The sequence below is a fragment of the Lampetra planeri genome, chromosome 7, assembly GCF_965212315.1.
Source record: "Lampetra planeri chromosome 7, kcLamPlan1.2.h2, whole genome shotgun sequence".
Lineage (NCBI taxonomy): Eukaryota > Metazoa > Chordata > Hyperoartia > Petromyzontiformes > Petromyzontidae > Lampetra > Lampetra planeri.
Genome location: NC_136113.1, coordinates 15415729 through 15559907, shown reverse-complemented (window position 1 = coordinate 15559907; position 144179 = coordinate 15415729). Strand labels below are relative to the sequence as shown.

Genomic DNA, 144179 nt, shown 5'->3' with positions numbered 1-144179 from the left:
GTAACGCCGGCGCTGTGACGCAAGCAATTGCCGGGCTGCGTTTTTATTTCGTAATACAAAACTGCAGGAAACCATTTCCCTCGAGACTTTGTGGAATTGAACACAAAAAAAAAACCCACAGCTTTGGCAGCCGGTTAATTTGTTGTCATAGGCAGCCAACGGGCTCTGCAGAAGTGCTGACACGGCCGTTAATTACAAATCTGTTAATTGTGCCGTCCGATTTTTGCAGGTGCATACCAGCTGTGTGATGATTTGTCGGCTTTTGAGCCCCGTGCGGGGTCACAGCTTCTCCTCTGTCGTTACAAAAATAAATGTCATTTTACAAAGCAATTAAGGAATATGTCTTGGAGGATTTAAAAAAATATATATAACCGATAGTCTTCTTGGTTCTTTCGGTAAAGTCACGTAGAATGGAAACAATAAAAATAATAAAATAAAACATAATAAAATAATTCTCACGACGTTTCGGCCACAACGCAAGCAGCCGTCATCAGGTGAAGACCAGGTCTGTCGGGGAGACAGCGTCACGAAAGCTTTAAATCGAAATATAACCGATAGTGTTTGGGCAATGTGTTTATTCTGCTGTCGCATCGCATTCTTAGACTTTGCTCGGAAAATTCTATCGAGTTGTATGCATTCCAAGACCGTGGCATTTTGCACTGTTCATGGCCCAAGATACACACTGTCCATACATTGCTTGTCAACAGCAAATACTATAAAGTACAGTTCATGCCTTTGCAAATTAGAATAATACAGCTCACATACTCACGTATAAAGGTGACGTTACACACTTGTTCGTTGTTTTTGTGTGTTTAGTTTGTTGTGCGCACCTCCGATTCACACGATGAGCACGGTTGGCCATGTACGGTGCGAACGAAGTTCAAGGTGCGAACGAAGTTCAACATACATACCTTTATAACAGGTAAATGCCCTGCAAATGCTCGCTCGTGCCACTGGTGGTGGAATGGCCTCCACTAGAGGGTGTCCTAAAGAGCCCCTCTCAGGGGTATTTGGCCTTCTCTTCCACTTTACCCCATCACACGCGACCTGCTGATCAACTGACTGCCCCTACCACCCTCCACCTATCCTCATCCACAACTTCACGCGTGTCCCCCTCTCATCCACGCTGCACCCATCAGACACGCTCACTCGCCATCACACTCCACGTTACTCTGCCTTACCTACCCCTGCAGCATCAGCTCAATTACCAGCCCCTGTCCCTCCATTCATTCCATCGCCTTCCTCACTGAACGCCGTAGGATTTCATCTTAAAGCGCCCTGGGAAGGGCTCTGTATAAATGCGAAATAGAATAGAATGCATATTGCTGGGTGGACAGAGGGGGGTGGGGGGGCTGAAGTCCAGGGGCATGCAACTCTAGAAGTCCTCACCAGAACGTAGTGGACGACATCGTGAACCACGGCAACTCAGCGGAGGCATGGAAGACATCTACTCTGCTTGCTCGAGAGGTTGCTTTGTTTATCTCACCGGGACGCGGACCTCTGAGTTGCCATACAAAGCCATAGTCGATATGTAGCAACACGGGTCCAGCGCAAGAAATAATGAATGCAGGTAAGTGCCTGTCCGTATCTCTGCAGAATGTATCCCACTTCACTACAATAATAATACTTTCATTTTATATCGGGTCATTAATGCTAATAGCATCGCACAATACTGTACATTAATTATATGTATACGGGACCAAATCCCATACACAGCCACTACTGCAAAGCAAAATCCAAAATGAATAAACGCATTTAGAAATGGCACCGAAACCAAAAAGCACGAACGACAACAACGACTAAAGTTATCACAGCAAAATAATTAAAAAAACCTTACCCAGCTGTAAAAGGGTAACGAGTCCAGAATATTAATATTCCATATGAGTCCAAAAGGTCACATCCCAGACAAATCCAGGGAGGTTGAGTGAACTAAAACGTAACTATCCATAATAAAGGTGTTTGGGTTAGATCGCGTACATATAAAACACATACATAATAATGGTCGCGAAAGCCGAAGTTGGTAAACTAAAACATCGCCAGCACCCCGCAACTTTGACAAACGTGCGAGGCATGTCTCCAACCGTGCAGCCATGGAGGCTGCAATCATCGTGATGAACAACAGAAAAGTGCTGATAACGATCCAGAAGGGCAAGGTCGAGATTCATCCCCCGAACAATGGGCCGCTAAGAGTCCACTTAAGTAAGACCAGGGGGGAAAGTGATTCGAGAAAAAGAAACACACACTCCACAAACACAACATAATGATTTAGTGAATCTTTGAATAGTCCACATATGAGCTTGTCCCCTCTTCATGGGACCTCCCCTGCCAGTAAATACAAATATAAGAAAAGGTTTGATCCTTTTCTGGCAATAAAACAGTTGTGTTAAGATTTTAAAACACCAAACAGAAAGCCTTTTGCAAGGAATCATGTCTACATTGACCACACGTACTTGTGGTGAACATGCAAATAAATAAAACACGTGCTCTGGTAGTATATGATGCATTGTCTTTGAAACTGATTGGCCCACACCAGAGAGAAGCAGTTTCAAAGACAATGCGTATGGTTTGCATGATCACCACGAGTACTGTTCTAAGTATATCATCGCTTGAAATGAAGAAGGATTCAATTGTAAAAGTTCAGGCTTTTGAGAGCAGCAGGTGACTCAACGTTTGGTGAAAATCACGTGGTAAAAGTGAACAGCAAGTCTAGATTTGAAGTGTTCCTAACTGCAGGGATCCATACTCTTTGGTTATTTTTGGTAAAGTCACGTAGGTAGAAAATAAAATGTCTTAATTTGGCGAGCGCATCACTACTGACGATGCGCTCCCCAAATTTCACCAGGCTCACTGTTCATGAACTCTTGGAAGTGCTTGCACAAAGGATAGTAACATCTCATCCTGTGCTCTTGGAATCTGATTATGAACAGCAAGTCCCTTTAAATAGTAATAACAATGAGAGCCAGTGGACAAACATTTTTAAAATAATTAAAACATAATAAAACAATTCTCACGACGTTTCGGCCACAACGCAAGCAGCCGTCCTCAGGCGAAGAATGAAACACCCCAAGCTTGGAGCGTATATTTAAGCTGGGTTAGAGGGGGGGGAGAGGTGGGAAGAAGAGCGCCTAAACAAAATAATTTGCATATCAAGAGGAATTCAGCATATGGAAAATGCGTAGGAGGTGGGCGGGGGGGGTTCCAAATCAATACTATGCCCGTGCATTATGCAGGATTAGCAGCATCAAAGGGGGGGGGGAAGGGGGGGAGCATTAACAAAGGAAAGGAATGTTAATAGTATGTAGCTGTAGTTACTAAACAACCACGTAAAAAACTACAGTATAAACTGCATAACAAACTAAAGTATAAACTACATAGCATCATCAGTAAAATTTACTATACTCTACAATAAGCTGAGTTACTAACAGTGACTTTACCGAAAGAACCAAGAAGATGAATCCCTGCAGTCACGAAAGCTTTAAATCGAAATTTTTAAAATAGTTGTTCTCCCCGACTGGGAATTGGACCCCGGTCTCCCGCGTGACAGGCGGGGATACTAACCACTATACCATCGAGGATTCGCTCAGAATGCGGCTGATTCTAGATTGACTGAAATTTTAACAAGTACAGTATGTGTGTGTTAAGGCAGACATGATTCCGGCTCGCTGACAGAAGGTCGTGGGGTCAGAGCCAGATGTTTGTCGGGCAAGCACACACGTGCACACACACACACTCGTACTCGCAGGCACCTTCCTATTAGCACGGTTGGCTACGTACGATGCGAAAATAGAAGTTTAAAATACATACAGGCGATATTCACACGGCTGTATTCGTGGTGCCTGACTACATACATAGTTAATGTCTACGACGACGAATTGTTAGGTTTGAAAAGTTTTAGGGTAGTTTTTGTTTACAACTGGACTTCTACCGCATTTAATTTAGACATTTTGTGAAAGCATTGCGGGAGTATTTGCTCGCACAACCTATGTCTTCTGTTTTGATACGTTCTGCCCGCTGTGACTATCGCGTCGAAGGCTGATACGTCACCACATCTCGTGGGTAGGTGGAGAGGTGGTGCAGTGGTTAGCGCCCTGCGCTGGGAACCTGGCGAACAACGTCTCCTGAAGCCCGCTGAGTGACATTTGAGTCGAGTCCACGGGTCTACTAACCAATCCGTACTGACCAGCGTGGTGAAGTATGGTTAACCAACCCCCCCACCTCCCCCCAACCGATGCTGTGTGTGGATACCTTCATTCAGCAGTGGATTTACCAAGGGCTTTATCAAGAGTTAAACGATGATTCTTTCGTACCTCTGGATGTTGGGTCTGCAGTGCACTGTGCTGTCATCACGAGTTGACAAAGGCCACCCTTGAGGCCCGATTTTGTCCGTCAATCCATCATCGATATTTGGCGCAAATGCGCGAAAACAAACCGTACCAAAGGAGAACATTGGGCGTTTTCTCTTTTTTTACGGGCGAAATGAAGTAAATTGCGATTCGTATGACTGTAAATGCAGGATGTTGCCACCGTGTAATGGTTAGCACGCTGGGCTAGCAATCTCAGTCGCCGATTTGTGTTCCCGGCAGTTGAAACAACTACCAATTTTCTTAGATCTCCCCACGCCTCTGTCCATCCATCAGCGTGAAAGGGGGACACCACATATTCTTTGGGCCTTTCGGTAAAGTCACGTAGATAGGTTCAAATGATACTCAATAAAAATGAAATGAACAAAACACTACGACGTTTCGGTCACAACACAAGCGATCGTCATCAGGAGGAAAAGAGGAACAACACAGTTCGTTGATTGTCCGTTTTTGCGCGTGGTGGAGTGAAGTGTGAGTATTCTCACGATTTAATCCCACGTTGGTATTTGTGTTCTATGGACTCGCACAGAGATAGAGAGGCACGTTTAGGGTACCCACGCGCTCGCACAAAAACCCCAAACGCACGTGGACAACATTGACCGATTCCATCTGCAGATCGCATATGCTTCACTACAGCGTGCATTTTCACGCGACATAAATCCAACTCGCATTACATGGAATGTGAATATCCAAATAGGCGCTTGTGTGGGTTTATAAATGTGCTCGCTTGAATACAAATGCGCAAACCCGTGCTTGTGGAAGGAATGTACAGATAAGGGTGCAAAATGCTTCCGTCTAATGCGGACAATCCCAGTAATGCGTTCATACGCCAATTGAATTAACATGCAGGCAATGAAGGGGCTATGATCATCATTGTATTAGTCAGACACTTTCATTGTACTGCACTCATTTCACTCATCAGCTTTGAATAACCAACAATAGTTTATACTGGTAGGAACCTCCTGGTTACACCAGCCCACAGGGGATTATTGTGTCCGTCCGTCCGTCGTGAAGGGAGGGGCTGGGTGGGGAGGGGAGGGTGGGGAGGGGCTGGGTGGGAAGGGTGGGGCTGCGTGGGGAAGGGCTGGGAGGGGAGGGTGGGGAGGGGCTGGGTGGAGAGGGGCTGGGTGGGGAGGGTGGAGAGGGGCTGGGTGGGGAGGGTGGGGCTGGGTGGGGGGTGGGAGGGGTGGGCTGGATGGGGAGGGGCTGGTCACCCCGTGGTGCCCTTATAAAACTCAACGTTTAACCTACTCACACCGACTTGTGCCCGCCCTCACAGTCGGGAATATTTGCGGAATACACCACGCCGCCGTTGACCCTGGTCATTCACCGAGCAACCCAACGTTCCTACCAACTCCCTCCGCAGGAATGTGTTATCTGACCAAACATTCTCAACGGAGCTTAATTTCAGAGAGCATTGTGATCTCCGGAATTATTTGGTACCGTGGCGAGGGATAACACTCTGTTCCGGCAAAAAAATATTTATATTCCATAAAACACAGTGACGTATCTTTGGACAAGAAAAAGATCAGTGAACGAGGGAGCTGGGTGGCTCTGAGCTTAGAGCGCCGAGCCAGCACTGTAGAAAGCCTGGGTTCGAATCTGGGCAGCTGCTTGCGAAAAATAAAGACCAGGTTGTCGAGTGTATGTATGTTGAACTTCTTTAGGACTGTATGTAACCAAACGTGCTAATCGGAGGTGCGGAGAGAAGGACAACAGACTAACACACAAAAAGCACTTCTTAAAGAAATGCGTTGTCAAGCTAGATTTTTTAAAGTGCATAGCTCCAGTAGCTTCTTGATATCGGAAGAGCTTTCCAGATAGCCGCAGGAGCGCATCTGAAAGAAGTGTGATTTGATAGTTTCTGCCCTCTCAATAACGCACGCAACAATAACATCCCATCAATTACATTGGTTTTTTCACCACAATATGGCAAAATTCTAACGACGAGATGAAAAATGTGGGTTTCGCTGTCAAGAGGCGAACGAGAACACGGAGGGTGGCGGAAGTGCTCACTCGCAGGGTGCATAAGAAGTCACTTCAAGAGCTTTCAGAAGTAGTTTTGTGACATCTCCTTCCACGGGCTGTTCTCTAACGCAGGGCGATGTGCTACTCTCGTGAGAGTTCTTAAATGGACTGTTCGTCTCGTGACGGCCGATGGCACAGGTAAAGTAGAAAGGTCATTATGTCATGATCATGCACGCAGTAAGCCGAGCAGGGTGGCCCAGCGGCAGTGGGCGACTTGCAATGGGAAGGTTGCAAGTTCAACTCCTGGTTGGGGTTGACTTGGCCCATCATCCCTCCAGGGGTGATGTAACAAGTACCACTTTGTGGGGTAGTCAGCAGTGGTGGGACTTTGGATTATGACACATCCCTTGCCTTATGAATGAGGAATTTCCAGCACTGGCTTAGGACTGTCAGTCGATGACATGAGCACTGACTTCGCGTGCTGTGCCCTGCCCAAGTGCATTTTTCGTAACAGTCAATGTTGTGTTTCACAGTCTATTTGTGTCCTCTTTTTCTGTCTCCGAGTGTAAGTCCAAACGTACAGCTCATTCAGCTTTCATTCCACCTTACTTGTCAACGCCCATGTTTCTGATGCACACGCCACCGTGCCAGGTTAGCTAGCCTACATTTGAGGAAGGTCTAGGATAGAGGGAAGTAAGGAGTTAACGGGGAGCGTTAGCTGGAGAACACTTCCTCCAAATAGACCGGGTGAAGAGGCCGATAGCTCTGCGAGTGTTAGAGTCGCTACTCTGCTGTATTGAATGTATTTGTAATAAATACGTGTTGCCTCCATCAACTTCTCCTGCGTCACATAAGCTCATTGCACTATGACCGCAGACATTCTCGACAAATGTGTTGCATCAGGAATGGACCGTTTCGTCATTCTATAAGTGCGACGTGGAACGTCGGACATCGAAATCGCATCGCGTTGTGCGCACCCGAAACACGTCAGAGGAGCAATTGTATTATTACAGCCGATGCTGTAAAACCTGTAGGAGTCGCTGGGACATCCATCTCAATCCATTTCACAGTCGACGCTCAGCGCGGCCACATTCGTCGTAATAAATGGGGGGGGGGGGGGGGGGTGATTGTGTTCTTCGGAAGAAGACAAAACACGGATGGGAAATGACTCTCCGATGTCCTTTCAGCTTTGTGCCGCGCGTTTCTCGGCATGACACACGTGGTGTTTAGATCCGCGGGTTTTCAGCTTTATCCCTCAGCTATTTCATCGGACAGCTGTACAGCGCACCGGTGAGCACCTACGCAAGTAAACTAAGCAAATGTAAGTCGCCGTATTGCCAAGGAGGAATTCGAATAACAATCTCGCCTGGTATACAGGAGGGCGTGGTTTCGATCCAGACCCTAACGCCCAGAGGTGGGACAAAGTCATTGTTATGCAAGTCCAAGTCGAGTCGCAAGTCATCAAATTCATGACTCGAGTCTGACTCGAGTCCAAGTCACATGACTCGAGTCCACATCTCATAGGTGGGACAAAGTCATTGTTATGCAAGTCCAAGTCGATTCGCAAGTCATCAAATTCATGACTCGAGTCTGACTCGAGTCCAAGTCACATGACTCGAGTCCACATCTCAGAGGTGGGACAAAGTCATTGTTATGCAAGTCCAAGTCGAGTCGCAAGTCATCAAATTCATGACTCGAGTCTGACTCGAGTCCAAGTCACATGACTCGAGTCCACATCTCATAGGTGGGACAAAGTCATTGTTATGCAAGTCCAAGTCGAGTCGCAAGTCATCAAATTCATGACTCGAGTCTGACTCGAGTCCAAGTCACATGACTCGAGTCCACATCTCATAGATGGGACAAAGTCATTGTTATGCAAGTCCAAGTCGAGTCGCAAGTCATCAAATTCATGACTCGAGTCTGACTCGAGTCCAAGTCACATGACTCGAGTCCACATCTCATAGGTGGGACAAAGTCATTGTTATGCAAGTCCAAGTCGAGTCGCAAGTCATCAAATTCATGACTCGAGTCTGACTCGAGTCCAAGTCACATGACTCGAGTCCACATCTCATAGGTGGGACAAAGTCATTGTTATGCAAGTCCAAGTCGAGTCGCAAGTCATCAAATTCATGACTCGAGTCTGACTCGAGTCCAAGTCACATGACTCGAGTCCACACCTCTGCTAACGCCTGCTGTATATTTGGAGTTTGCGTGTCACTCTCCCCGTGGTCGCGTGGACATTTCTCCCGGTCGTCCGGTTTTCCCCTCCACATCCATAAACATGCGTTTGGAGTAGAGTATTTGGCTGCTCTAAATTTCCGCGTGATAAGCCATTTCGGTGAGCTTCTGAAAAAGAGTGATATTGCTCAGTGGGCCTTACCTGGTGAACAATTAAAATATGTATAGTTTCGTAATGGCCTTTAGCAGGATTCCGGTGAAGTGAGTATATGAAATCTGTTTTAGTAAACACATTAACGAATGTTGCACATTTATATTATTAAAACAAATCTGCACCTTAATGCGTGTATATATCAACGTGGCAAAGCTGCGAGAGAATTTTTTTTAGTAAATTAATATAAATGTGTATTTGTTAGGGTGTAGATATTTCTCTACGGAAGCTTTGCTTAAGAGATTCGTCGGATTCTAGATTTGAAGCTTTCGTGACTGCAAGGATTCATACTCTTTGTTTTTTTCGGTAAAGTCACGTAGGTAAAACAATCAATAAAATAAAATGTAGTTGTTTTCATTTATTTTATTTTATTGATTGTTTTACCTCCGTGACTTTACCGAAAAAAAACAAAGAGTATTCGTCGGATTATTTGGCCGCTACAGATGAGTGGTTTGGTGAAAGAAAAAAGAACATCACTCTGATGCAATGTGGAGAGCAACATAATGAGACGCAAACATCGCGTGCACTGCTGCACATTTGCCCAAGTGCTCACAAAATTACGCAAGTAATTGAGTGGTCATTTTGTCACAGCCACTGCTCCATCAAGGCGTGTCCACTCTGCCGTGGTGGGGAGTGTGTTTTTTTTTTAAAACTCTACTTTACCACTTTACCACAGTGCGGATTGGCAAAGTATGTTGTGTTGTTGTTATGTTGTTGTTATGTTCTTGCATTAAAAATAATTATCAACCCGCCGCTGATGTGGCTGGGAATTGAACTCGGCTCATAGTGCAGTGTGCTGAATGGAATATTAAAACTGTTTTCGTCCAATTGCACTCAAATGGATGAATTGAAATGGTGAAATTACAGGCTGGTAAAGGAATTATATTTAAGTGGGAGGTATTTAAATCTTTTACCTTTCCGAACATTTCTAGCAACCGATAAATGTTATCTGTGTTGTCTGTTCAGCTGCACTCTTGCCATCATTTATATGATCATGAAATGTAAAAATGTTATCCGTAATTACATTAATATTAAGATGTCTTTTTTACATGTAGACTCTTACAAACAAATGTATGATTTATAATACTTCTGACAAATACCTGATGATGCTGGTTATAATTACCAGCGCAACGTCTGCACCCAACTGTTGGAGATTGTAAGATCGCTCGCCAACATGACCATTGTTGAACATGTGTTGAACTTCTTTTGCACCGTACGTAGCCAACCGTGCTAATCGGACGTGCGGGCGAAGGACAACAAACCAAACACAAAAAGCAGTTCTAAAGAAATTCGATTTCAATCTAGATTTACTAGTGCATCGCTCCAGTGGCTTCCTAATATCGGAAGGGAAGAGCGTTCCAGACGGCCGCAGAAGCGCATCTGAAAGCGCCACGCGATGCGCTGACCACCGTCTTTGACCGATGGCCGAGCCAGGAGCCGCTGCTGTTAAGATGACCGGAGCTTGCCTGATGGTTGATGGTTTATGCTCAAGCGGTAGTACATTCTGAGCACGTCCGTTGGCTGAAAACTTTATTAATTGGCTGCATCGGGTGGAGGAGGGTTTACAACACACACACACACAGACGTTACTTACACGATCTGACCCCAAAATCAATTGTGAACGCAGATTACGGGGTTAATGTGAGTTGCATTTCAGGTTTTCTTTTGTTAATGGAGAGGTAAATGCTTTATTTTCCCACACAAAAACACCGCTGCGCTTGGATAAGAAGCGCATTAGTGGTTGTGATGGCAAAATCTGTCATTGTTATTGAAGATGGGACCTCAGACCCACGCTCTGAACGAGGTAATACGCTGCAGCTGTGCATCATGGACGAGATAAAAAACAAATTAAACCACCGTTACCAAAGTATAACCGGGGAGGGACTCACCTTCACACACAGAGACGGAATAGCGACAATTACATGTGCATCTCACGTAAGATAGATATTTATTTTGAAACTAAAACATGTTCGTGCGAAGCTCTGTTGCTGGATACATTGTGTGTGCGCGCACATATACAGCGAGACAAAGGGCAAAGAAGGACAGGGCATAATCAGGCTCTTGTGTAAACATAATAACATAAGAGGTGCCATTCACATCTCTTCTGAAACATCTTGCCAAATGTGAGCTGTCCCGGTCGCACTTATCATATGCAGCTGCAGCCGCTGCTGCTGCTGCTAAACACCGCAGTCATCTCCTCAAAACGCAGCCAGCCAGCCAGCCCCAGCCGGCAGGCAGCAGCAGCAATAACTCTGTGCAAATCGCACGTCACCCATACCACGACCCGAGTACACACGGGAGCCAGCGAAAGGATTACATCGGGGCTGAACCCGCACGCAAAGCCGTGCCTGCAAAATCCGTGAAAGCAGTAAGTAAACAACAACAGCAACAACAACAGCAGCAGCAACAAAAAAACCCAGACAATGTGTCCATCTGCATCGTATTCAATTGCGTTCTTAATTGACCGACTATCCATTGCTTTGTAAGCAGCCGTTGCCTGCAGCCTGCAAACCCGCGCATCCTGCTGCCCGCTGCCCGGTGTCTCCGCTGAGTTCCCGCACCTCCGTTTAGCACGCTCGGCTACGTACGGTGCGAAAGAAGTTCAGCCATACACCGTTGACGGTGCAACGAGGCCGCTACAGAGCCATGACAAGCGGCGGCAGCTTGAGGCGCTACGAACCTGGCGAACCGAGTTCGATTCCCGCTCACGGCCAACACCAGTGACGATTACATGAACCGGTGCTGGAGCACCCCTAGGTCGACTCAGCCTCAAATGAGTACCCGGTGCGGTGTGTAGTAAACATCGCCGCTGGGGGGACAAAGCAGGAGGTCCAGCCTGGTGCGGGCCGTCCATAAATGACGTCACGCGATTTTGGACGATTTTTGACCCCCCCCCCTCGTCACACGGCGTCACAAAAAGTCAGACCCCCCCTCAAATATGACGTCACATAGCTCTGCCCACCCCAAAAAAAAAACATGTTTCAAATCGCTTTAAACTATTGTCATTGTAGTGCGTATTTAATGTGGCGTTGCACTCTGATGTTGTAGGAGAAAACATTTCTTAAAAAGTCGATTTAATGAAGTAGAACGTGTTGTCTATATTTATTTAAAGTTGCGCATTTTGATGTGACGTCACATTTCTCAACCCCCCTTCCTCGTCACACATCGTCACAAATGTCTGACCCCCCCCCCTAGGTGCGTGAGGTCATTTATGGACGGCCCCTGATGTGCATTGCGGGGGGGGGTTTAGAGCTGACTGTGCCTATGACCCGTCATCAGCGGTGTCAAGATCGGCCTCTTCTTTGGCCGCGGAGGTTCGTGAAGGACGCGACGGGGCGCTTGGAGGCGAGTCGCACTCCGGCAACAACGGAGGGCGCAGGAATCGACGCTCACGACAACGAGCGGAAGACGGGAGCGCGTCGACGCGGGAACGTAGAATCACAGTACAACACAGAACGCTGCTGATGAGCGCGGAGCGCAAGCCACCGTTGCGGGCATTGCCACGGTGATCGTCATTTCAAAGCAATCGATTCAGGTGGGGAGCATCGGTGGGGAGGCGTTGCAGCTGCCCGTAACGTAGCCCCGCAGGAGCGCACAAGTACTCGTGTTGTGGATGGTCGCCCAATGCTGAGCAGCATCCAAGGGCTTCAGTGCAGCGTTGCATCTTCGCGCTCTGACGAGATGGGGCGCTCGCCAGGGTGACTCGATCGTGGGCAGGAGCAGCATTGTCTGGCGAATACCAACCAGTCACATGGGGATTGGATGGCAAGTTTTCTCTGAGAGGGTGGAAACGGATAATACAGGTAGGAACAACAGGTTCCACACTGCCCACCAGGGATTATTTGTCTGTCTGTCGTGCATATCCGGAATTCCGCCCACCCATGCCCCTCCCCACCGAACACCGAGCTACGCCGCGATTGGTTGACGATGTCGGGGAGGGTGGGGGGGAAGGGTCAACACGCCCACTCATCCAACTGCCCCCCCCCCACCTGAACGCCGCGCTGTCCAACCAAGTTCGTACCTGCCCACTCCGAAGGAACGTGTTTAATGAGCGTTATTCCCGTATCAGCCGTCTCTTCACGGGAAAAAAAGAAAGTGACGAAAGTGCAGTGTTCATTTTACACATTCCCATCAGCCACTCGGCCTTTTGGGAGGGCATCATCTCAGCAGCGCCGGCTGACGTCTGCTTTCGTCACTGGTGGGAGCCCTACATTTTTTTTTTAAAACAGCACCCCTGAACGACCGCTTCCCACCACATCCATCCATAAATACCCTTTCCCATGAGATTTTGAACCGCGTCCATAGAGTATAAATACGTGTTTCTTAACTCCAATGTAAAAAAAAAAGATTAAAGCGCAGCCCCTGAAATGTCACACTCTCGCCACCACTGCCGTAAGGTGCCTCCACGAGAGATGTCGTTTGGCCGGCCTACTCTTCCACGCCGAGCAGACGTCTCGAGAGGGATGGGAGAGTGTCCACACTTCACCCCACCTGCCGATCGGCTGACCGTGGTGCACTGTCACTTCTCTCCGAGAGCCCCCCCACCCAACCCCCCCCCACCACCGCCCTCTTCACAAACCCTGCCGCGTCGATCTCGGGGATTCTTTTCACGGAATCTCTGCCCCCCCCCCCCGCACTTTTTCTTCTGTGATCGGTGCTCTGTACCGGACTCGCGTTGAGTTGAAATAAAACAAAATGCGCAAACTTCACCCTTAGTACAGAACATCGCGTATCCGACAATGATATTAAAGGAAACTATTTTTTGGTATTTTGCCAGGTAAGGCCCACTGAGCTATCTCGGTCTTTTTCAGACGCGACCTTGTTATCGAAAATGATAGCTCAACGAAGCGGCTTAGACATCGTGCGGACATTCACAGCCGCCCAATACTCCCATAAAAACATTTTGTGGAGGGAAAAACCGGAGGACCCGGAGAACATTCCACGCGACCACGGGCAGAGAGAGAGAGAGAACATGCTCTCCGCCATCGCCAACGAACCCCCACACGCAACGCAGAATCTGTACGTGACGTGACTCTCGCTTCCCAGAGACGATGACATCTTCGATTTTTTTCCTCTCTCTCTCTCACTCGCACGAAATGCGTTCACGAATCACGCGCACGCCCGCCCGCTTCGATAGCGCAGTCAAGCGTCTAACCCCGTTGTGCGGAAGCAGCGTGCGCGTTTCTTTGCTTTGTCCCCGGTGACGAATTCGTCGCGTCTGTGCGGCGAAGCCGTCGCTGTCTGAAGGCGGTCCACGCGTTCCCCTCGGGCCGTTCCGCTTGCAGCCGAGTCCCCGTAGAGACGGACATGCTGCGTGCTGTTGTTGTTGTTGTGTAGAGGCGTATCCATTCGTTACCATCAAGGTGTTTTCAATTATGAGACTTGCACTATCGATTGAGTTGGTGATGACGTTATTTTTGGGATTCATTGCCCGCTTTATTGGCAAAACCGCAACTCTTTATCTGGGTGTGCACGCACACGACACCTGCCATACAATCACCCAGAATGCACCCTCGCTCGTCACATATAAAGGCCAAGCAGGCTTGAGCCTGGACCGTGCTTAACGACGTACGATCGCCATCCACACGTGTCGAAAGCAAGATAACAATAGACTCTACCCTACTCTACACTCTTTGGTTATTTCGGTAAAGTCACGTCGTTAGAAATAAAATCAAACAAATCACGACGTTTCGATCGCAACACAAGCGGTCGTCATCAGTCACGAAAGCTTCAAATCGACATTGAGGAGGTGTTAAGATGTTCAAACATCAAATAGATGCTCATTGCGAGGCATCAAGTCTGCATTAACCACACATATTCGTGGCAAAACCTGCAAATAAATATACGCTGATAATATACGCATTGTTCTTTTTTAACTGATCGGCCTCCACCACCTGTGTTAGAGCAGAGCGAACAGCACGAAGGTAATGCAAGTAGCAAAGCATGAACACCATTGGAACCTCATTTGCCAGTAGCAAAATATGATAATTGGGTTTTACCCTTTTATCTGGCAACAAAACTGACACCTTTTTTTTACAAGGAGTCATGTTTGCATAGACCACAATACCTGCAGTCAGAATGCAAACAAAAAACATAACTCTGATAATGTATGCACTGTCCTTGAAATTCATTTGAAAGCTGTCTCGGGTATGCACCAATCAATTTCAAGGACAGTGCATACATGATCAGAGTTATGTTTTTTGTTTGCATTCTGACTGCCGGTATTGTGGTCTATGCAAACATGACTCCTTGTAAAAAAATGTGTCAGTTTTGTTGCCAGATAAAAGGGTAAAAAAACAATTATCAAAGCATGAACAGTTTAGGATTCAAGAGCCGAATGGCTCACAGGGCTATACCTAATAAATGAACTTGAACTTGAGGTTTGAGCAGTTACGATCTAAGAGATCTATGTGGGCTGCTGTGGGCTACTGTGGGCCCACTCAGTGGGCAGTGAGAGTGCAATGCAGACAACTCCACTAGCGCGCACTGACCCACTCGTGGTGAAGTAGGGTCAACCAGCCCCCGCGACTCGCATGGCGTGGGCAGGCCACCGTCCAACAGTGGCCTGACAACCCCAGCCCCGCACCAGTGCGTGTAGATACGCTTGGGTGCCATTCTAAAGCCCTCCACTTGCACACATTTGGCATTTGTTCCACGCGACGTGTTCTTGTAGTGGCCTTTTTGTTTCTCTAGGCCCTGCAAAAGACTCCACTTTTTTTTCTGCTGTTGCTTTGCATGGGTCTACAATCGAGCTTTTTATTCTCCGCAAAGAGATGCGGGCCCCCATGCTGGCGAATAAATGGAGCGATTTGGTGTGCAAGCGAAGAAAGGGGCCTTTGCTTGGGAGAGAGGGGGGGGGGGGGCTCATTGCGCGCGATGTGCACCGCGCTCACCAACAGACGCGAGCTCCCCCTGAACATCGCCTCCAAGCGACTTGACGGCGAACAATTATCGCGTGGCCATTAAAGAGTGACGGGTCAGAGACAGGGTCCGAGAACGAATGACATGGGGTGGGGGGGGGGGTCACGTCAACCTGGCGGTAGGCTTGCTTGCGAACCATATTTTAATTTGCTTTAAATACCCGTGTACGGAAGCGTATGCTTGTTCTGGCCAGGCGAACAACTGGAATGAGTGATTTCAGCTGCACGTTAAAAGTTCGGCGCTTCCACGTAACGCCGCATTACCAACGCTGTTGCCGCGCACGTTAAATAGCAACTTGCATCTCGTTGGCATTCTTTGAAGCTACGACGAGAACATTGTGCCGGAGAGGCCACGTCAAAAGCAAGACCTTTCTCAAACGCCCACGTAAAAAGAAAGCACCAACAATAGGGACACTTTTTTCCCCAACAAAAGCTTCCACTGTCTTCATGCAGCGTTCCGGTTTTTTTCCCTGTAAAGTCCGTGGCATTTTTTTTATTCCGTCTTTTGTCTCCATATCCTGCACTTCCGTAAGTTACAAATTCCATGCTGTGTGTGTGTGTGTGCTGTTGTATGTGCTGCAAATAGCGGCCATCAATCAGCGCGCCTGTGTCCCCAGTGAATGCAGTGCGTCTAACACTTTTGCAGCCTGCCCATCTCTGTACGTTTGCTCTAACCAAGACCTGCACAGTGCTCGCAATTATCCATCATATTGCTATATTCTCCCCGCCTTTACCAAGCTGCACTCAGCAATATGATGCACGGGGGGGGGGGGGGGGTGGGGGAACTCTCTCTCGGGACCGACCTCCGATTAGCACCCTTGGCTAGACACTGTGCGAAAGAAGTTCAACATACACACATACATCCATAGGCGGAATGAGATGATTACATTTTCAGTTTAAATCGATTCACCCATGTGTTGTCGGGTACGCATTACTCATGATCCTCCGTGATAATGGGTGAGTCTTGTTGTAGGTGTGTGTGTGTAGATAGGATGCATGCTGGTATTGTATTTTTTAATTCAGATCACACAGCTTTGTAATTGCGAATATCACTTTTAATGATTCGATTCAGTATTTTGAATTCATAAGGCGTGACAATAAAAACATTTCAAATGTTTTTTTTTCTCCAACGTGTTATGAATAAGAAAAAGGAAGGTATTACTACTTTTGCTGCAAATAAAGGTTGCCTCTGAATATGTTCTTATGAATGTTTAATTCTTTCATACTGTTTAAAGAGCACCCCATTGCTAAAGCTAGAACGAGTTGTGTTCTCGTAATTGTCAATTTCACATTTTTATTTGGTTCAGCATTCCCAACGAGCTTTCCGGGTGGCCCAGAGGTCAGCGCGCCACCAGTGGTTGAACTGGGCTCCTCAACTGTGCAGTGAGTTGATGCCAGGTCATCAATGAGTGTCGTGCACTCTATGTAGCTCTTTTTCAGAAGTGGCAGATCAATCACTCCGAACCTGACTAAAGCTACATTTCTGAGAATTTAAACAATGCTCCCATACTTGGCCCTGCCCATAGGAATATGGAATTTCCACAAAACGTTTGGGGTTGCCAACCTAGATGAGCACTCTGCGATTCTTCGTCGGTGAAACTTTGACTCATGACTTTAAAAATCAATGTTCAAAACCCACTTTGACATTTTACATTTCACGAAACTGCTTACAGATGGATGCACGCACTAACTTTTAAGTGATCGCTCCACACCCCATGTGCATATAGATATACTAAAGTGCGCGTTTAACATTTACTGTGCAATCTCAAGAATCCTTCACCGTGCATTCTCTTCAATTATTAATGAGCAAGTCGGGTTTGTGGATGACGGCTCGCGATTGGATTCGGAGGGCAGCAGCAAACGACATCATCGAACTTTGGAGGATGAGAGAGACACGGACACGCTCATCTCCCGCAGCATTCAAAGTGGCCACGTTGTCAAGATCACAGGCAATGCTCCCGATCTCGACAGACCGTGAAAGCTAAGCAGGTTGGAGCCTGGCTTTTACTTGAAATGGGCGACCACAGTCCATGTCGGGTTGTCATAGCCGGCCGGTTTTTTGTGTGTGCTGTGATCCTATGCTCCCTGTCTTGGCAAGCCCCGCACTGACCGGCGTGATGAAGTATGGCCCTCGTCCATGAGCCGGTTGGCAAGAGGGCTGCACGTGCGTCGACTGCACGATGGTCACATGATCTGTCAGCGGGAAGGAAGCGATGGCCCAGTGTTGTGGCGTCGCCCATCGGCAGCGGTTGCGATGGCCCCTTGGTGTTGACCTCTCGTGTCCAAAATCACGGTGACGTTCATTTCAACGTCTATTTATATTCTCGGGGGAGCGGTGACGCAGCGGTTAGCGCGTTGCACTAGGAACATGTTGACCGCGTGTCAATCCTTGGACACGGTTGACATCAGTGGCGAATGACCTCTGCGAATCCGTTTCGGAAATAGCCTTTACCAACCCGCATTGACCAGCTTGGTGAAACTTGGCTAAATAGCTCCCACGGCTGACATGGTGGTACTGGGGAGGCCCTCATTCGGCAGTAAATTAAAATTTAAGGGCTGTAAATTATGATTATTGTTACTATGACGACCAGTCTAATCATTGTGACAATCGTGGCATTAGAGGCTATGTTGAAAAATAAATTATTGAGTAGCTTTATTTTACCGCGTGAGAACTCATGGAGACTTCAAGTGTCTTTTGCGAGGGAGACTCGAATCTAGCAGTGATAGTAATACACGTAGGCTTTCACGACCAATATCATCCATAATATAGGACTAACCCGAACAACCTTTATTGTGGGTGATAGTGCCGTGCAATATGAGCTTCACATGCAAAGCGAAGCCAAAGCAGCTGACAAGTAAAGTTGCAGTCGCTTGCTCGCGCAAGTGCTGCCCTGCAGAACCCCTCTCGAGGATGTTTTGGGAATGTTTGGCCTACTCTTCCACGTTGTCCAAACGTCTTGGAGGAGGTGGGAGTAACCACACTTGACCCCACTGCGGGGGGCCTTTGCATTGCAAATCCACGGCAGAATACAGTGCGCTCCCTACCCATGGCACCACGGCAGAATCTCAAGGCAACGCCAGAAAGAGACAGGCAATTGCACAACAAAGGGGCCGTCCATAAATGACGTCACGCGATTTTGGACAATTTTTGACCCCCCCCCTCGTCACACATCGTCACAAATGTCTGACCCCCCCTCCCCTAGGTCCGTGATGTCATTTATGGACGGCCCCAAAGTGAAACAGACGTAAGTCTCCAAACATATCAAGTGGGCCTTTGCACTGCACCGAGATCGCAGTCCTAAGCAAGTCGCCTGCGCACCGGACGACTTTCGTTTGCTTTTGGCAAAGAGCCAAAAGTTAAATTTGCGGTGCAGGATTTCAACGCTTTGCGCCGCTCGCTCGCTACGGCCGCTGCGAAGCTCTCCGGCTTTCTCGCCGGGTTCGTACCGATGACGCCCGACGTTCAGTTCGGCTCGCGAAAGAGGCTCCCGGCACGCGGAGCGAAACGCCGGGCGTCATCGTGGCCGAGCAAGGCCGCGCGGTGCCCGCTACGACTCCAGAGAGCTGGCGGAGGTGACGCGGCGCGGGACCAATGCTCGCGCGCGCAGCGGAGGCCACTCCGAATCCGACCCCAGCGAATGGTCGGTTGCCAGGGTTGTAACTCAACCCTCCTCATTAACCACCCGATGGGTTGTCGTCAGTGACGTAGTAGATTTCGATTTATAGCTTTCGTGACTGCAGGGATTCATCTTCTTGGTTCTTTCGGTAAAGTCACTTAGAAGGGACAGACCTGGTCTTCACCTGAGGACGGCTGCTTGCGTTGTGGCCGAAACGTCGTGAGAATTATTTTATTATGTTTTATTTTTATTATTTTATTACTTCCCTTCTACGTGACTTTACCGAAAGAACCAAGAAGACGTAGTAGATATTGAGGTATGCAGGCGGTGCAACTGCGCCTGGGGCAAGTGACGGGGGTGGGTGAGTGGGGGGTGGGGGTGGCAGGCACGCGACAACCACGCTACGTTGCTTCACGTGGTTGTAATTCGAATTACGTGTAACATGTGTGTGTGTGTGTTATTTGGGGTGAATGTAGCAGCCGCAAGTGGCTGCAGTGGGGCTACGTGAACAGATGACGTAGACAAGATTTACAAATACTCTACAACAAGATCAATCGAATCTCACACACGGGAATCGATGCGTGCATCGCGAGCTAATGAAGCGATGTGAATCGATGAATAGAGATGCATGATCGTTACTCTTTCTGCTCCAATGCTTCCTGGGGGCAACTTGATGCGTAACGATGGGACATCATCAGGCCCTAACAGCTTTCCAACACTCCCCACACGAGCAGGAGTTTCAGAGTGCATTCATTTATCCGGGTGGAGTGATATTCGGTGGAATATTTACGCGTGTGATAGAGTTGACTCACCGATGTCGTCTATCACACTGGGCCGAGGCCAGTAGCCCGATGGGTCATCGCATGGGTGGAGAGGCGCTTTTCATTAAACTGCGGAATGCGTCTTTGCCGGGAGAGGGAAACAACAACAAACATCATCATCATCATCATCCACGCGAATGACGCCGGCCAACAAAAACAACCGAACACACGGATTCACTGATGCATGTGGGGGGGGGGGGGGGTCCCGGTTCTGCTGCTGTTCAGCTCTCCGATGCGTGTCCGGCTCCTACCGCGTGTTGTTCGGCCACGATGGTGTCCGACGTTTCGCTTCGCGTGCTGGGAGCTTCTTCGGGGGGGGGGGGGGGACGGAGGGAACCAAACGTTTGGCGTCGTGCAGGAGTGTGTGGTCGACGGAATGCGTAATACACTCTCATTTGTTTTGTGTTTTTACGCGGAGAAACAAATGTGGGAATGAAGTGTATTTTCTGCTTCAACTATTTCACTATGTTATATTCATTATTTTACCAGGTAAGGCCCACTGAGATATACAGCATAGCTCTTATTCAGAATCGGCATGGTTATCACAAATGATAGCTCACCGAAGTGGCTTATCACGTGGATATGTACAGTATAGCAGACAAATACCCTAAACACGTGTTTATACATGTGGAGGGGACACTGGAGGACCTGGAGACAAATCCACGCGACCACGGGGAGAGACGTATACAGGCGTCAGGGACGGAGTCGAACCCACGACCTCCTGTATACCAGGCGAGGTAGTTAACATCTCCTAGCCACCGTGGTACTTATTTACGTTCTCGTTGCATAAGAGTTGGTGTATCTCACAAACGTCGTGAGACTCAATTCATGTAAGTGCAGAGTAGGTGCCATACCCTGGCTCGCCAGTATAAGGCAGCACTGCAAGTGGAGTAATCTCCATTTGTTTCCATCTGTACGGGGATAGATTGCTGTCTCGTTTTGGCGCGTGTGTGTTTCCTCCGGGTGCTTCGGTTTCATCCCTCACGTGCAATAAACACAACGCATCATTGATTGGCTGGAATCATATTAAAATTCAAACCCGATGTAGGACACCCCTGAAAATGAGTTACAGGATTCAGTATGGTTTTCTTGGAGACATTAATAATATTTTGATGTTCACTCACAACCAGTGCTTTGCCTTGACTGCAGCGGATAAAGTCCTCACTGCCAGGGCCGATTCAGCAATCGGTGACCGAGTCAAATAATAATTACCGGTTATCGTTCGACGTTCCCCGATACAAAAAAAAACATCCACAGTGCATTGTACCCTCGCTGCAGAGGGCCCAACAAATGCACACATCCCTGTCTCGACATGGCCATCCCTCAACAAGAATCCCCACGTCCCTTCCCACCTCTCCACCCCCTGCGATTGCACGGCGGATAATGGGCTCGGCTGTCTAGACGGGTGGATGGAATGTTGCGGATTGAGATGGGTACACTCAACGTCCACTCCCGTTCTCCACCCTCTCCCCAACCCTCCTCCCAAAATCGTTGTTGCCGACTAAACCTATCTCTGTCGTGGGGAACTGTCAGACGAATGGCTTCATTAAAACTGTTAGAGAAAAGTGGGACCAAGACAGGACGCGTTGCTGTAAGGGATTGCTGGGAGGGGGATGGTGAGGGATAATAACGGAGTGGCCGGGGTTATTACATCGAGGGCACGTCGACAGAGGAGACGGAGCGATTAAATCAGCTCGTGTGCAGGCGCTCGGTAGATTATTATTCGGGTTATTACATTTGAAGGAACGCGTGCATGCTGAACTTCTTTCGCACCGTACGTAGCCAACCGTGCTAATCGGAGGAGGTGCGGAGCAAGGACAACGAACTGAATTGTTATCGTGAGAATTGGCGACGGCGTGCGGAAGCCTTCATCCAGCAGATCATGGCTGATCACGATGATGAGGTGGTGGAGCGGTGGCGCAGCGGTTAGCGCACCGAGCGACGACCTCCATCGCTATTCCCGGCCACGGCGAGCATCAGTGTCGAGAGGCTTCCGTGCCACCACTCACGGGCCTCGCGTTCTCCTTCACCGACACGTGAAGTACGGTCAAATAAAAAACTCGCACGAACGGCGCGGCGTCATAAAGTCTTCCTAAATATATGTTTAAATCCGGCAGTGGATTGTCCATGCAATGACTACCGATCTCCGCTCGCTGCAGTCAAAGAGTCTTCGCGTGACGAGAAGCTCGTTCGATGCGCGCCGCCACCCTGCGCCCCCCACCCCCAAACTTTCTGTTGTGATCAACATTTTTCATTTGCGCCCCCAGATGATAGGATAGCAACGTCGCACAATAATCGATGAAGCAACGCCGAGCGCGGCTCAATACGGCACTAAATGGGCTCGGATGGCTGATTTGGACCGAAGGAGAAAAACAAAAAAATGCTAATATTCAGCGGTATGCATTCAATAGGCGATGCTATTGAGCGACACGCATAGATGCAGCAGCAGCAGCATCGGCAGTGTTTGGCCGGCTAAATATATCCTCGTCCCTATTCAAGCAACACGGCCGACGACTTTAATTAAATATCGGGCGCTGACGACCGCCGAGGAGGAATGCGCATTGCACTGTATGCGCCGCGAGGCGGTGGCGCTGGTTGGGCGGTGGTGCGTGAGGAGTTCTTCACTGGCCCAGCTGGACAGATGAGGATAACCTCCCGGGCAGGGGCGAGACTTGAAGACCGATCCGAGACGACAACGTGATTTCAATGTGACCCCTGCAGCCATTGGTGGCCGCTACGTGCAAGGATTCACACCGATAAACAACAACACAAACTATTATCACATTCCGAAATCGGATCACATCCCCGTAACCGTGACGATCAGTGCATTGTGTAAGTTGTGGCATCGTGGGCCATTAATCAACTTACAAATCTCCTCCCACCCCCCCACCACCCCCCCCACCACCACCTATCACCTCTCTCCACCGCACTTCGTCTTTGCCCCTGCGCCTTATTAGGCCCCATACGCGCCCGTGCGCTCCGGTGCAGTTGCACCGCCTGCGCACCGGGTAGAGTGCAAGCGCTGACAGGCGCCTCTCTCCTCGCGCGCCTCTCGCAAGACACGGGGCACCAGCGGCAGGGGAGCGAGCGTGGGGCGGGCAAGGGGTGCCTTGGCCTCGCCCCTGGTGGCCAGAGCCACGAGTGCCCCCTCCCATCCTTCACAAGCACCATGGAATATATGTTCACAACAACGGTATAAAAAGACAAGAACACGTACGGCACGATGCGATGAGGCAAGAGAACCCGCGACATATAACAGGCTACGGTGCGCATCCCCTGAGCTGATAATGTAGTTCCGCTACAGATTGAACACATTCGTCAATAACACCTTGGCCATCGAAGTGAAACTTTTTTTCTTTATATATACCAGGCGACGTTTCTGGCAATCACTCTGCTTGCTCCGACGAAGGTGTTGAGATTGTGTCCTTCGCGCTCATGCACCACTGCCAACGCAGCATCAAAACGAGAGCATGGTAACAGCGACAAGAGCGTTCAACGGAGTTGACCTCCGGTCCCGAGCGTCGACGCAACCGCGCGGTGCCGCCCGCTTCGGTGCGCTCGTCCTCGTCACGTGACGACGAGGTCACGTGACGAGGTGCGACACCGAACAAATCAAGAGAATGGCTCGATCTTCGAGGGCTTGTTTAAATGAACGTGGCAATTAATGACAGCCGGCGAGGCGCAAGAGACCGCGCGTGATGAGACTCGGGAGTGCTTTGATAGCCCCTGTGCTTGTGCATTATATATATGATATAGAGACGTGCGTGGGAGCTGACTTCGCTCGATTTTGATTTGCTTTAGCGTCAGACTCTTCCTAAGGGTTAGTTCAAGAATAATAATAAAAAAATGTGAGCAGAAATATGAGGTCACATTTGTAAGAGCACTCTCCAAAAATGTTTGGGGGCCCAAAAAAACGTGAAAGTTTGATTGTCGGATTTTGTTCCCGTTATAAAGCAGAGCCTCGGATTTATTATTTGTGCCAAATTTAAACTTTCTCTGAGAACTTTCCTTTCTCGACGACAACATGATTAAATATTACAGAACGCTCACCACTCGCTCACTCTCGACTGGCTAGAAATGCACACACACACAAGGTTCTAGATAGAGGGTGGTAGACTCCATCACACCCCACCCCCGCAAAGAGAGAGAGAGAGACCTCTCCTGGGCCTGAAACTTAGCTGGGAAAATGAGCAGAGCTGCGTTGAGCCAGAGAGCGGCAAACAGTTGCCCCTGGCGCCGCTTCTGTACGCAACGAAATGGGCTGGGCGTACAGAGGAAACCATGAATCACTCGAAAATGTATGGGAATGTCTTGAATTTCCCTTGGGAAATGTAAACTCGCTTACATAACCGCGCGCGCGCGGCGCGACTGTTTTGTAGATAAACTTGGGATTTAAGCGGTCAGCAGAACTCCGTGCGCTTGTGACCTCTGCATGGCTCTGCCTGCAGCTCTTCACAGCGGCGATCGTGGGCTTCGCGAAACTTAAGCCGGGGGGGGGGGGGGCGTTTGACGTTGGCTGAAACTCCACGCATCGCGGTTTTTCGTTGCCCCCCCCCCCTTCCCCCTTCGTCTAAACGCTGCCTCGACTCCCCCCCCCCCCAGCCGCCGAAGCGACGGCGAAGCGGCGGTGACGCAGAAGGAGATCGCCGTCGAACCGTCGGCTTGGAGCAAAGAGGCCGCGGTGGAGCGGGCGACCTTTGGCGGAGGGACGCGGGGCCCGACGCGGCCCCGCTGAACACGCCGGACGAGCGCCGCGGTGGCCGTGCGCTAAATGCGCCGCATTAACGACGTCAATTAGTTCTGTCCCAGCGGTGCGTGCGGGGCATCGCAGTAGTTAGGAGGAGGGGTGTTGGGGGGTGGTGGTGGGAGTATTTACAGAGGGCAGGATATTGTCCTGGCAGGGGTACGGAGTCGGGGGTAGGTGGGGGGTCGGCAGCTCGCCGAGCTATAAACTGGGCAGGATGTGGGGGCATGTTCGCACGCCGACGTAGAACTCCGCTCGGAACTCTCCAGCGCCTGCGGACACTCACTCGCGGTTTCGTCGATTACGAGAGAGGGGAGCAAGAGCGCGCGGGGTGACCCGGGATACTAGGGCACATCTCATCGGGGGTGGAGTACACCTGGGCCTTGCTGTGGTAGTGGGGAGAGAGGGGGTGGGGATAGCATCGTCGCCGTGATGAAGGTCCCGAGAGCGGCGTGCTGGCTCGTGCTGCTGCTGCACGGGGCACTGCTGCTCCTCGGCACGGGGTGTCGCGGGTCGGAGCCCGCGGAGACGCTCTGCGCGGGGGACGCGTGCTACGCGCTGCAGTTCGGCAAGAGAGACTTCGACGAGGCCCAGGAGTTCTGCGAGGGCAAGGGGGGCAGCTTGACCACGGCGAGGAGCCCGGAGGAGGCCGCGATGCTGGAAACTCTCATCTCGAGCTTCGAGGCGAAGAGACCGACGCCTTCGCCGCAGGGAAAGAAGACGCCCAAAACCAAGGTGTGGATGGGACTGCGCAGGAGGAGGCGGCAGTGCGTCGCGCCCAAGAAGGCGCTGCGAGGCTTCTCGTGGGTGAACGGCGACGACGCGGGGAGCTACTCCAACTGGGGCAAGGAGCCGGTGGAGTCGTGCACGGCAGAGCGGTGCGTGGTGCTCTCCTACCGCTTCTACGTCGTGCGCAAAACCGGCGAGGTCGACCTCAAGTGGGAGGAAGGCAACTGCAACGCGCAGACCGAGTTCATCTGCAAGTACACGTACGCGCACATGTGCCCGCGGCTGGCGCTGCAGGGGCCCGGGCACGCCGTCTACACGACGCCCTTCGGGGCCACCAGCTCGCAGCACTTTCTGGTGCCGGAGGGCTCCACGGCCGAGGTCTACTGCGACCACACGGAGCCAGGCAGCAGCGCGGCCTCGCGCTCCGTGTCCACGTGCGAGAGTCACGGATGGTCGACGCCAAGCGTGTCGTGTCCTCCGCCGGCGGAGCAGTCCGCGGGGTGTGGAGCCAACAACGGCGGCTGCGACCACATCTGCAGACCGGGGTCACACGGAGACGGCGGCGGGGGTCACCGCTGCCAGTGCATCCCTGGCTTCAACCTCGGCCCGGACGGGCGCACCTGCGTGTCCCCAGCCGTAGCCACGGACCCGTGCCTGTCGAGCCCGTGCTCGCACGAGTGCGTGCCCGGCGGGCCCGGGGAGGGCTACGCGTGCGCGTGCCCGCCGGGGTACGAACTCGACTCGGGGTCACGCGCGTGCGTCGACGTGGACGAGTGCTCCCCGGAGCGGCCGTGGTCTCCGTGCGAGATGCTGTGCGCCAACACGCCGGGCTCGTTCGAGTGCTCGTGCGTGGAGGGCTTCGTGGTGGACCCGGACAACGCGCGCGGCTGCGTGCTCAGAGACGCGTGCAGCCTGCGCAACTGCGAGCACGGCTGCGAGACGGGCGACGTCGCGGGCGACGCGGAGTGCCGCTGTGACCCCGGCTACGAGCTGGACGAGGACGGGGAGAGCTGCCGCGACGTGGACGAGTGCGAGCTCGGCCTCTGCGACCAGCTGTGCGAGAACGCGCCGGCTGGCAACTTCACCTGCGGCTGCAGCCAGGGATACTTCCTGGGCGAGGACGGCAGCAGCTGCTTCCTGGCCACGGAGAGCGCGGACTACGACCAGATGATCAAAGACTTGGGCAGACTCTACGAGGACCGTTCGGAGGCGGCGGTCGTCGGAGGCGCCGCGACTTTCGCGCCGGGGTCGCTTTCAACGACGTGGGGCGACGAGCGACCGCGCTCCGTCGCGAGCCTGGACACCGCCTCCTCGGCTACGCCACCGACAACTTCCCGCTCGCGTGTCGGCGTCCTGGGGCAGAGAGAAGAGGGCGACGCGTCGAGCGGGCACGGCGTCGCGGACAGCACGTGGCTGACCGTGGCGACGGTGGTGGCGGTCGTGTTCATCCTGCTGGCGGTGATCATCTCGATTTTGGCCGCGTGCCGCCACCGCTACCACCTCCGCCGCCGCCAACGCGAGCAGGAGCAGAGCAAGCAGTCGGTGGACGAGCTCTGGATGGCGGTGCCCGATTCCGTCCGGTCGACGCCGGTCGCGTCGGCCGCGTCGGCGGGGCCAGCGAGCAGCCCGACGCGCGTCAGAGACTCCGAGAACGGGGCGCGGGCTTCGAGTCAGGCGGACGATCAGAGCCGGGGGGGCCGTGAGCTGGCTGGGCAGCGAGAGCCAGGTGACCTCTCGCTCTTCGAGGTCAATGGGGGCAGCGGCCACGTCGGCCACGCCACTAACGCCCTCTCCGACATCCTGAACGAGGACGGCGGAGGCGAAGTTATTGTCGTCGATTAGAGGTTTACACTCGCGTCGGTAAATGCACGCGTCCGTGTCGTCCGTAACGAAACAAAACAAGACCACGTTTTATTTGCAGGCAGCAGATGTGGGTCATATATACAAGGGGCTTAATTCAGTCGGAGTTGTCCAAGGTTGAGCTCCGGAAAATACAACCCTATTCACTCCTGCCCTCCTCTCCGGGGGCGGGGGGGGGGTGCTGGAAACATGTTCAGTGACAAATTAAGCCCTGGTCACACAAATGTGTGTGTATGTGCTTGTGTACGCTCGCACAGGACAACACTTGTAGAATGCAGTGTGTGTACAAAGTACGAGAGTCGGTGTGTTTGCGCGCGTTACCTCGCGGTTTGAATGTAAAGCTGATGGCGCCGTTGAACACGTGCGCGGCTCACGTTATACAATAAACACACGCGAGCCCCGTGTCTCAGCGCTGATAACACTCGTCAAATAGGCGCTTCTCTCCCTCTCTCTCTCTCACCTCCCCCCACCGCCGATCGCCCACTATGTAGTCATCGTTGTGTGTAAACAAATGTTTAAGCGCCGGTGTTCAAGTCTAATGTCGTAGCGCATGCATTTTTAAAATCGCGTTCATCTCGTTTTAAGCGGACAAGCAAAGCCTTCACTGGACTGTAAAAGCGAACAGCAAGGTACGACCAAATCACGATACACGCGCCCGATGTTGTCAAACATCAGAAGCTAAGCCGGCGTTGGACCTGGTTAGGACGAGGATGGGAGCTCCGGGAGCGAAGTGTGGTGGGTTTTTCTCCGTGAGCCAAACAAAGAATGAACATCATTGGCCGAACGCTGGAGCGCTGGTCAAGACGGAAGGTCAAGATGCAAGCCCGCAAAGTGCCCTTCTCGTGTCACCGCGAGCAGGAAGGGGCAGAGGTGATTTAAAAAAAAAACACTTTACTGGCCCCAAGAGACTCGGCGAGGCTTCTCCGGTAAATAAATGAATCAACAACATTATCATTAAACTGCGTACATTATAAAAGCCGACACTACAAATGTATTTACGTATGGAAGCTCCGCGCATACACGTGCTGTATGTAAAATGAATGTCCCTTTATTGCCGCGTCAACGGCTGCACACAGACTCTGACACAAGAGCAGTCACATGCACTGGATATTCGTGTAAAAAACAAAGCTTTCTAGCTCATCGGGATTTCTCCAGTATAAATATTCTTATTCTAGTCCTAACGACCCCACACGTGGTCAACATTTGGGCTGAGTTTCTCACTCGATATTAAAAAAAAACACTGTTAGGCAGTCGTGCAATGTGGGGGGCGGCGTAAGGCACTATCACTCAAAGTAAAATGTCCACCTATCTATAATAATAAAAAAAAACAGTCCTGTATTATTTGACAACTACATGCCTACAATCGTATGAACAGGTTTGACAAAATAAAATATGTATATATATATGCAGGTTTCTGCAAAAATATTTCGGGTGCCAAAACACTAATTTGCGCAATAGCATTCCAGACTGATGTGCCCGAGTACTGCTTCGTGCTAATATAAATAGATGCTCGAACGCGTTAAAATTTCCATCTAATTTGCATATGAATGGTGGGGGGAGGTGTGGGAGTTAACGTGGGACAATGGGAAAACGTTCTGCCATTGGTTCAGCAAGGGGCGGGGGGAGGGAAGAGGGGGGGCTGCCTGCAGTTGACACACAGGTTTGAGTATTACAAACGCCACGACCATAATTGACCTCGCCACGAGAATGTGGAAAGTCCAGCACCTGGCCGCTCCAGGCACCGGATAACGAAAGTTGCCACTGCTTCAGGCTCGGTGTGGACATGGAAACGTTGAGCTGACTTCAAGAATAAATTTCACCAAACATCCCAACCGATAAGGACCTAAATTAGGGAGGTAATTATTAATATATACAAGCTACAATGTAAAGGCGCAGCCCTGCAACTGCCTGCTGAAGCCACTACCAGCGGAAGGGCCTCTAACGACAGGTAGCTCTGAAGAGATCAAAATAACATACGATGTACGAAATAACATACGATGTTATTTTGATCTCCTCTTCCACACTGACCTGACGTCTATGGAAGAGGTGGGGGTGCCCACACTTTACCCCACCAACTGCCGATAGACTAAAGCGGTGGTGTTCATCCATCCTCCTGCTGGGGCGTACAGGCGCGATGGGAGGAGTGGGGAGGAATTTAAGACATTTGCCAATGGGTTCAACTGCCGCGCAGAGAGATGAAATCCGAATCGGACCCGCACCCTGTGGATGGCAAGCTCAGTGTAAAATATAAGCAAAATATGTTTTATTTTACCAGGTAAGACCCACTAAGTTATATAGCTCTTTTTCAGAAGCGATCTGGCCATAAATGATATCTCAACGAAGTGGCTCAGCACGTGGAAATGTAAAGCCGCGTAATGCTCGAAACGCATGTTGAGTATAAATCTGGGGTGAAAAACCGGAGGACCCAGAGAAAAATCTCAAAATATAGAGGTGTCAGGGTCGGGATCGAACCCACAACCTCCTGTATATCAGGCGAGGTAGTTAACATCTCCTAGCCACCGTAGCAATGCCGCAGCATCCTTGTTGTTACGCACAGCCCTGCAAGTACTGTACACGGTGTCCTCCAGCCATGCGATGGATGGAGGTCCCATAGGTGGCTGTGGCTGCACACCCTCTCCGCCCCCCACACACAAATCCAAACACCGCCCCCCTTCCTGCTCGCCTCCGTGAGCTTTTGCCATCAGTATTCATCTCGCACTGGAGCTCACGTGCAGCGAGCGAAACGCCGGTCCCTGCAGCCGCCTCTTGGCACGAGTAACCGGGGGGGGGGGGGGGGGAGTAATGGACAAAAAAAATCCCAACGAGTCCATCTCTCCGATGTACAATCCGTGTCCGTCCACACAGGCTTGAGCGGCCTTCCCGGACCAGAGCTCTTCAGCACATTCAAGCAAGTTCAAGTTCAAGTTCATTCATTAGGTATAGCCTTGTGAGCCATTCGGCTCTTGAATCGGGTGCAACCGCAACAAACAAAAAACAAAAACATGAACAAAAAACATCTTAAAGTGAATATGTAACCAAGTGCAAACAGAAAATCCAAGAAAAGACAGCAAAATATTGCAAGCCGCGCGGTGCCCGTGTCACGCGGCTATGGGGCCGTCCATAAATGACGTCACGCGATTTTTGACGATTTTTGACCCCCCCTCCTCTTCACACGGCGTCACAAAAAGTCAGACCCCCCCTCAAATATGACGTCACAAAGCTCTGCCGCCCCCCCACAAATAAAACATGCTTCAAATCGCTTTAAACTATTGTTATTGTAGTGCTTATTTAATGTGGTGCTGCATTCTGATGTTGTAGGAGAAAACATTTATTAAAAAGTCTATTTAATTAAGTAGAACGTGTTGTCTATATTTATTTAAAGTTGCGCATTTTGATGTGACGTCACATTTCTCAAACCCCGCCCCCCCCTCGTCACACATCGTCACAAATGTCTGACCCTCCCCGCCCCCCCTCCTAAGTGCGTGACGTCATTTATGGACGGCCCCTATTGAGGCCTCGCCCGGTGTGCAGGAGCTTCCTGGGTTTCCAGCACACTCCTGACGCCTGTGTGGTAGGAGTTTTAATGTCTCGCTACCCCCACCCCGTCCCCGTGGTCGCGTGGATCTTTCTCCTCCGCTTTTTGCCCTCCACATTTACAATCGCCACGCGTTGAGAGAGTGTGTTCGCTATAGATTGCCACAAAAAAACACTTGTCGAGCCGTCATGTGGTTGCCAGGTCGCTTCTGAAAAAAATAGCTGCCAAGTTTAGTGCGTGTTACCTGCGCAACATAAAAAGTAATAGTTGAAGTTACGGGATTCCTGATTTTTTCCAGTTGGAAACACGTGTTTTGTGGCGTATGTATTGTCACTCTGGACCGGTTTCGCTCTTCTCGGCCACATCAGCAGCAGTCAGGGCCTGGTAAGAAGCTGTGGCCGAGTTGACCGATGTTGTCATACGTTCGGTGTACATTGAATCGCAGTGATACTGCACTCAACTCATTGTGCAGTGGCGTCAGATTGGTAAAGGTGCAGCTCTTGCAATCGCTTTGCTCACGTTCCGTTCGCTGCTGGCCGAGTGACCCTCCGCCAGAGAGCTCCTCTGGGGGGGGGGGGGTATTTATTGAGCTACTCCACGCTGAGAAGATGTCTTGGAAGAGGCGGGTAGTGGTCACACTTTGCCCCACTACACGCCGACCTGCCCAGCGACTTCGGCCTACACATTTATTCTGCCTGGGTGGACAGCGGCATTTAAAAACATTAAAATGTGCCCAATGTTTTAACTTCAGTGCCGGGAGATCGAACCGGCGACGTCTTCATTGAAAATCCAGCGCTTGCAAAGGCTCACGACACCTCCATGGCACGTCCGGTGTATGTGGAGACAACGCGCGCGCGTGTGTGTATGTGTGTGCATCTGCGTGTGTGCATCTGCGTGTGTGCATCTGCGTGTGTGCATCTGCGTGTGTGTATCTGCGTGTGTGTATCTGCGTGTGTGCATCTGTGTGTGTATCTGTGTGTGTATCTGTGTGTGTATCTGTGTGTGTGTGTATCTGCGTGTGTGTATCTGTGTGTGTATCTGTGTGTGTATCTGTGTGTGTATCTGTATGTGTGTGCATCTGCGTGTGTGTATCTGCGTGTGTGCATCTGCGTGTGTGTATCTGCGTGTGTGCATCTGCGTGTGTGTATCTGTGTGTGTATCTGTGTGTGTATCTGTGTGTGTGTGTATCTGCGTGTGTGTATCTGCGTGTGTGCATCTGCGTGTGTGCATCTGCGTGTGTGCATCTGCGTGTGTGCATCTGCGTGTGTGCATCTGCGTGTGTGTATCTGCGTGTGTGCATCTGCGTGTGTGTATCTGCGTGTGTGTATCTGCGTGTGTGCATCTGCGTGTGTGTATCTGCGTGTGTGTATCTGCGTGTGTGCATCTGCGTGTGTGCATCTGCGTGTGTGCATCTGCGTGTGTGTATCTGTGTGTGTGTGCATCTGCGTGTGTGTATCTGCGTGTGTGTATCTGCGTGTGTGCATCTGCGTGTGTGCATCTGCGTGTGTGTATCTGTGTGTGTGTGCATCTGCGTGTGTGTATCTGCGTGTGTGTATCTGCGTGTGTGCATCTGCGTGTGTGCATCTGCGTGTGTGTATCTGCGTGTGTGTATCTGCGTGTGTGTATCTGCGTGTGTGCATCTGCGTGTGTGTATCTGCGTGTGTGCATCTGCGTGTGTGCATCTGCGTGTGTGCATCTGCGTGTGTGCATCTGCGTGTGTGCATCTGCGTGTGTGCATCTGCGTGTGTGCATCTGCGTGTGTGTATCTGCGTGTGTGCATCTGCGTGTGTGTATCTGCGTGTGTGCATCTGCGTGTGTGCATCTGCGTGTGTGCATCTGCGTGTGTGTATCTGCGTGTGTGCATCTGCGTGTGTGCATCTGCGTGTGTGTATCTGCGTGTGTGTATCTGCGTGTGTGTATCTGCGTGTGTGCATCTGCGTGTGTGCATCTGCGTGTGTGTGTGTGGTGGGGAGCGATAGCGAAGCGGTTAGCGCGCTGCGCTATGAGCCCGGCGACCCGAGTTCGATTCCCGCTCAAGGCCAACACCGGTGACGATTATCTGAACCGGTCCCGGGCCTCCCCTCTAGGTCGCCTCAGCCTCAAAATCAGTACCTGGTGCGGTGTGTACACATCGCCACTCGGGAGACAAAGACGGCCGGGCGTAGTGCTGGCCACCCACCCCCTCGTGGGCCGTGCTGGTCTTCATCGGTGCTGCTCGCGAACAGCACTTGCGCCCCTACAGTCTCTCTTCAAGGTTAAGCGGGGGATACTTATTTTGTGCGCGGCAATAATGGACCAAATCACTGCAGAATGTCACGCGGCTTTTTGTTTTGGGGCCTGGCAAAGTGCTCCGTGTGTGTGCGCTACCATCCACGCGTACACCGGACTGGTGCTGTCCGCTTGTGGAGCGATGCCTGTTGTTGTACGGAACTTCTATGCCCCCCCCCCGCCCCCAGCGTCTAAATTATCCCGCCCGCGGCACCAACACTCGGGCATTTCAGCCGCGTGGAGGTATTTTTCAATTAACGCCGCAGCATTTCATCTCGCGGCGCTTTCTGGAGGCAGCGTGCGTGTTTGCGTTGGTGCTGTTATGGGGGGGGGGGGTGGGGGTCGGCGTGTCTTATGAAGTGGGCAGATAGCGGGGGAGGAAGAGCAGTAATGGGGGGGGGGGGGCAATGAATCGCAAGAGCCGTCACCTGCACCCTAAGCGTGCCCCGCACAGACCTCCCCCGCTCTCAACAACAACAAAGGAAATGCACCGAGTGGTCCCAGTGTTAGAGACGCATCCAACAGCGCGAATCCGGCCGTGGCGGTGCCGCCTTCTTCTCTTTGTCGAAGGCGGCTCTGCAGCACCAAGGGCACGCGCGCTCGCCGTTGTTCCCGGAATGACATTAGCACCACGCCGCATCCATCTCGCCCAGGGGTCGGCAATCTGCGGGCTCCGGAGCGGCATGTGGCTCTTTAGAAGGACTGCTTCGTGACCCTTATTTGTCAAGGAGGACGACGACAACAACAACAGCCGCCATTCGCCACCAAGAGGCGGTGACTTCCCCACGGCGCTCGTGCCAGGCTAGGTGCACGTTAAGGCCACGTGAAGCGTCGCACGCCCGCTGACAGGTCACGGGACAGACCCAGCAGGTGCCGTGGGTTGACCGACTGAGATGATTGGCCGATGCACTACCTGTGTCCTCTACTGTGCCAATTTGCTGTGTTTAAGTCACCCGGCGCTCAGCTCGTTGTTGTGAGCGTCGCTCCTCTGCCCTGCGTTGTTGTTGGAGAGCGACTGCCTTCAACTGCGCAGTAGCGTCCTTCACGAGCCTCCTCCACAGAGGCCGATTTTGACACCGCTCGTACCAGTCATAGGCGAGTCCACTCCGTTTCACATCCTCTTGTGCCACATCACTCCATATCTTATCTAGCCCGTGCCGCGCCAGTTTAGCCCCCTCTATATGGCCGAATAAAAAGCTGTTTAGGCACGCGGTGGCTGGGCATGCGGGTTACATGACCTAACACCAACGCAGCCTTGCCTGCAGGAGGAGCTCACCGATGGGACTTTGTCCAGATTTTTCAAAGATTTGTGAGCTCCTCACACAATCCAGCCTGGTTAAACCCAGGATGGATCGTAGGCAGGTCAGCCTAAATGTTTCTAGCTGGCGAAGATATTTCATTAGGGGGGGGGGTCCACGTTTCGCAAGCATAGAAAGGGGAGGGCATTCCCGGAAGCTTCGTGTGGAGTAACAGACCAGGTAGCTTTCACACAGATGTACGTCAAGGACAGCCTTAACGGACTGTAAGGGCAAATGTTAGAGTACCTATGAAGGCTGGAATGGCACACGAGGGGATGGGTGGCCAGCACCACGCCCGATCGCATGTCTCCCTAGTAGCAATGTTTACACACCGCACTAGGGACTCACGAGGCTGAGTCGACCTAGGGGAGACCCAGGACCAGTTCAGATAATCGTCACTGGTCTTGGCCGTGAGCAGGAATCGAACTCCGGTCTCCAGGTTCGTAGCGCAGAGCGCTGACGACTACACTACCGCTCCCCACGTCAAGCACAGCCTCGTATTCGCATGCATTGTGAAGGGGTCTTGAAATATATGTTTTACAGAATTCGAAAAACCCCCCGGCTCTTCTTGTTATTTGGGTTGCTCGCCCTTGATCTAGCCTTACACATCTTCTTAGTTCTTTCGGTAAAGTCACGTAGAAGGGAAGTAATACAATAATAAAAATAAAACATAATAAAACAATTTATTTTTATTTTTATTATTTTATTACTTCCCTTCTACGTGACTTTACCGAAAGAACCAAGAAGATGAATCCCTGCAGTCACGAAAGCTTTAAATCGAAATTTAGCCTTACACAGTTGTTATTTTATTTGCGAATACTATTATAGCAATATAGGGTAACAATAATATCAGATTGTTTATTATGGAGGGGTAGCTTATGTGCTCTCGATAGCGCCTTACCCCGAGGTGGCCTACACAGCAGCAATGGGGAGCTTTTCGAGTGAGGTTTCAACAGCGTGCTCAGCTCTCCCGATCAGTTTTCGGCTTGTACCGAAATGTTCCTCGACGTGAAGTTCCGACGGTTTCGCTCGAAGGTGCTGGGAACTTTTCGACGTAAAAAAATAAAAAAAATATTCCACATTAGCTTACCAGCACGTGCAGCGAAACGTTGGACATCATGCAGAGTAACACGCGGGACACAACACGAAATCGCATTGGTGTGCAGCAACTTTTTGCTGGCCACATTCACAACCCAGCGAGCTGGACGAGATATTCCACTTCCACTAAAACAAGGAGACAGCGGGCGACTCGAGCACGTAAAAAAAATGTTGCCAATCGCTCTAAAACATTTCGCGTTATCCAGAGCAAGCCAATGGCGTGGAGTGTCCATAGCCGTGTCCCTAAGTCGTCATCAGGACAGCCGTGCACGTAGTCTGATTTGATAATTAATACATTAATTAAGAGTTGATTGCTGGTTGATTGCTTCTGATTGGCAGGGTTAGCAAACAGGTTTTAATTAATTACTTTGCGATATTTCGTGGCATAACGCTGGCGTGGTAGTGCTATTGTGATTCTCGTGAAGCGTTCATTGGTTAATAGGATGATTGGTTCGCATTATGGGGGATTATAAATGAGGAATTGGCGATGCGGGTAGACGGAAAAGATTGGTGGTGTGACAGTGTTCCAATAAACGATCAGCTGGTTTGGTCTGAATGGCGAGAGTTTGTTTCCTGCCATGATGAAGTCGGTGAAGTGTTATTTAATAAGATGAATTAAATTAGCTCACATTGAGTTACTCGACTCCCACGTGCCCGTCAACATTTGCAGAGACGGGGGGGGGGGGGGGGGTTGGGGCAGGGGGTTGGGGCAGGGGGTAACTGATCGACCCCCCTTCTAGGGGTTGGTTACCCCGGCTCGGAGTTAGGTTTCTCGATTGTCAACATTCCCTCTTTCGGTTTGCCGAAACAACAAATCCGTGGGCATCTTTTGTCCACGCGACTTCTGCTTTCGTATGGCAGGAGGGGCACGCAACCGCTCCGGAACGCGTCATAGTCAAACGCTAATTTATCTTTTAACCCAAAAACCAGGATTTTAACCCACGTGACAACTCGATTTGATTGGCCGTGTCGGGTGGTGGAGGGGCTCTTAAAAAATTAAATTGACATTGTACACTGCGCGATGATCAACACAACCCAAAAACATAACCTGCAACAGTGATTCGAGATGTAATTATTGATCGTGAAAGTTACGTAATAAAATTAACCAAGTAAATGAACGCAGCGAGCTGTAACGATATCCGCGTTGTAGCGTTCTGACCCGCCCCTACCAAATATCTGTTGAAAGAGAGCTCCATCGCTCATCGGATTCCTCCTCCAGCCTTTATAACGATTCGGATTCCGTAAACTCCAGGCCAATCCCGAGCCCGTATTTCCAGTCTTGGGAATTCATTGCCCATCACACGCACTCACGCACGCACTTCTTTGAAGGTATTTGGGTTTTTTTTCTTTCAAATTTGAAAATGTGGCCACCACCACCACCACCACGAGCAACGCGCACGCAGTGAATCCATATCGCCAATTACTTCGCGTGTGATCTTTATATCAATAGTTGACATTCACCTCCCAGAAATCTATTAATTACATGTACAAACTATCGACAGCTTCTGGATTCTAACAAAACTTTTTTTTTAAGGTTCGCTACGGGACATAAGATGCGTAATATACGTTACGCAACGGGGCCGTAATGTATCAAGTAAAATGCACGTTGCCCGAAAGTGCAATAAATTCGGAGATAGAGCAATGGGGTCGGCTGTGTGTGGGAGCACGATGGATCGCTGCATCGCGTGACCTCGAGGAATGGCTCGAGCTTAAGCAACCTTTTTTTGTTTTCAAGCAGTGGATAGACCATGGGCTGCTGATGATGATCAAAAGCTGGAGAGATAAGACACCGATTTGGATCGAACCCACGAACTCCTGGTATGCGAGGAGGTCGTGGGTTCGATCCCGACCCCGATTCCTGGGTATTTGGAGTGGTCGCGTGGATTTTCTCCAGATCCTCCGGTTTTCCCTCCACATTTAGAAACATGCGCTTAGAGTATTTGGCGGATAAAAATTGCTACGTGATAAGCCACTTTATTGAGCTATCATTTTTGGCCAGGTCGCTTTTGAAAAACAGCTGCATAGCTCAGTGGGCCTTACCAAGTAAGATAAAAACAATACATTTCGCTTTAAAGCTTTCGTGACTGCAGGGATTCATCTTATTGGTTCTTTCGGTAAAGTCACGTAGAATGGAAATAATAAAATAATAAAAATAAAACATTTTTTTTTATACCGAAAGAACCAAGAAGATAAAAACAATAGTTTAGTTTACAATAGTTCAGGGTGGTTCAGATGGCTCATGACTCCCAATTAATTGACCACTACATTTTTTCCCATATGGGCATTCATTTCTATTTTCACACCCATTGGTATGCAAACATAGATGACACTATTCCTGCGTTCAGCAATATATTCAGGAGTTAGACGCCAATGTTGAGAGAGGTGTGCTGGCCAAGACGAGAGGGTTTCAGGAGAGAGAGAGAGAGAGTTCGTGTCGTATTACTGTTCCTCTGTTGAAGGAGCTTAGACCACAGTGGGTTTATTCTACGGTTCCATATCACACCAGTTACTGGGAACAAGTTTTGCGCCCCTTGTCTTGGCTTTAGTGCCACACTCTACAGGACGCAGAACAAACTGGTTCGCAGGGTATGGGGATCGCAGAGCCAACGTGTGTGTACGATTGCAGCACAGGTTTTAGAGCCATGTAGAACGTCACACTGACTCTGCCAGATGTCAATTTTCTAGCCATGTTGGAACATTGATAGAATGTACATGAGCCACTTAGTCGCCCTGGTCGATACGTCTATACGTTTATGTGGCAAAACAGCTTCTGGTAGAAGCCAACGGCTGTATGTATTCACAGTTTACACATAAGCTGTACACGTATGAAACATATATGACAAATTATGACAAATTTGGGCCTTCAATAATCAGATCGTTGACCGTTAAGTTACGTTTGCGTATATTTTTTTCCAACGCAGAGTAAGAATTGTTTTTTTCCCCTTCAACAGCCAGTAGTTTGAACCCCATACGCGTCTGTGGGGAGCCACGGGCTATTATAGCATCCATACCTTCCCCGTGACAGCACGTGGGGTTTACCCCGCGTGGCCCTAGGTCAGATAATAACACCTCGAGGTGAAATACATTCAGACCCTTGGGCCATGGCGGGATAACAAAATAAATAAAAACCTCGCAATACCTTGCAGGCCCGGCAGAGGACCCGTCTGTTCACCCCACTTCATCAATCACAGCCAACTCGTGTGTATACACACACACACACACGCGTTTAAAGCTGTACGTCAATCAATAGCGCACTGCGCTTTGAGCCCAGACATGTGAATTCCATTCCCGGCAACGATGAAACATCAGTGACGAAGGAAAGCTGAAACGGTCATGCCTGCCCTTCGTCCCAACCCCCTTCTCCATCAACCCGCATTGACCAGCGTGGTCTTCTTTTTCTTCTTCCTTTGTACGACTGCAGGGCAACGACTCCGATGTCACATCCAGGTGGTCAAGCCCCGACAACCGCGTTAGGAGCAACGGAGTAGTGCATCGCTGTGACCGTCTCCTTCGTGTTTGTGGATCGGGGCACTGCGTCGTTATTCGCTGTACGGTCTCTGTCCTGGATGGCCACAGTCGCACACCACCACTTGGGAACGTTTTTCATTTTCCATTTGGGTATCAGGTATCCGCAACCAGCGTGGTGAAGCATGGTCAATAAAACATGACTCTCACGAACACCACTGCGTGACGAGGCCTTCATCCAACAGTAGATTAACAAAGGAGCTGTAAGTAAAACAAGTACGTCAATCAACGGGCAAGGTTCCACTGGGGATGGAACTACGCGCCGTGTTCTCCGCCACCCGAGTTGAACTCCCGGTCGCGGCTAAAATCGTTGGCGCGTGACATCTCCACCGGTCACCCAACTTCTCTCGTCACTCACCGCACTGACCAGCGTGGAGTAAGCATGGTCGAGCGTCTTCCACGATCGACACTGTGCATGGCGAAAGGCGTTCATCGACCGGTGAAATGACATTCTGTACCAAAAAAGAAAATGGTATCATTCAGCTAAGCTCTAATTTCACGTGGCGAATGTTACCATACAAAGCAATCGGTTCAAACTGTATTTCCACGAACAAAAACTTAATCTCAGCAGCAAAAGCTGCTGAAGCAGCGTGCAAGGCGCACCACTCACGTACACGGTGTGGGTGTGGGGGGGGGGGGTCCAATTTAGCGGTGGGGGTGTTTATTGTTGTTAATCGGCGCGCTCGCGGTACTTTGAGTGACAAGCGGCGGTCATTGTTGAACAAAGGGGAATTGCTACGACCGTGGCCCCCGAAAATTGCTCCAAAGATAAACGAGAGCTGGGCCATTCCGACGATTTTCTCCGTCGGCCGAGAAAGGGAGTCGCGCGGGGCGTCTCCGTCGGCGTCAAGGGGCGATGCGGCTAAATTGCGAAAATACTGAAACGCGCTTTCAAAAAACTCGAAAGCGAGTGGCTCTGCGATTGCACTCTCAGCGATCGCTCTTCAGTCACGACACGGGGCGACCACTCACCGACTCGTCCCCCCCTTCCCCTACCCCCCAACCTTCCCCGGTGCGTTGCCCGGGGTGAACGTGGGATAAATACGGGACCCATCAGTACACATCAGTTGTCCGCGTGATTAGCCCAAGCCAATTCAGAGCCATCGCGATTGCGCGGTTTGCTTCCTCCTGAGCAGAATGCCGGGGACGCGCGAAATTCGCGCCCGATCGTGTTTCTCGCTGCTTCCTCTACCCTCCCGAATTCACCCAGGGGCCACGGCCGAGCAGTTTTCTCGCCGTGCTGTCGCTCGTCGCAGCATCAGCGGCCGTAACGGCGTCAGCAGCTTCGGCGTCAGCAGCAGCAGTGACAGAGCGCGCGGGGAGCGGAGCTGTTTGTGACAAGTGCCATAGCAACGACGCGCGCATTCTGTCCGCTACGAATGGCAATGGCAAGGCCCCCTCCACGCCCTCCCATCCTCCCCTTTCCCCTCCTCCCCCACCAGCCCCTTTATCAGCACTATACATGCGTAACGCGGTGTGGCGACGGGAAGAGCATCCGCACGTGCTCGTGCGCGTTATATCTCATTCACAGCAACCACGACCACCCGCCACCACCACCAACACCACCCGCCACCACCATCACCACCAACCACCTCCCTCCCTCCGCCGCCACCTCCCTCCCTCCGCCGCCACCTCCCTCCGCCGCCACCTCCCTCCACCGCCACCTCCCTCCACCGCCACCTCCCTCCACCGCCACCCACCTCCCCCTCTCCACTCCGGCAAATTGATTAAAAGCACAACACGCGCAGTGCGCTCTCCTCGTTATGAAACGCGTGCAAGGTTGCAGCTGCACGTTTTCCTGACGATGCCTCGAGCCATGAAGGCCATTATAACCGTGCGCTATGTCGCACTCGACCGAGCCGCGCGTGTGCAGAGTGGCGCGCGCCTGTGAATTGCACTCGATGACCTTTATTTAACCGAGCAAAGGCGCCCCTATGAGATGTATGATCTTGTTTGGGACCAGAGTTACGTAGGAGAAACTGTTCGTGTTGGGGTTAAAAAACAATTATAAAGGAAGTGACTCGCTCCTCACACGTGAGTGCGAGTCGGTAATCGTGGAGTTGTTTTGTTATTTCTCTTCTCAGCAAGTGGTGGAAATTCCACGTTTCTATGGCGAGGGGGCGGGGAGCGAATTTTAGTTTTCTATTCTCAGCAAGTGGTGGAAATTCCACGTTTTTATGGCGAGGGGAGCGGGGAGCGGGGAGCGAGTTTTTAAATAACACCGACTCGTGATTGACCACAAAGAGGTCCTCTCTGTATCGACCACAGAGGGCGCGCTTTGATGAATATCCACGCGAAAAAAAAAGACCCATCAAGCTCCTCCCCACCCCGTTCCCCCTCGGCATCGACCGGCGCGGTGAAGTATGGACAACAAACCCAAATAAACTCCATCCACGACCCCACACACGGCGTGGTGGGGTTGGAGGACTCTCTCCGTTGGCGGATTTGGGAAGGGCTGGAAAGGAATGGGGCCCTGCTCGCCACACGAAACGTGTCCTCACTTAACACCAAACACTCTCCACCCCTCGACATCAGCGACTAATCACTAATTACGCGAAACGTAGACATTGTGTACCTTTCCTGTTAATTATTTAATTGGTAAAACGTGCGCTAATCAAAAAATGCGTCACCGGCATCTGTGATGAGACTGAAGCAGCTTCGTGCGGGGGGGGGGGGGTCCAGGCGGGAAGGGGTGTGATTAACTTCTTTCGCACCGTACGTAGCCAGCCGTGCTAATCGGAGGTGCCGGGGATAGGAGAGGGGGTTAATGGGATCAATCGTAACGCAGTGAATAGCGCGCTGCTCACTTTCGCATTTGCACCACCACCACGCAGCGAGGAGGACTGCAGCCACTGGAATAGGACCCACCCCGTGTCGTATCGCTTCCCCGCGCACGTGCCCACGTGTCCCCCGCGCACGTGTCCACGTGTCCCCCGCGCACGTGCCCACGTGTCCCCCGCGCACGTGCCCACGTGTCCCCCGCGCACGTGCCCACGTGTCCCCCGCGCACGTGCCCACGTGTCCCCCGCGCACGTGCCCACGTGTCCCCCGCGCACGTGCCCACGTGTCCCCCGCGCACGTGCCCACGTGTCCCCCGCGCACGTGCCCACGTGTCCCCCGCGCACGTGCCCACGTGTCCCCCGCGCACGTGCCCACGTGTCCCCCGCGCACGTGCCCACGTGTCCCCCGCGCACGTGCCCACGTGTCCCCCGCGCACGTGCCCACGTGTCCCCCGCGCACGTTCCCACGTGTCCCCCGCGCACGTGCCCACGTGTCCCCCGCGCACGTGCCCACGTGTCCCCCGCGCACGTGCCCACGTGTCCCCCGCGCACGTGCCCACGTGTCCCCCGCGCACGTGCCCAGGTGTCCCCCGCGCACGTGCCCAGGTGTCCCCCGCGCACGTGCCCACGTGACCCTCGCGCACGTGCCCACGTGTCCCTCGCGCACGTGCCCACGTGTCCCCCGCGCACGTGCCCACGTGTCCCCCGCGCACGTGCCCACGTGTCCCCCGCGCACGTGCCCACGTGTCCCCCGCGCACGTGCCCACGTGTCCCCCGCGCACGTGCCCACGTGTCCCTCGCGCACGTGTCTGTCTCACACGTATCTCTCGCACGGCAGTGTCACCCCCCCCCCCGCCCCCCCGTGGAAGATCATGACCCACGGGAGCAGATATCACAGAATTATCTCCTGCGATCCATTGAGGCAGGCGCAAGGGTGACGTAACTGCGAACAACTTGCGCCGGACAGCAAGAATATGTGCTGCTGGATTCCATTCCCGATAGCCAAGTCGGGTTCTCCGGTTTCCTCCCACAGCTTAAAAGACTAAGGACGTGAAATGTGATTGGTGTTGGTCAACCATTCCAATGCAGGAGCCAGCCGAAAAGAAAACCTCTCACGACTCGGTGTGGTTTTCCTGGTTAAATAGGTATAGATTAATAGCGACCTCTGGTCCGCACGGTACAAGGTGATCCAGATATTTTGTGACTCCACCCCCCCATTTAATTATCTAAAACTTTATTTTAGTTGTATGCCAATGGGTGTGAAAACAGAAATGAATACTCACAAGGGAAAAACTCATTGTTGTCAATGGAAGCATTTTTCCACCCGCTCTGCCTTATGAGAGCAGTGCCCGTGGCATGGCACCCATGGTTTTAATTCTCAAAGGTGGATTTGAGTAAAAGTAAGCGCAGCACCAAATGTAATGTGACGGGATTTCTTGTTGCTGCTGTTGTTATTGTTGCAGCATTAATTGCTGATCGGGCTGAAGGCATCAACTGCCATTAATATTATCCAGTTGAAGCACATGTAAGCTTCCTGTTTATTGTTTAACAATTCAATTATTTTAATAAATACAAATTCCGCCCAACAAAAATATTTTATTTTAAAAGCGCTTCTTGAAATGTGTGCCCGATGTGCATTTTGCGTTGTTGCTGCTGATTCGTGTTGCTCCGACGATTTCCTCGCCGAGTCACACGGCCGTCAGCCGCCGCGTTGGTTCCGCTGGTGCGCAATCGAGTGTCAATTGCGGAGTCGCTGTAAGTGTTTCACGCATTGCTGAAAACGCGGTGCTGAGCAGCGCTCAGTTCAACAACCGTCTGCTCTCTCCGAGTGCTTCTTACTTCCACCTCGATCGCGCGGTCTCTGGACGCCCTTTGCCGGCAATCGCTGATTGTGCGTGAGACGTTCGCTTTCACCAAGCACCACCCCCGCCGCCACCCCTGTGCCCTTGTGCGCCCTCTTCCCTCACACGCGTCCCCTGAACACCGCGAGCGCACTGCCCCCGTAAGCATCAGATCCGTCTCCCCAACTTCCCTTCAACACGCGGCTTACCCCCTCCCTCTCTGTCGCTCTGGCCAACTCGGCGAAGGGCACACAGACGCATGTAATGCAGTGCTGTGTTTCTTCTGAGTGAATGATTAATCGTTTCCCCCCCCCCCCCCTATTAACCGGTGTTGACAGCTGTTACGCAATGTTGTGACGGTACCGAAGCTACCCTTGATGTTGTGTTTGTGTTTTAGTTTAGAATCCCAGCGTTGCGTTCAGCGGCAGCCCGCAATGCACTGCGGTGGTTTGGGCTTTAACGGTGCGCAGTGGTTCAGAGGCATCAGCTGTGCTGCGTTTCTTTTTTATTTATTCATCTCGAGGAGAACTTTGTCACCCCTCGTTGTTGGCTCCATCCATTACTTTGTCCAACGTTCCGCGAGACGTGCCGGGGCAGGATTTCCACCTCGAGGTGCTCTGCATCGGAGACTTCTTCTTGCTCGACGCATTTGCGAGTCTTGATATGGGGGAGCTTTTTTTTCTTTCATTTGTGGATGACGGCGCCACTGATTGAACTTGTCTCTCGAACTGGTCTCTCTGCAATGCGAACGTGGACAGACACCATGCAAGTACTTGTAGCCCCGCCCCCCCCCTTCTGATATTGTAAGATGTTCTTCTGAGGATCTCCGTGGTAAATAAATATTGGGTAACACGGTGCAAGATGTAAACTACCTCGCCTGGTATACAGAAGGCCGTGAGTTCGAACCCGACCCTGACGCCTGCATTATATTTGGAGTTTGCGGTGTCTTTCTCCCCGTGGTGGCGTGGACTTTACTCCGGGACCTCCGGCTTTGCCCTCCACATTTTAGGATCAACATCGCCACCGCGTTCAGAGTATATTGGCCGCTGTAAATGTCCACATGACGAGCCATTTCGTCGCGCGATCATTTGCGGTGGCCAAGTCGCTTCTGAATAAGAGCCATACAGCTCAATGGGCCTTTCCTTGGTAATATAAAAATAGTGAATAGGTGTGACGGCTCCGCGCATGGCCGTGTGAGGTGGGGGGGGGTGCCGTTTCTTTGAGCGGTTATCAATCCGGCTTCACCCCATCTCAACGACGTAAGACCCACGGGGCGGCTGAGATCACTGTAAATGCGCTGCTTCATTTAACGGCAGCGTGTGACGTTGAATACTGAAAGCCGAGTCCGGGAAAAGCCTCGCCGAATCTCAGGACGAGTCTACATGATGTGGGGGGGTCCTGCGTTGCGATGGTCGGTCTGTACCCCGCCAATGAGCGTTCTGATTCCGCGTGGGAAATGTGGACCGCTGTACCTGGACAAACACCGCGCATTCGAGGAATCGTCCGGGCAGGTGATGGGTCCACTCGCTGCACTGCGACCTCTTGACCACCCCGTAGCCCCGTGCATTGAGAGCGTCGCTTCGCTGGTTGATGTGAGCGTGAACCACCAACCCCCCCTGGGTTGTTACCGCGTATTCTTGGGTAAGATGATCGACGTTTAGCTCCACTAACGGGGAGCTTCTTCAGTTCCCGAAGAAGAAACGCTCCGAGCACGTGGAGCGAGACTTCGGATATCGTGACGAACGGCACGCTGTGTGGCCACACAGCAGGGCCGCGAAAAAACCCTACGGAGTAGTAGTATAGGGTGCTTCAAAACAATTGCAACACTTCAGAGAATTTGCAACAATACCACGAGAAATTTGCATCCGGGCTCTGGAAACCACCTGGAGAAGATTCCAGGCACGCGTTGACAACGATGGCGCACAAGCGGAGACTTTTTTACTTTTTGAAGCTATTAACATTACATTTGTTATAATGTCACAATGTTTTCCCATTAAAAACGATAGCCCCTATGTAAGTGTTCACATTTTTTCGAAGCACCCTGTACTACTGCAACCCTCTCCTTCACACCGTTGATCCGCCAACCCCACGCTGGGTTCCACGCGTGCGTCGACCCCGCCAGACCAGAGAGAGAGAGACCGCAACACGGGCAGCCTGCATCGCAGTTTATTCCGGGCACTCGACACACGTTCACCAAGCGAGTGGCATTGTGCGACGCAGCGGAGACTTTTGCGCCGTAAACCTCCAAAAAAACACACACGCAGCACATAACTTAGACTTCCGTGTCCCGCAGTAAAACACAAAAACAAAAACCCGCGACACATCGAACAGAATGCGCGCGTGAGCGGCCGTGCGTGGGTCTCCGAGCGAGTAAGCAGGCGGTGCATTCATTGGGGGCACTTCATGGGATCGGTACCAACAACAACAAAAAAACCAACAACAACAACAATTCAACAACAAGAGGCGGTTTACAAGAAGCTTCGCTGCCTTGCTTTTAACTTCACGAGGAGCCGTCGATGGTGCCTTGGGGCCCACACACGAGCAGCCCCCCTGCCGCTCACACAGCATGACACGTGCCCCCCACAATTGCGGCAACGTGCAACTGTAAGAATTGGCAACGTCCCCGTGACTTGCGCGAAGGAAACCAATCCAGGATGCACGCGTTGCATTCGCCCCTGCGTTTAAGCCCTGCGGACTCACCCTACGATACGTGGAACGGGGTTGATTTGCAATCTTCAAAGGCAGATCATAGAATGGCTATACACCTCACTCCATCTCTCTGGCGAGGTCGTGGATGAGTCCATATAAATATAGGCACCATCCTCGACCACTTGTAACAATAATAAACTGTCTTCTTGGTTCTTTCGGTAAAGTCACGTAGAAGGGAAGTAATAAAATAATAAAAATAAAACATAATAAAACAATTTTTATTTTTTTTATTTTTATTATTTTATTACTTCCCTTCTACGTGACTTTACCGAAAGAACCAAGAAGATGAATCCCTGCAGTCACGAAAGCTTTAAATCGAAAAATAATAAACTGCTTTCTCCCAACATAGCAGCCGCACCCGAGACCTCACGAGGAGGAGGACCCCTCGGTTTGGTCGTCCGCTCGAGACGCCCGCTGGGAGCTGTCGCGCGGCAGGTGTGGGCGTCTCGCAGTCCACGCAGGAGACGCGGCGAGCGCGCCACGAGCAACGCGTTCTCTCGGTGGCCTACTTACTCAGCTGCAGCCGACAGTGACCGCACCTCGACCCGCTGCTTTTGGTGCGACGAGGGGTGGGGGGGGCGCATTCTCACGACGACATTGCGATGCTCCTAGCGTGATCCACCAACCCCCCCACTCCCCCCCCCTTGCATCAACTCCAAAGCGCTGGGAGGGAGGGATTGCATCAGTAAAATGTGCGTCACCAGCCCCGCTGCTGTCCGCGTTGATGCTGAACGAGGGTACCGTGTGTGGGAGCTGCCACGGGGTCGACCCATCCCCCCATCCCACAGCCGCCCCCCCCCTCCTCCACCGCAACTCCGTGAGTCCGCGGCACCCAGAGGGGCTCACCCCCCGAGTTCACAGCGTGGTGGTGCGTGAAGCGCAAGTCCCGTTGCGGTAGACGGCGTTGTTCGCCTCCACCGCCTCGGGCAGGCTCAGGTCGTTGCGGCTGAAGGCTTTGCTCTTGAGCGCCGTGGCGTAGTAATCGACCGGCTCCTCCATGCCGCCGTCCATCCAGCGCAAGCAGATCGTCCTCTGGAAGGAGCGCTTGAAGTTGTCCGAGAGGAAGCCGTAGAGGATGGGGTTGGCGCAGCTGTTGGCGTAGCTGAGCACCACGAAGAGCTGCGTGACCGTGGGGTCCGTGGGCACGCCGAACACGTAGAGGATCTGGATGACGTAGAAGGGCATCCAGCAAATGACGAACACGGTGACCACCATCACGACGAGGCGCGTGATCTTGCGCTCGGACCTGCGCCGCTGCTGCCAGCCCGCCTTGAGGGCGACGACGCGCATCTTGACGATGATGAGCAGGTAGCAGAGGCAGATGGCGACCACGGGCACCAAGAAGCCCACCAGGAACACGTAGATGATGAACGCCACCGACCAGTTGGCGTGAGGCCACATGAGGTTGCACACCACGGGGCCCGAGTCGGTCGCGGCGTCGTCGTCGTCGTCGTCGCCGCCACCGCCACTCGTTTCGGTGTCGGCGAAGATGATGATGGGCAGAATGACCACGAGCGACAGACCCCACACGCACACGTTGGTCATCTTGGCGATGCTCGGCCTCCGGTAGCGCGCCGCCTTGATGGGGTGCACCACGGACACGTAGCGGTCGACGCTGAGCACCGTCAGGCAGAAGATGCTCGTGAACATGTTGATGCCGTCCACGCTGAGCACGAGGCGACAGAGCAGCGAGCCGAAGGGCCAGTGGTGCATGGCCGCGGACGTGGCCAGGAAGGGCACGCTGAGCATGAAGAGTTCGTCGGCGATGGCCAGGTTCAGGATGTAGATGTTGGTGGCCGTCTTCATCTTGGCGTAGCGGAAAATCACGTAGATCACCATGGAGTTGCCCAGGAGTCCCACGAAGCACACGACCGCGTAGATGAAGGGGATGACCACGGCGCTGGCGTCGCTGTCCGTGTCGTTGTAGCCGTGGCTCGTGACGTTCGCCCAACTCATGTTTGTCAAGGTCCGTGGCACCATCGCCCTCCGCTGCTTACGAGCGAGCCGAGGCTGTGTCTCGCGCTCTCCTCTCTCTTTCTCTCCGGACTAACCCCAACCCCCCCCCCCCCCAGCATTAAATAAATCCTCCGATGGGTGCTGAATAACCAAAACTCGTGCCTCGTCTACGCGCATACGCACGCACGCGCACGCGCGCACACAATCGAGTGAATGAACACACCGACAATTAAACACCAAAAAAAACGGTGGAAATTGATTAAGCCAATGCGCCGCGCTGCAACGCGCCTTCAATTAACCGTGTGGCGCAAAAGGCTGTGGCGGGTTCCAGAGCACGCGCACACGGGCACGCGCACACGGGCACGCGCGCACACACACGGGCACGCGCGTGCGTTCCTTTCCCCTTCCCGCTACGGCTGTCGCGTGCGCACCTCGCGGCCAGCCACCGCTCGCTCGGGTCCCCGCGGACGTCGTCTCTCCGTTGTGCGTCCGTGTCGCCCTGCGTGGTCCTCCAAGTCGCCCCGTGCGCTGCTGGCGTCGTCGTGTGCGAGCGAGCGGGTAGCGAGCGGGTAGCGACGCTCAGACCCTGGACACTCGAAATCGGCGGCGGCGGCGTGGAGGGTGTGGGGAGCGCTGCCGTCCTCGTGCCGTGGTCCGCGGTTTTCAGGTGCGCGGCCACCACCACCACTACCACCACCACCACCCCCCCCTCGGCATTTATTCCCCGCGCGGCACATGCGCGGAAATGACGAGCACGCCATCTCCAAGGTATCTTGCTTGCTCGAGTTGCCACTGGCAACAACGATTTCTCTTTTGTTTTGTTGCATCGTACTACGGTAGTTACTGTTGTTGTTGTTGTTGCTGTTACGTTGTTGTTACTATCGTGGACTGAACGCTATATTGGGTTGTTGGTGCGGTCTGAAGGCCGACTGTACCGGATTACCTTAACTGGGACGTTGACATTTAAGTCAGGGCAAGCAACTAATTACTTTATTGTTTCTTATAAAACAGGGCGCGCTGAACCTGATCATCATCCCGTCGCTGCATCATTCCCTCAAGGCGTCGCCTTCCAAGCGCTGCTGATGATGATGACGTGCTCAAATACCCGATGCGTTTGAGGTTGAGTCGACCATGGGGAGGCCCGGACTGCGTCAAGATATCAATTAGCACTGGTGATGTCCGTCGTGGTGGGGAATTGAACTCGGGTGTGCGGGATCGTGGGCTTTAAACGATCGCTCCGCGAGCAGTGGAGAGAAAGTTTCGTGGAGATTTGAAAAGAAACATTGCGCGCCACGTGTTTTAAAAAATCAGGAAATCACCTGATATCCGAAACATTCAACACTGACTGTATACTCTTTGGTTCTTTCGGTAGTCACGTAGAAAGAAAAAATACATTAAATAATAGCATACGTTTTGATTGCAACAAAAGCAATCATAATCAGGTACAAATGAAAGAGAAAAGAAACCTAGTAAACTTAGAAATTCTAGATTTGAAGCTTTCGTGACTGCAAGGATTCATACTCTTTGCTTTTTTCGGTAAAGTCACGTAGGTTAAAAGAAAATAAATAAAATCACGACGTTTCGGAGGCAACACAAGCTTCCATCTTCAGGTGAAACCGTCACAGCAAAATTGCTGTATCACTTGATTTGTTTTGTTTTCTTTTAACCTACGTGACTTTACCTAAAAAAACAAAGAGTAAACCTAGAAATATAATGCAATACAACACAGAGAGTCGGCTAACATAACAGCCAACACCCTACCTGGTTGATTATCGTTCTTCCAAAGATTGCTAAATTTGAGAGAAAGACAAAACACAGCCACGGAGACACACAGACAGACACATAAGTAGAGAGAGATAACACAGAGACACACAGAGAGAGAGACACACACATAGGCGCACAGAGAAACAACGCCTCTGTGTCGAGGCTTTAAACAAACATTTTACCACACTTATTTTACCAGATAAGGCCTACGTAGATCTTTTTCAGAAGCGACCTGGCAATCACAAATGATAGCTCAACGAAGTGGCTTATCACGTGGGAATCTATAGCGGCCAAGAACTCTCTAAACGCGTGACGTTGATTCAAAACATGTGGAGGGAAAAAACCGGAGGCCCTGGAGAAAAAATGATCGCGACCACGGGGAGAGAAACATGCAAACTCGGGATCGAACCCACGACCTCCTGTGTACTAAACGAGGTAGTTGACATTTCGCCCCAGCCATATCGACTGCATGAGAATTAAAACAATTTGCATGAACTTTTGAGTTGTCCCGAAAGTAGCCTAAACATATATTTTAATGAACCCATGGAGGCATGGATGATGTCCACTAACTTTATGTTCAGGTACTTCGTATTTTTTCGTATAACTTCAATGTACACATATATACTTCAATGCTCGTGTTGCTATGTGTATTAGCAAAACGTTCACTTATCAAACTGCAAATCCGAAAGTTTGAATCGTACTTAGCTGTGACAGTTTCTAATAAGTCAGTGGAACTTTGCGCTTTTGCTACGTGTCCGTCCTGCGTGTGGGAGGCTGTGCGTTTAACTTTGTGTCGTCTCGGGAGTAAAGGTCTCATCACTCGACTTCCCCCTCCCCCCATCCTCATCAAGGATAGCCAAGGCACTCGTGGCTGAAAATAAGTATTCTGCCGTGAAAATACATTTACGATATCCTTCCTTGTTTTTTCTTTGTAAATTAGGCCAACGTGAATGCCAAGGTCAAGGACACTTATTTGGATTGCTCAGTCTTGGTGCTGCTGTGTTAACCTCCCCCCCCCCCACACACAAGATGCCACGTGCAGAGCGATGCATTGCGCGCACACAACGATCCGCAGGGTAAATTCAGGGCACGCGTCCACAGCAGGCGAGGAGTGCTGCCAACCCGTACACTCAGCTTGGCAGCAGTCTGTGTATGTACGTTGAACTTCTTTTGCATCGCACGTAGCCGAACGCGCTAATCGGAGGTGCGGGGGAAGGACAACAAACAAAACGCTAAAAGCAGTTCTCAATAAATGAGTTTTCAAAACATCTAGATGATGATTTAAAAGTGCATACCTCCAGTGTTTTCCTGTCGGAAAGAAGAGCGTTCCAGACGGCCGCAGAAGCGCATCTGAAAGCGCAATGCGGTCTCCCTCCAGTGTAACGCATGCAGGCTGTGTGGCGTTAAATAATGTGTGGTGCAGACAGACATATGTGTGGGCAAGCGCTGATGAGATGCTGATAGGATGCCCGCACTCGCACCATTTAAGTGTGAAAAGTGTAATAAGCACGTCAGATAATGCACCATCTCTCTGCCGGGTGTAAAGCTTTTATTAAATTTACTTGTCGAATGTCACACCATCAACTGCAGCAAAGTAGAGTCATTGTCTGAAGGTAATTCAAATGATAATTTGTTAATGTGCAAGGTGTTCGTCGTCGTAGCAGATGATATTGCAATGGGCAGCAACACTTTCATCAAATATTTAAAGTACTAGGAACATGAATACTGTCGTAATAATACACGTCCCCAATTTAGGCATCGATTTTTAGTTGCTACTCAGTCCAAATCAATACCAAAGAGAGACAGATATCATGCAAGCGGTTTAATGGCATTCATATCACATGCAGAAAGTAAAGCCATTGACATCTGGCTTCCAAGATCTTGGTTTTGATCAGCTGGGTGCTATAACTTGATTATGGGTTGAGCTAAAATCTGTCCTCTGGCTGAGCATGGACGCTGGGCACAATGATCACCTTTCATGCACTCGAATAACATTGAAATGAATCCCTGGTACTTTACAAATGTTTGATGTAGACACCTCCAAATGTTACATACGTGGGATTTAACATGACGATTAACCTCATGGAACAAATCGTATGTTCACTGCAAATATTTCGATACACTTAATGAAATGTCATTCTCGGTTATTTTCTTTTTTAGGGCTGACATTTATATAGCGCAAGGCATCAGTTTCATAATCTATATGTGAAATGCTGGGTGTAACACACTTGGGATATTAACACGATTGAATTGCACACTCGCCCGCTGGGCTTTTAAAGTCACCACACGATGTGAGGAAAATGTAAATTGATAATATTTGTCTCCATGAACCATGACAAGATGAATTAATTTACTTCATTTGCAATACATTTCACAACTGAAATCCATATTAAATGTTCAGATTTAATTATGTTTGTTAAGCAGCCCGTTGAATCTCGTAAAATAACACAGCAGTAGATTTAGACCGTACGCTTCCCCTCGCATCTTGGAGATTGCCGTGGTGGGCATGTAGAAATACGCGAGGCGATGATGCAATGCACCAATTTCACGAGTGAAACAAAACATCACTGGCAAGGCAAAGGTAGGTTGTGAGTAACAATACTCCAGCCCAACCTCTCTGCGACCCGCAGACCGCTCGCAGGCAACCCTCACAATTCGTCTGCTGTCCATCGTGCACCATCCATTAACAAATTAAAGCGACTCTAAATCTTACGAACCGACGAGTTTCGTGGACCATTCCGCGTGGCCTTGCAGACACCACCGTGACCAGCAGACTTGGATACCGCTTCTCTCGCCGTTCCATTGCTGAGTTTGCGAGCTCACCCGAGCAACACCCAACGCAAAATAGACATTATGTCACTGATGATGGCTTCGTATGACCAATGAATAGCAACGATTACAGATTAGAGTTCTGAGTACTTTAGCCGCTCGTTTGATTTGCTTTGAGAATTGGTGAATTGCATATACACATTGCCTTCAAATGTATGCTTGGGGTAGTGCGAAGGTCTATACCAGGGGTCGGCAACCAAAATAACAAGAAGAGCCATTTCTTTCCAATTCGGTACAAAATTCAGTATTTCAAGAGCCGCATTGCATCTGAGTACGTACTGTACATACGTACATATCGTCAAGAAGCAGCCCGTAAAGAGCCGCATGCGGCTCCGGAGCCGTAGGTTGCCGACCCCTGGTCTATACGGTCTGTGGTTGGTGTTTGCAGCTGCAGCAGCACACCGGAGCGTGTTTCGTTTGCCACCTCTTAGGTATCCACATCTTTCGTGGGTTTTAAGCACTGCCCATTGCTTCTGTGGAAGATGGAAGTGTGTTGGTGGTGGGCTCGCTGATGAACTGCGTGTTGTGTAAGCCAGTGAGTTGGTGGTGGGCTCGCTGATGAGCTGCGTGTTGTGTAAGCCAGTGAGTTGGTGGTGGGCTCGCTGATGAGCTGCGTGTTGTGTAAGCCAGTGAGTTGGTGGTGGGCTCGCTGATGAACTGCGTGTTGTGTAAGCCAGTGTGTTGGTGGTGGGCTCGCTGATGAACTGCGTGTTGTGTAAGCCAGTGTGTTGGTGGTGGGCTCGCTGATGAGCTGTATGTTGTGTAAGCCAGTGTGTTGGTGGTGGTGGGCTTGTTGATCCGGTGTTTGTTAGGCACAGTGCTTGAACCCCATGCTGCTGAAATTCGCGTCACGCGGAGTTTGTGCCGCGTGTTTCCAAACAGGCCAGGGAGAGGCCTCCATAGAGCAGTGCAGTGACAAAGGGCTCTGCATATCGGTGTTAGCCACCACCCTCGTGTGGCCACAAAGTCACGCAAATTGACGATGCTTGTCTCAATGAACTGATAAAGACGTAGGTGACACTTACTGCAAGTGGGTGAGCTTTCTTTTGAGCCTCGTTTCAAACGGTGTTAGACCAGAGGACGAGGCTCAAAAGAAAGCTGTCTCTGGTGTGGACCAATCAGTTTCAAGGACAATGCATATATTATCAGAGTATGTTTTTTGTTTGCATTCTGACCACAAGCATTGTGGTTAATGCAGACATGATTCCTTGTAAAAGGTTTCAGTTTGGTGTTTTAACATCTTAGCACCTGTTTTGTTTTGATTTAAAGCTTTCGTGACTGCAGGAATTCATATTCTTGGTGCTTTCGGTAAAGTCACGTAGAAGGGAAATAATAAAGTAATAATATTGTTTTATATTTTTATTAATTTATTATTTCCCTTCTACGTGATTTTACCGAAAGAACCAAGAATATCTTAACACCTGTTTTGTTGCCAGAAAAAAGGAGAAAAAGCTATTATCATAATAGTTGCAATTCATTAAACCTCAGCCCTCCTTAGCCACCAACATGTGAACGCTAATGCACTCACAACTGTAAATTTTATAAAGCATTTAGATTTTTCAAGTCAAATAATTTGAATTAACAAATGAATATCAAAGTCTCATTTCCACTCATTTAAATTCATGCTTCTTAATAGCCAATTTGAGGCAACACCCTTTTAGTGACCTTATGTGTATAAACAATATAATTGCACGCATTCCAACAAAATTAGCCACAACACTAAACTTACTGTGCACAAATACGCGTTTATTTAACACTGCAAATAAAATTGTAAATTACCGAAATGAAACGAGGGTCACCCTTGGACTAAAATGAACCACTTCCAATTAAACTCCACCTTGAGTTGCGAAATGTCAGTGGGTAAAGCAAATGTATGAAAAAAAAATTGGAAATCGAAAATGAAATGGGTATTTCATGCAGAGCGAAAAAATATATACCCCCTATATATAAAGGCACGATTGCAATCAAGGGTAATTATGCTAGAAAAGTGAACAAACCGAGGGCATAATGTGAAATACAGTATTCTCGTATGAGTTTTTTTAATTGACAACACGCCTCTTTGGCAATAAAAATTAACTTAGCAACTACAGTGGTCTTATAACCATGTTTAGTATTTGACACATCTTTTGGCGTATGTTATTGTGCAAATGTTACACCAGTGTAAATAAAAGTGATCTCGGTCTTTAGGATTACATGCAGATGCCATTGTAATGTGGTAAGGCCTTCTTTAATGAAAGCAAATTATACAAATAAATATAACATGTCGAATGTTAAATTGACGTGAATTAGAAATACTTGAAGGTGATGTCCTGAACTTACTGGTATATGGAATGAGTGTCAATAAAGCTTACTTTGCTTTCAAAGCCATTCTATACAGACACGTGTATCTGTCTCCAGGTGTATCCGTATACATGATGGCTTAAGATCAAAGGTTCAAGGTAATTTACTGGTCCAACGAGATTCTGTGTTTTCTCACAGGGATCATAATTGATTTTCTTTCGAGGGGGGGGGGGGGTTCTGTTCTTTTTTTTTGAAGGACTTTAAAGACGTGTCACCATGTGGGTCAAATACCAGTAACAAGTTTCTATAGGTTCTAGATTTGAAGCTTTCGTGACTGCAAGGATTCATATTCTTGGGTTTTTTCGGTAAAGTCACGTAGGTAAAAAATTAAATTAATAAAAGTAAAATAAAATAAAAATCACGACGTTTCGGAGGCAACACAAGCTTCCGTCTTCAGGTGGAACCGTCACAGCACGCTTGCTGTATCAAGTACTTGATAGAAGCTTGTGTTGCCTCCGAAACGTCGTGATTTTTATTTTACTTTTATTAATTTTAATTTTATTACGTGACTTTACCGAACAAACCCAAGAATATAGTTTCAATAGGCTTCAACTTGTGATCACTGTCAATGTAAAACAAAAAGGATAATCACATTTTCAGTGACTCTTTTCTCCCCGTCTGTATCTCCACCGCATGTTTATAATCGGATATCGCATCCTCCTTTTTCCCCAGCTTGCCACGGACTTCTGCCCTGCACAAGTAGGTAACTGCATCGTGCGGCTGAAGGGTCAGAGCTGTAACACAAGGGCAAAGCCATTAATGCCACTGAATGGGAAGGCCTTCATTCAGCAGTGGCCTAACAAAGGACTACAAATTATTATTTTATTTTTAAAGACTTTAATTTAAATCAACACAACAGTGTTAATGTTTACAATACATGAGCTATATTCAGATAAACACATTTTGAAAGCCACAATATTTATACAACGCGCAGATTTCATGTATGCCCCTATCTTCCCTCCTAAATGTCTCCATTATGTATGGTGATGTGATGGTTGTGGCACATCAATAGGCCAATGAATACATTTATATCGCCTAAGCTAGATCAAGGTTACATCCATAGACATTTGGTCTTTGCTGCAAACACAAGCTTTCTTCATTCTCAAACATGTGAATTGGCACTTGGTTAAAGTATTTATTTTTCAAGAGAAACCTGCATCGTCAGCCCGCTTGACGGTTCAAGGACTTTCATAGAGCAGACGACTGTGAGCAATGTTTGAAAAACTCGTATAGAGTGAGGTTAGTTTTTAAAGTGGCTTTCAACGTTGTTTACTGAAATAACGGTTTCAGTCACAATCCTATACAAATAAGAAAGGTGGTTCAGTTTACTCGCAATCCTAATAAATAAAACACTGAAATCCACAGAAGTGTGAATAAAAAAAGTGAAAACAGCAGTGGAATGATATTCTTGGTTCTTCCACGTAGAAAGGAAACAATACAATAATAGAAATATAAAACAATAAAAGCATTGGAATGGCTTTGTTTTCTGTCTGCGGAATCTTACCTTCAGTGTAGTCTGCTTCCGCTCGTTTGTACTGACCGAGCATGCAGTGAAGGTTTGCACGATTGAAGTAGATATGTGACGTTTGTGGGCTTAGCGTGGCGGCCTTGCAGAAGTCAGCTAGAGCCCCCGTGGCATCGCCGCTCAGCGAGCGGACGATGGCCCGATTCAGGAAGGCACATTCATCCATCGGATCCAGTTCCACCACTCGGTCATAGTAATCTAGCGCCTGCAGTGGTGAAGGTCACACACACACAGGTTCAATTACTACAGGGGAACATTAGCACAAGATGGGTCATCATACGCTGTGCTTGTGCATCAAGTCAATGCGAGGCATATACCAGATTTCATATGTTGATGTACAATTAATATAATAAAAACACAGCGGGCCGTTGACATGTGTTTAACTTAAATTAACTTTAAAGTATAAATCAATGCTCGGATGTATTCCATCATAGCAGTAATGGGGAATTGTACCGAAATAGAATGAGCCTGCTTCATTGGTTAAGGTTTGTATGTATGTATGTTTAACTTCTTTCACACCGTACGTATCCAACTGTGCTGATCGGAGATGTGGCAGCTCAAACCTCCACTCTAGCCCGCCATAGCCATCCTTCATCACTAACTTATCATGTGTAAGTATTTACAGCAGTGTCAATCCGACGCTGGATGAATGCTTCCCCGGGACTTTCAGTTTTGGGGGCTGTTAGGCCATACCTCACCAGCCTGAGTATTGGTGCAGGGGGGCCTTGGATTGATTAAAAGTATTACTTGCCACCGATGTCAGCTACGGCGAACTCAGGCTAACAGGTTCGTAGCGCAGTGTGACAACCACTGCACCATGGACGCCACCCTCAATTGAATAAAAATACCAAATTGAAGATGTTCCATCTGCAGGTATATCTCATATCTATTGTATTATATGAATAGCAGCTTTAAAATACATGAACAATAACAACAATCTATGAATGTCAATCAATTGTTTTTATTCAATTGATTTTGTTTATTAGTACAACTCATTGTTTTTTTTGCAAAAAATTACAATTTTAATTTTAGAAAACGTACTTTAGTTAAGGTACTTCTATCCGTAATACATGTGTTTTTTTAAACAACTTGATTATGATGTGCTTGTTTTTAATATAATTATTTTCGCAAACGAAATACATTTCTTTTAATATTACGACAGTAGTGGTTGGTCACGACGACATGAACTGTCTGCAAAAACTTGTTTTCATCAAGTTAAATACGTGGAAAAATAAAAGGTAAAGGTCGCAGCACTGAAATTGCTTACTGTATTTGGCCTACTCTTCTACACTGGCCTGACATCTTGAAAGAGTAAGGGATTACGCACAGTTTATCCCACCACAATGTGAACTGCTGATCGTCTGTGATGTACCCGCATACTACTGAGTCGGGCGGGGGGGGGGGGATTTAGAAAACGTACCTATGGGACCCTTTTTGCCAGTACCAAGATGCTAAAGTCCGATAGAAGGCTGTCTCTTGTGTAGGCCAATCAGTTTCAACGACAATGCACACATACTCACAGTAGATTTGTTTGCATGTTTTGCACGTATTATGTTAAACTTTTTTCGTACCGTACGTAGCCAAACCGTGGTGCTAATCAGAGGTGCGCATGTGTGGTTAATGCAGCCTTGATGTTTAGTTTGGTGTTTGAACATCTTAAAACTTGTACTATTTCCAGAAAGGTTAATGCCTAATCTTTTTTTTGTTTTCCCTTAGCAAAGTAGCCCATTGTTTCAACTACCATGCTGGGATATCCAACCGGTGGGCTCTGGGTCGAAAGTCAAAGTGTACGTGACCGTTATACCACGGCAGGATCTTAAAGAAGCATTTGCAATAAAAAATATTGCAGACGAAACCTTCCTGAGTTTATATTACATTTTACTTTACCCTAAAAAGTGTATCAAAACTGTATTGCACGCATGTGAGTACACACGTATAATGTAATTGATCATATTCAGCATGCACTATATTGAAAGTGGCAAGTGGTGGTGCAGTGGTGAGCGCATCGTACTAAGTAGCCAGCGACACGACTTTGATTCCTTTCCATGGCTAAAATCGGTGGTAAATTTGATCTGAATTGGGACTTGGAAGTATGGTTAAAATAATACCCATGAACCACAGTGTGGGGAGGCCTTCATCCGGCATTCAATGAACAAAGGACTGCATATTATTCTATTAAAAGTTTGAAAACATTGCTCGCCCAAAATGTATTGTGATAATTGGTACATTATGTACAAGAGTGTGCAGTTCTTTGCAATTTACAATCACTCTAATTAGATGTTCAAATTCTCGAGGTGTTCCATAAAAAGGAACCCATAATAGCTATATTATTATTCTCTTCTTTTCTATTCTCTGATATACTGAATGTGTGTATTCATTAAAACTTCACGGCAGAACAAAGTCTTATTGCAAACTGAAACATTTCCATCCCAACCACATTTATTTTCATTCTGAATTCAACTTTTACACGAATGATTCATGTTGAAACAAACGTTTGCAGAGCCAGATTCGTGCAATGTTTTTGTTGTTGTTGTCCCGTCTCCATTCACAACAATGGGTCAAATGTCCAAGGCAATGTTGTTCGGCCGTCTTGCCGAGAAACAAAATGAGCCCTCTGTTATTCGAAACACCGAGTGTGTCGCCTGGCTCCGGGACGTGAGCGTAACAAAAGGGTGCCTCGTTTGCAGCGTCAAGACCACCTGCGTCAGCTGGCGGCCGTGCAGGTACACGTTGGCGGCGTTGTAGTAGGCGAGGGCGTAGTTGGGATCGGCGACGATGGCTGCCTGGTAGTCGCGCATGGCGCTCACCACATCGCCTGAACCCTGGTGGATCGCGCCGCGGTTTGTCAGCACCTCCGCCGACTTCCCCAGCTGCGCCGCGGTGTTCGTTCGGGAGGGGCGTGAAACCGTGCACACGCGCGTATCGCCCGGGTCAGTTGCGATGGCCATTGAAGCAACACGTGTCCAAGTAAATTTTTTGGCAACAAAAAATAACGCTCTCCCTGAGTTATAATGATTATGATATAGGCAGAGGATTGTATTAAATAATTTACGAGCTCATTAAATATGGTACTTTTATTGTAATGCAAAGTACATTATTTTTCAAAGGTGCATCCTTAACTTGTTAATATATAAATTGTTGCTGCAATCATGATCATAAGCAATAGATAGGTTTATAAAATAAATTATTGGTTTTATTGTGTTTAGAGAGGGCGTACCATGCATGCTTCATAACAATCTATTATTTATTATAATGTAACGCAACGCATTACATCTATTTAACGATTGACTTATTTTGAAGGCCCATATGCACGACACTTATTTCTTCACATGTGCATATAATATAAACTAGCCTTTTGCCCGTCCAAAGACGTGTGTATTGTAGTAAATCTGAAACTTGCAAGCGAAAAGCAGAGCACGACGTGATATTCATTGCATCAATTCGCATTCAATTTGTAGGGCCACGGTGACAAAGACTTATTTAATTTAAAGGTTCTAATCCCTTGTTCATCATGACGTCCTTTTTACTTTGATGTCTCAACAGCGTTACGGAGATCACGTGACGTGAGGGTTCTGCCTTTGTAGTGAGGGTTGTAAGTTGACACTGAGGAGGGGGGAGGAGGCGCCTCGCCCCCCCATGTGGAGTGACGTCACCTGCTAATTATTATGAATGAGGGGCGGGGGTGTCCATTTGGAGACGTCACCTGTTCATGATTATTAATGAGGGGGGCTGTTTGATGTGTAGTGACGTCACCTGCTCATGATAATTAATGAGGGGGGGGGGGTCCATGTGGAGGACGTCACCTGTTCATGATTATTCTTTGGGTCTTTCGGCAAAGTCACGTAGATAGGTTCTTTCAAACTATCTCCGTAAATTTACCGAAAGACCCAAAGAATATTAATTCCTGCAGTCACGAAAGCTTTAAGGCAAGATCTGTTCATGATTATTAATGAGGAGGGCTGGTCGACGTGGAGTGACGTCACACGCGGGACACACAGACATTCTTGGCTCATTATAGCATGGAATTAATATTGAAATGCCTTGATAATCACGGTGACTGATAAAACATATGTATTGCACAAGCGTTACTTTGAGCAACCTCTTGACACTTTTCAAACATTCTAATAGTCACCACGAGTTTATGCTTCTGTGTTCAATGTGTCAAAGGCGATGTACAATCCATATGAAGAATGGCAAACTTCCACCTTCACGGCTGTATTGATGTCTTGCAGTGCGGCAAACGTGCTGTTCATCTGGAGGTTTACAACTGCACGGCCCTCAAATGCTTCAGCGCATCTTGTGTTCAGCTCAATTGCTGTTGTGAAATGATTCCAAGCCTTCTGAAATCTTCCATTCGCCTGCAAAGAAACAGGGGGAAGCTTTTAGATTCTTACGTAAAATGATTTCTAGGTCGGTGTGCTGCTAATTTTGTACAATTTAAGTATGGATCATCTATACTGCAGTTATGCTCATATACAATGCTGGTAAAATCCTATGAGCTTTACATTGTCATTGTTAATGTTGTGATTTAAAAAGTTAAATTCCAAGACGCTCACAATATTCTCGAACATTGTTGGATATAAAATATTTCTCAACTTTTTCATTGACTGCCTGGTAGTAAAGCTTGAATAATTCCTTTTTGCAATTATATTTTATCAGCCATTAGCATGTTCCAATTTTCTAGAATTTAGCTATAATTTATCTGGTATTTTGGTGGTTTATGGTGTTTCTAAAAGTACAATACACCTACAGAAATAGTGCATACCATTACTAATTATCAAAATGTGGTGTGAAACAACGTGTCAAGAGCTGATGCGGTACATAGCTTTCTTTAAAACATCAGAAAAAAGAGGTTAATTAAAATCCATAATATCTCACAATCTTTAGAAAAATATGTGCAATTGTGCATTATTAGAAGAGACATTAACAATAGACTTTTATCTGAATGAGCGCTCACCTGGTTATGAATTAACGTCTCGTTTTTTGTACGTTTTCAACCGATTCCCTATACCTGTGTAACGACATAAATGGGCCGTTCTATGGCTACAGTGGGTGTACTATACACAAGGGCTCACTAGGGGGCAGACTCCGGATGTCACGGAGGTCGGATCAGGACATGACACTCTGGATGAACCGGAAAGAGCACGTGACCGGAGGAGGGGGCACGGGGGCCTCCAAAAGGGGGCGAGTGGGCCACGTGATGTGGACCCAGAGTCTTCGCGAAGGATCGAGAAGGGGGGCGTGACCAGAGGCGGAGCTCGGTGACGTCACAGGAGATATAAGCCGAGCCCCGAGAAGGAGCATGGCTTCGATTTAAAGCTTTCGTGACTGCAGGGATTCATCTTCTTGGTTCTTTCGATAAAGTCACGTAGAAGGGAAGTAATAAAATAATAAAAATAAAACATAATAAAAATAATTCTCACGACGTTTCGGCTGACGCTGTCTCCCCGACAGACCTGGTCTTCACCTGAGGACGGCTGCTTGCGTTGTGGCCGAAACGTCGTGAGAATTATTTTATTATGTTTTATTTTTATTATTTTATTACTTCCCTTCTACGTGACTTTACCGAAAGAACCAAGAAGAAGGAGCGTGGCTGTTCAACCCGGGAAGAAGTCGTCTTCTCCGATCTTCGCTCTTCAGTGCGCAGAGACACGACGGCGTGTTGGCAGTTCTGGTTCAACCATATAGAGTCCGCTAAAGTGGTTAGGTGGTTAGGAACGGTGGCCTCCACCTTATGTAGTTAACCTGTAATGTACATAGTCGCTCTGAATGTACATAGTTAACCTTGAAACATTGAATTTAGTTATTTTTTTTTTTACCTACGTGACATTACCGAAAGAACCAAAGAGTACTTGGAACATTGAATAGTGTTGGTTGTGTTAGAGAATAAACTCCCAGTCTTGGTGTGCGCCTGATTAGAACCCACTACATCTGTAACATGTAAAGCACGCCTACCGATACTCGCTGTTAGTATCGCGACCAATGTAACCATGATTGTAACTAAGATCTGTAACGTATAACAAAAGTAGTACCGTCGCAGGACGCCCATAACATAAAATACAAATCTCCATCGGAGGTCTCGGATTACGACATTGCCTATGTTCTTTAAGCACTATTTTTGGTTGAGCCTTGGATAAAAAAAAGTTTGTAATAGGTTGCTGTAGGGCTATGTAGTGGGGAGTGCAGAAATAAAAATGTTCGTACTTCTATGCTACCACGTATGCGATCCCCACCTTTAACAAGCACAGTAAAATAACCCCCACGACTACCGTGGCATGGGGAGGCACTCATCCAGAAGTGGATTGTTGGTTGTAATCAACACGTAAGTATTGATGATAATGAGCTATTGTTAACCTTCTTTCGTATGGACCACCTGAACGTGAAATTGCAGTCATTGTTTAGCAGCTACATCAGCCAATACAAGAAGAAGAATTGTAAAACCAACACGACGGCTCCGACTGTTGCTTCGTTCCAACCTGAAGGCTGTAGGCCAGGTTAACCCTGGCGTGGCCGCTCAGCGGGTCGAGACGCAGCGCTCGGAGGTAGTCACGCTGAGCCGCCCTGGTGCCGGACGCGTGGCCGTAGTTCATGAGGGCGTTGCCGCGCCCAACGTACGCGCTCACGTAGAAGGGGTCCGCCTTGGTGGCTTCGCCAAATGCAGCGACGGCTTCTTTCACGCGGCCGAGCCTTGGGACGAAAAGGGTTTTGCTGCTTAATAACAGCGGGCAGCGAGACGTGCCAAGGGAAGCAGAGGATGGCATGGGAAATAGATGGCAGCGATAATAAAGGCTTATAATAAAGGTTTTGTTTTTGGGTGAGATCACATAAATAAAAATGTGTCATTAACCCACCACCACCCGACACAGCCAATTAGCAAGGGTTGTCACGTAAACAAAACGTGGAAATTAGTAACGACTTTAGCACACTGGTGTGCTCGAGAGTAAATCTCACAACATTAACAATTGGAGTACGACGTTTGACTGGTGATTACAACCAGTTTCATCAGGTTTTTTGCCCAGAATTTTAAATAGTGAATAATATCAGTCGCGAAAGCCTACGAGTTACAGGCTGACAACAGCAGCAGCAACAAGGGCCCAGCAATTGGTGACCTCCTTGACATTTACATTTACAAATATTGCTTGTATCTTATACCTACTATAATCACCCAGGAATGTCCGTCCTTAATGCTCGACCAGCCCCCCTCATTAATATTCATGAGCGGGTGACGTCACTCCACATGGAGCACCCTCCCCCCTCACTAATAATCATGCGCAAGTGACGTCACTCCACATCGAACAGCCCCCCTCATTAATAATCATGAGCAGGTGACGTCACTCCACATCGAACAGCCCCCCTCATTAATAATCATTATAAGGTGACGTCCTCCAAATGGACACCCCCCCTCCATTCATAATAATTAGCGGCTGACGTCACTCCACATTGGGGGGCCGAGGCGCCTCCTCCCCCCTCCTCAGCGTCAACTCACAACCCTCACTACAAAGGCAGAACCCTCACGTCAAACGGTCTCCGTAACGCTGTTGAGACGTAGAAGTTTAAAAGGACGTCATGATGAACAAGGGATCATAACCTTAAAATTAAATAGGTCTGTGTCACCGCGGCCTTACAAATTGCAAACGAATAAATGCAATGAATATCACGTCGCGCTCTGATTTTCGCTCACAAGTTTCAGATTTACTGCAATACACCCGTCCGTGGACGAGCAAAAGGATAGAATATATAGTCAAGATGTAGGTGCACATAGATCACAATTATGCAACTAACCTGTGATAGCATATTCCCAATGCCTGGAGCAGTTTGGGGTCTGGAGGACCGATCTTGCTGGCTGCATAAAAATCCTGTATCAAGGCAGAGATGTGAGTGATTATCTAAACGTATTACTGGTATCATGACATTCATCTATATGTGCATGAAGTCATCTTCGTCACTCAACCTCCGACAACGATAATCGCCTTCAATTCGAAGTTGGCTTTCACAATCTCGTGGTGAACTTGTTAATATCCTTTACTCTAACATGTGATTTCACTTGGTTTATTTATTTATGAGGATGTAGCTATTGTTTAAATCAACTGTTCTGCAAAGTCCAATTTATAAACGTATATCTCACATGGAAAAAGTAGCAATATATTTTTTATCAGTTACATTTCCACGAATTATGAATGTAATGCTTTATATTTAAATAAAAATTTGCATCCCTTTGAAAATCAACTGATGAATGAGGGCCTTCCCATGTCACGTCGGTAGTGTGGTTTGTTTGACCATACTTCACCATGCCGGTCAGGGTGGGGAGGGGGGGGGGGCGGCGCAAGGAAAGCTTTAGATATCTTAACTCAGCCACTGATTTTACCTGTGGCCAGGAATCGAACTGAGCTTGCCGGGTCTACGGTGCAGTGTGATCATCACTACACCATCATTCACACCTCCGACTAGGAAAACGCTGTATGGTTTTAAAATTGCGAGCACGACAAAATTGCTGTAGAATTATTTTTTTTTAATGACTGCCAATAGCAAGATTGTACTTTAATTGTAAATTAATAGAAATGTTCACTATCACTTCCAGAATTTGCTTTTAACTGATTAAATACTTTGTCCATCAACTGCAACGTATATGAATTATGTATTCATCATAAAACTGTTAGAGATTTGCCGGGGGGTACATCACACCTCATCACATTCGTCAATCACACTGCCTTCTTACTCTTTGGTTCTTCTCGGTAAAGTCACGTAGGTACAAAATAAAATAAATCCCGACGTTATTTGAAGCCTTGCCTTGTAACAGAAGGTATATACAGAATATATATTCGAATAATTTGTTTGCTATAGAGAAGGGCCAATGCCCGAAATGTCACTAATTATATATTTTCCTTTATACAGCCACGGTGTTTAATGATGTGCTAATTGTGCCTGAGCACCGGTGCAAACGCAGCAGCATCACCACATAATTTGTGGTCGGTGCTTACATGTGTTGATTCTGACGTGCTAATACTACTACTTCGAGGCCAAATTTAAAATACAGAAAAGCACGAGTGTAATTACGTGTATCACTAATGATAATAATTATGATGGGTAATCATTTAACTATTTACACAGGAGAACGACACTGAATCGTAGGACTCTCTTTTTTGCAGGAGGGTCCTGCAAAAAGGTTTTTTGTTAATTGAAGATGTGTTCAGCCAAATTAAGGAGCTCATTTAACAGGGGGGGAGGAAACCAGATCACCCAGGTGCACGAGGGGGCAACATTATATCCCATACAGATGGAAACAGATTGCGATTAGTCGCGATTACGTACATACATCTGGGATGTATACAGTGTTTATGTATACATATACTCAATTATTTAATGCAAGTAATGGCACCTGGGTGCATTCTGCTTAGTCCTTTATATGCACGTCATATAACTCTAAAACCGATTATAAGCAGTGATCTATGAAAGTTTGTTCAATGCTCCAGGCCCAGCTAATAGCTGCGCATTATACGCTATGTAGATAACCTACACTTTTCTCAATCAACTCCGCTTAGTGAAGCGTTATCTCAACTGTTGCGCAATAACACAGCTCAACAGTTTTAGAAATTCATCACAAGGCTTTCATTTATTCTGAAGATTTCTATTGCTTGAGTAATCACATGCATTAAGTAACAGTACCTAAACCCCTTTTTATAAAAGACAACACAGTACATTGTTTCTTTCCTGGGTAATGTATATCCTTGTGCTACTAAATTGCACTTTATTTGGTCTTAATCATTCGTCACCAGTTAAAGTATAAAAAATTACAAATGTTTACATTAATTTGTAACGTTCGTGTAGCTGGAACAAGATAAGATGAGGATTGATAGTTCATAAGAATACCTGTTAGATAATAATAAACCATTAATGTCTATGTTACATTTATTTTGCACAGCACCGCTACTTAGCCAACTGTGCTAACCGGAGGTGCGGGGGAAGGACAACACATTTAACACAAAAAGCAGTTCTAGATTATTTAAAATGACAAAGCTCCAGTGGCTCTCTAATATGCAGTGAACGTCTTTGTTCCATGCAATATCGATACGGTGGAATGTTTACGTATAAAGCACGCCAATGTCACCGCATCTCAAGACGTACATTCTATGGTGAGATTATTTCAGAGGGGAGAAAGCGAGAGGATGTAAATGTCAAGTTGTCCCTAGTGATGAGGCTGGGCTTGTCCACAAGGTAGCTGGAGATGCCTGTACTCCACTGATCATTCATAACGATGATGAAACGGGTATACAGTTCCGCTTTTACTGCCCTCCTCATGTCGAAAATGATTTGCATTTTTTTATTTGAGTTAGTGGTCTAACACAGCTGAGTGCATTGCACGTGCAGTATGGTGTGGTAACGCGACATGCAAGACATGATGGGAGCGGATATCCAATGGTGACAAACGTCTTTTTTGCCGTCTAGAAATGATTCCTTGTGGTTGTAGTATTACCCTTATTTTGCCTAGCCTGCACGCACTTGTCTGCACGCGAGTTATCTCATCATTTAGAGAAAGTGTTTCAACCATTTGAAATAGGACAGCAGGATGATGAAAGTGCATTCGTAGAGAAGGGACAATCAATCACAGGCAGAGGAGAAGAGGGCAATCTAGAGCCTACACTTGAAAACAGGAATTGGCAGGACAAAGATTCAAGAGGGAAACACAGAAGGAATACATCTTGACTTAAAGCTTTTGTGACTGTAGGAATTCATATTCTTTGGCTCTTTCGGTAAAGTCACGTAGATAGGTTCAAATTAATTAAAATAAAATAAACAAAAAACCAAGACGTTTCGATCACAACACAAGCGATTGTCATCAAGAGAAAGAAAGAGGTAGAAAGCTGCTGAGGCAGACTGTTTTAAAGGTTTAAGATGGGTGTAGCCCAAGGGTCAAAAACGGCGTGGGCAGGGCTAGTGATGTAAGACCATCCAGGCATCCACTCTACGTCCGTCCTTGTGGAAGAGGTACGTAGATGACACGTTCGTCATCTGGCCACATGGCCGACCAGCTCTGAACCAATTCCTCAACCACATTAATTCCATACACCCAGCCATCAAATTCACCATGGAGGGGGAAAAGGATTGCAAGCTACCATTTTTGGATGTTCTAATCGAAAAGAGACCACATGGCTCAATGGGCCACTGTCTACAGGAAAGCCACCCATACGGATGCCTATCTAAAACCTGACCCCCACCACCATCCATACCAGAAGAATTCCCTCATCAAAACTTTACACCATAGAGCTCGATGTATCTCTGACCATCATCACCTAGCCAGTGAACTGAAACATGTGCACCAAGCTCTCAAGATAAATGAATATTCGGACCACACAATCTGTAAAGCTATCACCCCAACTGTTGGGAAAGAACCATCTGAGGACCCAATCAAAACCATCACCTTGCCATATATAGCAGGGGTCACCTAAAATATTTCCAAAATCTTTAGCAAACACAAGATCCAGGCTTAATTTAACACAGTACATACAATTTGTGATCTGATCCCATCTGTGAAGGATAGGATCCCTGACATGCAATACCCCGGCGTCTACAAACTAAGCTGTGTCTGCGGCAGTAGTTACATTGGGGAAACTAAGCGACATGTCTCGGACCATGTTCGTGAGCATAAGGCAGATTTGAAACACGGTAGGACCAACACTTCAGCCGTGGCTCATCATTGTTTGCGGCTCGCTCACACGAAATTGATTTCTCTAAGACGAAGGTACTTTGTAAGCCCACTGGCTATCAACAAAGATTCGTTCGTGAAGCCATCCACATATACAGACACAATTTCAACTGAGAGGATGGGTACAAACTCACCAATCATTGGAAGGACGTCATCAACCAGTTTAAGTCATGACTGGCAGTGATGTTCTCATCCTGCCACCTACCGATGTTAGTTTTTATTTTCACCGTGGCTTTGGCTCTCCGATTTAACATTAACAGGTAAAAAAAAATGTTTTAAAGTCAACATAGCCACCTACGCGTGCCGACCTCGACGTGGCGGCGGATCTGCGATCTCACATTAACATCACTAGCCCCGCCCTCGTTGTGGAGGCCGCTCTCTGATCTCACATTAACATGCTAATTTATCACATTAACATAGCCACCTCCACGCCCTCGTCGTGCAGGCCGCTCTCCGATCTCACATTAACATGCTAATTTATCACATTAACATCACTAGCCCCGCCCTCGTTGTGGAGGCCGCTCTCCGATCTCACATTAACATGCTAATTTATCACATTAACATCACTAGTCCCGCCCTCGTTGTGGAGGCCGCTCTCCGATCTCACATTAACATGCTAATTTATCTCATTAACATCACTAGCCTCGCCCACGTCGTTTATGACCCTTGGGCTACACCCATTTTTAAACCTTTAAAAGTCTGCCTCAGCAGCTTTCGCCCTCTTTCTTCCTCCTGATGACGATCGCTTGTGTTTTCATAAAAACGTCGTAGTTTTTCTTTATTAATTTGAACCTATCTACGTGACGTTACCGAAAACTTCTCATTGACCAGACATTGACTAGGGCTGGGGTCAGCAACCTTTCAAAGAAGAAGAGCCATTATTTTTTTTGTCTTTGACCAAAATAGTTCGAGAGCAGCATCACACGTGACAGCTACTTGTACACACACACATCAGGTATACAGAAGACAAGCATATCCTGACCTAAATAAACAAAATAGGTGAAAAAATAAACTGTCTATTTAGTTTCTACCAACCCCCCCTTAATTATTAATACAGTTTGTCTGTACATTTTGTTGTCACCATGACATTCCATAGTGACCCACTTGATGGTCATGTTTCATAAACTGCTTATTATCTTTGCGTTCAATTACGTTGAAGATTCAAAGTTTTGTTGTTGTTGTTGTTACGGCTGCCCGCAAGCGGGCAGAGCCAAAGAGCCAGCATGCGGCTTGGGAGCCGCAGGTTGCTGACTCCTGGACTCGGGGCCTGGTAGAAGGCGTTGATTGCCAGGCAGACAGCATGTGGAGGGGACTGGAGCAAGGCGCGTTGGCAGGAGCGAGTCTGTGGGGAAGACTAACCACAGCGATGGTGATCTTGCAATGGACTGAACGGCTTTATTTGCAGCCACTGGATGCATCTGAGGATCGGGCGTTGATGTGGTCCTGATTAGAGATGTGGCTGAAAAATGTGGTGGCGTTAATTTGGATCATTTGGAATATGGAGGTGAGGGATTTGGGCAGGTCAGAGGAGAGTTACAGTGGTTGGATCAAGACGTGATGAAGTCACAGGTATGGTTTCCTGCAGCAGTGAGGGATGAGTGAGGTGGGATAGAGCATCAACAGAGATGGAGGCCAGGGGAAGAAATAAATGAAATAATAGCAGAATCAAACACCAGCGTGCCACTGGTATTTTTTCTTAAACAGTACACAAGCAGACACACACACACATCAACAATCTTACAAACGTTATGAATGCATGCGTACACAATCCTGTAATAAAGTGTTAAAGGAAACGCTACAATTTAATCTGATGTTTATATTATTTAGCCTATTTACATAAGGCACATAATCTGTTAGCAGGTGTTTTTCTAATTTCACCGATCTGAGCTCTCTATTCAACAGATATGCATAATATTGTATATATCTATATTAACAAGCCTGTAATGTTTACATCAATTAATTATCATCAGCCATGATCTATCCGTCTGGAACACCCTCCCTTCCGATATTAGGAAGCCACTGGAGCTATGCACTTTTATAATCGAGATTGAAAACCGCTTTGTTTTGTTTAGTTTCTTGTCCTTGCCCCGCACCTCCGATTAGCACGGTTGGCTATGTATGGTGCAAAAGAAGTTCAACACACATATATACAGAGATTCAGTGATGAGATCAGCTCGTGCGCTGATCCTTGCATATAGCGTGACCGTGACAGATGGGAGTGGCTTGGGAAGATCTTCATTAATTGACATGGCGAGGTATTCAATTGTAAAACCAGTCACGAATAAATATGCTTTACCCTTGTAATTGACAAATACAAAACCCACATTGTCGCACAAGGGGTGCTATGTTCACAATACAGTTTAATACCCTGCAATGTTCCAGACTTCCAAAACAGCTACGCATACATAGAACCAATGTTCTATTTACATTGACCTTTTGAGAGGTATGTTGACTCTGTGTGGGAGGGATGCAGCATCTCATTTTTTGTTTTCTCATATTTCCCAGCCACTATCTGGAGTGTGACAGATAGCGGTAGGGATTGTCGCTGGTAATGTTTGACAATTGTAACCTGACATCAATGGAGCCACCAGTCTGATGCGTCAAATGAACCTCATGGCGGGACCCCGGGGTCCCATAAGCCCCCCCCCCCGGCTCTCGCATAAACTGCGTTGCGACGTCATTTTATGTCTGTTGAAGGCGAACGACACGGCAATCTGTTCCTCTCGACGAGCTCTACACGATGCGCTAATCAAAGTTTAAAAGTTTTTTTTCTTCTGCGCATTCGTCCTCGCTGCACTTGGACGACACGACAATAGAATGATCTGTGCCAGGTGAGTCGCGGTGTTTATGTGCGCGGTGGGACAGAGTCGCCATGAATAAATTAATTATGATTTTGACTTCCGTTTATTCGGGACCCCGGGGTCTCGCCATAAGGTTCAATTGTTGTGAAAAACAATTTCCAAAAGTGTACAATTTATAAGAAAAATAGCAATAGTGTATATTAGAATTGCAAACTTGTTTCAAAGATTTTTGGCAAGAGGTAATTTAATTGTGTTTGGCATTGTAGATCCTAAATAGTGTAGCATGGTCAAATCAACACACATTTGTACATGGTAAAAAAAAAAATATGTTAGACTTTTGTTAGATTTTCTTCTTTAATGGTCGTTTTACTTGCTTAACTCTGAGAATACATGAATTATATTACTTTTTCACAGAGCAAAACAAATCTGTCATGATGCTAAAACTGGAGTCAATTAGAATATAAAATTATACCACAATCTTGGTTTTCGGGTAATGACATGGCTTGAAAGGCACCAAGCAATGAACAAAAGTTTTACTTTTAGCATAAAGATCCTTTTTTGAGCATGATACATTTCTGATCACAGATTAAATAAGAAAGTGCTGTGCTCATTTTCTTTGCATTCACAGTACCTGCTGTGCATTTTGATAGTCTCCTTTGTCAAAGTATAGCAATCCTCGATTTGTCATCACGTTTCTGCACAAGTCATTTTGCTTTCCAAGCAAGGCAATGGTGCTGTAATCCTTCACAGCCTGCATTGCGAGAAAACAAAAGCTTAAAGAAGACCTTGAGGCAGAGGTCACACATGCATATAGCACATTTCAATGACAAAAAAAGTCATATACTGCAAGATTTTCTTTCAATAATGTCAGTCACTTATTTTCTCCACATTCACATTTAGAGTGCCAATTTCGTCTGGTACTCCCAATCATTCAGGGCAGAAGGCATTGTGAGTTTGCGAAACTAAATTTTTCTGACCACCCAATATTTGCGTTGGCAAGTATGGGCTTCTTATCCTCTAAAGTCCAGTTAAGCTCACTTTTACTAAATTACAATGACATTTGTTGAGCATAATATTATGCAGTCGATATGATTATTTTCATAATCAATCATTTGCTTATACAGCATTTGAATGTGTTGAGATTAGCAATCCAGACAAACATTGTCCAGTACATTGAATGATAATCACAAAATGCATTGAAAACTAATACCATATATTTAAATAATATCTGCAACTGTTATCTGGAGTAATTTTTCAACTCCCTTCTTGTTGGCATATCAAGTTGCTGGTTGAGTTCATGCATCAACAATGCAATTACTGGGTTGGATTTTTTTTTAAATCAAATGCTACCAATGATGAACGGGGATCATTTCTGCCTGAAAGCTATATCAGGGATTACACATTTTACATATGAGCCATTAGAATAAAACAAACACGGGCATTATTTCCCAAGGCAGAATACAATATTATGAGATGTATTTGTTTCAGGATGACTAAGACAAATACGTCCTAAGAACACTGTTAAATGTGAAAGAGGGTACAATTATTCTACTAATAGCACTATATACGCATTACTCGTACATTAAGAGATAATGTAATAAACACAGAAAACTAAAATATCAAAATTATATCTGCTGCATTGAAATGTACTGCAATAGAAGATGACATCAGTATTACATAATGCCCTTCTTTTATATGCATATTTTTAAAAGGAAATCATTGGTAAGCCCCATATATCACACTTCGCAATGCTGTCATTTTTCTATAAATAGGGAATTAATGACCTTGTGCACACATGGATAAAACATTGCTCATGGCTAACAAACTGACTAGCATGCTGCTGCTGTACCAGCAAGGTCCTGGCTGGTGTGGAAGGTCAGGTGTGCTCCTGCAGTCAAGGCGGTGGATGTTAACTTTAAGGACTCAATTTCTCACACAAACCGCTATCCGGCTGATGGATGCGAGATTACTCGGCTATCCACCACACTGTGTGCCCTGAAGAATACACGTGTGTGCAAAATATGAATGCAACACGCCCAAGCAGCAAAGTACACTCAGGAGCATCGTAACGCAATGATGTCCCCATTGATTTTGTTGCTACCTTGTCAGTCTCATGAAGCTCTTGATAGCAGATGGCACGGTTGTAAAAGGCCAGTGAGCAGCTGCCGTCCAGGTAGATGGCAGAGCTAAGGTCTTCCACTGCTAGCTTGTATGCCTGTGGCGGTGGTGGCGATAGACTTATTGAGGTCACACACCTTAAATATTTGCTTACAAAACAAGGTATTATACGCCTTATTATCCGGATTGTAAGACGCACTTCCCCCCCCCTCCCCCTTTATTTGAAAGCAAAAGTAGGCAGTGAGTTTGAGTTTCATAATTTGGTGCGAGTGTGACCAGATTTGTAAAACTTAATGGACACACGGGCAATTGATAGGGGTGCGTTTTACTGTCCGGAGCATCTTATAATCCAGAGAATACAGTATATATACACATACACACTACATAAAGCTAACTTTATTTCATGCAGAACTGTGTAACCATGAAAATAAATACGTATGGAAAGTCAGCCTATATATTTTTTGTTTATATACCGGCTTCTGCGCACGCACATATACAGCATATACAGGGTGTTATATTCAACAATTGAGCAAGAATAACTGTTTCTGACAAATTAATGTAGTATTTTTTTTACACGTATTTCTATCAGAATATACACAAAATATGTGTTGCATAGGCTGACTTTCCCCATACTGTATACGTGTGTGCAGAAACTGTTGTGCTTTGAGACTTCGTATTTCTGCACAGAGTAAATTTTCATTTAGCAACTATAAGCTTATACATGACATTTCACACCTTCTAACAATGCTTGGTATTGAGATGTCTTAGCTTAGCGTAATACAATGCAGGGACAATATTTGTAATTTACAACTTTTCAAATGTTCACTATTTAGATGTCAAGATTGTTAACAGGTTTTAATGGTATGTTTGTATGTTGATCTTCTCTTACACCTTATGTAGCCAACCATGCTAATCGGAGGTTTTAAAGAAATTAGTCTTCAATCTAGATTTAAAAGTGCATAGCGCCAGTGGCTTCCTAATATCGGAAGGAAGAGCATTCCAGATGGCCGCAGAAGCTCATCTGAAAGCGTGCGATGCAGTAATACTCTTAGGTTTTTTTTCGGTAAAGTCACGTAGGTAAAAAAAAATAAAAACATTAGAAATAATGATAGAAATAAAATAATAAATCACGACGTTTCGAAGGCAACACAAGCTTCCTTCATCAGGTGTAAAAAGGCACAACAAAATAACTGTAGTTATTTGCAGTTAAAATAATTACAGTTATTTTGCTGTGCCTTAAAATAACTACAGTTATTTTGCTGTGCCTTTTTACACCTGATGAAGGAAGCTTGTGTTGCCTCCGAAACGTCGTGATTTATAATTTTATTTCTATTCTTATAAATATTATTTGTATTTATTATTTATTTAGTTTTACCTACGTGACTTTACCGAAAAAAACCTAAGAGTATGAATCCTTGCAGTCACGAAAGCTTCAAATCTAAAATTAAAACTGGTGATACGATATTGGAATACACGTAAATGCTCTTACTCAATGGATACAATTAAGAAAAAAGCACATACCTTGATGCAATATTTAAGTGACCCACGATACAGGAATGCTCTCACACAGCTGGGCTGTATCCTCAGCACTTCATTACAGTTCATGATGGCCTTTGTAAATCTGCCCTTCATGCCGTAGTATGCTGCACGGGTCAGATACGCCTGCAAACAAGATCGTCTTACAATGTAGCACGCAACACGAGCAAAGTCCCTTCGGTCATTGTCAACATTTTGGAATGTATATCTTACACGGTGGAACATTACTATTTTAATACACAAAACATTAATATAAATGATTGACAGCCCTTTTGTCAATCCACATGCTGGATCAAGATCTCCACGTTCCACGTTTGACCATACTTCACTACACTAGTTAATGTGGGTTGGTGAAGGGGGGGGGGAGCCCAGGACTTATTTTGATATATATTAGCCACGGCTGGTATTGAGACTCTGTTTACTCGGTTGGAACCACTATTTCAACCATTTTTTAAGAAAACAATATCTCTAGTGATATACTTGGCCACTGTATTAAATGTTTAATTGGTCCCAATGCATCTCAATGTGGTCAATAAATATGTAAAGATGTGCTTTGATTATGGTGGGTGAAACAAAACTATCAATAGCTTAATACTATGCACTGGCAAGAAGTACACAAATACAAATGTAAACATTCCTCATTTGTCAAATACTATCATTTTAAATAGACCAATGTGTACACAAGACAACTTTGCTAGTAAAACCCTTATAGGTGGAAAGGATTATAGGAATATAGGGTACAATATAATAATTGTAATTCACGTCAATGCCATACCCACTCTGCTTTTTCGAAAAGCTAAGTTAAGTGCTTGAGCACCGTTGTTCGAATATTGATGTGTTTGTTTTTAAGAGTTTAGAGAATATTTGTACCCGTCAAAACCAACTGCATAATATAAATAAGCAATGGCAACTTCAACATAATACTTCTGTAGAATCCTCTTTTGTTACCTGAATATGGTGTGGGTTGAGAGCCAATGTCCGGTTGATGTCCAGCAATCCTGAAGAATCCTGCAACTTCAAGCGACAGATGCCTCGCTTGTACAAGGCCTCTTGGTGCTTTGGCACGATATGCAGAACAGCGCTGAATGCCTTCAAAGCCTTTAACAAAAACACACAGTGCAACGAGTCTGAATGTTAAGAAGCCTGGGGCATAGGCTTCAATAAATATCTAAAAAGTGTCATTCCATTTTGGAACTATGATTACTTTTTAATGGCTTAAAATAATGTTTTGGCACTTTGCATAAATAAGGTTATTCGGAAGTCTTTCGTATAAAATAACAACCCTTCACGTGCAATATTACTATTTCAACATATTACCGTGGAATACAAATATATTTTGTCACCACATTCGTAAAAATATAACAATTAAACACAAATAAACTGATAAAGTATTCTGCAGTCGTGTATTCCATTGGAACAATTTTAGATGCACTGTATTTGCATTTAGATTGCCCTTATGTGTGTATAGGGTAATGAGTAAATTTTAAAATGAGCATGAGATTAAATTAAATGTTAAACAATGCATGTTTATGCATGAACACAAAAAATCCCCAAATATATGCACAAGGAAACTTGCATTCAATAAATGATCATAGCATCCAATGCTTAATTTCAGCCAAAGAGTCCAGAACGCCGTGGCAGGAATTATTTTGAGACACCACATCCATCTCACCCTTTTCGTTAGCACACTTGACAACAAGGGTGCGTCTCTGCATCTAATTAGGGCACATTATTATAGGATTGTTATGGGTAGGCACACCTTGTATTTTAGTGGTAGTGCCTTGTGCCAATAATCTCTACCCCAAGACAGCCTAGAAGTGTTTCGGAATATATCAAGTGAGAAATTAAGCCCCGACAGTAACTAATGTAGGTAATCAGGCAATGGCCTCATGCAGTGAGCAAAGCGAGGGGGTTCGACACTGAATGTTCATGCTAAATGGTGACCATCATAACATACAGCCTGAATGACAGGTCTGTCCTATTTGCTTGCAACAACACAGGAAACAGGTGGGAGGATGTCTTGGTGATGCTTATTGGAGAATAAAGACTTCCAAGCCTATTTCTGAAATTATTTCATAACTTCCTGCTGTGGTAAATCAGAGGTCATTGGTGGCAGGCCACCAAGGCTTTTAAAAGTGACACATTTCCCGCGGCATTTGATAGCTAGCCATCGAACAAAGACGGCCACTGCATCACACGCTTTCAGATGCATTTCTGCGGCTGTCTGAAATGCCCTTCCTTCCTATGTTAGAAATCTAGATTGAAAATGTAATTGTTAAGAACTGATTTTTGTGTTTAGTTTGTTGTCCTTCCCCCGCACCTCCGATTAGCATGGTTGGCTACGTACGGTGCAAAAGAATTCAACATACATCCATACACAATCAACCCATTATACAGCAACGATTAAATAAAATCTGTTATGGACAATTTTGATGACATTGAGTTAAAATTGATACCTCTTTGAAGTTAGTTTGCTCTATTAGACACAGCCCCAAAAGGAAATAAATGTTGGCCCTTGAGGCATCAGCTGGCTGCTGGTCTTTGTTGACTGAGTTGCTCAAGTGTAGCGCTTGCTCAAAGCTCATTTTTGCCTCCTGCAACACAACATGAAAATAATTTTTAACACATTTTATGAAAGCACTCTTTAATGTTCATCATAATGAATTATTCAAACTATTAATTGTGACAGTTTTTGGAATGTGGTATATGCATTTGGTGTATCAGCATTCAAAACTAATAGTTGTGTATTTTATACATTATGCATTAGAGAAAAGTGCAATATTTTCATTGAAAAATATGTATGAACAGTAATTGAAAATGTGTTAACAAGAAAGGCAGTGGAAAACGATACGGTACAGCCGTATCGTTTTTCATTTACATTTTAAGGTCAATAATGTAATTAAAATGTCAACGGTGTAATTACCGACAGCAGTAAAAATGATCCAAGCCAACTTTATAAATTGCATCCACCTTTTCCTCAACCTCCATTTGATTCATCTATGCAGGTGGGCTGTTTTACATTACAGACATTATATACTTAGTCACAGGGCTTGAATCATGTGTATAAAATTGTATAGATATATCTTTACCAAACCACACTCAAGTTATCTTTTTGTAAACGAAAGTCAAAGTGTAATACAGCGTGAACTACACTGCTGGTATGTCAGCAGTGAAGCTAAATATCATATTAACTTATTTCGCAAGCCTATTTGCTGACCTCAGCAACTGAATTGTCAATGTTATATTTGATCATATTCTCGGAAATGTAAGTAAGATGAGTCCAAGATAAACATAGACACGGCGTTAATTTATGATTTTAAATTAGTTACAAACAAAATCTTATTCCAATACACTTGCAGAAAGCCCACAGAGATTCAATGTTTATAAATTACTATGAGGGAGTTTTCTACCAAAATCTAGTATTGTTAACGTTATGTGTAACCAACAATAATAGTCATACTCTTTGGTTCTTCCGGTAAAGTCACGTAGGTATAACATAAAATAATTTATTTTATTTTAAACCCACAGTCACGAAAGCTTCAAATCAATAATAGTCATAGGTAGGAATACTTATGCATTACATGATTTTGAAAAGCGGGTCACGTCACATTCCCAGGATATTATGAATGGTAGAGTGGATAAGCAGCACTGGGTATGATAAGTCAAATTAGCTGAATTATATTGAGAGCTCTCATTACTCTGATAGTGCATTCTCTTTGTGCTGTACGCCTTTTGGCGTCCTCTGGTCTAACACCGTTTTGAGACGAGGCTCAAAAGAAAGCTGTCTCTGGTGTGGACCAATCAGTTTCAAAGACAATGCATATATTATCAGAGTATGTTTTTTTTTGCATTTTGACCACAAGTATTGTGGTTAATGCAGACATGATTCCTTGTAAAAGGTTTCAGTTTGGTGGTTTAACATCTTAACACCTGTTTTGCTGCCAGAAAAAAGGGGGAAAACCTATTCTCATATTTTGGTACTGGCAAAGGAGGTCCCATGATGATGATACACAGCCACAATGTTTTTGTTGACACTGCATTTGCAGTAGTGCCTTGAAGGAAAAATATATAAGTGGTATTTTGGACAATAGCACATAGAACCTATAGCACATAGAAGCTATGTGCCAAGAAGAAGGACTAGTGCCTGAAACATGACTTATTACATGTTGTTATGCGTTAAGGACAGGGTTACTGATGCACGTGTTGAGTTTTTGCTTCGTAGATATGGGGATGAAATGGAAGTTTTCAATGTAATCCACCACAATAGTGCAAGCACATTTACTGCCTCTGTCTTTGCTGCGATTTTAAGCGACACTTATTTAAATGTATAAGTATGACACTCTAAACTCAATTGTATGGTGATTCATCCATGGGGAATTGCATATACTGGAGTTGTATGGAGATGGATATTATGCCGGGATGATACACAGCTCAGTGATTACTGTATTGCTACCACCCAGTGTGGCAATTTCGAAAACACATTTTCTTTAAGCGTTTTATTTCTGAGAATCAAACAAATGATAGCGAGTTCACGGTGGTAGCTTTTCATCGAAATGCTTTAATCTAAAAATGGTGCCATTGTATATTTGATAGAGAATATGTATTTGAAAAATAAACCGTGATATGAAGCATCCAGGAAATATGAAAATAGAAACAGTGTCTATAAAACAGAGTACACACCCCAGTGTATACTGCGAATGGTGGATATTTCTCAAGGTGGATACTTGTAGCATATGCCACCCGATGTGGTAGCATCCAACCTCCTTGGCTCATGGGGGCTATTGCAACCAGCAGCTTGATGTTACCGAGACATGTGTGAAAAAGAGCTTCATAGCTCATCGGATTTTTCAGGATAAATAAAGTATTCTGATTCTGAGAAGGCGATGCAATCTAGTTTCGCCAATAGAACACAACGTGTGTGCGTGTGTGCACTACAAAGCTATAGATATATACAATATATATTTGGCTAATTTGCGATTTATAGAAACGTGGCATGCATGTTATACGCTGTATTGCGAAGCCTATCTTGTGGTATGATGAATACATAATTTTTTCCTCCTTTTGTTACCCTACCGATGTCATCAAACTTCATATTCTCATTTCCAGTTCTGTGCAAATATATGCTTTACAGACTTTGTGTCCAAGATAACACTCGACAATCTAATGCTATACTCTCTTTTCCTATATAATGCAACAAAGTTGCAGAAGCTCAAGGGAGGCAAGATGCAGGTGGATGTAACTTCTTGCTTAATGAGTCATACAAATGGTAATGCTCCCACTCAAATTGTTCCGCAGTGTGAGGACACATTTGAATGTTCACGGTGTGTCAGCGAGTACGGTGAATTCACACCACCTGGCTAATTGCCTTATGCTGTAAGCTTTTAGTTACGGTATACACACAAAGTGCTTGCCACAAATTCACCACAATACCTGGCTAATCTCGTCAAGGAGCATAAACCATCATGCAATCTTTGGTCATCCTCGCAGCGGGCTTTTGGCTAGCCATCGAACAAAGACGGTCAATGCATCGCGTGCTTACCCGTACTCGGCCGCACCAGGGTCGCAAACGGGTACCCGTACCCAGCCGGGTACGGGTAGCCGGGTATCGGGTAGGGTACGGGTATCGGGTACCCTATTGCGACCTCTGTTTCAGTTGCACTTCTGTGGCTGTCTGGAATGCTTTTCCTCCCTATGTTAGGAAGCCACTGAAGTTATGCACTTTTGTGTCTAGATTGGAAACTTATTTATTTTTTGTGTTTAGTTTGTCCTTCCCCCACACCTCAGATTCGCATGGTTGGCTACGTCCAGTGCGAAAGAAGTTCAACATACATACTACATACATGCAAAGTGATTTTACAATGATATATGCATGTACCTTTATATAATTGTAGCATTGTTGTACGTGGAAAAGGACAAACAAATTCACCTTTGAATGTGATTTAACACGAGCGATCCTTATACTTACTGCAAAGGATAAGTCCGCTGTTGGAAATTGAGATTTTTTAACTTATAAAACCTTTTTATACCCAATAAATGATAATGCATGAAGTGAATGTTCTGTCTGCTGTGTCTAATTATGGTGTATTATTTATCTAAACACGTTTGTTTTCTCGGCGTTTCTAATTTCTTTTGGAAAAATCAGAGAAAATTAAATTATGAAAGACATCAACCGAAATACTGCGTCCTGTGTATTTATGCAAAATATGTCTCTCCCTCTCTGAAATGGCATGTTATTACCTGGAACTGCTTGGCCTTCATTTGAATGTTGCCGAGCAAGGCAAGCGTGGTGACTTGCGGCTGCATGCTGCACATGCCAGCCAGACACTCGATGGCCCGCTGATGGTCCTTCAGAAAGGACTGGATGATCGCCTGCTGCATTGAGCACAAGCCCAACTCTGACAGATGGTACCAACACATTAGTATAAGTTGTGTACAAACATCCAGCATTAATTCGCACGACGACTCAGATAAGCACTTTTGAACTTGAAATTTGAATTCTATATAAAGCTTGATACTGCCCTCTGCAGTTCGTTTTGTGCAAAAATGTTTACAGGTATTCCTCTACTTACGATGGAGATGCGTTACGACGACCCCATCGTAAGTCAAAAATATCGTAAGTCGAAGATGGCCAAGCCTACCCAGGAGTCTTAAAGAATGGTGATAATTTAGCAAAACAGAGCAATTTACAGTACCGTACTGTATCAACTATATACTGTATGTATTTATGAATTACAATACTGTATTGCACAGTAAAATGTAAAGTAAAAAAACAAGGTAAATTCTTAGCCTACCTATATGAACTGCAATTCAACAGAAAGTTTTTTCAGGAAAAAATCCTATCTGCTACAAAAACCTTTAACATGCAAAAAAAAGGTGTCAGTTTTGTTGCCAGATAAAAGGGTAAAAACACAATTATCACATTTTGCTACTGGCAAAGGAGGTTCCAATGGTCTTTAACATGCATTGAACGTATCGTATCGTGGTAACCCTAAAATTAAATCGCTAAAGCTACCTATCATACATGCATTGAACGTATCGTAACGTATCATATTGTCCTGTACTCACCAAGATTCGTACGCTGCTGCGTTTGCCTGCCGCGCGAAATTTAAAATAATTTACAATTTTGTCGTATCGCTATCGCCATCGTAAGATCGAAATATCGTAAGTCGGATCATCGTAACTCAGGGACAATCTGTATTTAATGTTAATCTAAGAAAGACTGCATACTCTTTGCGCATAATAATACTTATATTTTATATAGCGCCATTCATGCCAACATCATCCCACAACGCTGTACATTAATTATATATAAGGACCAAATCCCAATCACACGATTAGCTACACACGGCGCGAAAGAAGCCCAACACACGTACGTGCATACCAAGCAATTGAAAACCCAATAACCAAGCAAAATCTAATCGATTTGTTAAAAGCCACGATAGATCGAATCGCGTGTGCGAGAAGCAATGTTCTTTTGGTGTATGGTATATTATCTTGACATCTCTGATAAAAAAGAGCTTCAAAGCTCATCGGATTCCTCCAGTATAAATACAGTTTATGATTCTGACATTAAATGCCAATAATATGGCAATGTGAAATTTAGGATGTTGAAGAAAACTACAAATTGTAAACATTTTAAACGAGTCTGTGAAAATAAGGCACAAAATTATTGACTCCTGAAATATATTGCTGCAACCAATCGTGATGTCATCTTACACAACTGAAACATATTGCATCTAAATATGTTCAAATTAGATTTGAATTGCATTTAACACTATCTATTTTATGGTGATTGACAGTTTATCACATCACATTCATTTCCCAATATATACCACATTTGCATTGGAAGTCTACTTCGCATACTAAAATGCCTTTAAAAAATGCAATGCTTTGACAAAAATGTGTAAATGAGCACAATTGTTCATGCAAAGGCAATGGGTGAATGGAAAGACTGATAGAAAAATCTTGCAATAATTGAACTTTTTGGGATATTTAAGATGAATATCAAGTCAATTGACATACGTTTCGTATGTAAATTAGAACATTACAAAATCAGAAACCTGCAGCCTTGACTATGTTCCAATGATTCTGAATTTCTTCATTATGTTTTTTTTAAACCCTGCACTTTATCATCTATTCTATGTCTTATATTCCATCTCTGAATCTAAACCAATACTCACCAAGCTTTTACTTTCATGACAATGTTTACATTTTAAACATGTACAAGTCGCATTATTATGGCGTATTTTTGTATTCAATATGGAATTTATGAAATTTTTTCTATTATACCAGATATTATGTTGAGCTTTGTTGTGTCAACATGAAATATGTATCTGGGATTCACGATAAAGGTTACACTTTATGCTGAATGACATATCACATTGAATGTATGCAACAAATGTGTCTTATAAAATAATGTATGTGAATATACAATGGTCACGTAACAAGGATATCCATGAAAAATATATTTGGCTCCTTTATCCTTAATATAGACTTACTATATACCAGTGAAACTATTCAGAGATTACACTACATATACTACATATAATGCAATATATTAACAATTTAATGTAATATACCGATAAAATGTAAACTCACCTTTAATATAAAAGTGTAGTGATTTGTATATTCAAGGTCGATATGGGTCAGAGCCAACGCAAATTGCATCAATAAATCTGCTTTTAAAAGTTCCATATTTACTCGTGCATTTGTGTACATGTATGTAATGCAGAAGTGTGTGCGCGTGTAACCTCACCTTGACTCATTTCTAAAACGTGGCACAGGCAAAAGACAGCCAGTTCCTTGTTGTTCATTTCATACAGATACTGCCCTCTGCAGAAGAAAATACGAAATGCAAGCACATTGCGTTGACTTGTCATTGGGTGGCCCTTTCTGCCACGTCCTAATCACGTAATGAATGGATTTTAGGGGTGTAACGTCTCTAATAATATTTTTTTATACAAAAGTTAAGCATTTGTTAAATGACCTAGTTTGCTCAAAGTCAGGCACACATGGACCCAATGGCTTGACAGTATAATTTTTTCACAATTATATTCTCAACTGACAAAAAACGGCCCTTAAATTGTATGTTGTTTGTGTATATCATACATTTATTATAAACTATGTCAGCGATTAGTTAAATCTTTGCTCATATCTACATTTAATTTCATTTTTCTTTGGAAATGTTCTTAAAAAAATAGCTCTACATTGGCCTCTGATTTATATGTTAGTGGTTTATGCTGTAAAACGTTTGGCTAATTATGATCAAATACTGTGGTGGCAAAAACTGCATTTCTGTCAAAATGAATACAGCCCTCTCTATTTTGAATCCTGCACATTACCATACTTATTTTGAAGATAGTGACTATATGAATCAATCACATTCACAAAAATGAAAGCCATTGTTTACTTTAATATTTTGTGAAACTTATAATATGAATAAGTACGTAGAACAATCTCAGATACCTACCACATTGCATACAACAGTTGTATACAAAAGTTGCTCTGCCATGCTTCTATGGAATACATTTTCCAGCAGAACACTTATGATGATCAACAAGAGATTAAGTGACCGTTTTATATTCGTGCAATTTCAAAAAAATCATGCAATACATCGAACAAAATGTAGAGCAATATGTGTAATTCTAGAAATCCCCGCATAAATGTACACATACATTCCATTAGAGTCTTGAAACCAAAAAACTTCGAATGCTGATGAGTTAATGACATTATAAACACACGAATACTTTTCATCGTCAACGTTGTTGCATAGATGATGTTAATATTTTATGGGCTCAAGAAAAAAAAAGACACGGTTGCTAAAGAATGGCTTTAAAAGGTAGCGAGTGATAATCCAATACTAATACCACAGTGTCCAATTACTGCTTTTTTTTCCGTGCCTTAAATGCTAATGTTGTTTGCTCTTCCCTGGGTGGCAGCAGGAGTTAAGGAAGGGAGATGCGAGCATTAAACAGAGCTCTCGGAGACCCCTTTTATTGTGCTCAGGCTCAGGGCCCCGTTCCCGGGGGGAGACGCGCAAGGTGTTAATCTGCCGATTGTCTTGCGATGGGGTAGGGGGGGGTAGCCAATGTTGGCCATTGTGCATCGTCAGAGCTGATGGACAGCAGCAAGAAATGGAATCCGTGTGAGAGAGGGACCCGCACGAGAAGAGGGAGGGAAAGGTAAACAGAGATTAAAGCTTCATTGTGCACGCCAGGCAGGGGGCCCTTTGTTGAAATGGTAGGGGAAGAGAGAGAGATGGGGGGGGGGATAGGAGTGGTAGGGTAGAAAGGGGGTAGGGATGCATCAATCCCATGCTGGGGTGGGCGTCTCCATGACAAGTGTGGCAGACCTCGACTCTTCTATCCCAAAAAAATGACAAATGAAGCAAAGGCCGATATAGGTCTTATCATCCATGAAACATGATTGCCTTTGATTCCACATTAGTCTTTGATTCCAAAATTACAACATCAGAATTACGTGGTCTTCGCGTGGCAGCTGTATGAAGGACACAAATCCCATTGTTATACATGTACAGCCGTTTTTTCAATCCACTGCTGGATGAATGTTTTGTCGTGCCATGTAAGTCATGGAAGTTTTTTAATCAACCACACATCACCACGCTGGTCAGTGCAGGTCAGTGAAGAGAGCAGGGGCCCATGACTGGTTCAGTTGTCACGAACTAATGATGTTTGCCGTGGCTGGCAATCAAGAACCAAGTTTGCTTGGTTCATAACACAGCGTGCTAACCATTGCGCTACCACTACACCCCCCATTGTTATAAAACGCACTGTCAATTCAATGTTGCATGCTACAACTGAGCGGTGAAGCAGCGGGTTCGCGCACTTTCGTTATAAGCCCGGCGACACGAGCCCAGTTTCCAGCCGCGGCTAACATCAATGGCGAGAGCAATATCTAAACGGGATCTCGCCGTCCCCATCACCAACCCGCACTACTGCCCAGCGTGGTCAAGTGTGGTGAGAGGGCCCATATGCCTCCCTCGCACCCTCCTTTGCCTCCCCAACAACACTCTCCTCAAAGCATCACTCTCCACTGCGTCTCTCCCACCCATAACGTTCACCCCCTGCGTGGGACCCTAACTCCTCCGTTGGCTACGCACGGTGCGATAGAAGTTCAACATACATATGTACACAACTCGCTTAGTGGTGTTACTCCATTTTCCTCTTAGCCCTCTCGTATTCCCATGTTCAACCCCGTCTGACTGTACGCTAATACCTTCCCCTGTTTTTTTTTTCAATAATAAAATACTTCTGATAAACAAGATAAAAACATCCATAATAGAGGTTTTTGGGGGTTAGATCGCGTAAATATATAAATGTGTCGTTAAAACCCGCCACCACCCGACACAGCCAACTCGTGAGGGTTGTCACGTAAACTAGTTGGCTGTGTTGGCTGAGTCGGGTGGTGGCGGGTTTTAACGACACATTTATAAAGCCTACGTGTTAAAGATAAAAACACCATGCCTGACATAACGTGGGGAGACCTTTCATCTGGCAATGGTTTGATGAAGGGCTGTAAATTATTATTATAACAATTACAATTTAGGGGGACTTCACGTAAGAAAAGGCGAATATGATCAAATGTATGATGTATGATATACATTTGATTATCAAGAAATATTTCCCATTGCACTAAAAATCAATCGCCATCTATGCACTAAATTTCGATTTAAAGCTTTCGTGACTGCAGGGATTCATCTTCTTGGTTCTTTCGGTAAAGTCACGTAGAAGGGAGCTAATAAAATAATTAAAATAAAACATAATAAAATAATACAATTCTCACGACGTTTCGGCCAGGACGGCTGCTTGCGTTGTGGCCGAAACGTCGTGAGAATTGTATTATTTTATTATGTTTTATTTTTATTATTTTATTATCTCCCTTCTACGTGACTTTACCGAAACAACCAAGAAAACATCTATGCACTGTTGAAGAAAAGGACAATTGAGCTACTGCTATTGTATACAAGTGTGGGTTAAATATTTAAACAATAAACTCGATGCATTTACTGTGGACATGTATATAGCATTAAATATTGGCATGAGTAGTAATAGTTTTAAAATGAAAATTTTAATATTAAAAACACTGTCAATATTGGAAGTTACCACGTCCCCGTAACTTAGCAACCAAAAACATTTGACACAAGCTCACTCCCAGGCCGTGCACTTTGGCACCAAGCGCTCATCAACAGCTCCAATCAGATCATTATCCTGGCCTTTGGACATTTTTCTGTCGGAACGCTGAGAAGACAAATCAGGGTCTGGCCTGGGAGAAACTTAATCCAATTGTAAGCTGCCGGCAAATGCACAAAGCAAATGAAATCCTGAAACTCTTTTGCAGAAAGCTGACCTCCCGCAGAAGCTAAATGGCCGCAATGTTCCGGCCTGGCAGAGGATTTGTGCCGTGGAGCGTCTCACCTCATCAGGTAGAGGTGGAACGAGGTTGGCTGCAGGTGGATCGCCTTGGTCACATCACAGAGGGCGCTGTGGAGGTCGCCAACCTGTTAGAAAATGTAAACACGTTTGACAATTGAACATTACTTTGTAAAAACAGGAACAGAAAGAGATACAAAAACGTTGCATCGATCGGCATTTCAGAGTAAGACAATCACTGAACTTGCAGTGTTTTATTTGTATATAAAATGTGTTTAGTTATTTCAGCCCAAATTCACCATTGCTTTCCAAACTATATAATATATGTATATATTTTTTTTCCTTACAGTAAGTGTGACAATCTTTATAATATTTATATATATGTCTTGAGTTGAATAATGAACGAAACTGGTGGGTGGCCTCAGAATTCTTAGCAACTGTTCTTTGACCCATTGTGAAGCCTTCAGTGTGGTGATCTTTGATGTCTTGCTTGCGTTTGTTTTGGGTGTCTTCTCATTGATTCTGGTCCCTTTTGTTACTATAGATAGTGGTATTTGCAGATCATCCTTAGCTACCAACCAATGCATTCAGTCCTAGTTCATTATACAGAGCAACAGCATTCCACCCAGTTGCCAATCAATGCAACGTGGTAACCACATGCAGTCAACTTTAAATTTGCATCAGTGCGATACATATACACATCATTGATGACATGTTGGGGGAATTTAAAACATTATTCACTTACACAACATCTTCATACAACATGTTGCAAAAAGAGTAACTTATTATTGGAAGAATATACGTGAAATTAAGTTCTGCTTTGATTGTTTTACTTTGTTCTATGTTCCAACACTCTCTAATTTGGGGGAGATCACTCACAACTGATCTTGGATTCAGATTCAAATTGGAAAGAGATATTGCATTTCCATGGTTATCACCTCGTTTCAAAGACCGCGGTTGACCTGGTGGAATTAACACACAGAGTAGAGAAAAACGTGGCAAAGGCCCGTGTGCCCAGCAACGCGAATCCCACCGCCTCTCCCCATGAACACGAAAAGAAGCGCGTGGCAGCAGCTTCGACCAACCTTATGGTATGCGTCAGCCCGATGCACGTAGGCGCGGGCGCAGGTAGGCAAGGTCTTCAAGGCCGCAGTAAAACACTTTATGGCCGCATGGTATTGCTCCTTCACCGTGAGCAGGATCAGTCCTAGATTCATGTGGGCTAGAGCCACAGTCCTTCCATTCATCACAGTGTAAGTAAAAAATACTAATTTACAAGCAAATATATCATAAAGGTAAATGTTTAAATCAGTACAGAAAAATAAGCGTTGCACGATCTTGACTCCACAGCTATTATTCGTTTTGGAACTGAAGAATGTATGCATATATTTACTTAATAATATAATGCAGTTCAAGATGATCTTTACACATTAAACAAAATGGAAATGTGTACGTGAAAATCACTTACGTGTGGGATGCTAATACAAAGGTCATTCCATTCATTTCAATATTCCCTCTTTTTTTAAATGCCCAAAGTAAATATGGTGAGCTTATGGACACATATTATCTTATTATAAGTGGATTATGTTATCGGAGTCTTGATGATAGCATACTTTGTAACCAGTCCGTTGCGTTATTCAAAACTCTTGTACACAGCTGCAGATGCCACGAAGAGGCATCTTACAATTATTATTCCCTTTTAGTGATTCAATTAAGTGCCACAATTCGTGGTTGAGATCAAATTTAGGAAGAGTTAAAAATATATATTCTCGTGCATGCATAGCCTCACGTAGCTGCAGGGTCTATGCGAACAAATTACACGCAATAATTTAAAATAACCGATTCTTACACGCACAATTCTAGCTCTGTGAAGGCATCGATTTGAATCAATAAATTGATGCAATGCTACGTGCTAAAAAAATACCCAGTACTACTTAAGATGCACTTCGTGGTATGTTGACAAAACTGGTATCCGCTGCTAAGCTACAGGGGCATGCGATCACATGACCCATTAGACCTCTTGACTAGGATTCATTATTGTATAAGCCACACACTTGTCTTTCAATGTATTATTGCTCACAAGTGATACCAGGAACATGCAAATGGAATACTAAGCAATGCTGAAAGGCTAACGGTGGATTGATGAAACACACCAACCTGTCCATCTGCTGTACAATCTCAAAGTCACAGATTGCTTGTGTCCACCTTCCCATCTGGGCGTACAGCATCCCACGGTGCAGGAAAGCCAGCATATTGTCTGCCCGGTTGTTCAAGAGGACTGTAGAAACAAGGACCACAAAGAAAAGTAAAGTATTCAAAGCTGGTAAGAAAGCAATGTTACTTGATTGCGATCTAAGTTCATATAAACTAGACTAAAACTAAACTTTGTTTTATTTTGACCAGGTAAGGCCCACTGACTTATTTTTCAGAAGCGACCTGGCCACACACGATAGCTCAACGAAGTGGCTTACCATTGTGTGGAAGTGGTATAGCAGCCAAAAACTCTAAACGCATGTCGATTCTAAATGTGTAGGGAAAACAGGAGGGCTCGGAGAAAAATCCATGCGACAACGGGGAGAACATCAATACTCTAAACGTACAAGCGTCAGGGTCGGGATGAAACCCACGACTTCCTGCATACCAGGCGAGGGAGTTAAGATCTCGCCTCCACGGCACCCTATGCACAAACACAAGTTGTCAATGCACGTTGCAAACATGTAACTAAAATTATGATTTGAACCCAAATGCACTGTACATATTCAAACTGAACCTTGGAGATAAATTAAGGTAGGTTTAATGATTAACATATCGTATCTAAACTTACATCTGCACTAAAAACAAAGCAAAGTACAATACAATTTACAAATTGGACAAGGCAGTCATTCATAGGCAGAGGACAAATATCTTTAGTCCAGCATAAGGGCAGGGAGTCTAGAGCACGAATGGCTGGGGGAAGGGAGTTCGAGATGATGGGGGCAGCAGGGGAGACTGAGCGACCTCCCACTGAGCAAAGGTTGCCTGGAGCTTGGTTGCTGGAGCAGAGAGTTGCGTGGAAGAGGGTGAGATGAAAGGGGGCCAAAGTATGTAAGAGCGAATCGTCCATGGAGGATCTTGAAGGAAGGACAGACTATTTGGATGATGTGTTAGGGGTGCCACAGTGGCGAGATGTTAACTACCTCGCCTGGTATACAAGAGGTCATGTGGATTTTTCTCCGGGTCCTCTGCTTTTTTCCTCCACATTTAGAAACGTGCGTTTAAAGTATTTGGCTATTATAACGTTTCACAAAAGCCACTTTGTTGAGCTATCATCCGTGGCTAGGTCGCTTCTGAAAAACAGCCATATAACTCAGTCGGCCTTACCTAGTATAATAAAAAAAAAGTTCAGTTTGTTTAGTTTTAGTGTTATGATTTCCTGCAGGTGCGAGATGTCTTGCCGGTGTGAGATCTCTTGCTGGTCAATATTTCAACAGCTTTCAATGACATCACACCTGAGATGCTGAGGTCCTGCAGAGCCTTTGTCGGGAGAGCTTCACGCAGGAGGCACCCTCGATGGTAGAAGCCGATCCAGTTCTTTGGGTCCAAGCGGATGCTCAACGTAAAGTCTTTGATTGCCTCCTTGTAGCAGTTCACACCGGCGTACGCTATTCCTCGATGTGTACTGGAAAAATAAAAAAAGATAATTTAAAGCCCTTCGTTAAGCCATTGCTGGTTGAAGGCCTCCCCATGTCGTGTAGGGTATGGGGTTTGTTAGCTCTACGTGATCACACTGATCAGTGCCGATTGGTGACTCTACGTGATCACACTTATCAGTGCCGATTGATGTGAGCTGTGGCTGGAAATTGTGCTCAGGAAGGGAGGTTCAGTACAGCGTTCTCACCAATTTGCCACCTCTCTCCAAATATGTGCTTTATTTGTACAAATTGTAGCACAAATGTGCAATGTATGATTGGCCAACAGAAAAATGGCTTTGAGAAAGTATGTTTTAATTACATAATGGTTGCTGTAAAGAATTACCTGGGAATGTAAGGATGCATCAATTCATTGATTTAAATCAATTCTGTACGTTCACGATACAGACAATGTAAAATTTGTATTTGAATACATCAATTACAATGCATGAAAAAAAATACGCAAATGACATGCTAATGTTACATTATGGATTATAAGGCATGCAATACTGCACAATAACGAGAAACAATTAAGAACTAATACCGATGCAATGTAAAAAATGACAAAAACAAATGGGCTATCGAAATGAATCATTATAGGTGCATTAGTTACCGATGCAGTGCATTGTTCGGCTCTCGATCAATCAAAGTTGTAAAGTCCTGGATGGCAGCAGCCCAATCTCTTTGCTTCAAGTGAAATCTTCCACACCTTATCAACGCTTCCACCTGGCTTGGGTTGATACGGGCAGCCTGGAGGTGACATTTTTCAGAGTTAAGATGTATTCTCCAATTTAAATAAAATACTGCAGTACATTTGGAGGCAATGCAGTACCTGAATTTAAATTACTTTGTAATAATGTAAGTTAAACATTTAATTCCCGTTGTCAGTGCATTTGTACAATAGACAGCACATAGCAGGGCTATTTGAATATAGACATAAGCATGGGGAAATAATCTAAATATCACTTGTACAATATGCATATGAAATAGAAAGATTTTAATCGTGCCTTATTACATTGCAGTGAAACATAAAATTAATTTTAAAACAACCACGAAAAAATGTGCGTGTACCTTTAAACATCGTACAATACGTAATAATCTCTACACATCAGTTGTTCAATCCTTACATATAAAAATATTTAGTTTTTGAACCAACCTTAATCAGGGTGCCGTTATGAATAATGACTTAGAACATACGTGTGCAATTTTCACATGCCAAAGATTTATAATTTAAAACATACAGCACCTGAGCATAATCCTGCATAGCCAGTTGCATATCCCCTCTCCGCTGATTGGCTTCCGCACGTCGAAAGTAACTCTCATAATCCTCAGAGTTGTACTTTATAGCCTGGCTGTAGTTGCACAGAGCCATGTCGATGTCTCCGAGACTGCTGTGTATTTCTGCGCGGGATCTATATGCGTCTTTGTGAAATACAGGACAGAATTGCCTTCACATTTGCAGAGCTCTGAAATGTGACGTGCTTTACAGACATTGCAACGGATTTGCCGCGCAACACTTTGCTTTTGTTACTGAAATGTAGTAGAGTACAATGTCGCATGTCATCTGACTCACTGCGAACTGGGTAATAGATAGATATATGAATATATGTAGAAAATGACCGTAGGCATATATAAAATAACTGGAGCAAAAGTAAAGCACAAACTACTTGTTAAACATGGGAAAATGTACTGCTATAGATTAGAAGCGAATGGATACTGTACGTGCACGTGTATAGAAAATGACAGTAACACCATGCACTGAGTTGGGGTGGCGAATAGATCAAGGCGGATATGTGAGTTGGATACGTGACGTTGTACCTTTACTGTATAATCGTGTCTTGTGAAAAATACGTGTGTATGTAGGTATGTATGTGATTAGTGAGTCGTAGGGTAATACCTGCACGTGTCTGGTTATGTTTGAGGATGAAGTTCAGGTCATGTAGTGCAGCACGCGGATTGTCTTGCAGCAGGTGAATAAAGTGTCGATGCCAGTATGCGTCCAGCAGCATCACTTCCTTGTCGATGGCCTGAAGAAAATTGTGTTCATGACAATGAGGAATACATGTATCGTCCTATTATTATTGTGTGCGTTATGGCAATTATGTAAAGTCATACTTTTCCCATGTTGAAAACCAGCCGAGCAATTATACGGTCAAATTTTGCACGCAACACAGGCGATGGTTCTTAGCGGAGTAGGAAACGGAGGTAATAAATGATCTCACGGCAGGCTGAACCGCGAAGCAATTTCAGAATTTCATCACAATGCATACATGTCGGTGAAAAGAGAAAAAAATGCAATGTATAAAACTGCATACAACTTACTGTATCTAAATCTGACTTTGCCAAATCGAGCCGCCCAAGCTTTCTGTAGACAGCTCCCCTGCGACAAAAATGAAATGACGAGGGCTGTCCTTGAGCCTCAATGAGACCAGAGAGACGTTCAACTTCTGCTTCAAGATCCTCCTTCCCTGGCTTCAGCTCTGCAAACCCCGTGTTCACACCAGCAGGCGCAGCACTAGCATCACGAATTTCAACATCTGTCTTATCTACTGCTGATACACCTAACGCCTCCGAATTGGTCCCTGTAGCCGCATGCAATAAGTTGTTGCTGGGCTTTGGTTGAGGAGGAAACACTTCATCAAACCAGCGGTTCCAAATGTCTCGGACCCACTCCCGAGGACTTTCATCTTCAGGGATTCTGCCCTGATTGTCGGCAAAGCTCCCAAAATCCAAACACCGTGGAAGGCTTGGTCTACGGCGGTCACGATGAACGCTGTGTAAAACCCACGAGTGTGGCTTCCTGCGTGGGCTCTGCAGATGAGGATCTGAACAACACCTGCAATAACAAAGCAAACGGAGATTTTTTTGTAAATGACACACTTTAGGAACCGCACGCGAAGAAAAAAATACGTCTCGAAAACCCCAGTCGGAAGGATAATATCTAATATGAAGTGTGTACGGTATTCCGTGCAACGCCATAGAATTGTTTATGTAAAGGCACACATAATACCTTGTCAAGAGCCTTGGGGGTAACTGGAGCTGATCCAAGACAGCTTCGAGCTTGTCTGGGTGGAGTGAATGTCTTTTTTTCTTCTTTTTCTTTGGGTAATGGACATATTTTAGACCTGCTTCTCTGGCCTTTTCAGCTGGAGTTAATTTGGCAATTTTTTGCCTTGGCTTAACACACACTTCTGTTTGATCAGAACTTTTTGCAGAAGCATCTTGAAGTTCTTTGGCAGCAAATTGTAGCATCGCTTTGTGAGCTTCCAGTTCATCCATGCAAGTCCTGAAGTCAGAAGGTGCTTTCAAATTAAAGTCAGAATCTTCATGATTTAAAGATGGCTCAGATGTGCATTTCCTTGGTTTTAACATGTGGTTTACCTTCTCGACTACAGAATATACGTGCCAATTTAAAAGTCTTGGATCTTCGCATTTTTCACTTGAACATGTTTCCCACACTTCTTGCTGTAACAAAGCAACAAAAAAACAAATGCTATTCATGCACTGTTTGACAGGAACGTATCCAATTAGAGGCAGCCAATTGCACTACATTGTCTCTGTTTTTTTACGTGATGTTAAAAGTTGTATTGACCGTTTTATTCCAAAACAGTATGAACTAAGGAAACTAAATCACTCATGAAAATGAACTCGGGATTCCATAACGGGACTCCACTGGCTACATTCCTCAATTTAGAAATAAAATGCGAGCTATTTTAATGCAATTGGACGTTCATAACGATGCACGTATCACACGCCACCCTGTAAAAAGTTGCTATATAAACAGCAACATGCAGTTATGCTAAACACAAAAAATAGTATACAAACATCAAAACATATTAATGCACCTGCTATAGATAACCAATTTTGGGGCAGTTTGTCAGAGATAGATATTAACATGCACACCTCTAGTAAATGAGACACACACACACATTAGAAGTTGTTTAGAAATCGTACTGCATTTTTTTTGCTCTCAATAACAAAAGCACATACACACAGAGTTGGACATTACCTACACACGCACGCACTTTGTCTCAGTAACAATTTATGAAGATTCGCAAATTGTTGGGAATGTAAAAAATATCAGTGTCAATAATTTAAATAGCCTAAGGAAAAACCTCAGCTTTTGTAAAAATAGGCAGAACACAAACAACATCGCTGTGTTTTATATTTATATTATTTTATTATTTCTCTTCTATGTGACTTTACCGAAAGAACCAATAATATGAATCCCTGCAGTCACGAAAGCTTTAAATAAAAAATCTCGACTTGTAACAATATAATTTTTCATACAGGTCACCATTTTGAAGACGACGCCACACTTATCATTACATTCGGCTGTACAGTATTTGTTTAAAAATGTTCCACTTGAAAGAAAAACAATCCCAAGGTGAGAACATATATATACACGCAATGTTTTTTTTACACTACACCTTTTCATCTGTAGTGCGGCTACACCCAAAGTGCAAACACGTGTGGGTACACCCAAGAGCTGGCCTGCGGTGGTAAATAAAGTGTGTGGCCAAGCCGGTGTTGAAAGCTCGTCAAGAGAGCTAAACCTTGCAGAACAATGGCCTGTGTTCAGTGTGGGGGGGGGGGGCATGTCAGTGTGGGGGGGGGGCATGTACCTGTCTCCGTGCCCCGCCAGAGCCTGCGCAGGTCACCACGAGGTCACTGAGTGACCGCAACGGCCCGGGTCTGCCCAAGGCTGGCTCTGATCCATAAGTCCGAGATAACACACGACCCTATTCAATTCCAGGTCGCCAATTATTAACCAGCAAAGAGCGAATGCTCTTTTAAACAGAGTATTTACTGCAAGTGACGTGCAATATATATATAATTGTGAGACATTTACACTTTTGTGCAGAGTATGGTTTGAGTAAAAGTGCATCGTTGTGTTTTGAAATGTGTGAAAAATAAAGTGTGTAAAGCCGCAGCTTTTATTTCACGTATGTCCTATGTTGGATGTTTTACCAAGATTACATTTAAATATGTATTCAATACAGTCATAAAAAATAAAGATGGTTATTAATAGAATTCTGTGACTCACGATATGATCTCTCTCTTCAAGACGTTCTCTCATCTCTTCTTCATCATCATCATCATCGCCTTCATTATCCATTTCAGCAGGAAGTGCCTCTGTATCGGCCATTGTTTTCAACAGATCAGTCTGCTCGTAACAGAAACGTTGTTTCACAATTGTATAATGCCCCGTAAGATTAAATGACATTGTCAGTCAATTATTGAAATTCATATTTTTTTCTAGACTGAATTATAATACCTAAAGAAAGCCTGGCAGTGTTTGAAATCATCCACCACCTCCTTCCCAAGTAATTTATTATTTTTATATACACACAAGGTGGAGCGGTGGGTGAGACAGTGGCTCACGCACTGAACTATGAACCCGGTGACCTACGTTTGATTCCCAGCCATGGCTATTATCAGCAGTGAGTGATAGTTTAACTGATCATGGGCACCTTCACAAAGCCACACTGACTCATTAGTGTGGTGAAGCATGGACCACCAACCCCCATGACTGTGTGAATAACAAATTATTTTGTTATTCACACATTCAATACATATTTATACACAGCACGGCACATATATAAGAGATAATATATTAAAGGTATGCACTCACACTTATTACATTATACTGTACTGTATAAAAATACAACATGCTGTGGTGACATCTGAAACCAATGCATTGATTAAAAGATCATATGAAAATGGAACTTAAAAATAAGGCTAGCAATCAAGTTCTACTTTTTCATTCCTCATTCTCAAAATGTTCTTATACATTCGATATAATGTACTGTTATTGTAGAAAATGTATAATGGTATAATTCTTATCCTGCAACTGCAAGCCTAGCAGAAGGGAGACATGGTTACTGGCAGGATCACAAATAGAAAATGTATTATTTAAAAAAAGTACTGTTGTTTTAATTTTGCCATCGGTGTCATGTCATGCAACGACATAGCCATCTGTGTTAGGAAACAGCCCATTAAATAGGACACTACAGAGCTACTTCTGAGATTCCATAAATTGACCAATGTCCCAGTAGTGGGCAGGACATTTCCAAATGATCCGCACAGAGATTGATGTCTGTGGCATGATATTCAAAACAATATTTTAAATTCTCAATGCTGAAATGGAGTAAATGTAAAAATGGTGGGGTTTTTTTTGAGTGCAGTCATTGGTGACGACACTTAAGAACCGATTGCATTACAGGCGGCTAGCTGTCTGAATTTGAACCCCGGCTCTCAGCCCTGTTAGCTCAGCACTCTTGACCTCTGGGCCACCCCAGGCAGCTCAAACATACCTGCAGAGTACATAAGATGGCATTCTAGTAAAAAAAATTTAAGGACAAGAAAAAGGCAGCTTTAAAGCATCAAATGCTTTTTTTCAGTTAGAAGATGCAATTTTTCTCCGCAGACATCGAATAAAGCCTATTTTTTTTATATGACCGCAGTTTAAATTTGCACATAACCAACAAAGAAAATCTTACCTGGTATATGGGACAAAGAAGCTGTTTGAAGTAAGAGGTTGGGCAAGCAAACTTAGGAGGCGAAGGATTCCAGAACAACCTTGAAACATCTATCTTCAGTGGCACCTGGCATTAAAAAGCAACCAAGGGTCTTTATTACACAGTACACCAAGGCTCTTGACAAGCACAGGTGCACATTATAAAGCATCGGGGAATTAAATGAATGAGCGTAAATGGGTGTATATGTATTTACACACACGATGGGAAATAAAAGTTCGGAATGACATCAATGCCATAAACTTACCTGCTTCCCAACCACACAAAACTGAGGACTTTGTACGCAGATCTCTGCGACCCTCTGCCATTCCTCTAGACTTGAAGGACATAGTGTTGGCATAACAGGTAGACAGTCTTTCTCAGAAGCTAATACTTCTGAAAGGGTGACTCCTTGCTCTAGAGTTCTGAAATACATTTTAAAAGAACAATAAAGTACCTATTTGATGCCGATCTGCAAGCCACCATCTCCGATGAGGGCACAGCTGGCTATCTACGGTGCGAAAGTTCTACATATGTACTACTTTATTATGTCACTACGTTAAATTTGCAAAACTCTGATTCAGAACACATTCTGTTAATTACATAAATATTAGTAACCAGTGGTGAAAAATTGCTCATTGTTGTGTATTGTTAAACAAAACATGTTATAGAAAACAAAAACCTCAAATAGAGACTTTTATAGACTTTTGGGGCAACTGCTATTAATGAGCACCTGTTAAGACTGGCACAGCATACATGGGGGTGGTATGACCAGCACACCACGTGGCCGTCTTTGTCTCCCCATAGTGTGATGTTAACACACCACACCAGATACTTATTGAAGGTTGAATTGACCTATGGGTGACTCAGGACCAGTTCAGATTGCACTCGCCACTGATATTAGCTGTGGCCAGGAAACAAACTGAGGTCAATGGGTTTGTAGCGCAGTACACCAACCTCTCAAAAGTTATATACAGACACATACACTTCTACTTACATCCACATACGCACACACATACACGTTAAACACATACCGACACATACACATAAAGTATATAAACACACAGTCATACGTACGTACACACATTCACGCATAAAGATTAAAGATCCCCCATATAGCTATATAGCCTGACGGGGGGAGGGGGGGGGCTGTTAGCAAGCATATATTAACGTCACCACTATCCACAAAGGGTTGTTGTGGCTAGCACCCACACCTTTGTCTCCTCTTTGTTGATGTTTGCTCACTGCACCAGGTAGTCATCTAAGGCTGAGTCAATCTCGGATAAACCTCAGAAAAGGTTCAGGTCCCACTTGGCAGCGGTGTTATCTGCAGCCAGGGTTCAAACCCAGGGTACCGAGTTGGTGGCACAGCATGATAACCACTGCACCACCATCAACAACATAGACATTTAAAGTAGCTTCGTTATTTGTGTCATGAGTAATTTAGGTACCTTGCCGTTTCCGAATTGAAACTTTCTTCAGCTAATTTACTCCAGGAAGGTGGATACTTGCTGGGTGCATGACAAAACCTGGAAAACTGCTGCAACCTTGGAGGAACAACATCGCTTAGGTTTCCAGTGCAGAAATAGTGGATGCTGCAAGCACCAACCTCCCTGTCAAAACACAAAACAATATTATAGTTCTTAAAGAATATATAAGTGTACCATGTATCAAAATATCATTAAAAAAATTCAAACGATTAGCCCGTAAGCACAAACTAGACACTTGCTACACAGGTGGCAAATGTCGCTGTGGTTATCAATGGTGGCTAAGTTCACAGAAAGAGACTGTGTATAGTAAAGCATATATACTATTAGAATTAACTTTTTATAATCATGACAACAGGACGTAATTAGGATCTTTGTTCCAGAGTTGTGTTGGCATAATAACACAACTGTGGGCACATTGAAGGCTTTGTAAACAGTTGATTATCAACAGAGACACATGAATGGTCCCAGGAAAGAAAACTCTCCAAGAGAGGATGTCCTCACAAAAAACACCATCAACAGGCCATGATCAAAACTATTTTTTATTTTACCAGGTAAGGCCCACTGAGCTATATATCTACTTTTCAGAAGCGACCTGGCCACAAGTGATTGCTCAACGAAGTGGCTTATCATGTGGAAATTTATAGCAGCCAAATACTCTATACGCACGTTGATACTAAATGTGGCGGGAAAAACCGGAGGACCCAGAAAAAAATCCACGCGACTACGGGGAAAGAGACACGCAAACTCCAAATATACAGCAGGCATCAGGGTTGGGATCGAACCCACGACCTCCTGTATACCAGGTCGAGCTAGTTCACATCTCGCCACCGTGGCACCCATCTTCACAGAACATCTTCAAAGAACATCTTCACAGAACAGCACATGTGTCAGTTATAAAAACATGAGATACATGAACAGTGGCAAAGCTATTGAGTGTGCAGGCGGTGCATCTGCATTGAGGCCCATGGGACGAAGGGGCCCACAGGCCGGAGGGGCACAAGTGCAGGGTTACAAAGAGTGGTGACATTGGACAGGGGGCACCATTTCATTTCCGGAACCAGGGCACCACTATGCTATGCTATAGTTGGCATGGGCCATACATGAACATCACTTGATTGGGATGTCTTAACTCATAAGATAAACAATTGTGTTTTTTTATGATTTCATGAAACATTTGTTAGTTGTTTTCATTTACACATCATGCTGTCAACGTGCAACTAATAATAATAACACACACATATCCACAAAATAAAATAGAAAATATCCCACTTATCAGTAGCTGCCTTTGCAGGCAGGTTGTGCAGAGGCTTATCCGCAAACTGTTTCCTGTTCTCTGAGCCACCAAGTTTCCTTTTAACAAAATGTTGCTTTATTCTTTGTACTTGAAAAAAGTTGGCAGGAGAAATCTGGACAAACATAATGACACTTAAAGTTAATGTACATCACATACAAGTTTCTGAGCCCACCATAAGTTCGAAATTAAGTTGTAAAACACATCTTAACACTTTTTGACATATACCCTATGACATAAATGTATTGATGTGAATATGACCAAAGACCACTAACATTAATCATGACGTATGGTAGTGCTGTAACAAAAACAATAGATTTATTGTCATGGCAGGATCACTTCGAAATCAATCTGTTACCCTGGAATAAGAATGCATTCAGCTTTTTTTTACCTTTTTGTGTCGAAACCACTCTTTGCAAGTTGTTCAAACATTTTACAAAGTCATCTGTCACCAAGGACTGTCAGGTCCTGGGTGCACGCCTCCACATACTGGGGTGGAGGAATTTAGACTGGGTAATGAGATAGTTAATTAAGGAAAGGCAAACAGTCGCCTTTCTGCATTTCACAACCATCAATTCTTGCTTGCTAACGCATCGAACGGTCATCTGAACAACAAAATGTCAGGTCATCTACTTATTTCCCTTAATCGATATACATTTGGATTCAGTTTGCACAAAATTTCACCCTGACCTCGCCTAACCTGTTTGCTGGAATCCATGAAATACCTGATCGGGAAGCATGGCATCTTCTCTTTCATTAGACAAATCAACAGTTCGTTTTCCGTGATTGCTGTGACTGGAATCAAGGATTGTCTGGGATTTCGAAGAGACCTTGAACATTTTCTTAGTCACCGCACAATCTTTCATCTCTGACGCAGCGTCTGGCAAGCATGTGACAAAGACTGGCGCTTTGTTTCGGCTCCCACAAATTGATGAACTTCCATCTGCTTGATTTTTCTTGTTTTCTGCACGTTTCTGTATGTAGACATGAACTTTGCATCATCAAACGATTAATGAAACATTATGTTTTTCTAGCTCTATGGTGTTGAATGTATAACGCGACAATGGAAGTACACAATTCATTATTACAATTGTTTAAGATAATAATAATTTACACTTACTAGGCACCATTCACAATGTCTGCAGGTGCCAGGATTGAGGCAGCAGAAGGAAAAAAATACTTGACAATATTGCATTTAATTTTAATGCAAGGTACACATTGGTTTGACATGGTGATGAAATATTTAATATCATAGTAATATATCTACTGACCTGCTCAAATTTGGGCGTAGAGGTGTGCATCACTCCTTCATTATCTTTAGTCATCTGATGCGTGTCAATGCAGAATTCTTCCCGACACATATTCCTGTTATTTAACGTGACCTTGTCAGACAGGCTTGGTGAGTGTAGCACGAATGGTGCAGGATATGGTGGTAGATTTCCCTTTCCACCATCTTCATCCTTCATATGTTTCTCAAACATTTTTGGAGCGTCAGGTTTAGCGATCTCTTTAGCCTCTTTCAACAGCTCTGCAGCTGACTTTTGGGAAGCCATTATTTCATGAGTTTTGGTCGCAGCACATTTGTCCCTATGTATTAATTGTGCATCTTCTTGCGAAAGCCAACGCGAACCATCTTCCTTTTGTTGTTGATCATTTGGCTTATTTCTGTCCAGAGAGTATGACTTAGATATTTTATCGCAACTTTCACCGTCATTGTTTTTGTATCCAAAATTATGTTTTTGATTCTGTAAAGCAGATTTTGTGGTAGCTCCAGGTGCTGTCCTTCCTGTGGAACTCTGTAGTTGTGGCACAGTAGATTTAGCAAATGCTTGACAAGACGAATTTACAGTTGGCTTGGCTCTGGTATTTATGACAATCTGAGTAGTAGTCCCAGCAAAAGGTGCTATAACCGGTTTTTGGCACGAGGGCACAAGCACATTTGGCACCATTTCTTCATCACGTTTACCATGAATATCAGGGATAGATGGTGTTGATGACCATTTCCCACGTTTTTTTTCCTGTGTCTTATCTACATTCCCATCTTTATTTATTCTGGGAATGGCTGCACCACCCACAGGTGACTTACAAATTCTGACAGCATTCTCTTTAGGGATGCGTAAATCACACGATCCAGCGGGTTCACTCTTTGTACGCAGTGCACACTCGGTTAAAACGATTTTATTTTGAAAACCTGAAAATGCAACTTTGTTAACGCGGCCGTGGGATGAGACACTGGCAAGTCTGGTTTGGCTACGAACGAGCTGCGGAGAAGGTTCAAGTTCTGGGAAAAACCTGGGCGTCTGCGCGGCTGCAAGCAGTTCTGTCTGCACACTGCGCCGTGGTTTGCTCAGCAGGCAATCTTCTTCCCCGCTTTGGCCACACGCGCGATCGATGCGGTGATCGTTCGATGCCATATTTAAGGAGTGGTGAATCCTGTAAAATGTGAAAAATCACAAGTTGCATATATAAACACTTCCTAAGCGGGCTCACTGTCAAATAGTTTGCGTGGAATTAAAAGTTCAATTCCTGTATCAGATACCTGCTAATTTTTACAATAAATTATAATAGCTATTTGTCTACTGTAGACCATAAATTGTCTAAAACGCTAAATTGAGGACTATGTCTTCCTGGTTCTTTCGGTAAAGTCACGTAGAATGGAAATAATAAAATAATAAAAATAAAACATAATACAATAATTCTCAGGACGTTTCGGCCACAACGCAAGCAGCCGTCCTCAGGTGAAGAACATTTATTTTATTATTTCCATTCTACGTGACTTTACCGAAATGTGAGGACTATGGTCGATCATATTAATATCCGGGTCCTCCATTTATAAACATGCGTTCAGAGTATTTGGCTGCTATATATTTCTACGTAATAAGCCACTTCGTTGAGCTGTTATTTGTGGCCAGGTCTCTTCTGAAAAAGAACTATATAGCTCAGTGGGCCTTACCTGGTAAAAGAAGTTAATAGTTATAGTTAAATAGTTATAGTTAAACAGATATTAGAAAGCATGCGACCCGAGTGTGAGCCATTATAGAGAAAACAATGTAGGCCGGTTTCCTGTTACATGTTTATTATATATTTTGACCCATTAATGAGCTGCAAACGTGTTCATGTATAGAGGACCACGGAGATTTGACAATACTTGTTAGAACCCGCTCCACCGCCCGGCTGATGCTTTTGCCCCGTGTCTGTTGATTGCTCCTCGCACCTCTGAATCTCCTACTGGACACGTGTTGAAAAATAGCTTTATAACTCATCGGATTCCTCCAGTATACATATTCTGATTCTCTCTGTTCGAGAGTGACTACAAGTTCAAATGATGATTACTCTATAAGACGCTCCGTATACTAAGACGCATTCCAAATCTTTGCAAGGTTGTTGAATTAAGTTAGGGGCCGTCCATAAATGACGTCACGCGATTTTGGACGAGTTTTGACCCCCCCCCGTCACAAAAAGTCAGACCCCCCCTACCCCCCTCAAATATGACGTCACAAAGCTCTGCCCCCCCCCCCCCACCAAAACCATATTTCCATTTTGAATATAAAACATACTTCAAATCGCTTCAAACTATTGTCATTGTAGTGCGTATTTAATGTGGCGCTGCACTCTGATGTTGTAGGAGTGTTGTTATGTCAATTATATATTTATTTAAAGTTGCGAATTTTGATGTGACGTTACATTTCTCACCCCCCCCCCCACTCGTCACACATCGTCACAAATATCTGACCCCCCCACCCCCCTAGGTGCGTGACGTCATTCATGGACGTCCCCTTACACAAATCTAGTCACACGCACGCCTACCGGATTATAAGACGCACCAGTGACACATCTCATCAACAGCACCTACAACATTTCCTCAACATTAGTGGGGGTTGGTGGGGGGGGGGGAATTACGTCTTATAATCCAGATTAAACGGCGTTCGACACCTTAATTGTCCGCTCCGGCGTGGTGAGGGTGCGTTTTATAATCCCGAGTCGCTCACCGTCGGTGTCGTGCGGGCCTTCATCAGTCGCTCCTTGAGTCGCACAACACGCGCACTCGGTAACAAGCTTCGAATTTAATTCCATTTGCAAAAAACTAATTTTTGTTTCCACTCACGAGACGAGCGGTCAAAGTGGGGGAAGAGGCCGTTGCCACGGTAACAGCAACAGGCAGTGGCGGTGACGTACCGACGCGATGGCGTCATCACGCACAGCGCGGTGACGTCATCACGCGCAGCGCGGTGACGTCACCGCGGACATCGCAAAGACGAAGATGCCCCCTCCCCAGTGTAGCTTCGGCAGACTGTTGGGGCAAGTGCTGTGAGCGAGCGGCGCTTATTGAAGTCAGCCGTGGCACGGCATACGAGGGGGTGGGTGGCCAGCACCACGCCCGGCCGCCTTTGTCTTCCTGGTGGCATTTCTTTTTTTTTACAAACCACACCGGATAATCGTCACCGGTGTTGGCCGTGAGTGGGAATCGAACTCGGCGCACCGGGTTCGGAGAGCAGCGCGCTACCCGCTACACTACCCGGTGACGTCTTCGTCATGTGACGTCGGCGCCTCCGTGTGTGACGTCATGGCAAGCATCGAGTACGCCACGTGCGTAAGGAGCGAGTAATGGTTGGTGCCAACGTTGTGTTGACGTTGGAAATGACCAACTTTGATTTATGCTAAGTTTATGTAAATGTTAAATTCCGTTTTCGGGTTGTAGCGTAAAGTTGCTTTTGCTCCGATTTGATGGGAAAATAAGCTAACGGCTCAATGGGCTTTACCTGGTACGATTAAAAAAGTTTAGTTGTATTTCTTTGTAAGTTATTTATTTACCTTTCCTATATACTTAATACTCTTATCGTGTTTTTGCATTGTTTGTTGTTGCAACGTTCTGACCCACCCCTACGGGAGATCTGAAAAAAAGAGCTTTATCGCTCATCGGATTCCTCCAATATAAATAAATATTTTGATCCATGCTTGCTTGATTTTTTTAGTACTTTATTTCTCAAACAACGTTAATTCCCCGTGTTGTTTAAAGCCTGTGTTTTTCCATTGTTCTGTTATGCTCGCTTTTGGGGTTTTCTCGTCCTCTGCAAGATGTGTGTTTACGTGATTCGTTTTGCTGTGGTAAGGTTGGAGGACCCATGCAGGTCAACCTTGCACATGCGGCTATCCTGGCCTCTTCAGATCTCACGGGTTAAACAAATTTCGCTTCAAAGTTGAAAACTAGGATAATGATCGCAACGTATGAGAGTCCCGAGACAGAACATACGAGATCGGGGCCGTCCATAAATGACGTCACGCACCAAGGGGGGGGGGGGTCGGACATTTGTGACGATGTGTGACGAGAAGGGGGGTTTGAGAAATGTGACGTCACATCAAAATGCGCAACTTTAAATAAGTATAGACGACACGTTCTACTTAATTACATAGACTTTTTATAAATGTTTTCTCCTACAACATCAGAGTGCAGCGCCACATTAAATACGCACTACAATGACAATAGTTTAAAGCGATTTGAAGCATGTTATTTTCTTTTTTGGGGGGGGGGGGGGGCAGAGCTTTGTGACGTCATATTTGAGGGGGGGTCTGAATTTTTGTGACGCCGTGTGACGAAGGGGGGGGGGTGGGGTCAAAATCGTCCAAAATCGCGTGACGTCATTTATGGACGGCCCCATACATCAAAGTTTGTTGTCCTTTTCTCGCTCCTCCGACTCTAGCTACGTACTATTGGCTGCGTACTGTGCGAAATAAGTTCAGAATCCGAATGTGTATTTATACAGGGGGAATCCGATGAGCTATAAAGTTACAAATAATAGCTCAACAAAGTGGCCCACCATTTGAATATGTATAGCACCAATATTGTCTAAATAATCTCAATGCATCGAAATCATCTCACACCAATAGCCCACATACGCCACGAAGTTAAGGTGACGTCATCGCGGAGTATGTGCCAGGCCAGGTGCACTTTGAGGCCACGTGAAGTGTCGAAGGCTCGCTGACAGGTCACGGGACAGACCCAGGTGTCATGGGTTGACTGACTGAGATGACTGACAGATCAACATACGTACAACGAGACAGCGCAGGTCGAGAACGAACGAGGTAAACAGTGATAAATTAGACAAAAACGAGACAGACGGTACAAAGGTGACAGCAGAGACGAGACAAAATAATCGTTGCAAACGACACAGACCGAACGAGAAACAGAACGAACGAACGAACACTATCACTTAACGAGACAGAGCGAGAGTCAGAACAAAGCAGCGTGTGAATCGCGATCCATTCGAGACAGATGGCACGAACACAACGGAACAAGGAGCAGAACGCAAAAGGCAGGGCAGCACGCAGAGTCTTGTGTATGGAGCGGTAGCGTAGCGGTTAGCGCACTGCGCTTTGAACCCAGGGACCCGAGTTCGATTCCCGCTCACGGCCAACACCAGTAACGATTATCGGAGTCGGTTCGTGGTCCTCCTCTAGGTCGACTTAGCCTCCAATGAGTACCCGGTGCGGTGTGCAAACATCGCCAATGGGGAGGCAAAGGCGGCCGGGTGTCGTAGCTGGCCCACCCCCCTCGTGTGCCGTGCCGCCTTCATAGGGTGCTCGCTAGCAGCACTTGCCCCAACAGTCTGTTAAGGCTATTTAGGGGATCTTTGTCTTTGTGTGTACTGTATATTGAATTTCTTTCGCGCCGTACGTAGCCAACTGTCCTCTCCTCGTCGGAGGTGCGCGCGTAAGTTTGTGTCCTGCCCAATGCATATATTACTGATGGCGCAATTGATTAGCACATCGCGATATGAAAACCGACCGTGTTCGATCACCGGCTACGAGTCACATTGGTGACGAGTGGCGGATAGCTGAAGCGGTCTTAGTCCCCGAGCAAATTCACAAATACGCAACACACCAGCTGTGGTGAAGTATGGTTACACAGCCCCCGTTACCGCTGCAGCGTGGGAAGGTCTTTATCTACCAGTGAAAGGATATAATTTGTTTGAATACATTTTAATGACTGAACGCTTCGTCTAACAGTGAAATGTGAGATATTTGCTTGCAAATATGTACCGCACAATGATGCCTTATACCTAAATGGTATATGGAGGTTTGAGACTGTGCGTAGGAAATTATGCCATAATCATCATCACCATGATCAATCTACTGCTGGATGAAGGCCTCCCCAACAATCCTCCACGCGGCACGGTCACACGAGATGGATTTCATCGAGTAGACGATGACATCGGTCGTCAACTCCGTGATTACTCTGAGATCACCATCCGTCATCCCAAGCCCACTTAATATCATAGATAGATATGTTATATATATATATATTTCTCTTTAAGGCAATGTAATTGACGAATGTGTTGACGTTTAAACAAATATTTCTAAAATGATGATTTATTTTTTAGCGTGTGTTTTCTAACCCATGCGTTTTACGCTCTTTTCAGAATTTCAATAAAAAATCCAAGCATACATCTCTACACTGTTCAAATTTAATTCCATATTTTCCCTTAGCGACGCTATTATATTATGTGTGTATTCGAAAACTATTTTTTTCTATTAAGTTGAAAACTATTATCATACCCCCTCTTATACATGGCCTGACTTGAAGATACGTGCATTGTACAAATTGTAATAATTTGTATATTTTAAGTCAAAATTATACATATGGTTATCAAAGTAAAATAAACCAAAATACGGATATGAACAATCGCAAACGCCGGTGCTGGTAGGTCTGGTGCTCGTGTGTACACGCGCAGACGCCAAGTCAATCCACTGGTGGATGAGATGCGGGGCTATCCGCGCCGTGTGGGTCTTGTGGGTTATTTGACCATTCTTCATCACGTATCGGTCAGCGCCGGTTATTTAAGAGAAGAGAAGAAGGGGGTGGCCGACGTCAGATGTAGAGATCGTCGCCACCTGAGTTCGGTTCCCGGCCACTGCTCACATCGGTGTCGAGTCATATCTCAACTGCATGGTCCTGGGAACGCAACATGCAACATTAAGTACGTCATTGCATACACATCACTGCGTCGTTAAACACGACACAATGAACCCATTATTCCCGTATTTCTCTCCACGTAAAAAAATAAAAATCCCAACGATGTTTTTTACGCAATAGCAGGAGGGGTACTTTCTGCTCATTTATTTTCCCCTTTAAATTCGCCGCAAGCGCGCTAATGATGCTGTTGCGTGTTGCGTATTTACTGTCGCTTTGCGTCGAACCGAGGACCCACGTCCAACAGAGCGGGCCCTTGCCTACGAACATCTGCCAGTGCACGAGCATTGCTGAGCCCTGCCACAGCATGTGCCTGCTGATTGTATTCAACCAAACGCTGCTGACTTCGTGCACCGCTCCGGGAAGGTCGAGTGACGAGTGATGGGATGCGTTTCCTATATATATATTTGAAAAAAGTAAATTCCGTAAATTTTGTATGGCAAGGAGGCGAATCGCCCGGTTATCGCACCACCGATTCGCACGGCTGGCCACGTACGGCGCGAAAGAAGCTCAACATGCATATTCATCGTGTGTGCCCGCTTAGGTGGTGGCTGCTGTCTCGTGGAGGAGGGAGGGGGGGAGGGGGTTTTGGGGGGGGGGGGGTAAACGTGAGTAAACATTCCCGCGTGTGGTCCCGTATTGACCCCGCGGAATAATCTGGAGCCCGAGACGGACAATGCCGCAGTGAAAAGAGCCGTGCAGATTGTGAACATTAAGCCGGGGAAGAGGAGGCTTGTGGGACGCCTTCTCCAGACTTTGTTCCGCTAAAAATAAGAAATATATATGTGTACGTGTGTTGGGGGAGCGGTGGCGCACTGGTTAGCGGTACGAACCCGAAATCAGAAACCAACAAGATGCGAGGCGAGCGGTGGCGCGGTGATCCGCGCACTGCCCCCACCTGAGTTCGATTTTAGACGCACAGCGAACATCGGTTGAGGATATTGATTGAAAGCTTTCGTGACTGCAGGGATTCATATTCTTGGTTCTTTCGGTAAAGTCACGTAGAAGGAAAATAATAAAATAAGATAATTTTATTATTTTATTTTTATTATTTTTATTGTTTCCCTTCTACGTGACTTTACCGAAAGAGTCAAGAATATCAGTGGAGGAGTTGGGATAGCTGAAACCGTTCCGCCTATCCTTCACCACCCTGCAGTGACCCAGGTGGTGAAGTATGATCAAATAACCCCCCCCCCCCCGCCTCCTTCCTCGCCACGACCTACGACAATTGATCGCCAAAGGGGATGCGAATTTGCCACGCAAGACGTATCGGCGATCATGAACGAGTGTCTGTTGTAAATTACTACGATGTTCTAGGGAGGCGATACATCTAATAGTGCCACCCCTATAGCCGATTCGAGACTCGTGCAGAAACTTAAACCCATCCGATAACGCGCACATCGGGACACCGCAAAAACGTGCATCGGTTTCACGCCTAGTTCTAAATCGATCTGTTGTCTCCTGCAAAGCACTTAAAATATATTGACCTCCGTAATCGTTGAACCGTGTGATCGGCCTTCCGTGGAGTGTGACGCTGAAGCCAACACAGAGCGAGAGAAGCCAGCCGCTGCTATCCGTTGGGGTCCCAAGTGTGTCATACAGAACGACGTGCCAGTTGAAATATGGATTCACTGATGACAAGGGTCATTCGCCTGAAACGACGAATCTTGTAATCTTCCACAGTCGTGCTTTGTTAATGGCTAGTCAATGTTGGAAGTGAAGCATCGTTTAGTTAACATGATCAAAACATGATCAGAACATGATAAAAAATAAAGGGTTGTTTTGGGTTAGATGGCGTAAATATAAATGTGTCGTTAACCCGCTACCACCCGACACAGCCAACTAGTAAGGTTTGTCACGTGAACAAAACGCGAGTAAGCTCACAACATTTAATACTCTGGTGATTGCGACCAGCTTCATCAGGCGATTTGCCAGAATTGTGAAGACGTCTTCACAGTTCTGGTCTTAAATAGAGCAAGATGACGAAAGCCCACGCGTTACATTAACATTTGCAAGCTACGGGACTTCGATCGAGATCACAGTTACCGAAGGCACGTGTCTATCTATCTGAAACGCCGAGCGGTCGGCAACAGACATGAGTAACGCAGTTGCTGTAGACGGGCGTCTTAAACGTTCATTTAAATCGAGCGACGTTGCTGCGACGTTGCAGGGTGACGCGTCGGCGATTCTCACCGGAGGACTCTAGGCTCGTTCCAACGAGGGAGAGTCCGAGGTGCAACGTTGTCGAATTCGCGCCTCCACCGAATATTCGCGGTTGATTGGATTCACTCACGGAGCGGGCAGGGGGGGCAGTTCGGCCTTCCCCTTTGCCTCTGCAAAAGTGTGACGATGAATCCGAAACAACGCGAACAAAAGACGTGGTCCAATCTAGCGATAGATGAAGGTCATGACGGTCGTGGGATGTTTTTTTTTTATAAGAGGGAGAATGGGTGGGAAGGCGGCACCGGTTCTGATCTCACTCGCCAGTGATGTTCAGAATCAGAATTTGTATTTATACTGGAGGAATCCGATGAGCTATAAAGCTTTTTTTCACAGATGCCCAGCACGGGCGGGTCAGAAAGTTACATAAACAAAAAAAACGGAAACGCGATATGAGTGCAAAGTATAGGAAAGGTAAGTAAATCACAAATAATATGCATATATATTTGTTTATATATTTACCAGGTAAAGCCCACTGAGCTATTAGCTTCTTTTTCAGAAGCGACCTGGCCACAAATAATATTGCTCAATGTTAGCCGTGGCAGCGAGCGGGGTTCATGACGCAGCGAGATAACCACTCTGCCACCGCTCCACCCCAAAGGCCACACACGTATCGGTGACTATAGCCAATCATACCGGGAGAGGTTACACATACTCGATATGATTTTCCGGAGTCCAATATTTTGCTAATTTAGCAGCGTTAGTTTCACAAGCCTGACTCCGCTGATGAGATCGAGAAGGTCGCATGATCACACCGGTCTGGAGAGCCAAGAGGCCCGGTGACCGCAATTTATATTTTACTTTAGTCTGGAGACGCAGAACGGAGTTTCGATCATTGCCCATAGAGGGCGCACTCTACTCGAAAACGCGCGCGGGGCTCTCTCTCTGTGGGTGTGGATGATCTCGCATTATCTATGTACTTTCGTTTTACTACTTTTTTAAAAATATATTTTAACAGGAAAGGCCCACTGAAAAATATTGCGACCTGGCCACAAATGATAGCTCAACGGGGGGGGGGGGGAGAGTGGCTTATCTTCATGTGTACATTTATAGCAGCCGAACGCTCTAAACGTATGTTGATTAATTATAAATGTGGAGGGTAAAACCCGGAGGACCCGGAGAAAAATCCACGCGACCAGCGGGAAAATATATATACAGGCGTCAGGGTCGGGATTGAACTCACGACCTCTTCTATTTCGGACGAGGGAGTTAAAATTTCACCACTCATCAAATACACACTCGTCACACACAAACACACACTCATTACACATACTCATCTCACACACACTCATAAAACACACACACACTCATCACACACACAGTCATCACACACACACACTCATCAGACACCAAGGCCGTAGCCATGGAGTCAACATTGGGGGGAACCAGATCTTCCAGGGGGTGTGTGGGCCCCCCCCCCCCCAGAAAAAATAAATCCAAATTTGAAAATAATTTCCTGCCGTTTCCTGGACTTTTATTTTATACAATAATGTCTAATAGTGTATTGTATTACATTTCTCTGTTTCATTGTATGTAATGGCAGAGATTAGGGATTAATAAAGTACAACCATAACTAAAATCATATACACAGAAATCTCTTTTATAGCAATGTATTGGGGGGGGGGGATATTTTGAGCATATTTTAATATTGGGGGGATGTGTCCCCAATATATATTATAATTACGGCCTTGTGTCACACACACTCATCACACACACACACACTCATCACACACACACACTCATCACACACTCATCACACACACATCACACACACTCATCACACACACACTCATCACACACACTCACTCATCACACACACACTCATCACACACACATCACACACACACACTCATCACACAACTCATCACACACACACTCATCACACACACACTCATCACACACACACACATCACACACACATCACACACACACACTCATCACACACACACACTCATCACACACACATCACACACACACACTCATCACACAACTCATCACACACTCATCACACACACACTCATCACACACACATCACACACACTCATCACACACACTCATCACACATACACACTCATCACACACACACTCATCACACATACACACTCATCACACACACTCTCATCACACACACACACTCATTACACACACACACACGCAGCAAACACGACGGACACGCGGCCAAGAGGAGTCGTGGACGCGCGCGTTGTATACCCAAGCCAGGCCGCGGCCAGCATTGTTTCCCTAGCGTAAACTCCCGTCCACTTAAAGCACCCCTTAGCCAAAGATAACATCCATTAAAATTAATCCCATCAGCAGACGATTACTGCGGAGGACAGACGCATAGCCCCGACCGCTCGTCCCGGATTAATCATGTTGGTTTGTCCCAAAACCCCAGCCAGCCAGCCAGCGACTTGGGCAGTCAACAATAAATCTGCGCCTCTCACCTTCACTGCGAACCCCGTCACCATAACCACCACCACCGCCAACTTCCCAGCTTGATAAGCGGAGTGTGCACGTTCGTTGGGGATAAACGAAGGCGAACGCGATATTTGTTTGCGTGTTAACTACTGGGGGGGGGGGGGGGGGGGGTTAGCAGGTGAGACCCCCATTGTGTGCGGTGTTATTGGGGGGGGAGAGCGGTGGTGCAGCGGTGTTATTGGGGGGGGGGGGAGCGGTGGTGCAGCGGTTGCCGCGCTGCGCTACGAACCCGGCGACCCGAGTTCCATTCCCGCTCACAGCCAACACCGGTGATGATTATCTGAAGCGGTCCTGGGCCTCCCCTAGGCCGACTCAGCCTCAAGCAACGAGTACCTGGATACGGTGTGCAAACGTCGCCGCGAGAGAGACAAAGGCGGTCGGGCGTGGTGCTGGCCACCCACCCCCTCTTGTACCGTTCCCGTCTTCATAGGTGCTCGCTAACAGCACTTGCCCCTACAGTCTGTTGAGGCTATGCTATACGGGGGATATTTGTCCTTTACTCTGTTGTGCATGTATGTGTTTGTCTACGCTATGTATGCATTTGCATGTTCGTCTATAAGCTGCGGGTGTCGTAGGGCAGTGAGATTTGTGTTCATAATCAACGTTTTTGGGTTTAGAACGCGTTATTTATAAATGTGTCGTAACCCTCCACCACCCGCCACGGCCAATCAGTAAAAAAGTGTTACGTTGACAAAAAACAAATTAGTTCACTGCTTTAGCCCACCGGTGTGTTGAAGCACGAAACCACAACATTTACAATTTGAGTACGACGTTTCGCTGGTAATTGCATCCAGCATCATCGGGCAATTCGCCAGAATGGTGAGGCTCTGCTGTGTCTCCCGTTCTTATACGTGTTAAACTGAGATTTGTGTTGTTTATGCATCGGGTATTATGTGTTTGTGTCTTTGTATGAGTATAATCTGCAGGCTATTTAATTTGTGTTGTTTATATGTAACACGTCATTTTATAACATCGGCTATGTATATAGCTGCGTATTAATATGCGCGTTCGATTCGTTAATCTGATGGGTACGGTGTGTTTGTGGGGAGCTGTGGCGCAGTGGTTAGCACACTTGGCAACGAAGCTGACGGCCCAAGTTCGATTCCCGCTTGTGGCCAACAATTAGCCACGATCACCTGAACCGGTACTTGGCCTCCCCGAGGTCGATTCAGCCTCCAACGAGTGTGTGAACATCAGCCCGGGGGAGACAAAGGCGTCCTGGCGTGGTTCTAGCCACACGCTTCGTGTGCCGTGGTGGCTTTCGCTCGCAGCACTTGGTCCGACAGCTCTGCAGTTTACGGCTGTAGGGGGGCGGGATACTGTATTTATCTTTGTGTGTAACTGTGTGTGTAAGGGCGTGTTTATATGCGTATAATGGTAGGCGCACGTGTGTTTGTATATATGTGTATACGAGCGCACGTGTATCTGTGCTCTTACGTGTGCAATATTTTTTCCGTTGCGAATATAATAACCCTCGGCATAGATAATAATCAACGACAAACAGCGATGCGTGCAAACTATTTTGGTGACAAGGGCGCAGCTCACGTGCTATTTGCGTTCAAATTTAAAAACAAATATTGAGAGATCGGTTGAACAGTGGTGAATAAACACAAATTAATTTAAAACGTAATATCATTACCTCTTGCCTTCATCGTTACCGCTCGCTGCCTTTTAAAGTAACTCTGTGCCGGAATGTTTATAAATGTTTATTTTTCTATATATTACACTTACATCCGCAACAAACATTTGAATTGCACGCGCGTGTGCGTGCGTGTACACACACTCCATATCTCTCGCATGCACCATCATTAATATCAATAATGATTTCAATGCGTAACGCGCCGCCCGCACGATATTTGCTGTGAGAGGAGGGGACGATCCCGAGGTGCAGAGGAGGCAGCTGGAAGACCGCCACGTAATGAGCCTGGTGCCAACAATTGCCTAAGCTCTGCGGTCCCCGATATGTTAAGGGGGGAGGGAACCGGAGCGCCCGGAGAACACTCACACGTGCGAGGGGGAAACACTCTATCTCGGCGGTCGGAAATCAAAATAAAACAAGAAGAGCCATTTTTTTACGAATCCGGTAAAAAAAATTCTCAGAATTGCAAGAGCCGCCAATGCACGTTTAAAACGTCGCAAAGCAGTCCTTAAAGAGCCGCAGAATTCCGACTCCTCCTCTATCTACATACAGATGGGACAGGCGGTGGTGGAGGTCCACATTTGCTGTACCGCCTTGTCGTGGCGAGCCAGGCTACGGCTCCGAGACGCCCACGTGACAGGAGATTCACAGCATTTCTGTGATCCACCAACTTCACGCTGTCTCCACAGTGCTGGATCAGCGGCGTGCGCCATCATCGTACCGGATGAATTGGGGGCAGCGGTGGCGCAATGGTTAGCGCAATGTGCCATGAAGCGAGGCGACCTGAGTTCGATTTCCGACAACGCATAACATCAGCTGGGAGTAGTATATCAGAATTGCTTTTGAACCCCCCCCCTTCACTAACCCACACAGATGTGCACGGTGAAGTATGGTCAAACACACTTTCATGACCGACATGGCTGTGGCCACGCCTTCGTCTGTGTAAGAATGAATCGACAATGGGTTGAAACCTATTGGATGCGGCCAAATATCCCAATGCAGGATACGCCTGAACAAAAAGTATAGACGCGTGACTCATTACACTGGCGAGAGAGGTGCATGCACCGAAGGAGATGGAGTGATGGAATCAGTTCACGTGTGCAGGTGGCTGGAGGGATTGTTGTTACGCAGGATCGTGAGAGATGGCGTCGGTTTGGGGGAGGCCTTCATCCAGCAGTGGCTGCGACTGCTGATGATGAAGACGATCACGACGATGACCATTGCAAGATCTCAGTGCAACAACAAAACAAAAGAAATCTGAAAAAAAACTCTGCGCGCATACGAATTTATATACGTTGAACTTCTTTTGCACCGTGCGTAGCCACAAGTGCTCGTAGGAGGCGCGGCGTTGGCGGCGCCTTTGCAGTGTAGCAGCGGTTGCCTGGCTCAGGCTGCCGTGGCAAACCTCGCAACAACAAAAAAAACAACAAAAAAATCCACGGCGTGTTGAAGGGTTCAAAGGCGGCTCGTCACGGCGAGACGGAGGGACCTGGGATTGTTACCAGAGGCGCCCGAAACTCAATGCGAACTATTTTCCCATTTCGCCGTTGCACAAAGGAATGCGTGGCTTATAAAAGCGTGAACTTTGCTGGCTGAAATGTTAATTTTAAAGGGGGGGAGGGAGCGGAGGGGGGGGAGACACGATAGTAGTTGGGGAGTTGATCGGCAGGTCGTGTGTGGTGGGGTAAAGTGTTGGTTACTCTCACCACCTCTTCCAAGACGTCGAGCCAAACGCGGAGTGGTAGGCCAAATGTCCTCTTGGAGCTCCTTCGAGTGGAGGCACCTTCCACCAGCAGTGACGTCAGCGATCAATCGCAATGCTGCGCCTTTGCCCGTGGAACAAAAATCGTAATTCGATTGTATAATTAGCCAATCAGCAGCAGCAGCCATGGCCAATCTGCTGCTAGATGAAGGCATCCAAAGCCTTAATCATTTCTCGCGATCCTGGCGACATGATGACATCACGCCCGAGCACCCGCACACGAGCCCATTACTTTAATCGCGCTCCATCTCCTTTGTGGATGTGCCCTCGACGTCAAGTAGTCCGATCATCTCGGAGGTGTCTTTGTGTGCATAGATTGAAAACGCATATCGATACCAGTTTATACTGATCACCCGTAATTAAAACATATCCGTATTTTTGCGACGAACATTATGATTCATAGTTGGGGTTTGTTTTAGGAGGGGGAGGGTGAGTCAGATCGCGTAAAATAAAATGTGTGTGTCGTAAACCCTCCTCCACCCGACACAGCCAATTAAGAAATGTAGTCACGTGATGAGCAAACGTGGCCAATTTATTATCGCTTCAGCAACACCGGCAGCGTTTCAGAGTCAACTCACGACGTCTGTCGATTTGCTCGTTACACGCCACCAATGTAACGGTGTGTAACGCAGCAGACCGCCTATTATTTCCCGCCACGTCGAAAATGTTTTCCTTTTTTTGTTATTTTGCCAGGCAGTGTTAATGACGAATGTGCCGGGCTATTTGTTTGTATTATAGCAAAGGCTCGTGGAGTCTTAAGACGCGCTTCGTCACGAGTCCCGCTAGATTGAGGCCAGTTCCATGAAGATCATCGACCTACGTCTCACGTAACCGTCATTTGACAAATAAAAGCGATCCATTCGTACCCCGGATTACGTCGGGGATGCGTTCCTGAAATGTGCGACGACGAATATCGAAACGACGCGAATCAAAGCGATGTACAGTGTCGTTGTCGGTGGTGAAGGCTGACAGGCGACGGATAACGAGACAGGACGGACGACGACGCTGCTGCTGCTGTCAGCGACGTAAGTGTGGGGTTAAGGTGACGCAAATCGGGTGGCGGTGTTCAATCAAGTGACGACACATTTGCGAAACGACGAATAAGGGGGAGTTGTAAATCGAGGTCCAACTTTATATATTTACTTAATTATTTATGTGAACCCCTCCCCCCTTAATGTCGAGCGAAAGTATGGCGATGCCTTCATCCAGCAGTGGATTTACAATAGGGATGTGAATTTCCGTTGCGCAATGTCGTGTGGTCATCAACGGAAGACCACAGCTACGAATGTCACGGTGTGTATCGCTGGGCCTTCGATTGACAAATTACTGGTGCGTGTTGTCTGTCTATAAATGGTCGCGACTAGGGAGACAAAGGCGGCCCGGGTGTGGTGCTGGCCACCCACTCCCCTCGTGTGCCGTGCCGGCCTTCATAGTTGCTGCTGCTCGCTAACAGCACTTGCCCCAATAGTCTGTTAAGGCTACACGGGAGTTGTCTTTGTCGGCGTCGTTAAATCTATAACTTACACAATGTAAATACACAGCGATGGGGGCAACGCTTCTCGCACTGTGCTTCGAACCCGGCGAGCTAAATTCCCGGCTAGCATCAGTGGCGAGTTAAGACTTCACCAATCGTGCGGCCCTCGTTGCAACCAACCGGACCAGCACGGTGAAGTATGGTCAAACAAATCCGGCGTTGGGGGGGGGGGAGGGGGGTGTTGTGAAAGGTTCCATCCAGTAGTGGATTGATTATATGTATCACTAATAATTCACTATACCCTATAGGGATTGAAACGGATGGAAGGCTGAAGCGCGCTGATCATGCCCGCGCCGTGCATGTTTGTATTACACAGGTCGGATTATAACAAAGCGAGTGTGTCGTGAATTACTCGAGTTGCTAACGGATGGTCAACTAACAAAGAGCAGACCCCGTCTCTCTTGCTCCCGTCTCTTTTTGTGGGCAATCTATAACTTTAGATTCACTATAGATTATCCACAAATTCAATTAAAACTGCGCACACTCGCGAACAGACGGCCGTCAGCGCTACTAAAACCAATTTAGTTACACAAAGACAAAGATCCCCCGTATAACCCTTCCAGGTTGTTGAAACGAGTGCTGATAGCGAGGCACCTTCAATTACACACACACACACGCGCGTGTAAAAACACACACACGCGCGCTCACAATGTACCAAGTAGCCCGGGGCAGTGGCGAGCGACAGTCTAACAATCGAGTCGATGTGTATAAGTAGTAATTACGAGATTAGGATCTGCCGTAATATTGCAAAAGCGCTCATTGTGTTCGAGCTCCGAGCCTGGTTTAGGGCAGCTACACAATGAGTGTGGTAGACCCCCGTGTAAGACAGCAGCAGCAGTTGCGGCAGCAACGTTAGACGCAGCAGCAGCAGCGGCAGCGGTGCCCTATAGGTGTGAGCTGATTATTCAAATCGGCGAGAGAGAGGCGCGCGCGCGCGACGAGGGGGGTAAGGGCGCTTCCAGGCAAAGGGAGCGTGCGTCGTTTTAAACGCTGCCCCACACGCCCATGCGCGCCACTCCATCTCACCACCACCACCACGCGCGCGCGCGCGCCTCCGCGAGCGGCATTCGACGAGCGAGGGTGGCCGCGACAGGCAGCAGCAGCAGCGGCAGCAGCAGCGGTGGCAGCCAACAGGCAGCGAGCAGACAGCGAGCGGCACGCACACACGCAGCAGTAGCAGCAGTAGCAGCAGCAGCAGCAGCTCTAGATCAGTTCGCACGGCGCTCCTCAGGTGCAGGCGTGAGTCGCGTGCCTCTCTCTCGCCACGTGAGCGGGGGAGGCGATTGCCTAAAGGGGGGGGGGGGTGGTGGTTGGGCAGTGATCTGTTATTTATTCGTTCCTTATTACGGAAGAAAGAAAAGCAGCAGCAGCAGCAGGAGTAGCGACGCAAAGAACAACGAACTCCCTCCCCCCCCCGTCCAAAAAAAGCGAGGATATTATTTCACACCATTATCTAAGCCCCCGGCCATGCACCTAGCCCCGAGTCTTCTAGGATCAGTGAAAATGGAAGGACACGAGGTGACAGACTGGAACAGCTACTACATGGACACGTCGGAGGTGAGTGAGTGAGCGAGTGAATGAGTGAGGGTCGTGCGTGCGTGCGCGCTCGCGTGAAAACGTGCTGCGTTGCACTGTCGCTCGGCTGGCGACAATTGGTAAGCGATGTCATTGGAAAAGTGCTATTACGCACTTGGCAAAAGATTGCGTCTCGCTGTGGGTTTTTTTATGTTGTTACGGGAGGGCGATTCATTCCTCGGTAGCGCCGCTCGTTCGTTGGGGCTGCGTGCTGTCGTTCGGGAGAGCAGCGATGCGCACGGCTCATCCCCTCGCCTTCACGCCCTAACAGATTGATTCTCTTATCCCCAAACAAGGGGGGGGGGGGGGGGGGCATTGCCGCGGCGTATTTAAACACGTGCAGCCAGCGGTGGTATTGGCTTCAAACGAAATCTTTTGATATTTGGCGATTTGCCGACGTCAACTTCGTGGCCCTTTGTAAATAAATGTTATCCGCTGCTCAGTGAATACACAAAGGCCGGGTTATATGTGTACACACACACGTGTGTAGGTATATGTATGTATGCACCTGTGCGCGCGCGTGTGTGTGTGAGCTAATTTATTTAACGTGTTGAACTGCACAGAACCACGGGGTGCTTTTGTGCCACTGCAGTTCCACACTCGCACACCGAACCCCACGTTGCTCAGTACGCTCTTAGTTTCTCTGGGATGCATTTTGCCCACGGTAAAAGTACTACGATGGTGGGGGAGGGGGGGTGGAAGCACAGCGTAAGGACGGGGAGGATGGCGGTGGTGAATTGATGTGGGGGGGGCGCTAGGTGGTGTTGGTGGGGGGCCCCCCGCCCACACTCCCCTAATGACGACACTCTGCAAGCACCCTCATTCTCACGGTCTCCACCCGCCGCTCCAGGCCGCCTGCCCGCCCGCCCGCCCGGGCAGCAGCAGCAGCAGCGAGCGACGCGACATCACCGCTCGTTACGACGCCGCACGGCCACCCCTGACTCCTCTCGTTCCGTCAACCGCTGCCTCGTAGCCACTGACACGCGGAGAAAGAGGGGGGGGTGGCACTTCGTTAGCCGCGCTCTCTCTCTCGATTAACTGTGCCCCCGAATAAGTAGCTGGCCGTACGTACGGCACAACGCGCGGCACAACGCGCTCGCAAGAAAATCGCGTGAATAATCCCGGTGCCCTCCGCTGCCGCTATGTTTTCCTGTTCCAAGGTGTACCCCACGGTGAGCAGCATGAACAACGGGATGGGCATGGGCGGCATGAACGGCTACATGAGCGGCGTGAGCTCGCTCAGCTCCTCGGCGAACCTGAGCGCCGGCTCGCCCAACATGGGCTACGTGAACACGGCGATGGGTGCCGGCTCCCTGTCCAGCATGGCCGGGCCGGGCGGCGCCATGGGCTCGGCCGGGGGCATCCCCGCCATGGGGGCCAGCATGAGCCCCATGGGGGCCCAGGGCGGCTCCATCAACAGCTACTCGGCGGCGTACGGTGCCATGAGTCCCGCCACCATGAGCCAGATGTCGTACGCGCAAGGCAACCTGAACCGCGCGCGGGACCCCAAGAGCTACCGGCGCAGCTACACGCACGCCAAGCCGCCGTACTCGTACATCTCGCTCATCACCATGGCCATCCAGCAGGCGCCCAACAAGATGATGACGCTCAACGAGATCTACCAGTGGATCATGGACCTCTTCCCCTTCTACCGGCAGAACCAGCAGCGCTGGCAGAACTCCATACGGCACTCGCTCTCCTTCAACGACTGTTTCGTCAAGGTGCCGCGCTCGCCCGACAAGCCGGGCAAGGGCTCCTTCTGGGCGCTCCACCCGGACTCGGGCAACATGTTCGAGAACGGCTGCTACCTGCGCCGGCAGAAGCGCTTCAAGTGCGACAGGAAGATGGGCCCCAAGTCGGCGCAGGACGCCACGAACTCGAGACACTCAAGTGTCGACGGCGCGCACGTGGACGACTCGATCGGCGTTCACGACAGCGACAGCCCGCCCAGCATGGAGCAGATGAAATCCGGCATAGCGGACATGAAACACCAGCAGCAGCAGCAGCAACAGCAGCAGCAGCATCAGCAACAGCATCAGCACGTGATAGGAGGACACCCGGGGGCCGATGGTTCCCCGTCGCCCGCGTCCCAAGCGCAGTCGATGCTGTCGCACGCGGCGCATCTCGTGCACGTAACGTCAGCCGAGACGGCGGCTCACTTGAAGGCGGACCCGCGTTACTCCTTCAACCACCCGTTCTCCATCACCAACCTCATGTCGTCCGAGCAGCAGAGTCACCACCACAAAATGGACCTCAAAGCCTATGAGCAGGCCATGCAGCAGTACCCGCACGGCTACGGCGGCAGCATGGGCAATAGCCTCTCGCTGGGCTCCATGTCCGTGAAATCGGCTCTCGAGCCGTCCTCGATGTCCAATGAGACGGCGTACTACCAAGGTGTGTATTCCAGACCCATCATGAATTCCTCGTAAAGACCCCCCCCCCTCTCTCTCCCACCCACCCTCACCTGCTCCCCTTCCCACTGCTCCCCACCCCCGCCCCCCACCCCCAAATGAACGATCTCCCGTTTTACGCAATTCAAGAAAACAAGAGGGAGCGAGAGAGATGGAGAGAGGTCAAATAAAAATGTAGCAGTCACCTCTCCCAAGCGTGCATGATGGAAATACGCATCGTATGAGAAAACCCAACTTTGACACAATACATATATATATACATATTCTGGTATACATGCAAAAAGTATTTGCATTTTAGCTCAATAAATAAACCTTTGGTCCCCCCCTCCCCCCTGTCTATTCCTGCGGCATGTCTATACTGCATCTTGTACATTCACACGCACGCGCGGATACGCTCGGCGACAGCGCGCGTGTCCCTCCGGGTTTCCACGTTTCGCAGGCTGTGAACGACTTGAAACGACATTGCGTGCGCGCGCGCGCGCGCGTGTGTGTGTGTGTAAACGCGAACGTGTGTTCTCTTTGACCGTGTATAATAGGCATGTAGTGATGTTTTTTTTTCTTCTCCTCTCTCTCTCTACACACAATCTGTATAATGTACAAACAACAACAACGACAATGACGTCAATCGACGCGCTCCGCACTGCCGACATCGTGCGATGCGGTCCGACGGATGAACGTCACCTTTGTTTCTTTCACTTTGCGAACAGGCAATAATCTCAAGGAGAGCCGCGCTAACTTATCGAGCGAGTGACAACAATGCGTCGTCTGCCCGCGTTGTTACCATTGTACACGACTGTGCGTCTAAACGGCGACGTCTCCCGTCTCGTTCAGTTCACGCGAGCTCGGATAGTGAAACTCTCACACGCACACACACACGCGCGCGTGTGTTTTTATTTCTTTATTTTTTCTGTTGTTGTTTTTTTCGTGTGCGTGCGTTATTTATAAGATGGTCTAAGTCCAGCACTGGATGAACACATTATTTAATTTCGTTGAAAATCGTTGCGATGTGTGCGTGTATATATATATGTGTTGATTAGCGCGCAGCGAAGACAAGTGGCGTTCCTATTGGTTTAATCTTATATGCAAATAAATGAAACATGCTGTTGATATGAACACAATGTTACCGTGTCTCTGTACATGCGCGCAGACTGACACGTTCGCGATACGTGTGTACACGTGTGTCGTCGTCGTCCCCACCACCACCACCATCACCCGCTCGGCGCATTGCTTTAAAAATATATTCCGACGGTTTTATGGTGGCCCAGTTTGTTGGCGAGCTGCGTTATGGGCACCCAAGCCAAACCCGAGTTTGAGCCCAAGCCAACGGCTGATATCGCTGAGCGACAAGTGATCTCAGCACCGGTTCCTGCACGGCACCCTGCCGTTCCATCAATCCTCGCCGAGCAGCGCGGTGAAGTAACGTGGGTTTCGTCCGGAAATGGGTTGAGGATGTCTGGCAAAAATGGTGAATAAAACGATGCAACGCCCACGCCGTTTGAAAGTCCAGACATCTACGCCACGCAAATCGCAGACAACATGCTGTCCCATTGTTTTCCGAGACACTGCGATCACTTGCATATACGGGCAATGAAAGGTGGAGGGGGGCGGGTATTTGTGTTTGTTTACATTGATATTACACGTGCGTCTCTTCACTAGTTACGTCGGGTGATCGAAACGCCGCACGTGGGAAGAGAACAGCATGGACCAAGCTGCCGCAAGGCATCACTTGACGTTGGTATATGTATCTGCGGCGACAGCAAGGGTGGTGTCCATCATTGCATTCGTACTTGATGCTAAATCTTGGCAGTGCGTGTGGATCACCACCTGAAGCTTCCAGTACTTTGCACTGCTATCGTTGTTTTTGTATTGTTTGTTTGTTGTTGTTGTAACGTTCTGACCCGTTCCCGCTGAGCATCTGTGAAAAATAGCTTTATAGCTCATCGGATTCCTCCAGTGTAAATAAATATTCATATTCTGAAGTACAGGTAATGAAGACAGGATAAGTGAATTTGTGTTGGAGAAAACTTTCGTACATTTAAATAGAATAATGTAAGGTGGTCACTCACTTTATTTCTATATTTTACATTGTTATATGGTATTTTTAGTATCGTACGCATTTCCACGTAAAAAGCTACATGAACGTGTGCATGGCACATCTGCCGAATATTCATAATAATGAACAGCACATTGTTAATTTATTGCTGGATGAAGGTTCCTCCACCTCGCGCTGTGTTGTTTGACCATGCTCCACCACGCTGGTCACAGTGCCGCTTGGTGCACGATGACACACGGGATCGTTTGTCATATCACTTGCAACTCGTGTCAAGCCATGGCCGGGAATTGAACGCTGGTTGTTGGTTGGATCGATACGTCGGCGATGCGTTGCTGAATGCTGCGACGACGAATATCGAAACGACGTAAATCAATTAACAGCAATGTACAGAGTAGGTGGACGAGGCGAAGGTTGAGGCGACGCATACAAGAAAGGATGGACGATGCGGTCAGCGACGTAAGTGTGCGGCTCAGGCAGTGGCGTCAAACAAAGTGACGACGTATTTGCGAAACGACGTTCAATGGTGAGACGTCAACGGGTTCGCCAAAAAAGAACGGCGTTTGGCTAACCGTTGAACAAGGACGGCCACTGCTTCGCGTGACGCTTTCAGATGCGCTTCTGCGGCCGTCTGGAACGCTCTTCCCTCCGATATTGGGAAGCCACTGGAGCAATGCACTCTTACGTCGAAAGCGAATTTCTTGAGAATTGTTGTGTTTCGTTTGTTGTCCTGCCCTCGCAACCTCCGATGAACACGGTTGACTACGTAGGGTGCGCAAGAAATTCGCCGTACAAAGACATGCACATACGGGGACACGCTGCGACACGCCTTCTGCAGCGGCGCTCTTCGCCGTTGAAGCCGGGAGCTGTACGGCGATTGAGGTCGAAGGGTTCGACTCGCTTGGCGTGAATTACCACTCGTTAAATTTCGATTTAAAGCTTTCGTGACTGCAGGGATTCATCTTCTTGGTTCTTTCGGTAAAGTCACGTAGAAGGGAAGTAATAAAATAATAAAAAATAAAACATAATAAAATAATTCTCACGACGTTTCGGCCACAACGCAAGCAGCCGTCCTCACAGGTCTGTCTTTCTGACAGACCTGTTCTTCACCTGAGGACGGCTGCTTGCGTTGTGGCCGAAACGTCGTGAGAATGATTTTATTATGTTTTATTATTTATTATTTTATTACTTCCCTTCTACGTGACTTTACCGAAAGAACCAAGAAGATACCACTCGTTAATTAACACTCGTTAATTAACACTCGTGAATTAACTCTCGTTAGAACGCAGCGGTTTAAAAGTGACCTAATTTTTTTATATATATAAAACGAAATTTACAAGTAGATTGGCAACGGGCTGTTCGTTATTCTTATTAGTGACCTAATTCGGTACGTAACGAAGTAATGTGAGCAGACCGTGCATGTCGCCTTCACACATCCGTCTCTCCGCGTGAAACAATAAAACGACACAACCGTGGAACTTTACACAGCACATCAGCAGCAGCAGTCGCGCACACACGCGGCCTTCGCTGGTTGGTGGAGGTGGTGGTGGTGGGGTGCATGCCATCAGCGGCGTTGATTTCACGGCGAGCAAAACTCCGCGCCGGGGTTTCGACACCTTGGTGTCTCATCAGCAAGAGTGAGGCTTCCTTCAATGTTGATATATGACGGATATGGCAACAACGTTAGCGAAGATGACTGCACGTGTCTATGTATACTGCACGTGTCTGTGTAGACTGCATGTGTCTGTATAGACTGTATGTGTCTATAGACTGCACGTGTCTGCATGTACTGCGTGCGTACAGATATTGTACCCAGGGCGGGTAAAGCGATGTGCGTACGCATGTTCCAGCCGGCGTACAACCTATTACATTGATAATGGGTTTCAGACGCTTTTTGTTGAAAATATGAATATCTTGGAAATATGTAATTCTCCGATGTCATGCTTAGTGCCGCCTCCGTCATGCGTGAGACCGGAATAGCGGCGAGCTGAGGCGTGCACGAGTGCTGTATTTGCCATGTACGAATCCACCAAGACGCATAGTACATACAAAGACAAATATCCCCCGTATAGCCTTCACAGACTGTTGGGCCAAGTGTCAGCGAGAACGTATGAAGGCCGGCAAGGCACACGAAGGGGTGGGTTCGTGGACATTACCACGCCCGGCCGCCTTTGTCTCCCCAGTGGCGATGTTGACACACACCGCACCAGGTATTAATTTAAGGCTGAGTAGACCTAGGGGAGGCCCCGGACCGGTTCAAATCAACGTCATTGATGTTGGTCATGAGCGGGAATCTAACTCGGGTCGCCGGGTTTTTAGCGCACCGCGCTAACCAATTCCCAACCGCTCCTTATATATATACACACACACACATATGTAGGCACACACACACATATATGTAGACACACACACACATCTCAACACACAACGATAGTAACATCCAAAAATATTTATTCACGATCATTCTCCCAATAGAAACCGCCACCATCGTCCAAATCACGTGCTCTTAAAAATAGCGATAATTGCCCGACAAATCGCCTGCTACATCCAGTACTCTAAATAAATATATTCCTTTTGCGAGGTTGATGTTGAGTTTTTTTAAATTTTGTTATTTGTGCGTAGGCACCGCTGTCCGATACAGGATCACTCTAAAACGTGTGGAATAATTACAATAATTACAATAATAATATTACGAATAATAATAACAATAATAACAAGAAAAATTATAATGACATGGAAACCCCGCGGGGAAACGCGAAGATGAAAGCGAGGGCGAGGAAGCAAGAAAGACGCCGAACAAAAATAAAAGACGCGCGGGTCGCGTGCACCAAACCCCAGGCGAGCGGTCCCGCGTGGTCTCTGCGCCTGCACAATGCCGATCCCCTGGGCTGAACATCTTGTTGGGTTCACACGAAAGCTGTTTCGTGCTTTGGCGGTGTGGGGTGGTGGGTGGTGGGGTGGGGGGGGGGCAACAGCGAGCACGAAGTTGGGGGGGTGGGTGGGGGCGGCTATCGGGACAATTGCCGCGGGACGGACTCCCCGCAGGGCGCGACACGCCGCATACGCTGATCGGGGTCCCGTGGTGCCGCGCATTGTCTCGGGCGGCGGTACAGCACGGGCCCTCGGAACTGTGGCCACGCCGGTCGGGACACACACGTGGTGCGGTAGTGGTAGGCGGCCTGGACACACACGTGGTGCGGTGGGGGTAGGTGGTCAAGACACACACGTGGTGCGGCAGGGGTAGGCGGCCTGGACACACACGTGGTGTGCCGGGGGTAGGAGGCATGGACACACACACGTGGTGCGGTAGTGGTAGGCGGCCTGGACACACACGTGGTGCGGTGGGGGTAGGTGGTCAAGACACACACGTGGTGCGGCAGGGGTAGGCGGCCTGGACACACACGTGGTGTGCCGGGGGTAGGAGGCATGGACACACACACGTGGTGCGGTAGTGGTAGGCGGCGTGACACACACGTGGTGCGGCAGGGGGAGGCGTCCGGGACACACACGTGGTGCGGGGGGGGGCAGCCTGGACACACACGTGGTGCGGTGGGGGTAGGTGGTCAAGACACACACGTGGTGCGGCAGGGGGAGGCGGCCGGGACACACACGTGGTGCGGTAGTGGTATGAGCCGTGACACACACGTGGTGCGGTAGTGGTAGGCGGCCTGGACACACACGTGGTGCGGGGGGGAGGCATGGACACACACGTGGTGCGGGGGGGGGGGTAGGAGCCGTGACACACACGTGGTGCGGGGCGGGGGGCAGCCGTGACACACACGTGGTGCGGCGGGGGGTAGGTGGTCAGGACACACACGTGGTGCGGCGGGGGGAGGCAGCCGTGAAACGCGTTTCATTTGCGCACAAAGCACCCCCGATGAGAGAGCGCGCTCGCACACAGCGACCTCAAAGAAATGGGCCCGACGCTTACAACCAAAAGAGCTCATCAGATCTCGCTCACTCGCTCTCCCTCCATCCGTCGCTCGCTCATCTCGCTCTCTCTCCACCAAGCGAATGAATTCCTATGTTTGTGTCTGCTGGGAGCGGTGGTGGAGCAGTTAGCGCGCTGCGCTCCAAACCCTACGACCCGAGTTTGATTCCCGCTCACGGCCATCAACACCAGTGACGATTATCTGAACCCGTGCTGCCCCCCCCCCCCTCGGTCGACTCAGCCTTAAACGAGTACCCGGTGCAAACTTCGCAACTCGGAAGACGAAGGCGGCCCAGCGTAGTGTTGGCCACCACCCCCCCCCCCCCCCTCGTGTGCCGTTCTGGCCTTCGCAGCGGCTCTCTAAACGCACTTGTCCCAACAGTCTGTTAGGGTTATACGGGGGATCTTTGTGTGTGTGCGCGCGCCTGAGTTTATGGCCAGTGGACGAGCGCGTTCCGTGCAGGCAACCCACGAGGAACGAGCGCCGATTGTGGCGGCAGAGCGCCACGTGCGCTGCGCGTGCCCCGGGTGGCGATTTGTAATGAAACGTTGTCAAGAAATAACCGCGGTTTGCCTTTGTTCATATATATATGTACCACCGATACACGCTCCCCTCTCCCCCCCCCCCCCCGGCATTATATATTAATTTAGTTACTCATGCACGTGTTGGGAAGTATTGCCTATCTAATTACTGCCTATTTATATGTGTGTGTGTGTGAGCCTCTGCGCAAATCAAACTGGCAAAATTGGGTTCCTCCCGGACACAGAATCGCCCTTCCAAATCACGGTTCTTTGTGCGCCGCAGATTATATACAAGCCGCGCGCTGGCAATATAAATAAAAACCTCGTGACATAAAGAATAAACAAAGTCGGTAAACAAGAGTGGGTGGCTCAAAATGCGCCGTGCATATCGGCCGCGCGCCACTCGCCCGCTGGAGGCTCCCGCCGTGGCCGCCCGGAGCAGCGGCTGCACGTCGCCGGATCCGCGCTCATCTCGCTCCACCTTTACGCATTTCTGTTCCATTCGTTTTTTGTTGTTGTTGTTGTTGTTGCTTAGGGTCGTACAGTAGTTTGATTTTGAATGTGTTGATAGTGGCGGGTTGTGCATGTGTGGGTTGTTGTTGTTGTTGGTGGTGGTGGTGGTGGGGAGCGGTAGTGCTACGGTTAGCGCACCGCGCTACCAACACCAGGGGCGAAACTTTGAACCGGTCCAATGCCTAACCCGTCGGTCACCTCGTCCTTAAACAAGTACCCGCTGCGCTGTGCTTAAACGCCAGCACTGGGGAGACAAAGGCGGTCGGGCGTGGCGTTAGCGACCCCCAAACGTGTGCCGTGCCGGCCATCATAGGCGATGGCTTTAGAGCATGTGCCCCAACAGTCTGCTAAGGGCGATACGGCGGAATAATTTGTCCTTTTCATTCATCACGGCTGTGATCGCGCGTGGTCGGGAGGGGATGGATGCTCGCTGCTGGCTGTAGCGACCGCAGGCTCTTAGCGTTGCTCTCTCATCTCTCCCCTCTCTCTCTCCTCTCTCTCCCCTCTCTCTCTCCTCTCTCTCTTCTCTCTCCGCTCTCTCCCGAGACGATCGTCGGGAGTTCAATTCCCATTCAAGGTACGTCCACAGATGCACGCAATGCGTGCTGGAGTTTGGCAGCAGGCACACAATGTAACATTGCCACACATTGCATACTCATTGCATGTATATGTACGTAACGTTTTATATATATATACATTTTCGCGTTTTGGTGTCTCTCCATATATATGTATGCATGTTGGACTTCTTTCGCACCGTACGTAGCCAACCGTGCTAATCGGAGGTGCGGCGGAAGGATAACATACGCAGATATAGACAGGGAAAAAAACGGATAAATGTAAAAAAAAATCAATTATCGTCCGGTAATAATTATTGATGCGGCGATAATCTACGTGCGACTCGAGCACAATTGAAATAAATGACACTCGGAAGAGGCGTGCGTCTTGATGCGTATCGTGAAGTTGCCCTCTTCACGCCGCTGGCGTGGGGCGTGTGGGGGGGGGGGGGCTCTAATTAGATGCGCGTGCATGTTTTTAATATAGGAAATGCCAGAGGCTTCTCAATTTGCGAGCGGTTTAATCACCTCGGCGGTAGTCGCGTCGCGTCTGCGATGTGACATTCAGCGCGCTCGTCTGACGACGACGTGGTGACGATTCCAGATTTGGGAAGAACCACCCAAAAAAAAACCGTAAATAAATGTGCACGCCGAATGATTTGCTGAAATCTATAGGCCGTCGATAGGTGATATTATACATGTAAAAATGAATATTATCGCGAATACATCCGCCGTGTATGATCGGAGTAGATTTTCTAACGTGTGCGCACGCATCGTCGAAACGTTGAGAACCAACGGGCGATGCGCGTGCCGCGGTCATCGTGACAGCGACACGCACAGGGGGAGCGGTGGCGCAGCGGTCAGCGCACTGCGACTTTAAAGCAGCCACGGCGCACGGCAAATGGTGAGTGACAGTAGAGCCGATGCTGACCCACCCCACTCCCATCAGCGACCCGCTTACACATTGAAGCATGGTCAAACACGACCGGCGCGGGGAGGCCATTATCCAGCAGTGGGAGTGAAACATATGACGACATTATTTTTATTCATTATAATCAAAAATACTCGATAATGTCAATCATTTACGCAAGAAATACTCGCTCGTTCTCGAAAACTTTAATATTCAATTTATAACAGCAGCCTCTTGCATTGGAGTATTTGGCTCAGTGCCACCCGAAATAATAACATCACAACTAATTTGCATGTATAATAATACTACTAGTGCATGCAATAACAATTTGCTACGCACATCTGAACTGTGTAACTGCAAGTCCATATAAACGTGCGCGCGTGTATATGTATGGACGTACGTATGTGTACGCGTGAATCTATGTGTGTGTACTTGTACGTGTGAGCGCACACGTGTGTACGTGTATGTGTGGGTGTGTTCATGCGCACGTGTGTGTACGTGTGTGTACGCGTGCGTGTGTTTAAATATGTGGGGAGCGGTAGAGTAGTGGTTAGCGCGCTGTGCTCCGAACCAAGCTACCCGTTTTCGATTCCCGCTCACAGCCAACATCAGTGACGAAAATCCTAACCGGTCATGGGCCTCCCTTTAGATTGACTCGGACTTAATTAAATGAGTTCCTCGTGCGGAGTCTGAAACAACCAGAATTGGGAAGACAAAGGCGGCCGTGCGTGGTTCTGACCGGCCACCCATCCACCCCCGATGTGTGCCGTGCCGTGCCTTCCCAAGTGCTCGCTAACAGCACTTTCTCCAACAGTCTGTGAAAGATCTTTGTGCTTGCATGTGCACGTGTGTGCATGCGCGTACACGCATGTGCGTGTCTGTGTGCGTATGCATGCGTGCACGTGTGCGTATGTGTACGTCGGCACACGCGCCACAAGGCAGCGCCGTGTTTATACACAAGGCAGCGTATGCACGCGCTGCCTTGTTGCGCGTGTGTAAGGCACCCTGCCTTGTTGTCGGCTGCTGGAGGAATTTCACCGTGAAGCGTTCAAGGACCCCCCAGGCGCTGCTCGCAGTCAAGTGGCGCGGCCATAACGCGAGGCAATCACCCGCGAGCCTCAATCACAGCCCAGCCTCTCCAGGCCTGACAGATCCACAGGCAGGCGCGCGCGCGCGTCCGCGAGTGTGCGTGTGTGTGCGTGCGTGGGTGTGGGTGTGTGTGGGTGAGTGTGCGTGCATGAGTGTGCGTGCGTGGGTGTGAGTGTGCGTGGGTGTGTGGGCGTGAGTGTGTATGGGTTGCGTGCGTGTGAGTGTGCGTGTGTGAGTGTGCGTGCGTGTGGGTGGGTGTGTGTGTGTGCGCGGGTGTGCGTGTGTGTGGGTGTGCGTGTGTGTTGGTGTGAGTGTGCGTGCGTGTGGGTGGGTGGGTGTGCGTGAGTGTGGGTGAGTGGGTGTGCGTGAGTGTGCCTGCCGTGCGTGCGTGTGGGTGTGAGTGTGCGGGCGCGTGCGTGCGTGTGGGTGTGAGTGTGCGCACATGAGTGTGCGTGCGCGTGTGCTGGTGTGAGTGTGCGTGCTTGAGTGTGGTTGTGCGTGCGTGAGTGTGCGTGTGCGCGCGTGCATGAGTGGGGAGCGGTAGTGTAGAGGTTAACTCGCTGCTCTCCGAACCCGGCCGTCTGAGTTCGATTCCGGCTCACGGTCAACACCGGTGACGATCTTCTGAACCGGTCCTGGGCCTCCTCGAGGTCGAGTATCTGGTGTGTACACATCGCCACTGGGGAGACAAAGGCGGTCGGGTGTGGTTCTGGCCACCCACCCCTTCGTGTCTCCGTGTAGGGTACTTGCTAACAGCACTTACCCCAACAGTCTGCGAAGGCGATGTGGGGAATGGTTGTCTTTGTGCGTGCGTGAGTGTGAGCGTGCGTAAGAGTGAGCGTGCGTGCGTGAGCATGCGTGAGTGTGTGCGTGAGATTGAGCGTGCGTGGGTGAGTACGTGCGTGAGAGGGAGCGTGCGTGCGTGAGTGAGTGCGAGAGTGTTTGTGCGTGCCGCGTGCGTGTCGCTTCTCACTGCAGTCCATTCTTCCAGTCCGTTGGAGCAAATCTTGAGCTCGGCGTGGAGAGTGCCTGGTTTACCTTTTTTTTGCACGGCATGTTAACACTCGACTGTGCAAACAGCACACGCAGGACACCCAGGTTCCCCCCGCAATTCACGCGGAAAGACAAAGGCCGACGCTGCAGATTATTTAGGGGATGCGCAGCCCCCCCCCCACCTTCTCTCTGGATGTGTGTGTACGTGCGTGTATGTGGGCGTGTGTGTGTGTGTGGGAGCGGTGGTGTAGCGGTTAGCGCGCTACGCTACGAACCCGGCGACCTGAGTTCGATTCCCGCTCGCGGCCACCAACACCAGTGACGATTATTTGAACGGGTCCTGAGCCTCCCCTAGGTCAACTCAGCCTCAAATGAGTGCATGGTGCGGTGTGTAAAACATCAGCACTGGGGAGACAAAGGCGGCCGGGCGTGGTGCTGGACACCTACCCGTCCGTGTGCTAGGCCGGCCTTCATAGGTGACCGCTAGCAGCATGTGCCCCAACAGTCTGTGAAGGGCTACACGGGGGGTCTTTGTCTTGTTGGGGAGTGGTGGCGGAGTAGTCAGCACACTGCAGGGATGTGAGCTCGATTCCCGGCCAAGGTCAACAACGTCTCGCGGCGAGTGATATCCCAACATGTGCTGTCCCTCCCGTAAATTGACTCAGCATTAAATAAGTAACTGGTGCGGTGTGTAAACATTTATTATGGGGAGACAAATGGTCCGTGCACCGCACAAACATGTACGCTAACAGGTGCTCGCTGACAGCACTTGTCCCAAACAGCCTGTTGGAGGCTACACGGGGGAGCTGTATCTTTATCTTTGTTGGGAAGGGAGGAGCCCTTACTTTCTCACCGCGCGCGCCTACTCATTGACTTTACCAATATTAGTATTGGGCATTAGTATACACATTGACAGTGCTCCTACAATATTAGTAAAGTATATTGGTTCTGCCATTGACTATACCAACATCAGTATATTATATGAGTACAGACCTTGACTTACTAATATTGGTATCGTATATGAGTACAGACCTTGACTTTACTAATACTCGTATCGTATATTAGTTCGGTCGTTGACGAAACCAACATCAGCACAGCATGTTAGGATAGCCATTTGAGTTGCTATTCCACACGATGTTTGCCGTAGAGTGACGCAGTTTCGTTCGAACGTGCAGGCAATGCTGCTGTCACCCCACGCCCCCCTCTACGTATTTGGTAACAGTGGTAACTGCCGTGAAATAATTGTTCGGCGGCGCTATCGCTGGGAGAGATCTGGCTGACACGATGTTGTCATAATATGCCGCGTGTATGTGCTGGCACCGGGGGGGGGGGGGCGGGGGGGTGTGTTTCTCACGTTGCGCGCGTACGCCGGTGAAAAGTCACGGGGAGCGTTGGCCGTCTCACCGCTCTTTATTGGCTTTAGCGTCACACCGCGCGGGAGGGCTCAATGATGGGGATGGCACATCTATCTATTTACCAACGCATTATTTATTTACTTAGCTGCTTATTTAACTATCTAGTGATTTATTTACGTTTTTATTGCCTTCGCGCGGGGCTTTTTTTTTTTGTTAAAGCTATTCGTAATAACGTAACGTAGAACCCTAACATACATAATAGAATTCACGCAAATCAACCTCTGGACTCAAAAATTACAACATATGGTTTCGCAAGTATAAGCATAAGCTCGATTATATGTGTGGTACGTGTCGTCTTTCTATCCGTTCGAGAACATCAATGAAATTTGCATCACTTCGTGCCGTTCGCCTATTTGTTTTGGCTTAGGAAACAGTCTACAATGCATGATTATACTGTGCCTCGTGTGGTGCTGCTCGTGCACAAGCGCAAACAACAACAACAACAATCACAACAACAACAACGCAACACATCCGTGAATAGCAACAACAACAAAGCTTAGGTCTTAAAAGAAAAACATTTAAAAAATCAGGCGACGTTTCGGCAAAAGTCTCTTCTTCATAGCACCATATAATTTCGTCGATTACAATTCTGCCCCCAAAATGTCCATCTCCTTTTTTTTTCTAGCCCCTACTGAGAACGTCATCGGAACGTACGTCATTTACATCGCCCGTTCACTCGGTGACGGGTATATTCCGCGTGTGCGTTTCAGCCCGACACACATGAGTGCAATGCACCGTGGTTCTCGTAACGCTACGGGCTACGCGATGCCTTGCGATGGGGCCACGCGTTTTCACGCAAAAATTCGGTCGCAGATTTTATCAGCCAAAGGCCACATAATTCGAGTGCCCGTAATCTTGTATTCAACGTCGTATTCTCCAGTGGGCTGCACGAGGCCTCCTTAGGGTGTCTTTATTGTCACGTGTGAACATTACTTCCGTTTGAAGATACTGTAGAGAAGTCCAAAGATGACGTACTCCAAGATTCAGAGCGCTGTGTGGTTTTGTTTTGACATTATCGCCCGTGGCGATGTCGTGGATTACACTCACAGCAGTTTGTCAGTTAAATTTGTATTATGCATAATAATAACAACATTTCAAATACCGTCTTACCACATCGTCTCAAATGATGTGCCATGAGGAAGGACCATTGCCCAAAACGTCGCCGATGAATGTATTTATTTAAATGACAGCGTTATTAACTAGTGTGTTGGTTTTGTTGTTGTTAAATATCTGCAGAGTCCATTCGTATGATCGTTCAGACACCGTGGGCATTGGATCCTCAGCCCCTCCCTCACCTTGCCCAACCCAGCCCTGACCAGCGTGGTGAAGTATGGTCAAACCACTCCCCATGACCGGCCACATCGTGGGGAAGCCTTCATCCAGCAGTGGCTTGACAAAGGAGCTGTACGTAATTGTTTGTTATGATTACTAAACGTACGATATTCGGACATATAAATTAACCTAGAATGTATACGCGTGATGGCCTTGAAACGTTTGGACATATGTCCGAAATAAAGAGCATTTCGCACTCATAGATCCACACTCATCGGCATTGCTTTGCTGTTTCAGTGTTAGCTATACCGCCGCGCCAATGCACTGCAATATCACACGGTGGTGACATCATACACGGAGAGTAGAGCGGTGGCGCTTCGGTTAGGGCACCGCGCTACGAATCCAGCTACACGCGAGTTCCACTCCAGGCCACGGCTCACATCAGTGGCGAGTGTTATCTTCACCGTTGCACGACTCGCCCTCCCCACCCACCCCCCACTTCACCAGCACTGAAGAGCATGGTGAAATATGGTCAATCACACCCCATGACTAACACGATGTGACCGTGGTTATTATTATTATTATTTTAGTTTTCTTGGTTCTTTCGGTAAAGTCACGTAGAATGGAAATAATAAAATAATAAAATAAAACATACATTTTTTTTATTATGTCTTATTTTTATTATTTTGTATTATGTTTTATTTTTATTATTTTATTATTTCCCTTCTACGTGACTTTACCGAAAGAACCAAGAAGATGAATCCCTGCAGTCACGAAAGCTTAAAATCGAAAATTATTTTTGTTATACAAATGGATAAATAAGGCACAGGCTTAAACATCGCATGAGATCTGGTTGGTCTAACTATTAAACATCGCATCTGGCACGCATATACTTTCACTGACAGCCCTTCGTGTTCACGAGGCAACGTTTTAATACGTTGCAAATGTATAAGAATGATTCGTATAACAAAGTAATAGCAATTAAAGCTACGAGTGATTTGTTCCGCTTTTGATGGGGATCTTATATATGTAACTGTTCAGCACGCAACTAAATTAATTCACTTTTTTAGGCTCGCCCTGCCCTTCACATGGAATCAATATGTGTCCTCTCTAAGATGTCCTTCAATGCTGTCGATTCATTTGTGTTGACAATATATAAAAGCGTCGTTAAACCCGCCACCACCCGACACAAACAATCAGTAAGGGTTGTCACGTAAACAGAACATGCCAATTCGTTACTAGTACAGTACACCGGTGTTTTGAAGGCACCACCATCACCACCACCATCACCACCATCACCATCACGACCACCATCACGACCACCATCAGCATCACCACCACCATCACCACCACCATTACGACCACCATCAGCATCACCACCATCAGCATCACCACACATGATACAGGGTGGTGATGCTGAAGGAACGAAACAGGATAATTGTTCCACAAATCTGGCTGTCACCTGATGAAGCTGGTTGTAATTACTGGCGAAAAGTCGTCCTCAGATTGTAAATGTTGAGGCTTTGCTCTCCAACACACCAGCGTGCTGTACTAGTGACGAATTGGCACGTTCTGTTTACGTGACAACCCCTTACTAATTTGCTGTGTCGGGTGGTGGCGGGTTTAACGACACATTTATATATTTACGCGATCTAACCCCCCAAAAAAACCCTGTGTTATGGATGATATTGGTCGCGAAAGTCCCCTTCGTGTTAAACTCATTTGTGTTGCTTGGTTTTGTCACTTTGGTGGCCCAGGCAAATGTTTCCGGTGAGACGCGATTCTTGGGTCGTGAGTTCTCACCGCGTGTTAACCAAATGGTGCCATCTTCTTGGTTCTATCGGTAAAGTCACGTAGAAGGGAAATAATAAAATAATAAAAATAAAACGTAATAAAATACAATTCTCACGACGTTTCGGCCACAACGCAAGCAGTCGTCCTCAGGTGAAGAACAGGTCTGTCGGAAATACAGCGTCTTTTTGGAGTAAGACAGCGTCTTTCCGACAGACCTGTTCTTCACCTGAGGACGGCGGCTTGCGTTGTGGCCGAAACGTCGTGAGAATTGTATTTTATTATGTTTTTTATTTTATTATTTCCCTTCTACGTGACTTTACCGAAAGAACAAAGAAGATGAATCCCTGCAGTCACGAAAGCTTTAAATCGAAATCAAATGGTGTCACTTGAGGACTCCACGTGTTTCCCAGTCACAAGCAGAGTCATGCCCGTTTGTAGGTGCCACCTTGCAGATTTATCGCGCTTTCTTCAAGGCGTTAAACTGGCCACGTAGCAGTCACGAACGTCGAACATGAATCACGTAACAGCAAAAAACAATATCCCAACAATCAGTTACCAATGTGCGTTTCCATCGCGATTTCGCGTAAACGCGGTTCACCTGTTTCTACCCAACATTCGCTATATACGATGTGAATGAATCATGTGCGGCTATGCGGTCGGACGTGGGACAACATTGTGTGTGTACTGTGTGTGTACTGGTTGTGCTGTGCGTACTGTGTGCGAACTGTGTGTGTGTACTCTCTGTACTGTGTGTGTACTGTTTGCACCGTGTGTGCACTGTGTGTGTACTGTGTGTATTGTGTGTGTACTGTGTGTGTACTGTTTGTACCGTATGTACTGTGTGTGTACTGTGTATGTACTGTCTGTACCGTGTGTGCTGTGCGCGCTACTCGGCAAGCTGCTGTCTCCTCGTGCGGTTTCGCTTTGTGCGCCCTCTTTTTTTAGAACGCATCTACTACAACTCGGGAAACGCATATAACAGATCACCAACGGATCATGGGATGTTACGGTAAACGCAGCTCAATATCAGACGATAAATGTCCAACACAAACTCCTGGCGTGTTGCTGTGCAAACACGAGCGGAAACTCGTTCTGTAAGTCCACAGACATCAACGTAGAGAGCCCATCAGCCATTTGACTGCATTCGTTCAACAAGCCGCGGCACTGCTGATGAGACTCAGGAAGGGGGTGGTCGAAACCGGTCGAGAGTGAGCTGGCTTATACAATGCTGATCGATGCTTACCTCTCCATCTCTCTGTGTGCTTGTGAAGAAGGCCCGTTGCCCGAAACGCTGTATTTTTTTTTTATGTTTAAGGCAATGTTGTTATTGATGAAAGTTGTCTAGGTTCTGTGATGTTCCTGTGTGATTCTGCACCACTGCCAGTGCAACAGCGTCGTTTGCTTGATAATATTTGTCTGGGGAGCCAATAAATAGGCTGAATGACTAAACAAACCATACGTTTTGTTCATTCTTTGAGAGACAGAACGGAGATATGCGTAGATGAATTCATAAATTGATATACATGCTCTACAGTAAACACGCGTATACGAATATTACATATGTAATGTGGTCAACACACGCCTCGTATGTATACACGCATACAGATATACTAACGTAACATATCGTTAGATGTTGAGGGTTGAGCAGATTAATATCGCTCTGTACGCTATAGGCCAACTTCGATTGCGAATAAAAGCACGATCGAGTATACAGACAGCGGCAACAACAATGCCGTGAGGTTAGCAGCAGCAGCAGCAGCGGCAGCAGCAGCAGCAGCTCGTCAGCTTTGCCCGACGGAAACAGAAAATGTGTTTAAAGACACCGCATGGCAGAGGCGCGTCACGGACCGCTGGGGCAAGTGTTGGTTTGCGAGCACCTATTAAGGTGGGAACGGCACACGAGGGGTGGGGGTTGGTAAGCACCACGCCATGCCGTCTCTGTCCCCCGAGTGGGGATGTTTACACACCGCTACACCAGGTACTCATTTGAGGCTGAGTCGACCTAGGGGAGGCCTAAGACCGGTTCAGATAATCGTCACGAGTGTTGGTGGCCGTGAGCGGGAATGGAACTCGGGTACACACACGCGCACACACTCACGTACACACACGCGCACACACTCACGTACACACACGCGCGCACACTCACGTACACACACGCGCACACACTCACGTACACACACGCGCACACACTCACGTACACACACGCGCACACACTCACGTACACACACGCGCACACACTCACGTACACACACGCGCGCACACTCACGTACACACACGCGCACACACTCACGTACACACACGCGCACACACTCACGTACACACACGCGCGCACACTCACGTACACACACGCGCGCACACTCACGTACACACACGCGCGCACACTCACGTACACACACGCGCGCACACTCACGTACACACACGCGCGCACACTCACGTACACACACGCGCGCACACTCACGTACACACACGCGCACACACTCACGTACACACACGCGCGCACACTCACGTACACACACGCGCACACACTCACGTACACACACGCGCACACACTCACGTACACACACTCGCGCACACTCACGTACACACACGCGCACACACTCACGTACACACACGCGCACACACTCACGTACACACACGCGCACACACTCACGTACACACACGCGCACACACTCACGTACACACACGCGCACACACTCACGTACACACACGCGCACACACACACGTACACACACGCGCGCACACTCGCGTACAGACACGCGCACACACTCACGTACACACACGCGCACACACTCACGTACACACACGCGCACACACTCACGTACACACACGCGCACACACACACGTACACACACGCGCGCACACTCACGTACACACACTCGCACACACTCACGTACACACACGCGCGCACACTCACGTACACACACGCGCGCACACTCACGTACACACACGCGCGCACACTCACGTACACACACGCGCACACACTCACGTACACACATGCGCACATACTCACGTACACACACTCGCGCACACTCACGTACACACACGCGCACACACTCACGTACGCACACGCGCACACACTCACGTACACACACGTGCACACACTCACGTACACACACGCGCACACACTCACGTACACACACGCGCGCACACTCACGTACACACACTCGCACACACTCACGTACACACACGCGCACACACTCACGTACACACACGCGCACACACTCACGTACACACACGCGCACACACTCACGTACACACACGCGCACAAACTCACGTACACACACACGCACACACTCCCGTACACACACGCGCACACACTCACGTACACACACGCGCACACACTCACGTACACACACGCGCACACACTCACGTACACACACGCGCACACACTCATGTACACACACGCGCACACACTCATGTACACACACGCGCACACACTCACGTACACACACGCGCACACACTCACGTACACACACGAGCACACACTCACGTACACACACGCGCGCACACTCACGTACACACACGCGCACACACTCACGTACACACACGCGCACACATACGCTGATAACAACCGCCGTTCGTCAACGTCATCACGGCGCTTGTGCCAGCCTAGGTGCACTAGAAGGCCACGTGAAGTGTAAAAGGTTCGGTGGCAGGAGGTCACGAGACAGACCCAGGTGCCACGAGTTGACTGACTAAGGTGACTTGCAGATGCGTTCCTCCTGTGCCAACTTGCTGAGTTCTTTTTTATTTTAACCGTTCGGCGATCCGCTCGTTGTTGTGAGCGTCGCTCCTCCGCGCCCCGTTGCTCTTGGGGGGAGGGGGGGGCGACTGCCTCCAACTACCCAGCAGCGTCCTCCTAAAGCCTCCTCTACCCGTTGCACACACGCACACTGACACACACACACTGACACACACACGCACACAGGTTTACACAAAGACAAAGCCCCCCGTATAGCCTGTAACAGACTGTTGGGGCAAGCGCTGTTAGCGAGCAGCACCTATGAAGGCCGGCACGGCACACGAGGGGGTGGGTGGCCAGCACCACGCCCGACCGCCTTTGTCTCCCCAGTGGCGATGTTTACACACCGCACCAGGTACTCATTTGAGGCTGAGTCGATCTAGGGGAGGCCCAGGACCGGTTCAGATAATCGTCACTGTTGTCGACCGTGAGTGGGAATCGAACCCGGGTCGCCGGGTTCGTAGTACACACACGCACGCGCACACACTGACACACACACACTGACACACACGAGCACACTTAAGTGTAGACACGCACACACACACACTGACACGCACACACTCTGACACACACACACTCTGACACACACACACTGACACACACACACTCTGACACACACACACTGACACGCACACACTCTGACACACACACACTCTGACACACACACACTGACACACACGAGCACGCACACGGGCACACTCACACGTGCAGACACGCTGACATACACACACACACGCGCGCGTGTGTGTGTGTGTATGTCAGCGCGTGCACATTGTTTGTGACGCGCAGGGCAACAATGGCGCGGCGTCTCTGATGCACGTGGTCGTCCTCCGTCGTCGTCGTGACCGTCGGGGGTCGCGCCGAGATGGGTTCCACCCGGAGCACGGGACCAATTTGTGCCGCATCGAGGCGTCACCAAAGTCGCCCTGGTTGTTGCTCTTTGTTGGCCAACACTGAGCGAACGAGGGAGGCGGATTACGTTCGCGCTCGCGTTTGATGCTTCGATTGGCACGCAAGGCGACGTTGTCAGGATTTGTATTTTCCACGTGCGTGTTAGAGTGTGTGTGTGTGCGTGTCAGAGTATGTGCGTTTCAGAGTGTGTGTGTCAGAGTGTGTGTTTGTGCGTGTCAGAGTGTGTGTGTGTATCAGAGTGTGTGTGTCAGAGTGTGTGTGTGAGTGCGTGTCAGAGTGTGTGTGTGTGTATCAGAGTGTGTGTGTCAGAGTGTGTGTGTCAGAGTGTGTGTGTGTGCGTGTCAGAGTGTGTGCGTTTCAGAGTGTGTGTGTGTGTGTGTCAGAGTGTGTGTGTGTGTATCAGAGTGTGTGTGTGTCAGAGTGTGTGTGTGCGTGTCAGAGTGTGTGTGTCAGAGTGTGTGTAGAGGTTAGCGCGCTGCGCTATGAACCTGGCGACCCGGGTTCGATTCCCGCTCACGGCTAACACCAGTGACGATTATCTGAACCGGTCCTGGGCCTCCCCTAGGTCGACTCAGCCTTAAATGAGTACCTGGTGCGGTGTGTAAACATCGCCACTGGGGAGACAAAGACGGTCGGGCGTGGTGCTGGCCACCCACCCCCTCGTGTACCGTTCCGGCCTTCATAGGTGTTCGCTAACAGCACTTGCCCCTACAGTCTGTTAAGGCTATACGGGGGATCTTTATCTTTGTGTGTCAGAGTGTGTGTGTCAGAGTGTGTGTGAGTGTGTCAGTGTGTGTGTGTGTGTCAGAGTGTGTGTGTGCGTTTCAGAGTGTGTGTGTGCATTTCAGAGTGTGTGTGTGCGTGTCAGAGTGTGTGTGTATGTGTGTTAGAGTGTGTGCGTGTATCAGAGTGTGTGTATGTCAGAGTGTGTATGTGTGTGTGTGTCAGAGTGTGTGTGTGTCAGAGTGTGTGTGTGTGTCAGAGTGTGTGTGTGTCAGAGTGTGTGCGTGTATCAGTGTGTGTGTGTGTCAGTGCGTGTGTGTGTGTCAGTGCGTGTGTGTGTGTCAGAGTGTGTGTGTGTCAGAGTGTGTGTGTCAGAGTGTATGTGTGTCAGAGTGTGTGTGTATCAGACTGTGTGTGTATCAGAGTGTGTGTGTGTCAGTGTGTGTGTGTCAGAGTGTGTGTGTGTCAGAGTGTGTGCGTGCGTCTCCACCGCCCGTCCCGTGAACATCGTTCTCTCGTTACCCCCCCACCCACCCCACCCACCCACCCCACCCACCCACCCGCACTCCCCACAGACCGTTTGATGCGCTCCAATTTTAGTGTCGTGGACTTCAAACTTTGGCCTTTCCGAGGAATCGCAAGCCACTGACACGGCCGCGTCTCATTTTATGCATTGCCGTTTCGAACCCGGCCCGCTCCAAAGGGCCTCAGCGCCCACCGCTAATGCCTTTTGATGGGGATTGAATTAATTATCGGCCAATAACGCGATTGTCCGCTCCCGACGAAAAGCGCAAAGTGATACCCCCTCCACAGGGCCCGGCGGGCGAGAAGAGGAGAGAACGAGGGGGGGGGGGTGGTGGGGGGGCACATCTTCAATGAAGTAGTTTCTATTGAACCATATGGGCAGACAGCTGGTGTTCTGTGAAGGCACCGGGGGCCCCCTTTTCTTCAACGTGAATGCATTTACAGCAGTCTATGAAAACGCAATTGAAAGCTGGAGGAAACGAGAAGCATGTCAACTGTGCCGAGACGTGGGGAGGGCGGTGGTGAGAGGCGTGATATAGGGGGAGGTAAATGGGGGGGAAGGGTGAGGGGCGGGAACTGCATCGGTTGTGTTGCTATCTGTGTGCGTGCGTATGTACGTTAAACCTCTTTCGCACCGTACGTAGCCGACCGCGCTAATCGGAGGAGCGGCAGGGAGGACAAGGGAATTATGAACACAAAACAGCAGCTCTGAAGACATGGGTGGTGGTGGTGGTAGTGGTCCGAGTGTAGTGGTGTCACGTGGTGGGTCCGCTCCGAACACAGGACGGGTGCTTGTCCCAAGATGTGAGATGCAGAAGTGAAGACGCAGAAAGCTGTCGTGTCGCCGTGGAGACAACACGAGGGATAAACCCCCCCGCCCCCTCCCACCCCCTAACCCCCCTCTTCCTCAACCCCCCCCCCCCCCTTTGCCCTCATCCCATTCTGATCCCTCGGATCTTGTAATTCCTTGTTCATTAAAGCGCGTTCAAAGTGAGTTCACTACCTGTGTGATCTCTTTGTCTGCGAGATACACCGATCAGCCGCGTGTCATTGATGTCGACGACGATGCTGCTGGTGGCGGTGATGCTGATGGTACTGGTGGTGATGCTGATGGTACTGGTGGTGATGCTGATGGTACTGGTGGTGATGCTGGTGGCGGTGATGCTGATGGTACTGGTGGTGATGCTGATGGTACTGGTGGTGATGCTGATGGGGGTGATGCTGATGGTACTGGTGGTGATGCTGATGGTGGTGATG

The 144179-nt window shown here is 47.4% G+C and overlaps 4 protein-coding genes and 2 long non-coding RNA genes across 7 annotated transcripts; 4 read left to right on the top strand and 2 right to left on the bottom strand.

The window, feature by feature from the left end:
- The first annotated feature begins 25028 nt into the window (after positions 1 to 25028).
- On the top strand, positions 25029 to 28813 carry LOC144720063 (thrombomodulin-like). The gene has a single exon (XM_078596516.1). The coding sequence runs from the start codon at positions 25253 to 25255 to the stop codon at positions 27389 to 27391; it is 2139 nt and encodes a 712-aa protein (XP_078452642.1). The 5' UTR covers positions 25029 to 25252; the 3' UTR covers positions 27392 to 28813.
- Positions 28814 to 30895: 2082 nt separating this feature from the next.
- On the top strand, positions 30896 to 39286 carry LOC144720062 (uncharacterized). The gene is made up of 2 exons (XR_013585693.1): positions 30896 to 30980; positions 39030 to 39286. It is a non-coding gene; the product is annotated as an uncharacterized LOC144720062 (long non-coding RNA).
- Positions 39287 to 47285: 7999 nt separating this feature from the next.
- On the bottom strand, positions 47286 to 48487 carry LOC144720169 (somatostatin receptor type 1-like). Its single transcript, XM_078596675.1, has one exon. The coding sequence runs from the start codon at positions 48441 to 48443 to the stop codon at positions 47319 to 47321; it is 1125 nt and encodes a 374-aa protein (XP_078452801.1). The 5' UTR covers positions 48444 to 48487; the 3' UTR covers positions 47286 to 47318.
- A 6250-nt stretch (positions 48488 to 54737) lies between these two features.
- TTC6 (tetratricopeptide repeat domain 6) lies at positions 54738 to 104556 on the bottom strand. 2 transcript variants are annotated; one of them, XM_078596513.1, is made up of 31 exons: positions 104379 to 104556; positions 101661 to 102822; positions 101115 to 101363; positions 100368 to 100504; positions 99060 to 99221; positions 97877 to 98033; positions 97594 to 97698; positions 96138 to 96257; positions 95716 to 95832; positions 94101 to 94555; positions 93413 to 93926; positions 92988 to 93117; positions 92337 to 92512; positions 91704 to 91840; positions 90911 to 91080; positions 89580 to 89700; positions 88508 to 88658; positions 87468 to 87550; positions 83789 to 83865; positions 81271 to 81428; positions 77490 to 77627; positions 75982 to 76131; positions 75019 to 75159; positions 73481 to 73594; positions 72011 to 72130; positions 64660 to 64733; positions 63354 to 63564; positions 61083 to 61235; positions 59577 to 59747; positions 56857 to 57082; positions 54738 to 56086 (listed from the first exon to the last, which is right to left on the bottom strand). In XM_078596513.1, the coding sequence occupies exons 2-31, from the start codon at positions 102801 to 102803 to the stop codon at positions 55941 to 55943; spliced, it is 6006 nt and encodes a 2001-aa protein (XP_078452639.1). In that variant the 5' UTR covers positions 102804 to 102822; positions 104379 to 104556; the 3' UTR covers positions 54738 to 55940. The 2 variants fall into 2 exon arrangements, with proteins under 2 accessions (XP_078452639.1, XP_078452640.1); XM_078596514.1 differs by lacking the exons at positions 100368 to 100504; positions 101115 to 101363; positions 101661 to 102822; positions 104379 to 104556 and having other exon boundaries at positions 99060 to 100359.
- Positions 104557 to 118944: 14388 nt separating this feature from the next.
- Positions 118945 to 123095, top strand: LOC144720060 (forkhead box protein A2-like). The gene is made up of 2 exons (XM_078596512.1): positions 118945 to 119548; positions 120727 to 123095. The coding sequence occupies exons 1-2, from the start codon at positions 118997 to 118999 to the stop codon at positions 121993 to 121995; spliced, it is 1821 nt and encodes a 606-aa protein (XP_078452638.1). The 5' UTR covers positions 118945 to 118996; the 3' UTR covers positions 121996 to 123095.
- A 12095-nt stretch (positions 123096 to 135190) lies between these two features.
- LOC144720059 (uncharacterized) lies at positions 135191 to 138474 on the top strand. The gene is made up of 2 exons (XR_013585692.1): positions 135191 to 135358; positions 137966 to 138474. It is a non-coding gene; the product is annotated as an uncharacterized LOC144720059 (long non-coding RNA).
- Positions 138475 to 144179: the final 5705 nt, after the last annotated feature.

Bases quoted from the DNA above. Each gene is read 5' to 3' on its own strand.
- LOC144720169 (XM_078596675.1), bottom strand. From the start codon at position 48,443: ATGGTGCCACGGACCTTGACAAACATGAGTTGGGCGAACGTCACGAGC.
- LOC144720063 (XM_078596516.1), top strand. From the start codon at position 25,253: ATGAAGGTCCCGAGAGCGGCGTGCTGGCTCGTGCTGCTGCTGCACGGG.
- LOC144720060 (XM_078596512.1), top strand. From the start codon at position 118,997: ATGCGCGCCACTCCATCTCACCACCACCACCACGCGCGCGCGCGCGCC. The intron at 119,549-120,726 runs GTGAGTGAGTGA...TCCTGTTCCAAG, and splicing joins ACTACATGGACACGTCGGAG to GTGTACCCCACGGTGAGCAG.
- TTC6 (XM_078596513.1), bottom strand. From the start codon at position 102,803: ATGGCATCGAACGATCACCGCATCGATCGCGCGTGTGGCCAAAGCGGG. The intron at 97,699-97,876 runs GTAAGTTTATGG...TTTTAATGCCAG, and splicing joins TTTGTGTGGTTGGGAAGCAG to GTGCCACTGAAGATAGATGT. The intron at 93,927-94,100 runs GTATTATGTGTG...TTGTTATTGCAG, and splicing joins CCCCCAAGGCTCTTGACAAG to GTGTTGTTCAGATCCTCATC.